Raw genomic sequence first — 144,179 nt, forward strand, 5'->3', positions numbered from 1 at the left:
TGCCTCTCCAGTACCTAGGAAATAATCTGGTACATAATAAGTGCTCATTATATATTTTTAAAGCAATATATATGAGGTACACTGTTCTAGATGCACATAAAAGTGGTTTAAATAGTGCATTAGCTATAGCTCACTTAACACAGAATCACTGTTTGAAAGAGTCCTGCTTTATCTGGTGGGAAAATCAATGGCTATGGGGGAAGGGGGAAAAGGGAAGTACATGGTGGGTGAGAGAGAGACTGGCTGGCCCAGCCAATGATAGAGCTTCCTTAGTAGTTGCATTCAGTATTTCAATCATCAGGTTTCACTGCCGAACCTTGGGAACGAATATAGAGAGCCATTTCAATTTTTTTAGTACTTGAGATAAAGTCCCATCTAAGCCCTATCTACATAAGACTACTTTCAGATTCCATCAAGAATTATGTATAATCTAAATAGTTGGTTATAAACAAATCTCTATCCACTTGCCTCACCTGTCTTGCTTCTTTTGGGCCAAACCATTTAGGTGGTGAGGTGGAAGAGGCAGAAGTTGGCTATGTATTATTTTCAATATCTTTTTACTAATCAAAAGACTTAGGAAAGATATATTTTTCAAGAAATGTGCCACACAGGTTCAAAAAATGGGTGTCAATATGTAGTATACACTTGTTGCTTTATAAACACTTGATGGTAATTATGAAGAGAAAATATTGATGTGGTAATTTATAAGTCTGTACTTACACAAGAATTTTCAGCCTTGATCAGTGTGGCTCATTTGGTTGGGTGTCACTTCACAAAGTGAAAGGTTGCTGGTTTGATTTTTGATCAGGGCATATTCCTGGGTTGAACATTTGGTCCCCAGTTGGGGTATGTAGGGGAGGCAAAGATTAATGTTTTTCTCCTTTGCATTCTCTCTTCCTTTCCCTCTCTCTCCAAAAATAAATAAATAAATTTTTAAAAGACCCATGAATTTTCAAAGAATCTATTACATTCTTGATAGTTTAGAGCAATGGATGAATAGTATATTGGTAACTTTACTTAGAGCAATGTAAACTAATTGAAGAAAGTCACTAGAAATATACTAAAATGGGAAATATAATGCAAATTATGCCAATAACAAACGTTCATGGTGAAAACTGTCAAATATGGAAGCAGTAGGACTTATAATATTGTATCCAATGAGACAATTACAGATATTTTGTTCTCTGATGTCTCCCCACATAAAACTCAGGGACAAAGATTTGCCTTACTCAGTTTCCCTCTCTATCTGAAACCTACACCCAAACTATAGCAATCAGTACTCAGGAACTGAATGTATTCACATAGAGAGGGATATTTGTATATATGAACACTTGTGACAATTTAATGAATAACTGTGATATTCCCCAGAATACTTTCTTCAGTCTGGGGAGCACATTTATTAATAAAAATAATAGCCATTGTTAGTCTCTGGCTTAGCAACCATGGGCCAGGTGCTTGGAAACACAGCTCACTGTGTGAGGTCTACTCTTAGGCTTGGAGATTCCTTACAATCTCATATAGACCTCTGGTCACTCTTCTCTGTGGGTAACTGGCCATCCCAGTAATGACTCAGTGATTCACTTTAGCTGCATTCAGTGATCATTACTTACTAGTGTTCTCCTTCTTGTCATCCCCATCTCTTGGGTGGACAGCCATTGGTTAGGAGCTGAGATAGTGCTTTGGGGACAGCTTACCTACATCTCTACCTCTAGTCATGGCTAGAACCTCTTTTACAAATTTCCTTTATCTACTTTGTGTCAGCAACTACTAATTGCCCTCCACTCTCCATTTGACCCTGGCAAAATCCACCTAGCAAGAAATTACATGCCCTAGGTTCTTATATCTCCATATGGCCATGTGACTACTTTTTGGACAACAAGATGAAAGTGAGAGGAATTTGTCTTACTTCTGTGTTAAGCTGGTTGCTTTTTGTTCCCCCTTTTTACTTCCTTTTGCCTCAGAAGTAGTGATTAACTGGACCTGCCACCTCATACCCAAAGATGGAAGCCCCCATTTACTCTGAAATGTTCACTCCTGGACTGTTACATAAAACAAAGTCTACCTTAATCCATTGTACATGGGCACTCTGTTGTAGAAGCCTAGACTGACTCACAGAAACAGTTTTTTCCAGGGAGTTATGTGACTTTGCACCAAGCACTTGACCTCAGCAACACTGCTAGACTTGAAGTCTTGAGTCATTTTAATGCTTTTAGTGGTCTTGCTTTCTTCTATCCTGGGCAAGCTGATGGAGCAGGGTGTCTCTTTCTTTCTCTTGGAGTGTATTTTGCCAGCTCTGCTCCTCTCTGAAGCAAGTTTCGTTTTCACTTATGAATAGATCGGTTTCTCTGCACTTGATGACAGGCTTGCCTGCATGTCCTTAGCTTTCTCTGTGGGGATGTGCTGTACTGAGTTCATCAGCTCTCTCTCACTTCAGGATCCTGCACTGTCCTCTGTGCCTGTAATGCTTTTTCTCTAGACCTTTGTATCATTTATTTCTCAGCTCAAATATCACAAGCCTCAAACTTCACCCCACATGACATTCTCTCTTCCATTGCGGTGTTATATTTCCTTTATAGCACTTCCCACTATCTGGGTGATTTATTTATTTGTTTATATGTTTATTCCACTTAGATAGTAAACATGAGGACAGGTGATTCATTTACTTTGGTCACTGGTATATCCCTACTTCCTAGAACTATGTCTAGGTGTCTAGAAAGTAGGTGTTCAACAAATATTAGCTGAAGGACTGGAACTCCTAAAGGACATTAAAGGTATAAGTGCAGCAACCTTAGGTATGTAGAAGTCTCAAGATAAATATATAAAATAATATATCTAGTATGATTGAAGTTTAGTAAAATTTCAACTGAATCTAGGAACTTTCCTTTCAGAAATGTTTCTTTATGTGTAGCAGCTTATACCTATTAATTTATAGAGCCTGAAGATATCACACAGAGTGAGTTAGATATGGAAAGTTTTAGAAAAAACAAACAAATGAATAATTCTTGGGAAAATTGTGTGTGTGTGTCTAATTAAAAAAATTGTAATTTCAATATCAGTTGATTTACTTATCAGCATAAATAAAAAGAATAAGTTATACATGAGAATTTAAAAAATCATCTTTGTTTGAATATTCACATTTATTTAGTTTAAACGAGTTATGATATCCTTCTTTCCAGTCTCTAATGTCTCTGACTCACTTCCTCAGGGTGTAAGCCATTTAGGTCCCAGTGGTCTAATTAATGTACACCTCCTCCTACTAAGACTTCTATGTGTAGCAGGGGTTTGATATGGAAATCCTGGTGTTCACATGTTTTGATGATAAAAATTTGCTCACTTTAAGTTGTTAATAGTGTATCTATTGGTCCTTCAAGTTTTTTCTCTTGGCTTTGTCTTCTCCTCCTGGTAATCCATCTGTAGTGGGTTGACTAGTGTCCCTTAAAATGCACATTCATCCAGAATATGTAGGTATAATTATGGTAAGAAATGGGGTAAGTGTATACCGGATTAGAGTGGACCCCTAATTTCAATGAGAGGTCCTTATAAGGGACAGAAAAGGAAACACAGAGAAGATGCAGTTCAAAGGGACCAGGGATTGCAGTGATGCATCTGCAAACCAAGCAACTCCAAGGATGGCTGGAAGCCACCAGAAGCTAGAGGTGAGGCATGGAAAGGTACTCCCTCAGAGCCGCCCAAAGGAAGCAGCCCTGTGGGCACCTTGATTTCAGACTCCTGGACTCCAGAAATGTGAAAGAATATAATTCTCTTGTTTTAAGCTACCCAGTTTGTGGTAGTTTGTTATGGTAGCCCTAGGAAACTACTACAGTAGCTTTCTGGTTTACCAGGCAACAAGCTTAGTAGCACCTGCAGAGCTCTGTCTTGGGTGGGGAAGCCAATGCTGTTACTCAGACTCAGGTGACTCCAATTTCCTTCTCCCAAGACTGTCTCTTGACACACAGTACAAACAAGCTACCTGTGAGAACAGTGACATTCTTTTAAGCTCAGATAGATAGTAGAATCCATTTTAGTCCAAATTCAGACTTCTGCTATCTAAAACACACCAGACGCACCTAACCTTTCATTATTACTGGTATTGGAAAAGTATAAAAGAATTAAAATAAATTCAAAACATGATTTTTAACCTATGCTTTTCTTAAGGCATTTTTAAAAATTACAAGGCCAGCTGTGTCCAGTGTAGCTCTGGGAACCCTGATGTACTACTAGAAAGAATGTGGGCTCCATAACTTGTAATTTCTCGATTTAATTTCTGCTGAAGAATTTCACTGTATCCTTTGGGTATCTCCATTTTATTCATTAATGAGTCCTGGGGATATGAAATGAATGATGGAACTAAACTGTCAGGCACAAGAGAAATACTGGGATTTTTTCCCCCTGTGTGATATTGCTGTTTTCATCTTGACTCTCTTGCTTAAGGTCCCATCATATTAGTCCTATATTTTCAAAAAAGGACTAAATAAAAGCCTGATGTTGATTTATTTTGGTTTTCTACTTAGTGTTAACTCATTCTCACTTTCATTTTTAGGTTTTAGGCTTTTATTCTAAGTTTGTTGGATGGTTATAATGAATTGTTTTATTATGATGATTTTAGTTTTTAGGCCTTTGTGATAAATTAGTAATATGAAGGACAGAAGGAAAAAGACCTATTATTTAGTTTTATTTTGGACATTCCCTAGGGAGCATTTCTGGAGTAAATGTTAGGATGAAATAGAAAAGGCAATGCAATTTGCATTTAATAGTCCAAGACTGAGCTTTTGGAAATATCTGCATAGCATCATTTTTGTTGCTTTTCTTTTGTAGGCATAGATTGCTGTTTCATTGTTAGACTAGCCCCATAATTCACTTAAATGAATGGTTTTAAATTCTGTTTGACTTGGAGAATAAAGAAGCCAACTTCCAACACTGATGTATTGACTATTGTTTCACATCCCTATGATATATTTGTTCATTCATACAATGTCAACTATAAGTGTAGACCCCAACTATAGCCACCCCAAACTAAACTTAAACCAAACCAGTTTTGCTCTCTTTCCCTAAATCATCCAGCAGTTCTCTCTCCTTTATTAAAACTGGTGGTATTGTTACCCACCAGATTATGAAGATAAAAAGCTTCAACTAATCCTCAGTTTTTTGTTTTTTGTTTTTGCTTCACTTTTCTACATCCAGTTGGTCACCAGTTCCAGTCAATTTCACCTTGTAAGTATCACTCAGATTTTGCCCCTCCCCTCAGCTGAGAGGTGTTTGTCTTACATTGATTGGGTGCCGTTTTCTCTTGCATGCTTTATTAACAACTTACAGCTAATGCTACCTCTCCCTTTCTATCCTAGTCACTTCCTAGTATCCTCCCATAATTAGAAGAGTTTTTCGAGCTCTTAAGTCACTGTACTATTTTCATTTTCAATGAGACTTAAAAAAATTTGAATGCTTGGCTTTCTTAAGAAATGAGAAAGTTTTCTGGATTCAAAATACCCCTTTATAGATTTGGCCTCTACATACTCTTTTTGGTACAGACAGAACAAATAGCATCATAGAATTTTACCTGCCTGTGGGCATAGATTGCCGTTTCACTTATATGAATATTTCACTTAAGTGAATGATTATCCATTCTATTTTACTGGGGAAAAGATATTAAGTCAACCTCTAACACTGACATGCTTATTTCACATTTCATATCACAGGGCTGATAGAACAACTTAGAGGAAAAGAGAGGAGCAGGAATTGAGATGTGAGTTTCCAAGTTCCTACCCAATAGTTGCAACTTTTGGAATGGGAACAACAGAGATAGATTTTGAGGAATCAAGGAAAGTTAAGAGTTAATGCCTTACTTTCCTGGTTATGCCTGAGGAAACTGCAAGTTTCTTAAGAAGGTTCCTGTCCAGCATTGAGCTGCTACCAGCAGACATGGTAGAGGAAGATATATTCCTTCCGGTTGCTAACGGTCAGAGTGTGGCTGCCTGACACCCACAAGTTCCCACCTGCTCCACTGGGAGTGTGTGGAATCTTTGAAGTCACAGGTAAATGAGGTGCAATGTGGATGGGATTTGGCAGTCAGGGGCGTGGTGCCTCAAAATGTAGCCAAGCAAACTGGGTTTTGGCACTTGGTGCCCTTATATATGACTTAACAATTTGTTGAAGGAAGCAGGTTTTTATTAACAGGGTTCCAACCTTGGGGGAGACGAGAGCACTTCAGCTTTGAGCTCTTTGATTCCATAAGACCCAGAACTTCTTTTGCTTTCCCAAAGACTACAAGCAAAAACCATATCCAGAAGTTCCCTTTTTTAAATTTGTTTTTAAGGGAGTCATGGAAACAGATTTTCATTCTTTTTGGAACGTGCACTTGTGGGTTTTAGTGTTGCCATTTTCTTGCGGCAGCTTTATGTTTTAGGATTTGGGGTGCACTGCTTTTAGTCTTCATGTAGCGGTTCAGGAAACCGTGTGCCATGCCACACTGACTTATGCTGCCCCAGGTGCTGGAGCACAGGGAGGCATGTGCCCCTGCGTGGGACTCTGACTCCAGGAGTGGGTTTCCATTCACTGCCAGGTCTAAGCCCCTGGTGGGCCCAGCATCTCCTGGTCCCACGAGCACTCCCATCTGTGGGGGGAGCAGGACCAGAGGCCCATAGCATCTAAATGCCAAAATTACAGAGAGAGAGCTTGTATCAAGATCCAAAGTCCTGTGCCAAGTCCCTGTAACAAGAGAATGACTTCTCTGTACCAAGCGCATGAGAGAGAGAGAGAGAGAGAGAGAGAGAGAGAGAGAGAGAGAGAGAGAGGGAGAGAGAGAGAGAGAAAGAACCCTTCTGCCATTAAGTGCCACTCCCTTTTAAAACACCCCAAAATGAATAGTCCTGCCTTCCTCTGCCAAGCCGCACCAGTTTCAGTACCCGAACAGTACTGTCCTTCCGAAGCACAGAAGTCTGCAGCTTAGCACTCCCCATCACAGTTCAGCTCCAAGCACCCCCCACAGCACCCCCAACGTCTACTGTGCAGGATGGGTTGCTGAGGATGTTTCCAAAGGACCTACAGACCTACTGATGGCCTACAGATAGACCGACAGGCAGCCCTAGTGTTTCTCGGTGCACTTCACTGTAAAGGCTTGGCTCAGAAATTCCTGTGCTACTGAATAACTGGCTCTTCATATGGTCCGTTAGTGTCTGTCATTTTTGTCAGCTTCCCAGTGTCTTTGACCCTCTTTCAGTGGCTATCTTTAGTTAGGGCAAGAATTTCCTGGTCACACACAGGCATTCAGGGTGGGCATCCAGTCTGCCCACATGCATTCTGACAGTCAAGTTCACAATTTGCTGCAGGCAGCAGCCTTTCTCTGCAGCTCCTCTCTTCAGGAAGGCTTGGGCTGTTAATTTGCCTTGGTTATGCAATGTGCCTCAAACACTGTGCTTTCTGCTCTGTGGGCACACTTCCCCCACCCCTCTGCCGTTTTGCAGGATTTGAGGGGAATGGTGGGGTTCCCCTACTTTCCAGGGACCCATGCTCTGATCCTGTTACAAAAAGACTAGAATGTGCCACACTTCAATGCACATCCACACAGCTATCTCAAGGAATGTTGGCAAGGACTCAGAAGAAAGCAGGCTCACTGGAGACCTGTATCCCTGACTCTGAAAAGTTCCAGTGGCCTGCTACCAGAGGCAAACCCAGAACTAAGGAGGTAGAGAGGAGATTTCTAAAGAGAGGAATCAGCTGATAGGAAGTTTAAACTCTGCGTTGGTTCAAATGTGTGGCATTTTAAAGCCAGATAAAATGAAATTACCTTTAACTGGCCTATTTTTTTATTGTTTGCTTTTGTCATCAGCTAGAGTGGAGATTCACAGCAAATGAAAATCTACATTTCCTTGTCCCGCCCCTCCCCTCATATCTGAACAAATCTGAATACATTTAGGCCCACGACAATCAGCTTACCATATGCACACCTCCACAGGATTCCCTTTGCCTGTGTTATAAGTCACACTGCCCATCCCTAATTCCCGCATCCCAAGTGTTCTGGTTTCTCCCTAAATCTTGAACCCTACGTTCCTTCACATCTTTGTAGCAGTGTATAATATATCTTTGGACCTGGAGTGTCCTTTCCCTGGGCTGCATATGGGAAAAGCCAATTCATTTACTGAGACCTGAAAAATATCACTGTCTTCTTCGCATCTCTGTGACTGCATTTGTTTTATTGTGACTCTGTTTTTACATATCTGCCTGTTAACACATAAGCCCGGCCTGGTTCTGAGTGCAAAGTAGGGAGGCAAAACACCACATTAATTCATTCAATGTTTGTTGAATTAATTGACTAATGATGCTCATAAAATCTTGTAACAAAACTGTTGTCTGCTGTTTACATTATATTTCTTCTTAAACGCCATTGAACTTTCCAATTTGCTTGCCAAATAACTAGTTTTTAGTCTAATCGCTTAGTTACAAAAACAGAAAAATTATGGTTAGTGGAATTTTGATGCAGATATAAGCTTTTAAGTGCATAATGCAAATGGCCATTATTATTCTCTCTGTAACACACCTCTTGATTTAAAACAAATGTTTCAAATTAATTGCTATTTAATAAAATTTCTATTGCCTAAAGCTTTATGCTTTGACCCTGACTTAAAACAAAAGACTGAAGCCTTGTTTTTTGGATGTGTGTGTGTATACCCTCTTAGAATCTAACTTCTATGTTTAAATGAAATAAACCAGAAATGGTTGTAGGAAGAAGAAAGCAGAGTAAGTAGTTTATCAAAATGTGACCCTTCATTATATTCCACAGTACTGCCTCAAAGTGTGAAAAGAAATAATTAGTTCCAGGAAGCTTGGCATTAAAGACTTATTTTTAAAATTACTGGCTTTATATGAACCAGAACATAACAGTATTTATGAAATATCTTCAGAGTCCACTTTCAATAAGAACAGATTAGCTAGATTGAGATACTGTCATATTACTTTGTACATTTATATGAATATATCTTAGAAGAACTCAAAATGATATGAAAAAACAATCCTGTAGTGTTCTAAAGGTCACTGTATTTACAAGCAGAAAACCAGAGATTTAATCTCAAATTTACTAATAGCTGTATGACCTTCATTGGGAATGGAGTGATAGAGGATTTCCAAGTTCACTTCAGGAGTTGTAATTTGTTAGCATCTAAATCAAAGTAACAGATTAAAGAAGGTGAATAAAAGCAGAAACTGGAGAAATATAAGAGGAAGAATAAAATTAAAAGGGCAAATGGCATAGATTTCAAAACCCAGGCAATAGGTAAGCAATCTGAATTTGTGGAAAAAAAAAAAAACTTCCTTCAGGCATATTTTCAATAAAACTTATGCTATATCAGTTTCTTTTCTTGAAACTTAATAACTATTTTGAGACTAGGGCAATATTTTCAGATTTAAAAATATCTGGGTTATATATATATATATATATATATATATATATATATATACACTAGCTCACACTACAATTATATTTTGTATTTAAAATTCAAGATCACAGTATCATATTTGTTTTATTATAAACCTTTCTTATTTTTTTTCTTTTTAAATTTTGCATTCTGATGCAGGGGAACTCAAAATGGAATATGTATCATTGTGGTAGACAACATAATATACTAGGGTGAATGAAGAAAGCATTTGAATTTCTATTATTCTATGTGTTTTTTTCTAATTTATGTTCAAGTAAGCTCTATGATATTTATAATAATATACTATAGTACTCATATCAATTTAAATAAAGAATATAAACAAGTTGTAAATGCATGATTGAAAGATTTATGTTGATAGGGCTGTGCAGAGAAGCTAAAAACCCTTCTGGGAAAGATGCCAACCATTAAAGATGTCTTCCCTCCTGAGACCTACCTATCAATTTATCTGTAGATATATATCCAGTTTATAGAACTCATGTTTTATTGTAAAATTTCAATATAGTCAATAAAGACAAATTGGGGAATACAAAAATTTGTAAGAGAAGAAATAAATGACATAATCCCCATGTCTTATCATCTATGTACACATCAGGATCATTGTTCTTTCAAAATCATAATAATGTAAAAATCTATTATAATCATACATGCCCAAGGTAAGTCACACAAAAACAAAAAATTTCTGAAGCTATCTAAGATGATTTTTTGGAGAGTTAAATGAGTTGAAACTTTTTAAGTTTTTGTTAAAATGTACTTTAAAAGAGTGAGGGGTCAGTCCTGTTATTTAAACCTGTTATTTAACTAGATTAGCATCCTCATTTAAAATATATGTCCAGAGGATTACATAAAGAACAGTATGCAAACTTGAAACTAAAAGAGGTGACTTTTTTTTTTTAATCCTAGAAAAGTAATCCGACCAAGTTTGACCAGTAATTGAAGCAATTACTCTTATTACTTAATGTACATAACAGAAACAGCATAATGGTTCTCTCTATACAATAACTGTACAATATCCAAGATGAGCAAGATTTTTGGTCATTTTTGTCATTCTGCTTTTGGTTGTTGTTGACATTAGTCATCTGGATTTCCAGGCATAATAAATATATTTTGGTGGGAAAGAGTAGTTTCTGAGAATGATTTTTACTTGTACTTTTCCCAACTAGTAAAGGGGATTCAGTTTTCATTCTCCTTTATTCATGCGTATACTTAATACAATAAATATTTAAGCAGTTCAAATGTACAGAGCACTGACCCAATTATAATCTGGATATCCTGAACAACCTTTCCTCTCTGCATTTTACTTTTAAAATGTCTTGACTCGCTATTTTCCATGGACTTTACTATGTATCTTATTAGCATCCTATGAACATGAAATTTACCTATCTGAGTCCTCTTGAGAATAAATGTATTTTAAAATTTGACTCGCTATAGTATTTTAAAAGTTTTCAGTTTGATTTGTAAGACACGTTCTAGAGGTCATTTATTTCTCCTGATATACTTTGGCTTCAGTGAGGACAAGGTAAGCTATGAGGACTAGAGTGGAGTTCTCAGCTGAACTAGGCCTCAGATTGAGATTTGAAGCAATGACTTTCAAGGGTAGTGTCTTTTTAAATATAAAAGTTAAAGCACTTTTTTTCAAATAAACTGCCAAACTTTTAAAATAAAATAATTATTAAATGCAATAACTACTTTCTATTTGATTACTTTCTCTCTAAAAACTATTATTGTTTAAACCAGTAATTCTTAAGTGATGGACTGTATTATTTCACATACTGACCTATAGATACTTTTTCAGTAACTAAATAACAGTCATATTTCTCATTTCTCTAAAAGCATTACTTTAATGGACATAATTTCTGAATTTATATATCTTTTTAATTTCCTCATCTATAAGATGGGGATGTTACTGATATCTATCTCTTAGGATTGTTGAGAGAATTAAATGAATTAATAGGTGCAAAGTGCTGAGAATAGTGCCTAGTATGTATGCTCCAAATATGGACATTCTCTTAAACTTCACTTACCTGATTGTCTTAGGAAATAACAAAATTTACAAATCAAGTGAAGACGATGGAAATTAGGAAAAAGCTCTTGATCTCAGTTCACATTTTGTTTTTTCATTGACAATTGTGCCTATGATATTAATTCTATATTGCTCACATATTCAAAATTTGAGAATAAAGCTGCCCTAATTGAATATAATTAGGTTAAATAGGTGGATGATTTTCTTCCATGAAGAAGTACTCTAGAGAGACCCAAGATGGCAGCAGAGTAGATGGAAGCTACTATAATCTCCTTCCAGGGCCAAACTGGAATTACAACTAAATTAAAGAAAAACCATCCTGAAGAACCAACCAAACACTACTTGGAGAGAAGCATATAACCAAGAACATATTGAAGAAACCAGTACCACAAAAGGAGACTGATAGAAAGTGTGGAGGTGTGAGAGGGCTGGCTGGGCTCCCATGGGTGACACCTAAAGTTCTGGAGGGATATTTCAGTGGCCTGAGGGTTCCTCTTGAGAAGTATGGGGTTTAAAACCAACCTGGGCTCCCTCGCCTAGAGCACCAGAACTGGAAAAGGAACCCAAATAACATCTGGCTGTGAAGCGTAGTGGTGTTTCTGTCCACCAGGAAAAGGTAGCTAGAGATGCAGAGAGCCTTTTAAAGGGCCAATGTACAAAATTCTGTTTGCAGCCACTTACCCTGGGCTCTGACAGAGGAAGGGCAGAGTGGACTAGAGGAGAATCTGGGGTTGGTGGTTCTCAGGAGAGAGCTGAAGGATCAGCCACCATGATCCCTGGGCTGAATCATTCACCATACTACAGAAGCACCCTTTCTCAGGTAGAGCACTTCTCCCTAAGGGGCATTAGCCCGAAAGGAAGCAATAATTTCACCTATAGGAATTCCTCACTTCACCCTGTGGAGCTTAAGCCAGGATGCTGAGTATAGCAGGAGGTTATTTCAGTGATTAAATCTGATAACCAAGGCAGATCTCTGGGAGCTCTGAGATTTTAGATGATCCTCTCCCAACCCTGGTGCTGGTAAAAGCTGGCCCTGGTGCAAAGCCTGATTCTTTCTGCACATTCCCAGGCCCAGCAAAGGGAGCCATAAGTTGTAGATCATTCATAGCTCCAAACAGGTTGCCCCGGGTCAGCTGCAGGCAGCATCTGACATGAGTCTGCCCAGAGTCTTTGAAGATCTACCTAATACATAGAAACAAATGCAAAGAAGTAACCAAAATGGGAAGACAATGAAACAGGTCCCAAGTGAAAGAACAAGAAAATTCTCCAGAAGAAAAACTAAATGAAATGGAGGAAAGTAATTTATCAAATGTATTATTTAGAGTAATGATTATAAGGATACTCAACAGCATGAAAGAGAACATAGAAACCATAAAAAAGGACCAGCCAGAAATAAAGAATGAAATATCTGATATAAATAATACACTGGAGGGAATAAGCAGTAGAAGAGATGAAGCAGAGGATCATGTCAGTGATTTGGAATAAAAGGTAGAATAAAGCACCCAAGCAGAGCAGTAAAAGGAAAAAGAATTTTTTTTAAAAATGAGGAGAGCTTAAGAAATCTTTGGGACAGCATGAAGCCAAACAAGATTGAAATCATGGGAATAACAGAAGGAGAAGAGAATGAGCAAGGAATCGAGAATCTATTTGAAGAAATAATGACCAAAAACTTCCCTAATCTGGTGAAGGAAAAAGACACACAAATCCAAGAAGCACGGAGAGTCCCAAACAAGAGGGAGCCCAAAGAGCCCTACACCAAGACAAATTATAATTAAAATGGCAGAACTTAAAGAAAAGGAGAGAATCCTAAAAGCTGCAAGAGAAAAGCAGTTAGTTTACCTACAAGGGAGCTCCAATTAGACTGTCATCTGATTTCTCAACAGAAACATTTAAGGCCAGAAGGGATTTCCATGAATTATTCAAGGCGATGAAAAGCAAGGACCTGCAACAAAGGCTACTTTACCCAGCAAGGCTACCATTTAAAACTGAAGGAGAAACAAAGAGTTTCCCGGACAAGAAAAAGCTAAAGAAGTTTTTCTTTTTTAACACCAAATCAGTACTGCAACAAATGTTAAAGGGCTTGTTTGAAGAAAAGGCAGAAAAACAAAATAAAACAAACAAACAAACAAAAAGGAAAATAGTCTAATAATAAAGTGGCACTAAATACATATGTATCAATAATCACCTTCAATGTAAATGGCTTAAATGTTCTAACCAAAAAACGTAGAATAGCTGAACGGGTAAGAAAAATAAGACCCATATATATGCTCCTCACAAGATGACCCACCTTAAACTGAAAGGTACACACAGACTAAAAGTAAAATGATGAAAAAAGATATTAAGTGCAACTAGAAAGGGAAAAAAAAAGATGGGGTAGCAATACTTATATCTGACAAAATAGACTTTAAAACCAAGGCTATATAGTAAGAAACAAAGAAGGACACTACATAATGGTAAAGGGAACAATCCAACAAGAGGATATAACCCTAGTAAATATTTATGCACCCAACAAAGGAGCATCTAAATATGTAAAGCAAATCTTGATGGACATAAAGTAAGAGATTGATAGAAATACAGTCATAGATGGGAATTTTAACACCCCATTGGCTTCAATGGGTAGATCTTCCAGACTGAAAATCAATAAGGAGACAGCAACCTTAAATGACACACTAGATAAAATGAATTTAATTGATATCTTTAGAGTATTTTACCCCAAAGTGACAGAATATGCATGCTTTTCAAGTGCACAGAATGTTTTCTAGGATAGACCACATGTTAGGACAAAAAACAAATCTCAGTAAATTTAAGAAGATTGAAAATATATCAAGCATCTTCTCTGACCACAATGCTATGAAACTAGAAATCAATTACAAAAAGAAAAATGAAAAATATACAAAGATGTGGAAGCTAATAACATGTTATTAAACAATGAATGGGTCAACAATGAATTCCAGGAAGAAAACAAAAGGTACCTTGAAACTAATGAAAATGAGAACACAAGCACCCAAAATCTGGGGGACACTGGGATAGCAATCCTGAAAGGGAAATTCATAGCATCATAGGCCTATCTCAAGAAACAAGATAAAGCTCAAATCAACAATTTAATTTTACACTTAAAGGAACCTGAAAAAGATAAAGCCCAAAGTGAATAGGAGGAAGGAAATAATAAAAATCACACAGTACAAATAAACAAAATAGAGTCTTAAAAAAATACAAAAGATCAATGAATCCAAGAACTTGTTCTTTGAAAAGAGAAAGAAGATTGACAAAGCTTTAACTAGAATCATCAAGAAAAAGAGAAGCCCTGGCTGCTATGGCTCAGTGGATTGAGTGTCAGTCTGTGAGCCAAGTGTCACTGATTTGATTCTCATTCAGGGTACATGACTAGGTTGCAGGTCAGGTCCCCAGTTGGGGACATGAGTGAGAGCCAACCACACAGTGATGTTTCTCTCCCTCTCTCCTTCCCCCTCTCTCTAAAAATAAATTAAATAAAAAACAAACAAATTAATTAATTTAAAAAAATATTTAAAAAAGAAAGAGAAAAAGAGAGAGAGAGGACTCAAGTAAATGAAATCAGAAATGAAAGAGTAGAAATAACAACTAATTCCAAAGAAATACAAAGGATTGTAAGAAAATATTATGAACAAATATACACCAACAGACTAGACAACCTGGATGAAATAGATAAATTCCTAGAAACATACAATATTCCAAAACTAAATCAGGAAGAATAAGGGAATTTGAATAGGCAGATTACACCTAGTGAAATTGAAACAGTAATAAAAAAACTTCCAACAAACAACAGCTCTGGACAGGATGGTGTCACAGGTTAATTTTACCCAACATTCCAAGAAGAGCTAACACCTCTCCTCAAACTCTTCCAAAAAATTCAAGAGGATGGAAGATTCCCAAGCTCATTTTATGAGGCCAACATAATATTTATTCTAAAACCAGATAAAGGCACTACAAAGAAAGAAAAATTATAGGTCAATATCCCTGATGAACATAGAAGCTAACATCCTCAATAAAATATTAGCAAACCAAATACATCACTACATCAAAAAGATCATACGCCATGATCAAGTGGGACTTATTCTGGGATTACAAGGTTGGTACAACATTCACAAATCAGTAAATGTGATACAACACATAAACAAAATGAAGGATAAAAACCACATGGTTATATTGATAGATATAGAAAAAGCATTTGATAAAATCCAGCACCCATTTATGACAAAAACTCTCAGCAAAGTGGGAATAGAGGGAATATAATCAATATAATAAAGGCCATATATAATAAACCCATTGCCAGCATCATACTCAGCAGGCAAAAACTACAAGTGCTCCCCTTAAGATTGGGAATGAGACAGATGTCTGCTTTCACCTCTTTTATTCAACATAGTACTGGAAGTTCTAGCCATAGCAATCAGAAAAGAAGAAGAAACAAAAGAGATCCAAATTGGAAAGGAAGGACTAAAATTGTCTTTATTTGCAGATGGCATTATACTGTTCATAAAGAACCCTAAAGATTCCACCAAGAAAGTGCTGGAACTGAAAAATGAATTCAGCAAAGTAGCAGGATACAAAAAAATTACTATCCAGAAATCAATTGCATTTTTATATGCCAATAATGAACTATCAGAAATGGAAATTAAGAAAACAATCTCATTCACAATTGCTTCAGAAAAACAAACAAACAAACAAAAAAAACCCTAGGAACAAATCTAACCAAAGATGTAAAAGACCTGTACTTGGAAAATTATAAGGTGCTAAAGGAATTGAAGAAGGTACAAATACATGAAAGTACATACTGTGTTCATGGATAGGAAGAATTAACATCATTAAAACACCCATACTACCCAAAGCAATCTACAGATTCAATGCATTCCTATCAAGGTTCCAATGACATTTCACAGAACTGGAACAAATATTTCAAAAATTTATATGGAACCACAAAACACCCTGCATAGCAAAAGCAATCCTGAGAAAGAAAAACAAAGTCGAAGAAATCATGCTACCTAATATCAAACTATAATATAAAGCCATGGTAATCAAAACAGCATGGCACCGGTATAAAAACAGACATATAAATTAGTGTAACAGAATAGAGAGCCCAGAAATAAACCCACAACTTTGAAGTCAATTAATGAGAGGAAGCAAGCACATACAATGGGCTAAAGATAGTTTATTCAATAGATGGTATTGGAAAAATTTCTTCCTAGAAGAAAACAGGTAGCAAAATTTTGGACATTGCTTGTAGCAATATTTTATTGAATATGTCTCCCCAGGCAAGGAAAAGAAAAGAAGAAAATAAATTACATCAAAATAAAAAGTTTTTTGCATGGCAAAGGAAATTGCCAACAAAATAAAAAACAGCCCACAAAATGAGAAAACATATTTGCTGGTGCGTCTGATAAGAGGTTAATATCCAAAATTTATAAAGAACTTACAATACTCAATAGCAAAAAAAAAAAAAAAAAAAAATCCAATAAAAAAATGGGCAAAAATCCTGAATAGACACTTCTCCAAAGAGTACATACTGATCACTGAAAGTCATATGAAAAGATGCTCAGCATCATTAATCATCAGAGAAATGGAAATTAATACCACAATGAGTTATCACCTCATACTGGTCAGAATGGCTGTCATCAATAAATCAATAAACAACAAGAGCTGGTGAAGATGTATAGAGAAGGGAACCCTTTTACACTGTTGGTGGGAATGAAGATTGGTGTAGCCACTGTGGAAGGCAGTATAGAGATATCTCAAAAAATTAAAAATGGATCTGCCATTTGACCCAGCAATCCCACTTCCAAGGATATACCTGAAGGAACCCAAAACACAATTTTAAAAGAACATAAGCACCCCTATGTTTATTGCAGTGTTATTTACAATTTCCAAGATATGAAAGCAGTCCAAGTGTCCATCAGTAGATGAGTGGATGAAATAACTACAGAACATTTACACAATGGAATATTACTTGGCTGTGACAAAAGAAGAAAGTTTTACCCTTTGTGACAGCATGGATGAACCTGGAGAGCATATGCTAAGTGAAATTAGCCAGTTACAGAAAGACAAATGCCATATTATATGACTCATATGTAGAATCTAATGAACAAACTGAAGTAACAAGCAAAATAGATACAGACTCACAGAGAACAGGATGACAGCTTGGGGGGTGCATCTGGGAAGAGGGATTGAGCAAAAAGGAGAAAGGACTCATGGACATGCACAGCAGTATGGTAATGGCAGGGGAGAGGTAATGGCAGTATAAGGGGGATAAATGGTAATGGGGAAAATACAATAAAAAAGAGAAGTACTCTAAATCCTGACTACATTCTAGAAATACTATTTAAATTTCTCCTTGAGTTTCCTATTTTAGAAATCCACTTTTTAAAGGTTTTTAAAATTTTATTCTTAGAGAGAGGGGAAGGGAGGAAGAAGGAGAGGAAGAGAATCATCTATTTGTGGCCTGCAACCCAGGCATATGCCCTGACTGGGAATCGAACCGGCAACCCTTTAGTTTGCAGGCTGGTGCTCAATCCACTGAGCCACACCAGCCAGGGCAGGAGTCTATTTTTGAGTATACATATCTTAGGGTCACTACAAAATCCTAGGTAAGACTGGGAGTCAGAAGATGTTTGAACAAACAGCCTGTCTTAAACCTTGAAGCTGCGTACATACATTATTTTTTATCACTCTCGAGCAGAATATAGAGGGTGGCCTTTTCTTCACTGCTTCACTCTCCCTATAGTTCTATCTGTTGACAGGAAGAAAAAAGCAATCTCATTCATGGAATGGAGTGGTTCTTCCTTAGCAGTGATACTGATGTTTTTCTTGTGCTTAATTAGAAAAGTTATTTTCAATGCCCCTTTATCTTTACCTTTTAGGGTGCTTCACTTCAGATTCCTCACATTATACCTTGCTTGTTTGTCAAGCAGCCCCAACACCACATCTGGTCCTTACAAACTCGGAAGCCATATGCTGTTAAAGAAAGTGATTATCGCTCTATGAGACTGCTAAGTAAGATATTTAAAATAAATTAAATAACTTAAAATAGTTCAACTGATATTAAAACTGAAATGTTCAAAGATTTCTGTTTTTGTTTTTGTCTAATTCCAATGCTGATGATTATATTGGGATCGCGTCATTCAAGTGGCATCCCTCTCCCTGTAGACTATTCTGTTTTCTAGATCCCACCATTCAGATATTCAGCTCTTACCTAATACTCACATGTTCTAACCTCTGAGCTTTGATTTCAATGAAAATTTCAGGAAAACATTTTCTTAAAGGAATGGCATAGGATAACTGGGTCTAAATAGTTTAAAATTAGACCCTGGGCTTATTGGTAACTGTTTATCCTCATGGTTACAGGATCCTTGTCTTACTCACTGAACTAAGAATCCAGTACTTCAAGGCAGTTGGGCCAAGTTTGATTTTAGGCATTTTGATTTATAAATTAAATTTTTTGTGACCTTTACAGGATTCCCAAGTCTATTATCATGTTATTACTTTTTTTTTAAACAGAATATAGACTCAGTCTATGTTTATTTATTTTTATTTTTATTTTTGGTTTTTCAATTACAGTTGTCCCCTTTTCCCCTAATTTCTCTCCCCCACCCAACCCACCCCCTCTCCCGCAATCATATCCCTTCCCGTTGTCCATGTCCATGAGTCTTTTATACAGGCTCTTTAATTAAACCCTTCCCTTACTTATCCCCCTTCTTTCCCTCTCCCCTCCTCCCTATTGACTGCTATTCTGCTCTTTGTTCTATTTAGTTCCTTTGTTTGTGTTGTTCTTTAGTTTCCTGTATTAGGTGATATCATATGGTATTTTTCTTTCTTTGCCTGGCTTATTTCACTAAGGATAATTCTCTCTAGTTCCATCCATGTTGTTGCAAATGGCAGGAGTTCCTTCTTTCTTTCTGCTACATAGTATTCCATTGTGTAAATGTACCACAGTTTTTTGATCCACTCATCTACAGATGGGCACTTAGGTTGTTTCCAGCACTTAGCTATTGTAAACAGTGCTGCAATGAACATAGGGGTGCATAAGTTCTTTTGAATTGGTGTTTCAAGATTCTTCGGGTATAATCCTAGTAGTGGAGTCGCTGGTTCAAAAGGCAGTTCCATTTTTAATCTTTTGAGGTAATTCCATACTGTTCTCCATAGTGGCTGCACCAGTCTGCATTCCCACCAACAGTGCAGTAGGGTTCCCATTTCTCCACATCCTCGCCAGCACTTGTTGCTTGTTGATTTGTTGATGATGGCCATTCTGACTGGTGTAAAATGGTATCTCATTGTGGTTTTTATTTGCATCTCCCTGATGGCTAATGATGTTGAGCATTTTTTCATGTGTCTATGGACCTTCTGTATGTCCTCTTCGGAGAAGTGTTTGTTCAGGTCCTTTGTCCATTTTTTAATTGGGTTGTTTGTTTTCTTGATGTTGAGTCGTATCAGCTCTTTATATATTTTGGAAATCAGTCCCCTGTCTGTGATATCATTGGCAAATATGTTTTCCCATATGGTTGGTTTCCTTTACATCTTGCTGATGTTTTCTTTTGCTGAGCAGAAACTCTTCAGTTTGATGTAATCCCATTTATTTATTTTTTCCTTTATTTCTCTTGCTTTAGGAGATGTATCCGTGAAGAGATTGTTACGTGAGATATCTGATATTTTCTTGCCTATGTTTTCCTCTAGGACTTTTATGGTGTCACGGCTTACATTTAAGTCTTTGATCCATCTTGAGTTTATTCTCGTGTGTGGTGTAAGTTGGTGGTCTAGTTTCATTTTTTTGCAGGTCCCTATCCAGTTCTCCCAGCACCATTTGTTAAAGAGGCTCTTCTCACTCCATTTTATGTTCCTTCCTCCTTTATCAAAGATTAGTTGACCATAGAGGCCTGGGTTTATTTCTGGACTCTCTATTCTGTTCCACTGATCTATATGTCTGTTCTTATGCCAGTACCATACTGTTTTGATTACAGTGGCTTTGTAGTATTGTTTGATATCTGGTGTTGTGATTCCTCCTGCTGTGTTCTTCTGTCTCAAGATTGCTTTTGCTATTCGGGGTCTTTTTTGGTTCCATATGAATTTATGGAGTATTTGTTCTAGGTCTGTGAAATATGTCATTGGTATTTTAATAGGGATTGCATTGAATCTGTAAATTGCTTTGGGTAGTATGGCCATTTTGATGATGTTGATTCTTCCCATCCAAGAACATGGTATTTGCTTCCATTTATTTGTTTCTTCCTTAATTTCTTTCTTCAATGTTATGTAATTTTCAGAGTACAGGTCTTTTATCTCTTTGGTTAAGTTTACTCCTAGGTACTTTATTTTTCTTGTTGCTATAGTAAATGGTATTTTCTTTTTTGTCTCTGTCTCTGCTATTTTATTGTTGGTGTACAGAAATGCCTTAGATTTCTGTATATTTATTTTGTACCCTGTGATTTTGCCAAATTCACTTATTATATCGAGTAGTCTTTTAGTGGAGTTTATAGGATTTTCTAGGTATACTATCATGTCATCTGCATATAATGAAAGTTTTACTTCCTCTTTCCCAATTTGGATGCCTTTTATTTCTTTTTCTTGTCTGATTGCTGTGGCTAGGACTTCCAACACTATGTTGAAAAGGAGTGGAGAGAGTGGACAACCTTGTCTAGTTCCTGAGTTCAGGGGGAATGCTTTCAGTTTTTGTCCATTGAGTATGATGTTGGCCTCAGGCTTCTCATATATAGCCTTAATTATGTTAAGATATGCTCCCTCTATTCCCATTTTGTTGAGTTTTTTCATCATAAATGGGTGTTGTACTTTATCAAATGTTTTTTCTGCATCTATTGATATGATCATGTGATTTTTGTCTTTCATTCTGTTTAGGTGATGTATTATATTTATTGATTTGCGAATATTAAACCATCCTTGCATCCCTGGAATGAAGTCCACTTGATCATGATGTATGATCTTTTTGATGTATTGCTGGATCCTGTTTGCCAATATTTTATTGAGGATTTTATCATCGATGTTCATCAGTGATATTGGCCTGTAGTTTTCTTTCTTTGTTGTGTCTTGACCTGGTTTGGGGATTAGGATAATACTGGCTTCATAGAAAGAGTTTGGGATTTTCCCCTCTTCTTGGATTTTTTGGAACAGTTTGAGGAGGATAGGAGTTAGTTCTTCCCTGAATGTTTTGTAGAATTCGCCTGTGAAGCCATCCAGTCCAGGGCTTTTGTGTGCCGGGAGATTTTGGATTACTGTTTCAATTTCCTTTTTTGTTATTGGTTTGTTGAGACTTTCCACTTCTTGATTCAGTTTTGGAAGGTTGTATGTTTCTAGGAATTTTTCCATTTCTTCTAGATTGTCAAATTTCTTGTCATACAGTTGTCTGAAGTAATTTCTAACTATCATTTGTATTTCTGAGGTATCAGTCGTGATTTCTCCTCTTTCATTTCTGATTTTGTTTATTTGTGTCTTCTCTCTTTTTTTCTTGATTAGACTGGCTACAGGCTTGTCGATTTTGTTGATTTCTTCGAAGAACCAGCTCCTAGTTTTGTTGATCTTTTGGATTGTTTGTTTAGTCTCTATGTCATTTAGTTCTGCCCTGATCTTGATGATTTCATTCCTTCTTCTTGCCCTAGGCTTTGTTTGTTGTTGTTGTTCTAGTTCTTGTAGCATTGTGGTTGGGTTTTTTATTTGAGATTCTTCTAGCCTTTTCAGATATGCCTGTATTGCTATAAACTTCCCTCTCAGGACTGCTTTTGCTGTGTCCCACAGGTTTTGGGTTGTTGTGTGCTCATTATCATTAGTTTCTAGAAATTTCTTGATTTCTTCTTTGATGTCATTGTCAACCCATTCATTATTTAATAGCATGTTATTCAATCTCCATGAGTTTGGGTGTCTTTGATTTTTTTCTCTGAGGTTGATTTCTAGTTTCAAGGCATTGTGATCTGAAAAGATACTTGATATGATTTCAATTTTCTTGAATTTGTTGAGGCTTGTTTTGTGACCTATCATGTGGTCTATCTTTGAAAATGTCCCATGTGCACTTGAAAAGAATGTATATTTTGCTTCTTTGGGGTGAAAAGTTCTATATATATCAGTTAGATCCATGTGGTTTAGTGTGTTGTTCAATGCCTGTATATCCTTGGTGTTTCTTTGCTTTGATGATCTGTCTATTGTTGATAATGGAGTGTTGAAGTCCCCTACTATGAGTGTGTTGTTGTTGATATCCTTTTTGTGGTCTTCTAGTATTTGCTTTATGTATTTGGGTGCTCCTATGTTGGGTGCATATATGTTTATCAAAGTCATATCTTCTTGATGGATTGTTCCTTTAAGTATTATGAAATGTCCTTCTTTGTCTCTTTTTATTGTCCTTGCTTTGAAATCCATTTTGTCTGATATGAGAACTGCTACCCCGGCTTTTTTTTCCGGTCCGTTTGCTTGGAATATTTTTTTATATCCCTTTACTTTCAGTCTGTGTAAATCTTTTGTTTTGAGGTGTGTTTCTTGTAGACAGCAAATATGTGGGTCCTGTTTTCTGATCCATTCCGTTACCCTATGTCTTTTAATTGGAGCATTTAATCCATTTACATTTAAGGTTATTATTGACGTGTATTTATTCATTTCCCTTTGTACCTCTGTTCCTCTCCTCTCTTGTTTTTTCCTAGAATAGTCCCTTTAGCATCTCTTGCAATGCTGGTTTGGTGGAGATGTATTCTTTCAGCCTTCCTTTGTCTGAGAAACTTCTTATTTCACCTTCTATTTTGAATGAGAGCCTTGCTGGGTAGAGTATTCTTGGTTGTAGGCCTTTGTTTTTCATTGCTTGAAATATTTTTGACCATTCCCTTCTGGCTTGTAATGTTTCTGTTGAGAAATCAGTTGATAGCCTTATCGGAGCTCCCTTGTATGTTATTTGCTGCTTTTCTCTTGCTGCTTTTAGGATTCTCTCTTTGTCTTAGAATGTTGCCATTTTAACTATGATGTGCCTTGGAGTGGATTTTTGGGGGTTCCTCTTGATTGGAACTCTCAGTGCTTCTTGGACTTGCATAGCTTTTTCTCTCATCAGGTTCGGAAAATTTTCTGTCACTATTTCTCCTATCAGATTTTCAATTCCATGTTCCTTTTCTTCTCCCACTCGTATTCCGATGATCCTTAAATTATTTTTCCTAATGCTATCCTGTAATTCCCTTACATCTTGTTCATATTTTTTCAATCGTTTTTCATTTTGCTGTATTGTCTGGGAGTTTTTCTCTACATTATCTTCTAATTCACTAATCCGATCCTCTGCTTCGTTTAGCTGCTTTTGACTGATTCTACTGTGTTTTTCAGTTCAGAGATTGAATTCTTCATTTCTTCCTGGTTCTTGTTAATAGCTTCTATGTCCTTTTTTATGCTGGTGTAGTTCTCTGCAAGTTCCCTGTAATTTTCTTGGAGCTGCTGGTAACTTCCTTGAAGGTTGTCATGGTTGATTTTAAGGATGTCGAGTATATTGAGCTTCTTTACCACCATTGTTTTGAATTCCATGTATGACATTTGGGCTATGTCTATTTCATCTATCTCTCTTTCTGAGGATTCCTCTTTTCTTTTCATTGAGGGGTTATTTTTGCATCTTACCATGTTGGATTCTTTTTGTTTTTATTTATTTATTTGGTTTTTTTTTTGGGGGGGTAGTCTGCTTTGACTTCCCTCCTTTGTGGTGTAATATTCTTTATCGAAGGTCTGGGAGTTTCAGTGGTGCAGTCTCTTTGATATCCTAAGCCTGATGTTCTTGAGTTACCCTTTATGTTGTTTGTTTATGCTGTTCGGTTATATTTCAGATGTTCTTTGATAGGATCTTCCTTCTGGCTAGTTGGTTGAGAGTCACTCTATCCGCTTTGTCTTGAGTTCTTTTGTGGATATGCTGTTAAAGACATAAACACACAGCCCAGGCAGGAGACCCACACCCTCAAAAAGTATCCCCCACTCTATCCTGCTATCATTAGCCAACTAGCCCGTATTAATATAAATGTAAAGAGATTTGAGCTTTTATACTATAAGAAGAATAGATAAGAGTTGTTTTTGGGGAGGAAAAATATAATTTTTGATAGAGGGGGTGATAGATTAATAATAGTTGAGACTGTGCAAGCCAGTAAGTAATATTTACATTGTATGTTAATAAAAGTAGAAGAAAAGGATAGAAAAATACATAATATAGTAAGAAAGTGGGATTGTATTGTATTTGGGTTTATATAGTAATTATATTATATTATTTAGAGTGATAGGGAGGCTAAGCTAGACACACAAATGAATAAACAACGATTAAAGAGAAAGGATGAGAAGGAGAGGTTATATGCAACACGTTAGAGATAAAGTTTGTTATTATTGGAAGAGGAGAAGGAAAAACACCCCCCCAAAAAATCCCCAAGAAAATAGAAGAAAAGAAGAAAGAGAGAAAGAGAAGAAAATAAAAAATTTACCACAACCCCCCCCAAAAAACCCCCAAAAGGGAAGAAAGAAAGGAACAAAGAAAGATAGAAAAGAAAGAATAAAGAAGAAAGAAAGAAAGAAAAAAGAGAGAAAAAAAATAGGAAAAAAAATATATACACCCCCCCAACACCCCCAAAAAAACCCCAGGAAAAGAATAAAGAAAGAAGGAAAGAAAAGAAATAATTAAGAAGAAAGAAAGAACGAGGGAGAAAAAAATTGGAAAAAAAAAAAAAGCGATGTTTTTACTCCGTTTTAGCCTTGGTGTGTTGCCTTCTTTTTCTGGGTCCGCAGCTGGTCTAGTGTGGCCGGTCAGAGGTTCTTGTTTTTTGCAGGACTGGTGTGCGCCCCCGGTTGCCGCTATGGTGCGCGCCCGTGGTTGCCGGCATGGCGCGCTCCCTTGCTGCCCGCTGGAGCCAGTTGAGGTGCCCTTTCGCGCGAGCCCCTGCGCGCTCGGGTGGCCCGAGAGTTTGCCCCGTGGTTGGAGCCTATTGTTGCCAGGCCTCGGTGGTTCTGCGTTCGCGCCGAGGTGTCCTTGTGCGCATCCCTGCCCACGCGGGCGGCCCGAGCGCTTTCCCCGGGATTGGCTCCTGTTGTTGCTGGGCCCCCGTGGTTCCGCGTTCGCGCCGAGGTGTCCCTGCGTGCGTCCCTGCACTCGTGGGCGGCCCAAGAGCTTTCCCCGGGATTGGCGCCCACTGACCCCGGGCTGAGGTGCTTTTGCGCTCGCGCGCCGCCCCATGCCCTCAGTCCCGCTGAGCCGAGCTCCGGGAGTTGGTCTCTCGCCTCTTAGGGCAGGGCCAGGGACACTTGTGCTCAGTGGAATCGAGCTTCCGTGAGTCGCCGCCTCCCGCTGTTCCCGTGCTGCAGCCGCCCGCCTTCCCTCACCCGTCTGGGCGGGCACAAACAGAGCCTGCGCTAGTGGTCTGCTTTCCGGCCTGGGGCCCAGCACCCACGGGAGCTGTCTAGGGGTGTCTGTGCACGGTTCTCTGCCTGTTCAGTGGGCCCTCCCTGTGCCCGTAGGGGCACTGAGCTTATGTCCGTTGGGGAGTGTCCGAGGGACGCCTGGACTCACGGCCCGTGCACCTGGGCCAGTGAGTGAGAGCACTTCCCTATGTGCGCCCCCGCGACCCAAGGGTAGGGTTGGGGAGTGGATGAGCGCGCCTCTGCGCCTGTGCTCCTCCAGAACGGCCTACCACCCCCAAACTTTCCTCCCCTCTCCACCGTCCACTAGAGAAAAATAAAAAGGAGAATTATGTTCTCACTTGCCCGGCAGCACGCTGTCTCCTGTCCTTCAGCGCCAATGCCACTTGGTCGAGTCCCGTCTCTGCCAGCGGGCAGAGATCCGCTCTCCGCCTGACTCCCCTCCGGGGCAGCCTGTGGTCGCCAAAAATCCTTTGTGTGCTTCCCGCCGCAGCTCAGGCAGCCGCCCCAGTCAGGAATCCCATTTCATCCCCCTTTTCTCCGCTATCCTCACTAAACAGGTTGTTCCCAGATGGATTTTCTCTAATCCAGCAGTGCCTTGGCTCAACTCCCGCCAATGTCCAGCTGCTCACTGAGATGTTCTGTCTGCAATTAGCCCAAACTGCAGACGGGTCTCCGGAGCTTAAAACCGCAACCTCTCCTCACTCCTCCACCATCTTACCTCTCAGTGTGTTATTACTTTTGTAATGTCTTTTGAGCACTGCCAATGTGTTCAGAAATGAAAAGCATATTAAAGTGAGCCTATTCCCACAACGGTCTAAATATTTTAACTGAACTTATTATTTTTCCACCTCTTCACATTTTGCTGTAAATTATTTTCCACCAACTAGAAGTCTCTTTCAATGTAAATGTTTGAGAGTTATCATTTGCTAGTGTGGCTAGATTCTGCGTGATGTTTTGGGGTCCTTGGTGGTACCTCAGGGTGACTACCATCATCCCATTATCACTCACATATTTCAAAATATTTGGATTACATTATAAGAAATAATTTTATTTTCCTCTAATATGTATGTATGGAAAATGTCCATTTTGCTTTCAAATTTCTAAATTTTCTTGTTGATCTAAGTCCATTTTACTAATGAATGTGCTCACCCGCATGTTAGACTTTCTAAAATTTGAGGCCAGAAACCAGAATAAGTGTCTTTGTCTTTCAAGTGTTCTTTTTTAACTTCCCTAACCACTGAAGATGATGCAGTTGTTCATTTCCTAGGAAAGCATCCAAGAGTCCCTTTAGGGTGATTATCTTTTTATCTTCAGGCTCAGTGGATCATTGAATCCCTGCTCTGCTTCCAGGCCTGCAAGACTACTTTGCCTGAGATTTTGACTGTATAATAATAGAGTCAAGATATCCAGGATTTAGTTATAATTTGCCTGTCATTCGCTTAACTAAGAGGCACAGAATTTTATACTGATTTTCAGTTTTCATTCTGTCATATTAGGCTTGTCAAATTTGTGAAAACTATTACTTAGGTTTTACCTCCAACTGTTTAGGTAGATTTGATAAACTGGTGTATTCAAACTGATTATGACATATCTTTATTCCTTATTTTTTACTCCCATGGTTCAGCCTTACATCCAGGTGCCAATACATTTGGAAGAAGTTTATCAGTCTATTAAATTACAGAAGCAAGAATATGCTAAAAACAATTTTTGATAACTTTAAAACTTGGCTGGTGATGTTTTTTAACCTGTTCAAAGATCAAATTAAAAGAATAGCTCTATCATTGTTTTCACATTGACAATAATCAACCACTGAGCTGTCCCTGACCTTAATAAAGTGATTAGGTGAAATAAGCAAAATGTACTTTCTGATTCTAAATTGGATGTTTAAGTTGAATGGTAGAGTAATATCTGTGTTTAATGAAGATGATCCTGACAATTATGGCTCACTATTCACATTCCAATGTTAAAATAACACTTAAAATATTAATGCCATCTTCACACAAATAAACTTTAACCATTTCTTCATCCTAGTTGCATATTTTTAAATAAAGATTTATGGTAACTGCTGAAATTTAAAGGACATGTAGAAGCATGGGTAAATACTAGAGGAAGTAATCATTGGCTGAAAAATAAATCTCAGTATGCAAAAATGCTAAAAACTGATAAAATTGAGGGAAGGGAAATTTTCTGAATATTCAAAATATTTATTTTTGGGAACATTCTTTTGTGGCCAACTGGCTTTTGAACATTTCATTTAGTGACAGACACAACATTTTAATATTCCTAAAATGTTGCCAAATAATTTAAAAAGGCATAAATGGCAAAAATTAGCCTAAAAATGAAAACCCTGAGTAATTATAAAAATTCAGAAAGCCCATAAAGGCTACAAAACAATCCCAAGGTTTTGCTGGAATTATCCACTCTCCTCAGCCCACTTATACCAATAGTGTGTTTTGATAAACAGACAAAAATGCTCAAAGGCAGACACAGATTTGCCCTTTGTCATCCTCATGACCCACTAATATTGTCATCCCCTTTCTCCTCCTGAAACATATCCCCAGATCATACCTGCCTATGAACACTTAATTCAGGCTTCAAGGTATAAATGTCTCAGGGATTTCTAAGAATTCTGTAATACCCGACTTTGGAGTTAGGTGGAAATAGATTGTAAGGACTGGGGCTTGTTAATAAGAGAGTTAAACAAACTGACTTCACCATGTCTTAAATAATTAAGGGGAGGTGTGAAAATACAACCTGGCTCCGGTAAAGTGTTAGTTTCCTTATGTTTTGTTTGCTAGGGTCGCTGTAATCAAATATCACTAACTGGGTGACTTAAACAAGATAAATATATTTTTTCACAGCTCTGGAGGCTAGAAGTCCAAGGTCAAGGTATTAAAAGGTTGATGCCTCCTGAAGACCAGAAGGAAGAATCTGTTCCATGCTTCAGCCCTAGCTTCTGGGGGTTTGCTGGCAATCACTGGCATACCCTGGGTTGTAGAAGCATTTCTCTGATCTCTGCCTTTATCTTCACATAGTGGTCTCCCTGTGTGTGTGTCCATCTTCAAATTCTCCTTTTTATAAGGATGTCAGTCATATTGAATTAAAGCCTCCTTAATACTCTCATTTTAACTTGATCATCTCTGTAAAGATCCTATCTCCAAATAAGGTCACGCTCTAAAATACCGAAGGTAGGATTTCAACATGAATTTTTTTTTGGGGGGTGGGCACATTTCAATCTATAATACCTTCCCTGGGCAAGAAGACTATGATGGAGGTGCTTCAGCAACCCTGTGCAGGAATGAATTGATGGGATAGAAAACTTTGGGGGAAAGCAGACACTCTCCTGGATAGTCCTTTTGGAGGCCATACGGTGTGTATCAGTGTAACTAAGCAAGTGCCTCTCAGCATCCCTTTATCCTTTTTAATATTACCTGGAATAAGGACTTACTACTCCTCTCTTGGGTTATCTGCTGACTTAAATTATATAAGTAAGTTGAATCAGGGAGTAACAACTAAAGTCCATTTCAGTGATCTGTATTTTGCCAAGGTTTAGCAGGATAACAGCTTTGTGTGGAAATTATTTCACTCAAGTGTTTTCATCAGAATTTGAACAGAATTTTGTTTTTACCAAATGGCAATAAGAACTTTGTTGAAAACTGCACTTAATTTTTATTATAGATCAGTTATTTCCCATCACAAATATCAATCTGAATGAGCTATGGTTTCCAGTAATGATGTAGTGGAAAAGCCAATTCATTAAATGGCATTTGCGCAGTTGGTGACAGGGAGGTGTTGCAGAAGATTAAAACACACACTAATGCACATGCTCACTCACACAGTGGAAACTAGGAGTAAACCCTGGCTTCAAGGACTTCAAAATGTAATTTGGACATTGAGGGATAATTTCAAGAAAAATCTAGAGACAAGTGAAAGATAACATGCAATCAATTAAAAAATAGAATGCATGTTGCAGATTTGAACTGCTTTCTCAATTTTTGCACTCTAATAAAAATCATGGGCCATGTTAATCAGGAAGTATCCTGAGAGAGATGGACCTTGAGCTGTACCTTGAAGAAGGTGGAATATCTAGACTGTAGGTAAGGGATTAGAGTCTCTGGACCCTTAATGATAGGGTTGGGAGTGTATGCAGAGCAGTAGGGGGAAATTCCTAGTAAAAAAAAGTGCTTCATTCACTAATTTGAGCTATAATAAGAGATGAGACAAAACAGTAATATCAAGCCAGTGAATGTTCTAGGACCCAATACAGGAAACGATGTTGCATTAAGCCATCAAGTTTTCTTAGTCTTCTCCAATCTGTAAATATTTCTCAGTCTTTCCTTGTTTTGCAACCTTGACATTTGAAAGTCACAACCAGTTTGAATTTCTCCTTAAAAAGTTTTATAATAAAGGATTTTATTTACAACATATCCAAAAATCACAATTATTTTGTAAGCGTGGTTCATTTAAAAACATTGCTACCAAATTTCATGGTTTGTATAGAGACGAATAATACTTTGTAATGTATGGCTTAATGTCCTCCACTGCGTGATGTGAAAATTCTTACATATCTGCTCTTTCAATGTGCCTCCATTTGTATAGCAATGTATGCAGTGTTAGGACTCATAGTGCTTTGTCTGCTTATTGGCAACTGGATGGATCACTGAGACACTGGAGGTTGTATGAGAGAGGGTATGACTTTCATATAAGATAAAGTATTGGGGATAGTGTCTGTGCACATGCCTATGTACTTGAGTGTCTGTGTATGGGGTGGGGGGAAGGAAGGAGGGAGGGAGGGAGTGGGAGAGAGACAGAGAGAAGGTGAGACAGAGAGAAACAGAGAGGTACAACCAGTGGAGACTGAACCCAGAAGAACATAACATATAACTAGAGCCATACTGGGGATCCCTCTGGGCAGTCTGGGGTAAAAATGAAGCCTGACAGAGTGGCTCCTTGATCTTTGCTTCCATTTTTCTCTCCCTGCCTCCTTTTCTTCCTTCAGACCTTGGGTCAGGGACTAAGTTGTTTACTCTCCTGGGCCCATGATGCCTCAGACAATGAGCCCCTTGTTCTTGTTCTGTTTTGTTTGCTCTTGATTCATGATGCCCATTTCCTCCCCACATAGGACCCATTGTAATGGGTCTTTTGTATGTCCTTGGAAATACATCATTTTTCTTAAAAAATGCATGTTGTCAAATCATTTCATTTTCCACCTTAGGTTTTGTAATTTTGGAGTCTTGTTAAAGAAGGTCAGAGAGCAAATGGTCCTACCTTTTCTGTTTATTCTTCTTTAGAGTTTTACCTTTCACATTTGTTTGTTTAATCTACAAGGTGTTCTCTTATATATGGAGTGAGATAGAGGGCCAGCTTCATTTTTTTCTATATTGAGTCGTTTTTCTCAATGCTGTCTGTTAAATCACTTTCTCTGATTTTTGGTGCTACCTGTTAGTTTCCATACTTACATAGGTCAGTTTTAGAAATTTCTCGTATGTTCCATTTCTTTTATTGGTATGAACCTGCCTTAGTAGTATGTTGTTATTATTTAAAAATTGTTCCTAGGGCTCTGTAGAATTTCTTGATCTGTTAGACGAGTTCTTTACCTTTTATTTTTTAGAATTGACTCAGTTATTCATGAATCTTTATTTCTCCATATAAATTTTAATAATTTGTGGGTTTTCTTAGGATTTCCTATGCAATTTAATTACTACTTATAGGTTAATTTAGGTAAACTTTTCATTCTATTCATGAACATAATATTTCCCTCTCTTTTTTCTTTGGGTCTTTTGAGTTTTTAAAGTTTTCTTCTAAAAGTCAGGGACATTATTCATTTGGATAATGCCTAAATATTTAATAATTTGTTTATATTGTGAGTAATACCTAATTTTTTAATTTGATTATTGTTGATATGGTGAAGTAACATTGAATTTTATTGGACTTTACCTGGCAACTATTGCTTCTAATGAGTTTTTTTATATCAATGATCATATTACCTAAAAATTATAATTTTATCTCTATACTTGAGAAATGAAAAAAATATTTGAAATATATATCTTGTTCTAATGTAAAAGAGGAAATTAAAGTTTTTATATTTTATAAAACATATTATATTTATATAACATTTACTATAACTTTTGGCACATAGTTTTCTTCAAGTTAAAAACATTTTTCTGTTTTAAATATATTATAAGTATGTTTTGATATAGTTTGATACTTATTCTTAATTTATTGACATAATTATGGGATTTTTTCATCATTTAGTTAGTTCATGTGAGAAGTTATATTTTTATTTTTGTCAGTATCAGAAGATTTTTGAATTCCTGGAATAAGTCATACCTGATCATGATGTATAATTTAAATATATTTTTGATTAAGTTAGATAATATTTATTTCAGAGTTTTTAATCCTATGTTCATAAGATAATTGAGATTATTCTTTTCTTTTATTGATTACATTGTTTTGAAATAAGACATATTAATCTTTTCAAAGCTTTCTCTCTGTTTCTATCTGTAAAAGCTAGTATAACAGAGATTATTGATTGTATGCAAGATGTATCTAGTAAGACTATCTGAGCCTGCTAACTTATATCTTTGATTAACATTTTAATTCTTTTGGAGGAGGTATTATTGCTTATTGAAATAATAAGGAATTTTACTATATTATCAACTTAATCTTCCTATATCTCTGTGGTATCCTTGAATTTATTTCATTTTCTGACTGAGTATTTCCACCAAGAAGATTTTCAAAGAGCTTTTCAGAGCTAGTGTTCTGATGCCTTGTATGGCTGAAAAATATTTTAAATTTTAAATAAGCTTAGCAATAAAATTTTAGGTTGAAAACTCAATTCCTTTAATTTTGAAAGCATTTTTTATTGTTTTCTGTATCCCATATCTCCATAAGAAGCTACAAATAATTCTGATTTTCCTTCATTTAAGATCACCTGTTCTTTCAGGAAGCTCATAATTTTTTCCTCTTTTTGAAATTACTAAATTTTACTATATTGTGTCAGAATATTTCTTTATATTTTTTATTTTTAAGTATATTTTATTGATTATGTTCTTATAGTAGTCCCAATTCCCCACCCCCGCTTTGCTCCCTTCTGCCCAGTACTCCCCTTCCCTTCAGCAATCCCACCCCACTTACTTGATGTCCAAGGGTAGTGCATATAAATTCTTTGGCTTCACCCTTTCCTATATTATTCTTAACTTCCCCTTGTCTATTTTGTACCAATCGATTATGCTTCTTAGTCCTTGCACCATTTCCCCATTTCTCCCCCTTCCCCCTCCTAGCTGATAACCCTCCAAATGATCCCCATACCTATGATTCTGTTCCTATTCTGATTTGCCTAGTTGGGTTTTGTTTTTATTTTTTAGACTCAGTTGTTGATAGTTGTGAGTTTCTTGTCATTTTAGTGTTCATAGTTTTGATCTTCTTTTTCTTAAGTAAGTCCCTTTGACATTTTATATAATAATGGCTTGGTGATGATGAACTCCTTTAGCTTTACCTTGTCTGGGAAGCACTTTATCTGCCCTTCCATTCTAAATGATAGCTTTGCTGGATAAATAATCTTGGTTGTAGGCTGCTTTACATCACATTGAATACTGCTTGCGAGTCCCTTCCTGCCTACAAAGTGTCCTCTGAGAAACCAGCTAGTGGTCCTACAGGCGCCCTGCTGTAGACAACTCTCCACCTCTCTCTTGCTGCCCCCAGGACTGTGTCTTTATCTTTCACCTTTGGCATCTCAGTCATGATGCGTCCTGGTGTGGTCCCCTCTGGGTCCAGCTCACCCGGGTTCCTCTGTGCTTCCCGGACCTGTATGTCCATCTCCTTCACAAAATTTGGGAAGTTTTCCTCATTTTTTTCAATTATTGCTTCCTCATTCTGCACTGGTTGACTGTTTTTTTCTTCCTTATGTTCCAAATCATTGATTTGAACCCCAGTTTTCTTCCCTTCACCGTTGGTTTTGTGTGGATTTTTCTTCGTTTCACTTAGCATAGCCTTCACTTCTTCTCTTATGTGTTTGCCATACTGAAGCATATCTGTCAAGCCTGTGAGCATCTTCATCACCAGTATTTTGAATTCTGCATCTGTTAGGTTGTCTATCTCCTCATCGCTTAGTTCTCCCACTGAAACCTTGATTCGCTCCCCCTTTTAGGCCATATTTCTCTGTCTCCTGAGTCTGACAGGCTCCTGTGTTTGTTTGCCTCCGCATCCCAGGTAGAGCTGTTGCTCCTATTATGTTGTAAGGGGCAGAGCCTTAGGGATTCATTAGCACAGGGAGATCTGTTTTACCACGTTGTGGAACTGTATGTGGGGGAGGGGTCTGAGAGAGAACAGTGCCACCTGCTCAGCACTTGCCCCTTTTCCAGGCACTTCTCCCACTTTTGTATGGGACTGGCACCTCTCTAGCTATTGCCCTGGGTTCCGAGAGTGGCTGAGTCTGCAGATGTTATGACTGGAGGGGCCTTTTAAACAAGTAGACTCTGCTGAGACGTGGGCAGTTTCTTCTTCTGCCCCAATGCCTACTGGTTTGCACAGTCAAAAGCAATGAGGCTTTATTTTCCTTGACCCTGGGACCGTGAGGTGTGCAGTCTGGTCTGGTGGTAGGAGCACTCCCCAGGTGTCCCTCCCAACTTTTTGAAATGTGTGACTGCACTTTCCACCAGCCTGCCGCTGCTGCCATCACCACGCTGCATCCTCTCCACCCTGGCTTCACCCCTCCTACCTGTCTGGATGAGTATTTCTTCTTTATACCTTTGTTTGCTGGACTTGCATGCAGCTCTGTTTTCTGGAACTTTTGGTTGTCTCTAGTTTTGATGTAGTTGTATTCCTTCTTAGTTGTGGAGGAAGATGCAATGTGTCTATATAGGCCTCCATCTTGGCTGGAAGTCTAGAGTCATATTTCTTAAATGAAGATCCTTGCACTGAAAGGAGCCCAAAGTTTAAGAGAGAACTTCAAAAGTACTTAGCACCATATATAAAAGTTATAAAGATCTCCCAGCTAAAAGCAAACAATCTAAAATAACAATTTTTTTTTTTTTTTTTTTTTTTTTTTGCTGAAAGTAGAGCATAGAAATCAAGACAATGCTGAAGAAAGTTCAGAGGATGAGATATCTTGTCAAAAACAAAATGCATTTGGTTAATGGAGCTTAGTGATAATGAAGAAAACATTACTTACTTCATATTATGTAGTACTTTTGATGAAAATTGCTTTAATAAAGATATTCTCTTAATTATAAAAATGTAATAGTATTTAGAAAATTTTTTGGACCCTAACCCCCCTTTTTGTACTAGTTTTTTGTTTCATGTAACACGGATTCACATAACATGACTTTTGTTAGGAACCTAACAACCATGTTATATGGGGGTTACCTATACTTGAATATCATTTATAACTATTTTCCTTATTATATATTTGTATCTTGTGTTGTTTATTACATAAGTCCCAAACTCCTCCAAAGAAAATCCTTTCTCAGATTTTAGATTGATTTTGTATTTAATGACAGTGATTTCAGGGTTCATAGACTGAATCACAATTTCAGCTGTTTCAAAGATATATATCAGTATTACTAAGGTGTATCTAAAGAACTAAAACACTTTCATTGCAAATCTGAGTGATAATATAGGCCTCAGGATTGCCCTGGAATATGGATGAGAACCAACCATTTAGGAACAAATATTCTGGCTGATAACAGACAGGCAGCCAAATGCAGCCTCTGATAAAGATAAATAACCTGTACTCAGGGAAATTTTTTGCATCATTAAACATGGTGAGCATATTAGCTAGCAGGGGATGGAGCTGAGTCCCCAAAGAGATAAATCTAAATTATGTGCGCTGCAGTGATCATAACAGTAATGCACCATCTTGGCTAACTAGCTGACATCAATGGGGAAAGGAATTTCAGATTTAAATGAACCAAACTAAAAAGCATTTCAGTGCACATACAGATTAATTGGAGCATATTCATGAACTTTTCAGCCCTATTATGCTTTTTTTCTTATTGGTGCCAAGTACAAAGAGCTTAGAATTTTCCTGTCAAATCTTGCATCTTTGTTTTTTCTTCTCACTTTCTTATGCTGCTTGATTAATTACTCTTCAATTTGCTCTCCATTAATCTCCCTCCTACACAGTTGTATCAGTACTTGCCAAAGATCTCTTTTGTGTGCAACTAAGACAGATAATGTAAGTTTAGTGACACTTCTTTTAAATGAGTCAATAAAGTTGTCATTTGTTAGTACTGTACTTCAGAGACGCAGAATATCCCAAATTCTAAGTTAAAAAGTACTATTGTTTCAAAAGACATACTTTATTGATAATATAATATAACCATTTTGAAAAATCTGAGAAAGGTTTATGATGATCAAGTTTGATTTTGTTATTCTCTGTTATTTGTGTTGGATACTATCTTAATGATTTGGTATCTACCCATATTCTAAAGGTCACAATGTCTGCTTTTCATTCATTCAGTTCCCTTTGTGCTTCTAGGAAACTGTAGTACTACATTGGCAAGTAGAGAAGAAAACACTATTGGTTTGGGGGGTAAATTAGACAATATTTAAAGATATGTTTTTTGATATTTCAAGTAACGATATTTAAGTGAGCTCCTCCTATAATGTGATATACATGGTATTGTATATCTTAGTCTGTATTGTTCATATTCATTGTGTCAATGTATAGCATAATTGTGAAATAGGTGCTCAGTAAATATTTGTTGAATGAATGAATGGTTTTCAAAAAAAATTTTTTTGTCTATGATAAGGAACAATTTATATAAACTTGGTGGTAGTATGTGGTGTGGCAGGCAAAGTTCACTTATTTTAACCAGTGGAGAAAACTGCTTGAAACAGATACCATCAAACCACTCTTAGTGATTGCTTTTTCACACATTTGTGGCTGTGCCATGCATTTTTCTTATTAAGATTTATTAATTGAAGGCAAATTACCAAACAGCAATCATCATTGGTTATCCAGAGACAATCTATATTTAATTCTCATTTCAGTCACTTCTTGTAGAAACATCTCAGTTGATACTTCCATGTTTTTCTGTATCATTCGACTTTTTCAAAGAGTGGCAGAATACTTCACACCTAAGGTTGTTGTTAGGTTAAACCAAGCATTATATGGGATGGTATTGATACCTACCACAAGAGGCAGAAGGTAAGTGGTAAACATCATTTTTCTTCTTGCTTTTGTACTTTTCCAAGTGCAGGATGCTATGTAAATCATAATCTTTTATTTAGAATACTCAGAGTTCTTATAGATGATGAATATGCTTTTTAAGTATTCTTAATTTTAAAAGTTGCTAGACACATGTATATAAGGATACTAAAGCATAAACCAGTAGTCTGTCCTATTGAAAATAAATAGGATTTTAAGCCTAACTTCTCTATCTAATCTTTTTCTTCTATAAATAAAAACTTAAATCTATTTTCTCTTCATTACTGAGACTGCTTCTTTCCAATTCTCCTGGAATCTGTTACAAATTAATTCATGCTTACAGTACCTGGACTTCTGGCAGTTTCTCTGTGACTGTCCTGATCTCTAGTAATTTTTGTATGTCACAACAACAGAGAAAGCATTTTCACTTGGCTGGCCTATGATGGAAGGTCCTGCTTCCTTGTAGATGTTTGCAAAAGGAGAATATTAACAACACCCGTGTCTTTTCCTCTTTCTTCAGTTAAAAACAAAATTTGATTCACTGCCTCCATGCCTTCAACTCTTCTGTCCCCTGAGTGCAAACACATCCTCATATGAGAAGGAAACTATCCAAGCTGCTTGCCTTCATAGTAAGTCCCCTCCTCTTTCTAACCCAATATTTTTCTACCAGGTTCTCCTCTACACTATTCAAATTGAACGTTTTAAAACAAATTTATACCTATCTAGGCTATTAAATAGAAAGTTAAAGAGGTTTTATGTTTAAAAAGGTATCCAAGCAGAGGGTCCAGTTTGAGGGAAATGGAATGAAAAGTTAGCAAATGGAATTACTCTGATTCAGTTACTTTGCTCTGGCCAGATACTCTCACCTAATTTGGCTCTCTATTTTTTCCAAAAAAAAAAAAAAAAAAAAGTTTGCAAAAAATTTAAATTTACTAAAATTTTTTTTTTTTTTTAGCCCAAGCATAATAAGACTTTAGGGATTCAGCACAAGAAACAGTGACTTAAGAGGGAAATTCATGGGGAGTTGGAGGGGTATTTTTCTCAATCCAGCTTAGTCTATTTTAGCGGTACCTATTTAATACCCAGTTTATGAATCACATGAGAGCAGCACCCAACTTTTGGGTTCTTAGTTAGAACCAAGTTCATCAGTTTGTTCCTTCCATCTAGTCATTACCACTCTGGAAATTCTTTATTCCCTACCACTATTCTTACCCTAGTCTCACCTTGTTTAGAAGGTTTGCCCTCAGTCTCCATTAATGGTGATCCTGGTTTGTCTCTACCACCTCCCTCACCCTCTAGGGTCCTTGGGGTAAACACATTTCCAGGGCTCAATTTGGAATTTATCTTGGTTTTCTCTTTTCAAGAATCAGAACTAGACTTTGGTGATCCAGAAAGATTTGCTCTATCTCTGTCTGTAGCAAAGCTGTAAGAAAGTCATGTAAAAATACCCTCTTCACAGAATTTCACTTATCAATGAAAAACTCATGTGGTGTGCTGATGGAGTCATGGAGACATTTGGTCTCTTTATGCATATTGTTTAATATCCTAGTTTTAAATAATAACCTCCAAAACACATTTCTTATATCTTTGCTGAGAAAACCTCTGATAGAAATATAAAGTAACTAACTCCTTGCATAAAAGAAATGTCTGTTATTATTAGTTTGTTTTTTTGACAATGTTGTATCATAATTTTGTTTTTTACACCATTCTTAACTTTGTCCTTTGTTGTCATTATACTCATTTCCCTTTATTTCAGAGCTGTATAGAACATTTCTTCTGTAACCAAATTACTTTAAGAAAAGAAAGAGTACAGAACAAGAGCAAACTTTCAGAAATTCACATGGTTTAATCATGGCATAACTTTGGGACAAAAGTTGTATAATCAGCCAAGTCTGGGTTAAAATATTTCCACAGAGAGACATTAAATAATATGATAATTACAGTTTGTTTGCTTGAATGATCAAACATTATCCATGCATTGCAATTGGTTTTGGTTGTTTCATAAAACTCAGTATACATAGTCTTTAATGTCTAAGGCAGTTGTTGCATGTGTTTTCCTCTTTTTAAAAAGTTAATGTATTAATTAAAGTAATTTATGCAGTATGATAAATGTAATATCTAGTACAGAGTAAGCACTCGACATAGTAGCTATTATTGTGTTGTTATTGCTATTATGGCATTTTATAATAGCAACTATTCTTGTTTGAAGTTTGTTGTAGTTCATGGATCTAAGAATTGGCCTTTTGTCTACTCTGGAAGGTTTTTAACCATTAACTCTTCAAATATTACTTCACTTCCATTGTTTCTATCAATTCCCTCTAAATTTTGACAGATGTTCATTAGACATTCTCATTTTATCCTTTATGAGTTTTAAGCTCTATTTCATGTTTTTCATTTCAATATCTTTGTGCTGCATTGAGCATAATCTCATCTGCTCTAGCTTCCAGTTCACTAATTGTTCATTTTAGTATAATCTCCTGTCACCCTATCTAATAAGTTTTTAATTTCAATTAAATTTCTAATTTCTAGGTTTTTTAATATAGTTCTATAAGTCTTTCTGGTAACTTTTTATAATTATATAATTATGTATGTTTTCAATTCTCTTAGTTTTTAAAATATATTAAATATGCACATATTATAGTTTGTAGTCAATAATTGATATATTTGTATATGTTTTGTACCCAGTTTTGTGGGTTTTTGTTTCTACTGACTCATTATTGATGTCTTGTTTAAATGTGTATTTAGTTATTTCTTTTCTGAGAGCTTCTGTTTACTGGAACTTTATCTGTGGGAATTATTTGAATACTGCATTTCTTTCTTTCCTTCTCAAGGTGTCTTTACTTGTCAGTTGCTACTACCAAAATGGATATGTTTATTAATTTGAGAGAGAGAGAGAGAGAGAGAGAGAGAGAGAGACATTGAGAGACATCGATTGGTTGCCTCCTATGTGTGCCACGTCCAACCCACATCCTTTTGGTGTACGGGATAATGCTCCAACCATCTGAGCCATCCAGCCAGGCAAATATGTCTGCTTTTAATTAAAATATTAACTTATGTTTTATTTATTTAAACTTTGTAAAAAGAATGAATATGGATGAGGGTAGATAGTTTTCCTTGCTGTCTTTTTCTGCTGGTTATATTTATTTTTATTCTTCCTTTCCATGGCTTTCAGCTTTATCAGGGGATAGGTCTTCTTACATTTCTCTTCCACAGGCCCTTTAATAACTGATACTCTATATCAGTAGTTCTCAGTTGGGGGTGATTTTGCCCCCATAAGGAACATTTGGCAATGTTGGCTATTATATCAATAACTGGGGAAGGTGCCAATAGCTTTAGCATACTTCCCTAGAGTCTTACGTCTGCTTGTTCTAGCCTTGGAGATTTTCTTACTTTTTGGAAATTTTATTCATGCACTTATAAGGACTTCAAATTTATTTTAATAATTTAAAAACATTTAGCATTTATATTATTTTGTCTGTTACTTAGCTTGACCTAGTTCTCACTTCTTTCTTTAATAGCTGCAGAATGTTTTGTTTTCTGCCTGCACTATACTTTGATTAATCTTCAGTTATGGCTCTTACGGTAGTTTTTAATCATCTGCTATTACAAACAATGCTCCAATGAATGTCATTTTGTAAATATGGGAATATATCTGTAGAATACACACCTAAGAGTATAAATGTGCATTTTAAATTTTGATAAATACTGTCATATTCTCCACGTAGAATTGATCAGTTTATCCTCCCTCAGCATTATATGATAGTATCTTTTCCTTAGGTTGAAATTTAAACTGATAGATTAAAAAAATGGACCTCATGATATGCAAATATAAGAAAGAATGACCCTTCATATTATCATCAGTCAAATTTAACAATTATCAGGATTTTGCCACATTTGTTTCAGTGATCTCCCTGCTCCTATTTTTTCTTTTCTTTATTTTTTCATTGCTGAAGTATTTGAAAATAATCCAGGCATCATTTTATTTCATCTCTATATTTCAACTCAGAGAAGGAAAACTCTGATTCCAAAAAACCTCCGCTGCCTTGCGGCATACCTCTTCAGGGGAAAGGCTAAGGGAGTAAACCCCGACAGAAAATCCGGAGCCGGAGTCCCTAAGGCGGTTTGACGTTGTAGTCAACACCGGCAACTCCTGCGGCGCACCTGAAGCCAAGCTGTATTGACTCCGTCTTTCCCTTGGACCCTTCAGCTGCGAAGAGAGGGGGGTTCTGCTGCATGGGCAACAGCAGACCCTCCATATCACCCTGCCCAGGCTCTGTAGCTTCAGCTTCACTGGAGAGGACACTCCAGCGTCATCGCAAGATGTCGATTTAACACGGGAGGAGACAGATACCGTGTCACTCCCGAGTCGGACTGCACAGCCATTCTCGGCGGTACAGATAGACTCTTAAGAAGCTACACCATTGTCTCTCGAGACGGACGGCTGCTGACTACTATATTTCAACAGACATCTCTAAGACATGTGGACATTTCATTGTATAGCCACAATGTCATAATCATACCTAATGAATATTTATTGCTTCATATTATCTAATAAAATATCTTAAGGAGAATTCTCCAAATGTGAGAAAAAATGTCTTTTTTGTAGTTAGTTTGGCTGAATCAGTATCTATACAAGGTCCACTCATGTTTTTTTTTTTTCCTATTTCTCTTAGCTATCTTACAAATTAACAGTATTCTTTCCTTTTGACCCCCTCACTTTGGCTTCTAGATACTAGATCATTTGTCCTATGCAGGTTCCACATTCTGGATTTGTCTGTTTGCTTCCTTGTTGTGTAATTTAATTTGTTAGTTTATCCTCTGTAGAGAAAAGTTAACACCTGACACTTGGATAGATTTGAGTCCAAATTGTTAGCAATGCTTCATGGGTAGTAGAGTATGTTTCAGACTGATGATCAGTGGATTCAGGTGGTCAGTCTGGTCTCCACATTTTAAAGTTCCTCATTTATATTCTCTCAAATGGTTTCATTCATGTGATCACTGCTTGAATCATTTATTTTATGAGGGATTTCAGAATGGTGATTTAAAAAAGAAAATCCACCTTTCCTTCCATAAGTTTTAGTTAGAATTCTTCTATAAAGGATAACCTTTACACACCAATTAGGGCTGATTTGTTTCCTTGAAGTATACTTCATAGAAGAAAGGCAATATGGATTATTTCCTTTAAACTGCCTATTTTCAGAATAAGGATTTGGGGCCCTAGTTATTTCCAGTGGTGTTCTATTCATTTTATTTAAAATTTAGGTTCTTTCTCTCCATCTCTCATATTGAGGAGGCTGTCAATAAGAAGTCTTGCATTTTCATATTTTATGTGCTTCAATCATTTCCATTCATTACTCTCTTTTCAAGCTCAAATTGTTACATATTGGCCAGATCCCCTAATATCGTCTCCTGTGTTTCTGTGACATGCCCATTTAGTTCCCAATAGCTTCATTGCTTCCTGGCACAATCTAATGTCACAGGTACACATTGTATGTTTTCAGCTCTAGACCTGGAATCAGCTATTATTTGTTGTGATTTTTATTTAATTTTTTTTTGTTGTTGAGGAGGCTATCACATTTTCATAGATTTGAGAGTCATTTATATTTTCCTTTTTTTCTAAACAAGTATTTGTGTTGTTGGTCTTTTTCTAATTGATTCATAGGAATTATTTTTATATACAAAATTAGCTTTGTCTGTGATATGAATTGCAAATATTAGCCACATTTGCTGTTTGTCATATGACTATCTTGTTTTTATACTGTATATTTTTGAATATAGCAATATTTATCAATACTTTTCTTTATGGAATTTGGTTTTAAATCTTATTTAATAACATTTTTTCAATCCTGAATTATAAAAAAGGTTTTCTCTAAAATATTTAGGTTTCATTTTTTTATTCTTTTAATAATCTATAATCATCTGGAATTTATCTTTTTTTAAGGTGCGAGTTAGGAATCCACTGTTTACATTAAATTCATCTTTTCCTCACTGATTTGAAATATCAAATTTATTACTGAAGTCAGTAATGGACTTTCTATTCTGATCCACTGATCTGTCCTCCTACACCTGTAGCAGAGGTAGATTATTTTATAATAAACCATACCTTGTCATGGAAAAATACTTTTTTCTCCCATAGTATTATTTATTAACATTTTATTTAGTGTTTTGGTAAACATACCCAGTGTGAGACTCATTTGAAATATTTTGAATTCTTTTCTTATAAAAAAAATTGGAAGTTTTTATTATTTATTATGCCCTGGATCATTTTGAATCACTTTAGAGTTACCTGTTCCTCTGCTATTTCCTGTGAAGCTATCTGGTCCCAGTACACAGGGACTCTGTTCTGCTTTAGTAATGTTTTCTGTTTCTAGCAGACACTTTCGCCTTTGTGATAAGTTTTTCTAATTTATGTTTTCCAGGAAATTATCTAGTTTATCTGGATTTTTTATTTACAACAACTAAGTGCATTGATATTTTAAGACTCTTTTAATTTCTTGTCTTTTGTGTCATTATTTCCTATTTTGCATGTTTGTGTTTTCTCACTTTTTTTCTTGACTAGATATTAACAAAAAGATTTTATTTAGTTATTTTTAGAGAGACGGGATGGGAGGGAGAAAGGGAGAAAAGCATCAATGTGCAGTTGCCTCAAATATGCCCTCAGCTGGGGACCTGACCCGCAACCCAGGCATGTACCCTCACTGGGAATTGAACTGGCAACCCTTTGGTTTGCAGGTCAGCACTCAATCCACTGAACCACACACCAGCCAGGGCTTGACTAGATATTTAGTGATTATCAATTCTCTCTCTCTCTCTCTCTCTCTCTCTCTCTCTCTCTCTCTGTCTTTCTTTGTCTCTCTCTGGTGTGTGTGTGTGTATGTGTGTGTGTGTGTGTATGTGTACATAATTTTTTCAGTTCGTATGAATTTTATCATTTTCTGAGTAATTTTGTTTTGGGTATTTCTCTTGCATATATCATGTAATTCAGAATTATTTTCCAGTCTGACCTGATAGTCTATTTTAATAAATAAGTTTATCTCATTTGTATTTTTATATGAACTATATAGATTCTGCCTTAGATATATTGTCACACTTTATGTTATGCTTTCTGAGTGATGACAGAACTCATTTCTGTTCATTTTTTCCTTTTTCATTGTTTATATTCATAATTTCAAATAAGCATGCAGCTTTTTAATTTGATTTATCAACTTATTATTTGATTTATCAACTAAAACATCTTGACTTCCCCCCTTTAAAGTCCTGCTTCTCTCTTGCCTTCCCATTTCTGCTTTTTCAGCATACATTGAATTTTCATTCTCTTCTTCAACCACCTGGTTTAATTCCAGGTGGTAGAGAATTCAGTATAGAACAAACTGAAGAACAGGATTCTGGGCTAGGTTTACTCTGAACTCATAGCTAAGGTTGAAATGACAGAGGGAGAAGAAAGAAATAGATGAACCTCTTCATGATTGTTATTGTTATTTTTTACAGAAGTTAACTGTTAAGTGTACAACAGGGTCCAAGGCAACTTCATTCAAGCCATAGGTGGCACCAGATGTTATGATGGGGAACCCAGATGTTAAAACAGGGATGGAATTAAGGCTCACCATTGCCCCAGGCACAGGGAACAGCTAGCTCACTTTTTGCCAGATTTCTTAATTCCATCTGTAGCCAGGAAGTCCTTCCCCAGGGAGCTTTTGCTTTTAGCTCCTCCAGTTTCTTTCCCTCTTTTGCTTCTCTTGAATGCCTTATCTTCTTCCTTCATTCCCTTGGACTACTTCTCGAGTTGCTGGTGCTTCCCTCACATTTGTCTTGATCTTATACATGACTCTTACCTTGATTCAATCTTCACAGTCAGGACCAGACATTTTGACATAGTTCTTCCATTCATTACTTTGTTGGCTAATACTTCAGCATGTATCACTCTCTCAGAAGGCTTGGACTTGGCTAGTTTCTTCCTGCTCTCTGCAGCTACAGGCATCCTTTCTCATGGACTTCCCCCCCCTTCTTTGAACTTCAGTGCTTTTGCTAGAACCTCCTCCTGTTTTGTGATCCAGAGTTCCAGGCATCTCAGTTTCACTGGGGACAGTATTTGCATTTTCCTCATCTTCCCTTTGCTGCTTTAAGAAGAGTTCCCAGAGAACAATAGAGAAAATATAATTGTATGCACTTATTTTAAAATCATATTTGTACTCAAAAACTTTCCTTATTTTCTTATTAATATGAGGGTATTTTCTTTTGTTCTCCCTTAAGTAGGCATAGGGGATTCTTAATACTGTTATCTTCTTAGCTTTTTCTTCTTTTGGCTACTTACTTATTGTTCCCTTGTCATTTCTCACGGTGACAAATAAAAAATTCCATAGGTTTTGATTTAACTGTAGAAGCACTTATAAGTGTATGTAACATATTTAGTGTTCTAAAAAAGTTAGCTTAATCTGAACCTCATTATAGTTCCTTGTTCTTATTCCTAAAAGTGAAAATAAACTAGAATATAATTTAAATTTCAAAATTACTTTCTAATTACAGCATACATATTCTGAGATTTTTTACTGAGTTCTAAGGATAGAAATGTAATGGATACTTCTTTGTATCTGAAATATTATGCATTGAGTGAGAGAGAATGTGAAGTACTAAAATGTACCCAAAGTGAAAAATAGATCTAGAATTTCATACAATAAATCATAAAAATTATTAATTTTGGAGTCTTTCATTTATTAAAAAAGTATATTGAACTCGTACTAGCACTTGCTAAATCTTGAATCAGAATCATGTGGCCCTATTATTTCCCTAAAGACCAGATGCAGTTTAAATTGGATACTTTTTCTGGTTCATGCTTTTTTTTAGTATGAAGCAGTGGAAAATAAAACGCACTATAGGATATTAATGAGACTGCATTATATTGATTATATTAGACACATAAAATCATAATTTTACAGTCATATTTCATAATAGCATTCTAATTGAAGTAACTTTTTAAAAACCTACTTTTCTGCGAGTTCCTACATTTATGTTTTCTTCGTGTCTTTCCCTATATAAGTTTACTCTTGAATAACTTCTGTTTTTTTATTTGGATTTATCTTCTAGTGACATCTTAGATGTCAAATTTCTAGTGGGCCAGAAATATATATCTGTGTTTTACTTTACCCGATGTTGTGTTTAATAAGTGTTTTGTGATGGTGATAATCTGTAACCTTCTGTCCCTTTGCTACACTTTTTTTCTCTTTTGACACTTACATGTAGTCTTTGCTAGACTTCTGTGCCGTACACTTTTGCTGTTCTGTTTAGGTCTGCTGGTGGCTATGGGATTTTTCTAATGCAATGCTTCTATTTTCAGGGGAGAAAAAGGTTAGCAATTCATTTGATGCATTTTCAAACAGCACCTCTTTGGCTGCCTGGAGTAATCTGGAGAAGTATAAAAGTTTCAGATCATTGAAATCACTTAATTTGGATGGTTACTATGATCATAATATTCTGAGGGCAAATATTTCCTCCTGGTGTCCTTTGTGAAGGCAGGAGCCTTAGAGCTATCTGGGGCAGAGAGCTACTTCATTTATTATTTAAGTCCTGGAAACTACTATCCATATCCTTGGTACCATACAAATAAAAATCTAGATTGCCACTAGACAGCACAAATAACCAACTGTTATCAACTGTGAAACTCTGAAGGGGTAAGGAGGAGGACAAGAAGTAAAATCTAATATAAAATTGTGTGTAAACTGTTTCATGAAAGTCATTTTTTATTACAAAGGCAATAACACCTTTTCATCAACTTAGTACAGCAATTTTATTAAACTCTAGTGAATGTTAGTAAATCACATTGACCCTTAAGGTGCCTGGATGGCTAGAAATAAGCATGCCCAGATTTACCATGTTGTACTCTTCAACTCTGTTACGCAAACAATTAAATACCAGGTCAGACCAGGGCACCATTGATATTGTTTGGCAACCAATTTATTACTAAGACCCTTGACCCCATTTTAATGTGTGCATTCAAAAGAACACTCCATGTAGGGTTGCTAGCTGCAGTGACCAAAAATTGGGAAGTTGGCATTTTTTTTTTTTTACAACATCAGGGGTTTGGGAAGGCTGTTAGAAACTCATTTAATGCAGTTGAAAGTTCATGCATCATTTAAAAATTTTTGATTTAACCAGAATGCTTTTATTCATCATGTAAATGTAATATGTCAAATGTGACATGGAACTGCATGGAGGATCTAAAAGTGAACCTAGCGAATTGATTTTTTTTAAATATATATATTTAGAGTGACCTCAACTAACTTCCCGATTGCTTTCTACTCTTTGTTTTTTTTAAACAATGTACCTTTTGTCAGATTTCAAGTACTGTTGATGGCTTTTTCTAAGTATTACTTCATTAGAAAGTTTGAACTTTTTATTTCAAAACACATCATTTTAAATGAAAATGGAACATTTTGGAACTAGCTGGATTTAACAAAAATAAGCTAATTCATATGGTAGTTCATTTGAGTTATGGATACTTTGCTCAGAAAGCAGGAAATGACCTGAAAGGTGAATACAATGAAGAAAAAATGAATCATAGGAAAAAATTTAATCTAATGTGCTTTAAAACCAATTATATTTTTAATACCATCTATCCTCAGTGGGTCCTCAAGAGGTGTACACATATTGCTAGAGCTGTCATTAGGATTTCAGGAATGACTTTAAATTTTTCTGTGGCAAATATTTCCAGTCATTTGTAAATTTAATTATCAAGTTAGAAAGCACCCAGATTTGATTAACATGTTTGCAAACATGATTACGCACCAGAAACAGCATCTATACTTTCTCCCTCAGATATCCCTTTAATCTCTTCACACTGCAAGGCTTGTCTGCACTCAAATTAAGAATCTGTATTGGAAGCCACAGATGTAATATCTGTATATTACAAAATGAGAAAAAGTGAGGGTTGTTCTCAATTCCCCTTGCTGTTATTTTCTACCTTTGTAAATTATTGAAGGCAACACATTCTCTCAACTTATATTTTATGTAAGTCTCAAATGGTGTCATAAATAGTGTATGCACAGAAACATACTCCTGTATTAGCCAAAAAAATGATGCTGCTACTAAAATTCACTTTAATGAATTTCTAAAGCTCCCTATTAATTCTATTTCATGGTAGTTTTGTACTTGAATGAAATTTGAAAGCACAAGTTGTAATTGCTAATATTTGAAATTAATATAAATAAACTAGAAAGCTCAGCAATGCTCATTCTTTATGATTCACTAATACCTAGACAGTGATCATCTACTTTTTATGTGTTTTCCTAGTATACCCTTACTGGCACATTCATATTAATTAATTTAAGATGCTGGGTTCCTAGTCCACTCATTTATAATTATACAGTAAATATTAACAATATCCTTAATCAATTTTATTACTTTTAAGGATGTATATACCTCAGAGTATTGTGTCACATATCTTAACCAATTTTACTTAGTTCAAGAATTTTTTAGTCCTGAACAGATTTAATTTTCTTTCCAAATAGTTCCCTGGAGAACCCATCTGGACCTAACCAGTTACTTGGGGTGGCTGATGGACCTCCATGGATTATCTTGGAGATGAAGATGCTAGAGGCAGATACTTACCAGTGGTAGTCTCTCTATTAAGAGGAAAGATTAGATCAAAAAGAAGTTTCAAGGGAGCTATTAACAGGATGTTTCCTTCTGTTACTGGTCCCTAAACATTTTAAAAGGAAGTTAATGAAGAGTAACATACTTTAATTTCCCCCACAAAACCTTCAGATTATGATGCTAGGAGCAGGGAGGAGCAGGTGAGAAGAGGGATTCTCCAAGTGCATGTGTCTGTAGTGGAGGGAATTTGAAGACAGAGCTGAGGATCTTTTGGTGTATTGCCTGGGGTGAGGTATGATATGGTGTGTTGCTGAGGACGCAAGAAATGCGGGTATGTGCTTGTCTTTCCACGAAGCCTGAACAAAGTAATCTAGATCTCCTCTTTCACACTGAAAAAAAAAGTGTGCTTTTCCACTGAGTAATCTCGCTCTTCAATTTCATTCAGTTCATAGTAATTAACATATTTGTTAGCAGATAAAGTTTAAGAAGATAGCAGCAAAGTAAAACAAAACAAAATAAAACAAAACAAATCTATAGCTTTTGTGGAACAAAAGCCCTTAGGAAAACCATACTGAAAGATAGAACCTCAAACATTTTAAAGAGAATTTCTACTTAAGAGAGTTGCCACTAGGTTTCACCTTCCCTGAAAGATCTCAGTTTATCTTGTTGAATGATGGCTCCAGACCTCCCCTCCCTGCAAAAAAGTTGAATGTGAGGAATGACAAAAAGCCAAAGGTTAGGATTTCCAGCAGGATTATACTTAGGGAGAGATGTAAAAGGGGTGTTACTCTCCAGCATTTGTTGTACCCAGAAAAACCTTTGCCCTTTTATGAAATTATATGAATATTCCCTCCTGGGTCAATCACCCTCCATGCTTTCACTTGTCACAAATAGCAAGTAAGCCTTTCCCTGTCTTGCTGTATTGCCACAGCCCAGCTTGAGTTTAAAGATTTTATTTATTTATTTATTTATTTATTTACTTATTTAGAGGGGAAGGGAGGGAGAAAGAGAAACATCAATGTGAGAGAGTAACATTTATTGGTTGCCTCTCATATGCACCCAAACTGGGGACCAGTTCCAATGCAATAAGCTCCATTCAGTTTAGTCTATCCCTGCTCTGCTATCCTAGCTTACTCTGTGTAGGATGCAGAAATACTTACTCCTATCACTCTTATCAACACTGGGGCCAACATCAATACTGAGTCCTCTGGTTAAAAAAAAAAATTCTTCATAAACCACATTCTCCTTCCAAAATGAGTTAGAATTATCCATCAACCGCACAAGGAAAACAAAGAATGTAAGACCCAAAGGGTGGCCCTGAGAGAAGCAATAATGCCCTATGCATATGTATCTTTCTCACCTTTTCAGATTTGTTACCTAGGTGAATGCTGTATAAATCAGAATATTCTAATTTATGCTAAAAAGTAACAGGTGACCCTAAATCTTCTCCATCAGCAAAGGTTTATTTCCTGCTGGTGGTGCATGTCCGTTGTAGGTTGGCAGCAACTGTCTGAAACCCTGCTGATCTTATGGCAGAGAGTGAAGATGAACTATGGTGAACCACAGCCATGATCTTAAAGCATCTACTTAAAAATGATGCATGTTACTTTTGTTCTTGTTTCTTTTGCCAGAGCATGTCACAGTGCTAAGTCTGACATCAAATGGGTGAGAACGTACAATCCTTCCCTAGGGAGAGAGAGTCAATATTTTAAAAATTAACATCAATTTATTAGCTTATTTTTGCTTTAGGTTTTCCTCTTAAAAGCTGACTTTAATTTGGCACCCTGTTTTCATGTACTATTCCCTAAAAGACAAAAATTTTAATGCATTGGAACCCAGGCTCTGGAACAAATACCCTGTATCAGTCTGCTCTGGTAGCCATAACAAAGTACCATAAACTGGGTGGCTTAAATGATAGAAATTAATTTTCTTGTAGTTCTGGAGGCTGGAAGTTCAAGATCAGAGTCCAGTTTCTGATGAGAGCTCTATTCTTGGGTTGCAGATATCTGCCTTCTTGCTACGTACTCACATGATGTCATTGTGTGGGCTCAGAGAGGGGAAGAAAGAAAGCACTCTGATGTCTCTTCTTATAAGGGCACTAATTCCATCTAACCCTGATTACCTCCCAAAGACCTTATATAACCTTAAGTACCTCCTAAAGGCCCCACCTCAAAATACCACCACTGTGTGGGTTAGGGCTTTAGCATATGGATTTGGGGGAGACAAAAACGTTCAGTTCATAACATACCACAGCCACCTCCTGCATTCAGCTTGGCCTCAGAAGCATCATCTATCTATGTTCTATTTCTTTTCTGGACAGGCATGAGCTTTTGGGATGCTCTGTATCCACTGTTCAGGCTCCTCACATTTCTGGGGCATGGCTGAATGTATAGATAACTCTCCATGCCCAGTGCAGTGCTGGCGGTTTCTTTTTTGTGATGCATAGTAGTTCACTTCTTCCCCAGATCAGAGCTTCTCACATGATAGAGTTGAATAAAATATATTTTCGAATTCGCCGCAGGGAATTTCCTGTTCCTCAGCCCCATTTCACATTCCCTGTAGTTACCTCTCATTGCTTTCCCTGGTTCTCTCTTTTGTCTCCATGTCACCGAGCCCTTGTTAATTTCATCAGGTGGGATTAACGCAATTATTTTTGTGGATGGCTGCCACATTTCTCTTCTATTTCCTACTGACTCTGTTATTTTCATTCATTCTTTTCCTTTTATATCTAGACAAGTAAAGTCATCTGCAGTTATTTATGATTTCCAATTCTCCTGCTGGTCTTCTGTTATTCTTTTCCTACTACACATGGCAATTATCTCATTCCTCTGCTTGAAGCTCGTCAGAGGCATCTCAATGTTCTTGGGATAAAATTCAAAATTCTCACCATAACTCACAAGGACCTGCAGGATCTGGCTCTTGCCTTCCTCTCTGACTGCATCTCACACCATTCCTACCTTTGTTCACTCCACGTGAACTACACAGGCCTTCTTTCTGTGCGTTGGACAAGCCAAACTCTTCCTGCTTCTGGCCCTTTGTCCTTATTGTTCTAATGTCCCCTATATCTTGGCTGGCTGATTTTATCCTCTTCACTGCGAAGCCTTCCCTGGCCCTCCTAACTAAGAAATGCCTCTTGCAGTTATAGGTTCTCACAACTCCCTAATCACATCCTTTATAGCAATAATAACCATATATAATATCTTTATTTGTTTGTCTCCATTGTCAAAATATGTTGTTAGGGCAGGAGTTTTGTCTTCAGTATTGCTGTGCCCTGATACTTCCTGTAGTGAGTGACACTCTGGCATATCTCTGAAGTAAATGATTAAATCATTATTAGCATTGTTTCATTAAACAAAATAAATTTTTTTTCTTGTAACCTTTATTTGGAAGACTTAGTTTTACTCTCTGGGATTTTACACAACACATTTAACCTGCCTTTCATTTGACAAGTTATTAAATATTATAGGATTTTTTTCTTTTTTTGGTCTCTGTGTGCTTTCTTGTCCATAGACTTAACATCTTCAGGTCCCTCAACTATCATTCAGGTAAAATGTGTTTATGAACTTTTAGCACTTTGTTCACTCCATCTTAGATTTAGTACTTTAAAAATTTCTCTTTTGACATTTGGTTCATCACTGGCCAGGCCACCCATTTTATCATCCTCATGACAAAAGAGCAGTGTAGATGTTGAGAAGTGGCTTCAGTGTAGTAGGACCAGATCTCTCCAGATACACTAATGGGCTCCTTTCTAGAAATAGCCAGCCATACCCCTCCTAAATTATAGACTTATCTACCATCCTCAGCGGGCTCAGAGAGTACAATGCAAGATGCTATAGGAAGGAGAATGCCCTTCTCCCTGCTTTAAGAATGTCAACCTTATAATCCTTCTCAGGTCTTCTCTCGGTGGAGGGGTAAAGTTTCAATCTCTTGTTCAGCACTGTGACATTATTTAGTCTGCAGTTATTTACTAGTGGGTACAGTCTTTGTATTCTAAAAAACACAAACTCAGATTTTATTTTTTTCTTGTACTCTTTTTTTTCTAGCCATGTAGACTCTTCTGCTACATTTCTTAGGCCTTGTTACTTTTCTCTCTCTGGACACATTCTTGGGACCCAGTGAAGTTTCAAATTATGTTGGGTGGAGGGGCACATGATTTGACATGGATCCAATTCTCCTTATCCTTCTCTTGACCTCTACATTTGAGTGGAGGATACTTATGTGGCTGTTAGTAAATCCCTCAAACACAATAGCTCACTTGAAAGTGCTGAAATTTTTTTTACTTGTTAATCCTTATTATTTTATCCAACACACTAATATTCTAGTTACATATAATTTTCAAATTTTATCAGTTGCATATCAATATCTTTAACAAAACTTGTTCAACAAAATAGAATTTAATATAGAACTTTCTGTTATGACACTAGACTCACCCAGTATACCAACATTCCTAACACGTACTTCTATGTCAAATGCTTTGTTAATTCATATTTGCCATGTGGAGAGCATTACTCATGTCTATTTACCTTCAGCTTAGACCAAAGTCTCTGTGTTGAATGAACCTTTCACTGTGAACCTATTCATTTCAGTATTGATCCACCTTCTTACAAATCCATAATATATAGATTACATCAAATACATTATGCAACAATTTCTTAGCTATTTAGAATCAATTTGAGAGAATTTAAGTACACCCTCAAGTCCTTTCTGATAATGAGAGCTATATTGTCTTCTCTGGACTGTTAAGTTAGAAAACTGAAGCAAATTTGAAGTTCAAGCCCTCAATATCTCTTCACTATTTGATGAGTACTTTGGTTTCTCCTATGGTTCTTGGTTCTGTGTTTTATTATTGTGAAATGATATTGTCAGTGACCTCACATCTGTTTTGGATGGTGGAAGGAATACATAAATAATGTATATATGTGCATGGGAGTGTGTCTTAATAAATAGCAATTAGCTTCTATATTGCTAATTCTGGAAACTGAATGTCAGTATGGTTCTGTCAATTTGTAATCTAAAATTAATCTGAATGCATTATCTTTCTAAGGTATTTGGCTGAAGCAAATTGCTTTATTATTTCATTTTTAGGAAAATTTCAATTTTGTGAAAAAAATTAGAAGAAAATAGATATAGGAATATAATTTAAACTGTGGTACCAATATATTGACTATCTAATCATTAGCCTGTATTCTTTATCTTTACTAAAAATTGTTAATAATTCACATTTCTCACTCACATTTACTTTCTTCTATCACCTAATCTCATTCTTGAAGTAGAGATGTTTGAGATATGGAGGAAAATGTAGAGTGGTAATATCTCAAATTCTATTGTCAGTTTATTGAGACTTAAGGAATGAAGAATTATTTATATTATTCTCCTTTTTAACTCTTTGATGAACAACCAATAAACATTTAAGAATACATATCATAATTTTGGTAGTGAAGATATATAGGTGAGTAAGACAGAGTTGTAGATAGTCCAAATTTAGCTTTGATTCCTCCTTATCTAAAGAAATAAATAAATCTTATGTCAGCTGATATATCACTGCTATTTGAGAATGGCTCAGGTCCCCAATACCACAGATGCAGAGGTTAAATAACTCTACATGTTTCCAGAAATTCCCCAATAAACCTATGTTTTCATAGTTACCACCACTCTATTTCTATTTGCGTTTTTATGTTTCCTTTTAGACTGGTTGTGAAATTCAGCCTCTTCCACATTTCTACCAACCATCCTCCTCATACCCAACACACACATATACACAAATATTTTTCAGAATATTTCTGAACATTTGTTTTGGGGGACTAGGTGAAAGTTATATTGTATCAGTATAAACAACCTCAAATTCAACAGTAAGCATCTGTTCCTGTTGTCTCCCTCAACCCTTGGTGGCTAAAACAAGATTTATTATTATTTCACACAGTTCTGTGGGTTGACTGAGATCAGTTGGGAAGTTCTTGCTTGGTGTTTTTCATATGGTTGTAATTAGATGTCAGCTAAGGTACAATGATCTGAAGTCTCAACTAGCCTGGATATTTAAGGTGATTCACTTACATGGCAAGCTGTTGATGCTGGCTATTAGATAGTTCAGCTGAGGCTGTTAACTGGAGCATCTATGAGTGGCTCTCATGTGGCTTGGGCTTTCCATAACATGGTTACTAGGTTCTGAGAGAAAGCCTTCCAAGAGAGAACATTCCAAGAGAACCAGGTATACTCTGCCAATCCCTCCTAAAATCTAAGTCTAGAACTGGTGTTGCTTCACTTTTGCCAGTCTGTCTATCACAAAACTTCAGGCCAACCCAGAATCAAGACTGTGAAGGAATAAACTCTCTGTCCCAATGATGGGAATGGATGGCATATGCATATAGGGATAAAAGGACCATTATAGAATTAAATGACATTTGGCTACTATATTGGTTTTCTTTTGCTGCTATAACAAATTATCACAATCTGAGCAAACAAATACAACACTGTGTATTATCTTACAGTTCTGAAGTCCAGAAGTCCAAAATGGGTCTCACTGGGCTAAATCAAGGTCCTGGTGCAGGGTTGTATTCTTTTCTGGGTGCTCTAGGTAAGAATCTATTATCTTGTTTTCTCTTGCTTCTAGAGGCTGCCTGTTTGTCTTTCTTCGCCCATGGCCTGCTTCAGTCTTCCAAGCCAACAATGGTCAATCAAATCTTTCTCAAATGGTGTCACTCTAACACTGACTACACTGCTTCCTGCTCTCTTACTAAATGGTCCTTATTATTATATTGGACTCACCTGAATAATCAAGAATCATATCATCATCTCAAGGTCAGCTTAATTTCCTTTTGTTATATAAGCTAACATATTCACAGGTTCCAGGGATTAGGGCTTAAGTGTCTTTTTAAGAGTGGAAGTGGAGGCATTATTATTCTTACTGTAGGCACTCTCCTAACACTCCCTTACCAATGTCATGTCATCATACTAACTACAATATCATATTTTAAAACTGGTATGTCTTTCAATCAATGTTATTTTATATTTTAATTGTCATTTTTTTTTCTTTGAGAGTGGTAAATAAAATAGTCTATCTTAAATGAAGGGTATCTTAGATTTAGTGAAATATGGTACTAAATCTTTGGAGTTATAAAAATTTATTTTTATAAAATATATTTTTCTTCTGTGAGTTTTTAAATGAATTCTAATTGGTGGATATCCCTTTGCTTTGACTTAAAATTTAACCAAGTGCAATTTAGGTTTATTGTTTCTTCTATCATACCATAGTGACTTGTGTTTTTTTTTCACCAAGACCCCCTTCACTCCTGCATCAGTTGATGAATACTTCTTTGCCATAGTTGTGGAGACTTAAAAGCTTCAATTGATTTCTCACACTTTTCTTTTCCCAATATCCCACATCCAATTCCCCAGCAAATCCTGTTTGCTTTATCTTCTAAATATATATAGAATCCAACTACTTATAACTATTTCTGCAGCTAATATCCCGGATTGAGCCACCATTCTCCTAAATCTTGATTTCTGCTATAACATCCTAATTTATCTCTCTTACCTTATATGACAGACTAGCTGCTCTCTTAGGGCCTCTGCAACTGCAGTTCTCTCTGTCTTGAAGGACAGTCCTCCAGATCTCCACATATGTAACTTCTTCATATTCTTCAAATGATACATCAACTGTCATCTTCTTAATGAATTCTAACCTTACCACTCTATTTAAAATTATACCCTCAAACATCCTATTCTTTTACCCTGTTTTATTTGTCTCTATAGTATTCACCTCCTAAAAAACTATGAAAATAATCATTTTTAATATTTACTGGTCGTGTATTGCCCTTGCTAGAAAATAAGTTCAATTAGGGCAAAAGTTGTACCTGCTTTATCTAGAAAATATATTAAGAACATGGGGGCAATGCTTGGCACATTTTAGGAGGTCAATATATATCTGAAAAATAAACTGAGTATTAAGAAAAGTTATTGAAACTAAAATCTATATTCTTTTCAACCAACATTTGGTTAAAAAATTCATCCCTTAAAATGACCTACATATTTTTTAGGTGCTAGAAATTTTCCTACCCAGAGAGTAAGCAACTTCATTTACCTAATTTTTCATTTTTTTAAAATATAATTTTAAAAACTTTTGGGAATATATCCAACAAAACCTTAAACACTAATTCAAAAGAATATATGCACTTCTGTGTTCATAGCAACATTATTTACAATAGCTAAGATATGGAAGAGGCCCAAGTGCCCATCAGTAGATGAGTGGATTAAAAAGCTGTGGTACATCTACACAATGGATTACTACTCTGCCTTAGAAAAGGAGGGACTTCTGGCCAAGATGGAGGTATAGGTAAACATGCTGCATCTTCCTCACAACTAAGAAGGAATTTACAACCACTTCAAAATGAGAAAATCCCAGAAGAGCCAGAAAATCAAACTATATAAAAGTGCAACAAAGAAATGAAGAAGAAATATTCAGCCAGAAAGGTAGAAGGGGTGAAGCCGGGATGAAGGGAAGGAGGTGGGGGACTATGTCTGTGGCTGTGGGGGTGGAGATTGGCAGTGGCAGTGGGGCTGGTGGCAGTGGCAGTGGGGCTGGTGACAGCAGCAGCAGCATAGCGACTGTAGCTGTGGTGAAAAGCACAGTTATACATTTTAAACCTGGCAAGAAATCCCAGCCCCAGACCAGACTATGCAGTGCACGATTCCAGCACCAGGGAAAATAGAGCCACATTGCTTCTGACTGTGAAAGCCAGTGGGGGTTAGGATGGAAGAAGAAACTGCTGGTCTCTCAAAGGAGGCAGCTTGCTTAGTATGGGAAGGGGCTAAGTGCCTGGAAAAGAGGTGAGTGCGGGGCAACTGGCACTGTTACCTTTCAGGCCCCTCCCCCACATACAATTCCACAACATGGTGAAATAGGTCACTAGCACTGATGAATAGCTAAATGTATTAGCACAGGGGTTCAACTCCAATTGAGGTTACTTTAGATTCATGGAGACAGGAAAATGACAGTGGAGCACTGGAGGGGGAATCATACCAGTTTAATCTTGCTCCTACAGGTGAGGATTGGAATAACAGGATTTGTCTTACAGTTCTTATGGCAGCAAGCAAGATCAGGGGAGTCAAAGGGTCATCCGCCTTCACTTTTGTCCTGTGGCAGCCAGCAAGGACTTAGGGAGTCAAGTTCATCTACCTTTAGTCTTGTCCAGCAGCATCTGGCAATGTCTTGGGGAGCCAGGTTCATCCACACCCCTTGAACAGCAGGGGCCCATCTATATACATGAAGTTAACAAAAGTGCCACCCAGCCAGTCTGAGCTGTGTGATGGCATAACACTTATGCACTAAGAAATTATCTTTAGATAAGGGTGACTTAGGCAAATGAAAATACATGCGTGTGGAGGCGAGGATCCTGGCTATGGTCACCCTGACACAACAGTAAGGCTCTGCCCCTTATAACATAACAGGTGCGACAGCTCTCCCTAAGTCACAGAGGCAAGCACAGAAAGCTGTCAAGATGAAGAGACAGAGAAGTATGGCCCAAGGCAGGGTGGTGCAGATCAAGGATCCAGTGGGAGAACTAAGTGGTAAGGAGATAGTGAACTTAACAGATGAGGAGACAGAGAACCTAACAGATGCACAGTTTAAGGCAATGGGGATAAAGATGCTCCCAGACTTGACAGAAAAGATTAAGCATGACAGGGAAGAAATGAGGGCTATACTAAGTGAAATGAAAAAATCACGTGAAACTAGAGGTGAAGGAAAGGAAACCAGGGTTCAAATCAACTAATTGGAACATAAGGGAGAAATAAACAGTCAACCAGTACAGAAAGAGAAAATGAGAATTGAAAACAATGAGGAGAGGCTTAGAGACCTCTGGGATAGCTTTAAACCCGCCAAGATCTGAATCATAAGCATGGCAAAAGGAAACTAGGAAGAGAAAGAAATTGAAAAATTGTGTGAAAAAATAATGAAGGAAAACTTCCCTAATTTGGGGAAGGAAATAGACATATAGGTCCAGGAAGCACAGAGAGTCCCAAACAAAGTAGACCTACGGACACACCAAGACACAATATAATTAAAATGCTAAAGGTTAAAGATAAAGATAGGATATTAAAAGCAGCAAGAGAAAAGCAAAGAGTTACCTACAAAGGGGTAACTATATAACTATCAGCTGATTTTTCAAAAGAAACTTTGCAGGCAAGAAGGGGCTGGCAAGAAGTATTCAATGTGATGAAAAGCAAGGACCTACGACCAAGATTATGCTATCCAGCAAAGCTATCATTTAGAATGGAAGGGCAGATGAAGTGCTTCCCAGACAAGGTAAAGCTAAAGGAGTTCATCATCACCAAGCCCTTATTATACGAAATGTTAAAGGGACTTATTTAAGAAAAAGAAGATCAAAACTATGAACATTAAAATGACAACAAAATCACAACAATCAAAAAATAAAAACAAAAACAAACTAAGCAGACAACCAGAGTGGGAACAGAATCATGAGTATGGGGAGCAGGTGGATGGGTGTTCAGCTGGGAGGGGGAAGGGAGGAGAAGGAGAGAAATGGTGCAGGGATTAAGAAGCATAGTAGGAGGGTGCAGAATAGACAAAGATGTTAAGAATAGTATAAGAAAGGGTAAAGTCAAAGAACTTATATGCATGAGCCATGGACATGAAATAAGTGGTAGGGGGGACTGGAGGAGAAAGGGGAGGAGCTGGGCAGAGGGGAACAAAGGGAAAAGAAATTGGGACAACTGTAACAACATAATCAATAATACATATAAAAAAAAGGAAATATTTTTGTGACAGAATGGATGAACCTGGAGAATATTATGCTAAATAAAATGAACCAGAGAACACATATCATATGGTTTCATTTATATGTGGAATCTAATGAACGAAATATACTAACAAAATAGAAACAGACTTGTAGATACAGAGAACAGATTGACAGCTGTCAGAGGGGAAGGATTTGGGGGCTGTGTGAAAAAGTTGAAGGGATTAAGAAAAAAATTGTAGACACATACAACAAGGGGTGGGGGAGGTAGAAGAGGGTATAGGAGGATAAATAGTGATGGAAGGAGACTCGGCCTGGGGTGGTAAACACAAAATACACTATATAGATTATGAAATTTTATACCTGAAACCTATATAATTTTATTAACTAATATCACCCCAATAAATTCAATGAAAATACATAAATAAAAACATGTTCCAAAATGACAAATCACACATTTTAAAGTCAAGTCCAATTATAACATTTGTTTAATCACATGAAATTTTATTCAATATCGACTGAGATTCTTAAAAATAAGAGTATCTATTACCTCTATTGTTTAAAACATTTTAATAACTTCTAATACTTCTTACACCACTTTAATCTTTTTAATAGCACACTTCTTATTCTAGCATACTATATAGTTTATTTATCCATAATGCTATCAGAGCTCCCTCTCTAGAACACAAGCTGTGACAGCAAATAACTTTTTCTGTTTTGCTCATTGATGCTTTCCCATGTAACTATAACCTGGAACACGAATAAGTAAAGGAATAAATTAAAGGTATAGGTAGTGTTTCTGCATGCTCTTTTTATTAATTAGAGATTTTATAATGTAAGATTTTTACCTTAACTATGTTGGAAAGTGCTTAAGTAACTTACATATTTAAACACAGTGCAACTTAATTTACTTACTTATATTTCAAATACAGCCATCCACCCAAACATAGCAGAGCTAATCCTTCCAGTACTTATATTTGAGAATATTACAATTTTGGGGCAATAGATTCACCACTAAGTTTTTCAGTAGATAAGGTAAAATGGGAAATCTGTTGCATTATATTGTTTTTATTTCTGTGACAACACAAAGAATATAACTTTTATCTACAGAGTCAAAACTGCTCTTGCAACTGTTCTCATATAGGAATTTATGGCTATACTCCTTGTATAAAGTACACCGAGTTTTACAATGGATAATATCAAAAATTACATTTTTCCACCAAAGGCATAAATAAAAGGGTCAAAAGGACAATTCTCACATCAACAGAGGGCATACAATTTTATCATAACTCAGATAAGGTGTTTTTGTAAAAGTCTGATAGAATAGTCTAGACACTCTGCTTTTGACAGTAAAACAATAAAGAGAAAGAAAATCTTTGTTGATTAAATTGAGAAGGGAGACAAATTAGCATTCTATTATAGAAGTTTAAGAAGACAAATTTTAAAACATAGATGACTTAACACTTTATCATGTTGGAAAAGCAGTACCTCTTCATTGTTCAAAATTTGAGAAATAAAACCATTTACACACATAAATTATCTGGAATCCTGCCACTCAAAGTGAACTGATTTTGGTATACACATTTTCACATCAACCCAAACACACACACACACACACACACACACACACACATCCCCAGTCAGATATATGTAAAGTGACATAATAGCTCTCCCTTAAATTTATGCTTTGTCTTACATTTACATAATTATATGCCAAGCAATATATAAGGTTTTGGAGATGTAATGGTAAGAAGACAGACACGGTCTCTGTTCTCATGGAATTCAGAGCGTAGTGAAAGTGATGGGCAGACAAAGTTCTAAGGTCTTAAGTGAAAGAAGGTGTAATACGGAAGTGCAGGATGCTTTGGGAGTATGGAGACAGGAATGTTACCTTGTGTTTTGAAACAGGGAAGGGCTTTCTTTGAGGAAGGAAATAACATGAGAGGCAGGGTATGCGCTGGCCAGAAAAATGGTGGAGATATAGTTCCTGAAAGATGGATCTTTGTATCCAAAGCCATAGAGGTGAGAGAGAGCAGGACAAACATTCAGAGAAATACAAGGTGTTCCATGTGGCAGGAGCAGGGCTTCTGAGGAAGTGGGGTGACTTCCTAGATGAGAGTTAGGCAGGCGCAGGTTAGCAAGGGGCTTGAAGCCACATGAAAGAGTTTGAGCTTATGCTAACAGCAGTGGGAAATAAATGAAGGATTCAATGTCCAAAGCCTTTCTGAACAAGCAATTCTTGAAGGAAACACACAGAAAACAATTACATGTTTCACACCATGGCCACTTTCGATCAAGCTCTGTGGACTAGCTCTTGCTCTTTCTTTGGAAGAAATCTCAGGTAGTTTCCACAGACTTTTGGAGGCAGGAACCTTGACATTCTGGTTTGAAACATGGTATTTAAATTACCCTTAAATGCCTGAAAGGTAGGTTTTTAGTCATTTTAATCCTCTGTCTAAAGTCCATGTTCCCCTCTGATTAGTTTTTCTGACTGTACCTTCCTGGTCAAACTTCTGGTCAGGAATAACTATATTCTTCCCCAGCTCCTCACCATCTTCTTAGGCCTCAACTGTGTGAAAATGTGGCATCTACACTCACTTTCCCATGGAAACTTCCCTCTCCGTGGTCCTCAGTGACATCTCTACCTTTACCCTGGAGGGTTTAGTATCTGTGCAGCCCATCAATAATGCTTGGCATTTTCACTGACCCCTTCTTCTTAAATAATTCACTCAGCATAACTGATGTCACATTTTTTGGGGGTTTCTCATCCATTTTTAACCATTCCTTGTGAATCTCTTTTGCAAGACAGTTTTTCCTTTTTCTGAACATGTTACATTACCAGTGTTGCTCAGGGTTCTTTTCAAGGCCCATTTCTTCTCGTTCCTCATATTCTCCTCAAGCAACTGCACCCATTCCCATGGCTTCACTTACCATCTATATGCCAATAACCCCAACATCTGTATTGTAGACAAGCATTGTCTTCTCAGTTCCAGAATGTCTGAAATAGAGCTGTAATGGGAAATCAGAGAGTGCTAACCACAGAAATAAAGCATAATATTTGGACTGTGTTGAGTTCCCACGTGAGACTAGTGACTATTACTTAATGTTGCCAACAATGTGTTTAGTTCAGCAGATACTGGGTTCTCTGGATTTTGAAAGGTGAATGGACAGAAAGGTAATAGGAAAAAGAAATTGATGATATGGTCAACAGCATGTGGGAGGTGGTGGACTAACCTGAATAAGAAAATTAAACCTGTAGGACATAGATAAAAATGGAGAGAGGAGATTGGCCTGTGGTTTGGATATCCTGAAGAAAAGTTTATTTGTTCTGATGCATAAGAATGCTGAAAGGGGGCAGAGTCATGGAGAGAGACTGGGATATCTAAATTTATTATTTCTGAAGTGGAAGAGTCAGTATCTACATTAAGGGCAAAAGAGGATGGCTGCATACAAGTGATAAAGAATGTCCCAGGGATGGAAGTGACAGGGAGCCAAGAAACTGAGTTATTGAACATAGCCATCACGTGTGTATTGCACATCACCTATAGGGTGATGCTGGACTTGAAGGCAGAGCTGGGGACAGAGTCCTGAATGGAGTAAGAGGACCCTGAGGTCCAGAGATGATGTGATGAATTTGTTGTATTACTGACACATAGTAGTAAACAGATTGTTTTAAGTAGCATAAAACAAAGAGATTTTTTTCAGTTCACATATGTTTCATCTTTTTCTTCTGTTTTATTGTGGTTGGTAAAAGATGAAAGCACAGGAGTGTGATATTTTCTGACCATCTTAAAATAGCTGTCACATAATTAAGCACTGCAATTTCAAGGGTCCTTTCACAACAAGCAGGAGAGTGTAAATAGCTTACTGGACCCTACTTAGAATCAGCATTTAAAAAATATTGACAGCACAATGTCAGTCACCTATGTTTATACCACCCTAGACTAATGAAGTGACTATAAAATGCTTTCTGTTTCATATTTGAGCTGCTGGGGTGAGAAAGCTGAACTGTTGAGGAAGAAAATGTTTTAGGGTGTGCTGTACCAAGTCACTGATACTTGTTTTTTTTGTGTGTGTGTGTGAAATATATTTAATAATGATGCCATAAAAATTATATGCATAACTTGTGTTTTAATGTTTCTTGGGGGGGGGCACAGCAGAGAGTGAGTTAAGGACCTCCATTTAGAAGACTGCTGAAGGAGAAGTCCAAGGTCGGTGTGTTTTTCCTATTGATTACACATTTCTGGCACAGTGGCAAGGAGCCAAGCTGATCTCGGATTCCAGCCACTTGAATCTTCTGCTTGTGAGGGGGGAGCAGTAGACCCTGGAGGCAGGGCAGTGTTTCCAGCAGGTGGTAATAGCCAGCATCACATTATAATTTTAGGAAAATCTGATGCAGTGAGACAGCCACATTCATGACTGCAAGGACTGTGAGGTGTCATGATGTCTCATTATCCTAGTAATGGTTTCACATGAGCTGAAAAGTGTTCCTGTGTATCCATTCACCTAACACTGCTGAGAGAAGAGAATTGAAATAAATGTTATCTTATTACCAAACCTACATTGTTCCCTTTGATTTTATCTCACTGTGTGGCTCTTGCCTTGTTCCCCTGGCATAATGAATTTCTTAACCTAGAGTCTCGATAAAACCCTCCATAATTTATTTTTATCATAGAAATGGCCATAAAAATGCAGGGACAAGGCACAGCCCAAGGTGCTGTGGAATAAGCTACCTTGATCTGTTTGTATAGATAGATACACTACTGCTCTCAGATGCAAACACAGTGACTTTCCTCATTGCTCCCATAAGAGAACATCTATCAATTCCAGTGAGGATTCAAACTGGTGAAATAGGTGAAAGTCCTTTTACATATAGGATTTAGGAAATTGGGCTTGGTGAAATACTAATTTCTGTTATGTGGCTGCTTATTGCATTTTGTACAAGTCTGATATTACCATTTAAACACCTAAGGAATTGGTATAGGAATCAGATCTTCACATATCTATCTGCTAAGATGCCACAGCTAGATTACTATTTTTAGGATAATAAGCTTAGTGGTTAAAGTGTCATGCACTGAAGATTAAGTACTGGAAGGAAATTAATCAGGAGACAAGCACGGGGTTATGAGGAAGAAATCTTAGGCTCTCATTAGTGGAGTCAATCAAGACTTTTCAAGGCACAGTTTTTATCCTCGACATAATCTTGGGGTCCCTGTCTTAAACTTCAGGGAATTCTCCTACATTTGTTATATTTACATCCTTTCTTAATTAAAGGTCTCAAGCGTTGAGGGCTGCAAAATTACAAAGGCTCTTTGAGGTTCTCAGCCCCCACGGGACGTTTCTATATTTCAGCTCTGTCTGTGTGCTTTCATTTTGGCACACCTCACCTCTGAATGTCAAGAGACTCGAGAGAAAGTCTTGTTGAGTTGGATAAGTACTTCGAAAAGAGGAAAAAGGAGGAATGAAAATAAAAACCAAGAAAGAAAAGAAAACCAAAGAACGAACAACAATCAAGCTAACAGTTGTTTTTTTCCTTGGGGATGTCAGGATAGAAATGTTCCGGGAAGAACTGAGACAGAGAGAGCTGATGGATTTGGGTAGAGAAAAGAGCTTTCATTTCTTTTCTTACGAGGCTAAAGTAATATGTTTCTCTCTGACTCCTTCACTTTCAAAATGAAGTACCCAGCAAGTTCTTGGGAGTTTTCATTTGGATTTCAAAGCCGATTAAATTTTTTTTGCCCAGAGAAAGAAATGGGTAATTGTGAAGAAACTGCTGAATAAAGCTGCTTAAGTTCCTTTGTCTGCAGCGTGGAATTGTATGGCTCTTTCACGAACAAGTGCTTCCTTTCAGAAGTCATTTATGGAACCCAGAGTGTGAAAACGAAAACATGAAGAAAAGAAATAAATGGATGTGGCTTCAGGTCAGGGAGCGGGGCAGAAGGGGAGCAGTGAGGCTGGAGCTGACGGCAGGGGCCCATCAGGGGCTGCACAGGAGCTGAGGGAAGCCCGCTGCCTCATTTCTTTGCCTCCCAGGGGAGTTGGCAACGTTTCTCCTCCAGCCAAGTCACTTCATGCAGCGGAAAACCATTTCCTCTGTTGTCAAAGAGGGAAACAGTGAGAGGAAAAGGAGACCTAGTCAGGTTGGCATCCCCAGGAAACAATCTTTACCCCAACCTATTCTCACTTCTTACCCGCCTGATCACCTCCTTATGTAATAGCCACGTTAGTCTGCTAGCTGGTCTCCCTGTTTCTGTTCCCTTCCCTTTTCAAGCCATTCTTCGTCCTGCCACCAGAACCCCAGGTAAACCAATATATTTCCCAGTTTAAAATCCTACATTAGCCTTCTTTGCCTGCAGGATGAAGGAATGTTCTCAGCAGCGCAGGAAAGCCCCCACCTCTCTCCCTCGTGATGGCGCCCAAGCTTCACTTCTTTCTAGCTTCACCCCCACTTCTTGCTTTATTACACCTAACACTGCAAAGCCCATGTTTCTCTTGTTCTTGTAGAATTCCCTTACCTTCTCCTGGGTACATTTTATGTTTCCTTCAAAACAACTCTCATACTCTGGGAAGCCTTTCCTAATTCCTTCACTCCTTCTCCCAAGTGGAGCCCCTCACTCTTGCTTCCACAGGAGCTTAACTATTATAACCAGAATACTGCTAAAGAACTAGTTTCCCCTCTGTACACAGGACACCTGGAAGATAGGCAGGGCTTTGTCTCTCTTGTCTGAGCACTCTCTTTGCCTGGCACTGAGCAGGAAACTTGTGAAATAGTAGTTGAACATGGATTCATAAAGACAAAGTTCTGGTTTATGGCTGTAGCTATTATTTTCCAAGCCTAGCATTATTTGCAATTCTTCCTTTTAGGCAGACACTCTTGATTCCCTTGCTGAAAATTAATAGCTACTATTCCCAATGCCTTCAAGCCAAGTTTGCTCTGTACTATAATTTCTCAAAATTTCATAACCAATTCCCCCTTATTTGAAAATTCATAGCAATGTGTCTTTAAGTTTTCTTCTGTCTGTAGTAAAGCTGCTATAATAAACTGTCAGAAAAATAATGTGAAATGTAGAAATAAGCAAAAGAGAACACTGGGTGTTCTTTCACAACAGAGCTGAGCTTGACTTTATTTATTGGGCTATTTTTAAAGTGTATATCAGTAGAAGTTAACTTGTAGATTTTTTTGTCTGGTAGTGATGTAAATGTTCTTGGTGGGATGAAACAGATATCCCCCAAAGTTTTGGGTTTCGGTCATGCTCGACATTAACCAACATTGTGTTTAATTCAGCAATCTATTAAATTACCTATATAGACCTAGTTTCTTAAGTTATCTTTGGACAGGTTTAACACCTTACTAGTTACTTCATTAATTAACAAGTTATATCAAAGGCTTGACATGTGTTCATTTTATATTTGCTTGAGGGTAGTGATTTTACTCTTTAGAAAATTATTCTTAAACTATACATAGTAGAAAACCACCTGTCCTTGTGGGAATAAAAAATGTAACCCCAAGCTTGTTACAATTGGCTGTGTGATGGTCGACCACACTGATGAGTCTTGGTTTTCTGTATTTGGAGGATAGGGATGCTTGCTGCTAAAGACAGGGCGAGGATTAAATATCATGCTTAAGCCATAAAGTGAAATAAAAATTGTGCATCATTACTTGCTATGGAGTTACTCTCTATGTATCCTGATAATGAGTTGTTGTGTATTTTTAGCACAGTGAAACTATATCACAGTGACTATTTCAGGAAAACAAACAAAATTAGAAGGGCAATTGAGCACATTCATTTTCAATCACTGCTTAATTTTCCCAGTTTACCCTTTTTCGTTCAAGGGAACCAATGTCTATTTTCATCATTATAAAAATATTGGAGTTATTTAAATAAAGTAATTAGAGTGAATATACTTTTCCTGGTTGTTTGTTTTAGGTATAAATGTATATGAGATTGGGCTTGATGTTTATTAACAAGAAACATTTCTAAAAGCCTCATTTCTTGTTAGGAATCAACTTGGTCTCAAGGACAATAGCTTTCAACTCCGATGTGAGTCCTACCTAGCAGCAGCCTGGGGAAAGCGAAGATGTGTGGACAACTTTTTGTTTTTAATGATTATGGTAAGAGTTTGTCTGAAATAATTGTTCTGATGCAATATAAAATATTTAAAGAACAGTAACCTAGAGGATTAACATTCAAGTGGAGAAGGGCTGTAAAAAGATGAGGTGGGCCTATTTAATGTAATTTCACGCATTCACATTTTGTTTCTCTCTTCTAAAAAAATCTAAAATGTGTATTATAAAATGGATGCTTAAAGAAATAGAGTTGAAGAACAGTTTGAAATGAGATATAAATCAACAACAGAGTTTTTGAGAATTTCAAATAGCAAAACTGTATTTTACAATAAAATTAGACTTAGTTTTAGATATATATATTCAAAAATCTCAATTAAAAGAAAAATTTAAATTTGTATGGTAAGTCCTTTTATTTTCTGTCATGTTCAGCATTTACCTTGCAATACTGATACTTGGCTTAAGTGATTCCCTACTCTTCTTGCTCTGTCTTTCTCACACTCAGCACATAGTAAGTGATCAATGAGGGAAGGCACTCATATTGTTCAGACTCCCCCAAGAATGTGCAAAACCAGAGTTACTGAGGCAAACTTGCCTCCTAAGAATCCTCTGGAAATAAAGAGGATGAATTTATAATATTTTAGTTTATCAGCAGACCAAATTTGAGATAACTTAAGTCTATCACAAATAAGTACTTGGCTCTGGTTGTTATAGCAGCTGAACTTCTCACTCTCTTAAAAGCTTCCTTTTTAAAAATAACACATCTAAATAACAAACATATATTGAACATTGTTGGATATGCCAGGAATTGTGCTACATGTTGAGACTATGAAGACAAACATATTGTGTTTGCTTTGAACACATGGAAGAGAGACACATAAACTCACACCCCCATGTCCCACTGTGTTAAGTATACTGCCTCCTGGGAACACAAAGAAGCAAGTCATTCCACCTACGGGTGGGGTGAAGGGCAATTTAAGCATCACAGACAGAATGATATAGGAATATAGCCCTTGAACTCTGCTTTTAATTATCCCTGGAAACTGTTGTACCCTTTACTATGTACAGAACAGTATGCCCTTTTGCTTCACTAATTGTTTATCAGACATATAAAAGGGTCCTCAGTGGAGAAGAGAATTTAGCAAAATATTAGATTTTTGAGGTCATGCAGGATGGGCTTTTGAAGCATTATTTGGGAATATAAAATAGATTTAGGGAAAATGTGAAATTTGAAGACTAGAGAACATGGGCACATATGGAGTAGGGCCAAACCCCCAGGGTCCTATAGCAGAGGTTTTAAGGTGCCCATAATCACCCTCTTATTTAAAAAAAAGCAGTTACTGTCATAGGTCCTGAAAAATAGAAACCGTTCTTCACAGAAAAAAAGCAGCTAAATTTCATTGTTTTTCCTTCTGTGTTGGTGCTCTAAAGTCCAATTAGTGAATATTTAGGGCTCTGATCTTCCCCTAGTAATCCTAAAAACTTGGCTGTTCTGTAGAGCAAGGATTTAACATGGATTTTGTAGCTGGCAAGAGTGACAGAAATATCAGCTTATTCATGACAACAATAGAAACTTCCCTCTTTTCCCGCTGGGATCCACCACAAGTAGAATATCTGAGTCCATATTTGACTTTCTGGATGCTCTGTATTAGAGCCAGATGATTTCAAACCAATGAGCTAATACCCAAGTCTTGTTTCCTGAGACTTCCTGGTGATTTATAACAAAGGTGTGACTAGAGACCTCCCACCAAAGACAGTTTTTTCTTTGATTGCTAAGTGTTTTCATTCTCACCGGAGTGCCTGAGATATAACTAATGATCCTCTATTCTATTTGCTTAAAGAAATTATCAAGGAACTCATATCATTGCAATATTACTTGCTTCATTTTAATTTTACAAGCAAATCTCAAGTTTCTATGGAGTATTTAAATAGGAAATACAAGTAATTTAGAAACCCCTTTAAACCCAAATTAGAGAGGATATTTTCAGCAGTTAAAAGGATGTTATCCTGTAAGTAATTCAAGTCATCAGAATGACTGACAAGAAAAACAGAAACATTTCCTAGCAATAACAGAGGTTGTATTTTCTTTACTTAAATTACATGCTTTAAAAATTATCAGTTAAATTTTTAAAAGACATACAATATTCTGATTTTAAAATGTTGTAGGACATATTAGTGGATAGTCCCAGTTATGTATAAATAGAAGGACTAGGAAAGTAAGAAGATTGTCAAGTGAAATATGTAGAAGCCAGCTTCCTTCATTACTTAAGAGATTCATAATGCAGAACAGCAGTTTCCAGAGATTCTGTGAAAGAAGGGAAAAATGTATTCACATTTCTGACACCCGTCCATTGAACTGACACGCCACCAAAATTCATCTGGTTGCTTCCATTTTTACCTTCTCTAAAAATAGAATTTCTAACAAGAATTTGGTGATATGTTATCTGTTGGACAAGGTTGAACCTATCAAATTATATTTCTAATTGTGATCTAGTAAACCAGTATTTCCAATCAATTAACACTGGAATGATTTGATTTAGACATGCAAGATAAAAAAAAAATAGACATGCAAGATAAGAAAAAATTGAGTAAAGTAAAAGTCTCCATGGAGTTATATTTTTACTATCTTATAAAGTCTGAAGGGGCAGAAAACTCACAACTCTGCTTGTTTTTAAGATAGTAAAAAAATGCTGATAAGAAGAGAAGGCTGCAAATAAATGAGAAACTGCTAATGTGATAAAAGAGAGAAAGATACTAAGACACTCCTTTAACAAAGGAATTAGAAACCATTCCAAAGGAGATACATGGAGAAAAGAAACAAGAAAAGATTTTGTCTCTCTTGTTAGTGGTCTCCTTTGTTTCTGAATCCTAATGCTTAGGAGAGACTGAAATGAAGCTTTCATCTTACCTTTGGGTTTAACAAAACTTTTGAACATCATAAACATATTGGACTGTCCAGGACCTGGAAAGGTGGTAAAAAGAGAAAAGCTGATTTCGTGAAAAAGATACATAAAAAAGAAAAATACGCTTTTTGTAAAAATTACATAAATTTTATAAATTATAGAAAATAATTAGTTTATACATTTGAGAAAATTTCCGGACCATAATTTCTGTGGTGCCCACTCTGAAGCCTGAATACCCCATGCTGGGGAGGAAGTAGGGGTGGGGAAAAGAGGTGACAGAGGGGATTGAATAGTGATAGAGACACAGCACTACATGGCCCCTCATCAGCTGTGGACCTCAGGTGGGTTGTTTAACTCCTTAAACTATGTTGCTTATACCTTCTAGAGGGAGAAATAATAGTTCTTATCTCATTGTTGAAGATCAATTAATATAATGCTTGAAACGCCTTTAGTGTAATATCTAGTAAGCTCTCAACAAGTGAAAAATGTTATGATTATCCCTGTATTTAGTACTATTATGACAACAGGAAAGAAGGGACCTGCCCAAGTGCAATCAGTCTCATTATTTTCTTAGCTGCACATTTGAGGTAAACTGTAAATATTTGCTCACTGGAATATGTCTGAAGCGCAACTTTAGATTTGGTGTCTGTGATGGCAGTGGATGCATGAGAGGGCAGACAAGAAGAATTTGCGAAGAACTGAGAATTTGTTTTGCTAAACTCAAGTTCTTATGGATCCTTTACTTTTGCTGGCTCACTACTTTGGGCTATTTGCTAAAATATTTACCTGTCTTTGACAAGAGGGCCTTTCACTTCTTCATGGCAGAGTGAATGTTTTTTCTAGCTGTCCTTAGCTTTCCACATTGGTAAAGTTCTATTGTTTAGCTGCATTAATGGGAAGACACTGTTCAAGTTCTGCCACTTCCTAGGTGGACTATCTTTAGCAAGTCACATTGCCTTTCGGAGCATCAGTTTCCCAAATATAGAATAAGAATGTTAACCTATACTTGCGCAGCTTGTTTAAGAATAAAATGTTATAATGTTCATAAAGTGCGTGGCACAGAGAAGTGCTCAGCAAATGCTCACTCCTTCTCTGTTCTTCTCCATCAAAAATACAAACAAACAACCAAAAAAACAACAACAAGAAACCTACAAACTGAGGCCAACAAATTCCCAGGGATTCATGTCATTTTATGAGCTATCCATATAAGTAGCTTAAAAGGAAGAGCATCTAAACTGCCGATCATTGCTATTTTCTCTCAAAAATTTATAATATGTACTGGGCTTATTGGTAAATGCCTTTTCTGGTAACAAGACTCTGATTCTAGGAATGAAAGTTGCTTAAAAATCAGTGAAGAAATAACAGTAAATTGAGTTTGGGAATCTTTGTTTTATTATAATTGAATTGGAGTAAGGACCAGATTATTTTATTAAATGCTACTTTTAGAAGGATGAGAAAATATAAAACCTAAAAGCAATTTATAGTTTTCATGATGCTGACCATTTTCTTGGTTCATTTTAGTTTACTTCTTAGAACAGGCAAAATTTTTTTGCAGGATCAACACTGTTATTCAATTTGGAGTTGACAGATTGAATGTTTTTAAGTGTATACACTACTTTGAAGGGATTCCTGACCTACTTAAAAATTAGTTTTTCCAGTAAATTTAACCTTTAGTGATCATCTTAGCCATGAATCTTTCTTTAGATGACTCCTGAAAGATAAAATGTATCTTAACCAGCCTTAATTTACTTTAGTAAATAATCTATTTTTTAAGAATTATATCAGTTAAAAGAACAAAAATGTAATGATTTTTATAAAGTAAACAGGGTTTTTTATTTTTGTTTTATTTGGTGGTTGCAATTTTAAAGAAGCAGGTTATGTTATATTATTCTTCCATAGCTCTATTGTTTTTATTTCTTCAGTTTAAATTTTTATACTGGACTGCCAAACTGTGAAAAGCTGTAATTTATAAAATAAATGCTTTATATATATGAACAAAAGCATGTCCATGTTTAATGAAGACATGTTCCAATATTTAACATTCATTCTACGGGCTTTGTACATTATTGAGTTTCTTTTAGAGGATTTAACTTTAATACAATTTGCACATAACAATCTACCAAAGAGAGATTTGGGCTAAGAATTTTATAACTCAAGTTTCTAGGATCTGCTCTGATATGCTGTGGGCACCAAATAGCTCCATCCAAGATAACATTCAGAAGCATAGATTCCTTAAGAGAAACTGGAGTAGTTGGCCAAGTTTTATATAGTAATACAGAATTTAGTTGAAATCTGAAAAGAAGTGATCATTACTGAGGGCTTATTATGAGTCAGGGTCCATATTCTGTGTTTCTCATACTTTAACTCAGTTAAATTCCTTTGCAAGTTTAGTGTGCTCATCTTCATATCTTAAGGGTCAGTGAGTCAGATCCGTCTCCCAAGGTCACAAAGTTAGTAAGTGGTGAACCTGTGATATCAGTCCAGATCTGTGACTTTACAATTCATGTTCTTTATATTCATATCATCTGTGGTAGATGGAAAAGCTGTTTTAAAGCTGTTTTTTTATACTGTTGCAATCTATTAAGGAGTTTTGGTGAACTTCCACTATCACTAACTCATTTATGTGTTTTTCTACATATATAAGTATTCACTGATTCATTCTTTCAACAAATATTTGAGTGCTTACTGTATTTCAAGAACGGTTTCACAATCTGGGTTTAAGTGAACAACACAGGTAAAATCCCTGACCTCACAGCACTATGTTTTAATGTGGGTGTATGTATCAATGTTACGTGAAAAACTTTGTTTCTTTTTCCAGTATGCATAATTTCCTTCATAGGATGCCCAACTTTTATTTTTTATTAAATTTATTGGGGTGATATTATTAATAAGATCATATGGGTTTAAAGTGTACATTTTTATGATACTAGATCTGTATATTGCACTGTATACCCACCACCCAAAGTCAGAACACTTTCCATCACCATATATTAAGCTCCCCTACTTCCTTCCCTCTGGCAACCACTACATTGCTGTCTGTGTCCATGAGTGTCAGTTTTATATACCACATATGAGTGAAATCATATGTTTTTAGCTTTGTCTGACTGACTTATTTGCAAATGGAAGTATTTTGTTTTTCCTTATGGCTGAGAGCTTTTCCATTGTGTATATGTACCACATCTTTTTAATTTCATCAGCTGCTGAAGTACATTTTGGTTGTCTCCATGTCTTGTCCACCATGAATAATGCTGCAATGAACATAGGGGTGCACATATCTTTATGAATACAGATTTTTGAGTTTTTTTGGTAGATATACAGGAGAGGAATTGCTGGGTCATATGGTAACTCTATTCTTAATTTTTGAGGAACCTCCACATGGTTTTCCATAGTGGCTGTACCAGTGTACATTCCCACCAGCAGCGAATGAGGGTTCCCTTTTCTCCACAATCTCTCCAACACTTGTTATCACCTGTCTAGTTGATAATAGCCATTATATCAGGTGTGAAGTGACATCACATGGTAGTTTTGATTTGCAGGACCCCTAACTTTTAGATGACACATAGTTGCCTGGAATAAAATCTGCCAATCCCAGCATGCCTTGCAGTTGAATATGGCCCAGAGAGCAAGTGGAACTCTAGTCTAGTGTTGCTGCTTACAGGAACATTGCACCTTACTTCCTTCCTCCTTCCTGCTGCTTGGAATATAGGTTAATTGGCTAGGATTCCACCCTGGAAAGTGAGGACAAAGTCCACACCATAGGTACAGCAGAGCAGAAAGTTGGAAGTAGCCTGGCTCCCAGGTGATGGAGGAGCTTCCAAGACAGTTCTGGATTGTTTAGAAAAAAGAAATCAGTTTCTATCTTATTTGGGACTCTATTACTAGCAAATAAACCTAATCTACATTAAAACATTTATGTTCGAATGTATGGTCACTTTTGTGGTTTCTCCTCGCCCACTATATCTTTATGTTTCCCCCCTTTGGTCAGCACTACCCCCACCGCCACCCCCTGTGCACATGTATTGAGTTTTCTTAGGAAAACATTGTTCGAGCTCTTGGATCCAACTGTGCCTGAATTTACCATCTAGATTTTTCAGTTATAGGAACTGATATATCCCCTTTTCACTTCACCAGTTCCAGTTTGCTAGGGAAAGAGTTTTTAAACTGTATGCATGTATTTATTTATTAATGCATGCACTTATTACTTTTGTTATAAAAACATCAAAGATTGATTAATATGTAAATGATGTATAAAGATTTACCCTAGTTCTCCCATTTTTACAGTTGAAAAATTTGAGGTACGAAAAGGCAAATAATTTGCCTCAAGTCTTGCTAAAAACTCATGACTCCTTAAGATTCAATTGAAAATTGCATCTATTTCTTTGATGTCATCTTATCCACTCAGAGAAGGAAAACTCTGACTCCAAAAAAACCTCCGCTGCCTTGTGGCATACCTCTTCTGGGGAAAGGCTAAGGGAGTAAACCCCGACAGAAAATCCGGAGCCGGAGTCCCTAAGGCGGTTTGACGTTGTAGTCAACACCGGCAACTCCTGCGGCGCACCTGAACCCAAGCTGTATCGACTCCGTCTTTCCCTTGGACCCTTCAGCTGCGAAGAGAGGGGGGGTCTGCTGCATGGGCAACAGCAGACCCTCCATATCACCCCGCCCAGGCTCTGTAGCTTCAGCTCCACTGGAGAGGACACTCCAGCGTCATCGCAAGATGGCGATTCAACACGGGAGGAGACAGATACCGTGTCACTCCCGAGTCGGACTGCACAGCCATTCTCGGCGGTGCAGGTAGACACTTAAGAAGCTACACCATCGTCTCTCGAGACGGACGGCTGCCGCCGCCGCCATCTTATCCACTGTACATCTAAAATTGCAATGCTATAAAACAAGTTATATTTTCACTTTTATTAGTTTTGCTAGTATAGTTATCCTTGGGAAAAAAAATAAACCCTGTATATGCAAAGATGAAAAGAATTCTGGAAAATCCCTCCTCCCCCATTCTTTAAAATTTTATTGAACAGTAGAAAAGTGTAAGGATGAAACATGTCATAGAGTTCAGTTTCTTCCCAGTGCAGAACTGATTCCTTGAAAATCCTTTCTAATATGTTATCCAGTCCGAGTTTAAAAGTCCCAAACACTGAGGCTTTTATCGCTTCCCTTTGAAGGTTATATCTCACATAGTAAATCGGAGCATAGCCAGCAGTTCTGAAACTCAGTGTAAGCTCGTTTATTGCTGTCACTAGTGAGATTTGGCTGCCTAAACACAGTTCTCCTCCTTTCTTCATTAATGTCCTCAATGACTCTTGGTTCTTATTCTTGTCTTTGAACATTCTACTCATTGCATATCTGTACAGATTAAGTTACTTTCCCTTGGTAAATTTATTTGACTTATACTGAATTCTGAACCTCTTCCAAATAATTGTGAAATATATCATAGTGAGAATTATTTAACATTTAGAGGTAAAAACAGCATTTGGGTTTCTTTGTGTGAGTACAAATTTGATAGAGATGATGTAACTCAGCTAATTATCAAGCCATTTATCTAACATAGATACTCATATATTTTAAAAGTGTAGTTTGAAACAGTTGTGTTCAAACATTGACAAACTGAAATACCTTCTATTCTTAATGTTATGAGTTCCAACTTGATCTGGTCTTGCTTGCCTTTCCAATCTCACCACCTTCTCCTGGTGACTCTGGCTTCCCAAGGCTTAAATAGAGGAATGGTTTCTTCTTCCAGTTTCAGCTTATTAATTCCCTCCTGTTCTAAGTCCATTTTATTCTTTTTTAACCTTCTTCATTTCCTACTTATCTTCATTTGTCATTGTTACTCTCATTTTTTCTGTTTCCCCACTAGATTGTAAGCTTCTTGGAACAGGGATTACATACTGGCTTCCATGTAATTTTTTTTAACCTCTGTATTTCTTCTCTATTATATACTGCTTACCTCATAGTATGTATTCTAATATTTGACAAATGAGTAAACATATATGTAAATGTATAAGCTTGGAGCAGAAGAAGGTAATTACTTTGAAAAAAAACTATGTCATATATAATTAAATTTTATTATGACAGTTGATTATTTAAACAATTGATTATAAATTCAAAGAATCATAGAATATTATTGTTGAAAATAAATGAGGACACTATCATTTAGGAGGGGACATTAGTTCAATACATTATTTTCTAGAAAATGAAGCTGAGATCCAGAGATAATGAATAATTTATCAAAGGTCACATCAGTAATGACTAGCAGATCTAAGAAGAAATCTCGTATCTCCTAGGTACTCTCGATGCCTGTGTATGACTTACTACACCTGTCTTTGAATCCTTAGTATTTGTTATTGCATTCTTCTTATTCTAAAATAATTTTTATAGCATTAACAAGAATCATTGGTTCCCCTCAGCTTTTCTTTGTATGTTTTGTTCTCATGTAAAATATAATATAAATATTCCTTTCCCAGTTTTATTAAATACTCTCTGTTGACAATAATTTTTTCTCATAATAAGGACCCAGTTGTATTTTTGAACTTGACTTTGGTGCTGAAAGAGCTCTGGATTGTAACATGCTACCACTAGACCTCCCTCTCTATGCCTTACACTCACACCTCCCTTAGCCCCATTGTAGCTCCGTTCATCAAACTGAAGAAGGAAATGAACCAAAAAGGAGGGCTTGCAAAGCTTTGTGCATCTCTTAACGAAATGAAGCATTTCAGGTACAGCAAGTAAAAGAGGTGGCAGTGCTGTGGGCCGTATAATGTCTGGAAACTGCTTGTAAGGGATATGTAACACTTAGCATTGTAGACAACTTATGACACCATTTAGAGTTTCAAACCACTTTGTATCAGAGAGAGTAACTTGTAAAAATAAATAAAGCAATTAGATTCATCCTGTGAATTGAAGGAGAGGGTGAAGGGGGAATTGGAGGGAGAGTTGGGGGTTGTATTCTTGAGGACACAATACCTTATCCCATCTGTTGATTTAAAAGTCTTGTATAATATATATAAAATATTAAAATGTCTAGAGATGTTTAATGGCTTTTAAGGTAGCTTTTAAGATTCATTTTAGTTTTATTTGATCACCATTTAGGGAAATCACTCTTGTCGAGCCATTAAGATGTAGACTAATAAAATAAAACACAAAGCTTCTTGGTAGATGTAGCAATATTGTAAGGCTTGATGAGAATGAAATGGGTCTAAATTAAGCAATAGCAATTGGGAAGCAGGACATTTCATGGGGATTAATGACAGGCTGGGTGGAGTTGATGAACTATGGCTGTTCTGTGGGCCGTTAACTTCAGTTGACCATTAATTACCAAGAAATACCTGATGGTGAGGTCATTACTATAATTATCTCCTTAAACATGAAGAAGGATGCTAAACACCAAAGTGATGAGGTTTAAAGAATGGTGATTATTTCACAGGAAGCACAGTGCCTTGTAGACCAAAGGACTGTAAGATTCTTTGAGTCATTTCTCAGTTGTCAATTCAGTTTATAAATAGGAATAAAGCAGAAAATGCCCCTCTTTTTAGAGATTCCCTTATGAGGGGGCAAGGATGCATGTTAGACATACAAAGGCTGTGACTTTTTTCAAACACTAGCTTCTTAAAAAAATGATGGATAGAGCATTGAAAGCATTTCTGGTGATACAAGATTTACAACAATGACAGAGGTAGGCAATTTTGGGGGCTTGATATTCATACTGTCTCATCTGAATTGGTTTTATTTGATCCTAACTATGATGAAGGTGGTGAAGGATATGGTTTCACAGAAGTGTGACCTTGGGTACTTACATTCTCTATATTTCCATTTTTTTTTTGTTTGTTTGTAAAAATGAAGCAGTAGGTCTAGGTATCTCTAAAAACCAGTCCAGCTCTGAAGATTCTCTGATGCGTGTTTAAGGAGTTTAAGATCTTCCTGGAATAAGGGCTCTAGAACTTTGAAATAGCGAAGTCATCCATTGGGAAAGGAAACCATTATCATCTCCTAGGGGAATAAGCAGCTTTCTGTGGGTGGGAGTGAACCTTCTTAGTGCAAATTGTTAGCGGTATTTTTTTTTTTTTTAATTGACTCATTCCAGGTTGCAGGCTTTTAACAAAGCAAATATTATTTAAATGGCAATTTCCTACAGTTTTAATTGAACATTGAATTTGAAAATAAATCCTACAGGCAGCTGCTGCCCTGCTTTCCTGTTGTGCAATCCCGTAGTGCCAGAGGGCAGCTCTACTGGTGGTAATATTTCAAAGCCAAAGGCTCCTATACATAATGGAATTTGAATTGGGAGATTAAAGCTAATTCACAGGGGGTGAAATAAGGCTATGCAGGTTGTCATGTTGACTCACTGCCTTGACTTTAAAATTCTGCTCATTCCCATCCTCTCATCCACTAGAACTTTCTGACATGTTCATTAATCCAATCATCTGTCCTTTCAACATTTGTTGGGTACTTCCTTTGTGCCAGGCACTGTGCTATGTGTTGAGAAACTAAAGGTAAATGAGACATAGCTCCCGACCTCTAAGAAATCATAATTTCATAAAGGCTATAAGAAAGGAAGAAAGACATTAAGTGGCTGTTGTAAAAGAAGTACATGCACAAAAGAGGGAGTGGTTTATTCTTCCCAGAGAAGTCATGGAGTTCAAGAAGGCATCACAGAAAATCTCTGATATATGTCTTAAAGGATGAATGGGGATTATACAGTGACCCTGGTGAGGATGGGTTTCTCCACAGAAACCAAAGAAATGAGCATATGCAGAAGCAGCAAGTAATTCAATATGAGAGAAACAGAGGGAAGGTGACTGGAGGTGGGACTAAGCGGGTAAGAATGTTCAGGTCATCAAAGGAGTTTTGCATATTATGTTAATGGTTTGTATTGTGTTTTATCCTTTAGAATAAGGGTAGGGTGATTATATGTAATGTATGTAGTGTATAGTATGCACATGAAGCACGTATTGTGAGAGGAGGCATTATTAATAATTATACCAGGACTACTGTAATATACAGTCAGCTACCTATGGAGGAATAAGAAAGTTTTAAGCAGGAATGTATTGCGATTAGACTTACATTTTAAAAAGATTACCCTGGAAGTGGAATGGAGAATGAATGGAAAAGATAAGACAGGTGAAAGTCTTTCTTATAGGAGGTACTAGAAGAAGAGGTTAGTCTAAACTGAGTAGCAGTGAGCATAGGAGAAAGAAGAAAAAATGTGAAAAAAAATTAGATGAAATCATTGTTTGAGTGAGGGAGATGGAGGCATCTAGGATCAGGTTTGGGTAACTAAGTAGTGTCACTAGACAGCATGGAGAATGGAGGAGGAATTGTAAGTTGGAGTGATGCTATGGGCAGAATTTTTTCATCCCCCTAAATTCATATGTTGAAATATAATTTCTAATGTGATGATATTTGTAGGTAGAGCCTTTGGAAATGACTAAGTCATGAACGTGGAGCCTTCATGAGTGAGATTAATATCCTTACAAAAAAGACCAAGAGAGCCCATCTCCCCATCAGCCATCTAGGATCCAGTGAGAAGATGACTGTCTATGAACCAGGAAGTGGATCCTCACCAGATAGTAAATCTGCTGGAGCCTTCATCTGGGGATTCCCAACCTCCAAAACTATGAGAGATAAGTGCTTGTTATTTAAACCACCCAATTATGATATTTTTGTTATAACAGCCCAAATGGCTTCAGGCAGGTGGGGAAGGGGCCAAGAAAAAAGATAATAAATTTGGTTCTGGCCATATGATTTCTCAGATGCAAGTGACTGAGACATATTCATATGAAGATGCTTAGTAGGAATTTGGATATATATGAGTCTGTGTCCAAGGGAAGTATCTAGGCTAAAGTTACACAGTATTTAAAGCAATGTGGTAAATGATATTGATTGGGGAGATTGTACAGAATGAAGAAGAAGGAGTTGAGGAGAGCTGCCTTGTGGGCAGCAGTGTTTAGGGGGTAGATAGAAGAAATATTCTCCAAAGGAACTCACAAAGAGAGTCCACAAAGGAAATGGAAACAGAGAAGCAGCAGAGAGCATGGTGGCGTAAGTGTTCAAATGGCAAGACAGCAGTGTTTAAGCTATGTGAAGCATGGCACGTGTTCCCTGTTTCTGACAGTTAGGTAGCTACTGGCAGCACTAGCAAGAAGGTGGATATAGACCAACAGTGGGTCAAACAGATTGCTCATTCCACACTGTTGATTAATAACAGACATAAAATTCAAGCCCAGTGTCTCTGACTCCAAATTCAGTGCTTTTTCTAGTATGTCTTTTTTTTTTTTTTTTTCTTATTTCATCCTTGTTGTCCACATCACACAGAGGATATTCTGTATGATATGGATGAGTCCTCACAACAGACTGAGCCTAATGAGTCCTAGACAAAAACTCTCACCTCTTTTACCCTTGGATCTTCTTGGCTGTGTTTGCTACATGAAATATTGAAGTTTCTCTTTGCCTGTACCTCCACCTGCTAGATAAGACCTTCTTGCATAGATGAACTTGCCTTTACTTTGGACATCATGCACATCTCCCAGTAGAATTAATTGCATCCCTTGGACTCACTTAGCAGTGTTAGAATTGGAGTATGCTAAGAATAAGTAGTGTCTAATATTGTTTCAAGTGTAAAATTTTTTAAATTTAAGTTCCTTGGAGATAGAAGGTAATATGGCCATTGTTAGTGTATTTTTAAACTCATTGTTAGGAAAGAGTTCCCCTAAACCAAAATTATTCTCCAAAATAATGCATGTGCTTGGTATTTCCAGGTATAATGTACAATATATTGCTTTTAATGTTGATGAGAAAATTTGAAAAAGAAGCTTGGTGAGTGGCTAAAATATGTATTTGGAGCTAAAGAATTTTGTTCTATCTCCTGTTACCTTTGGAAAAATCCCTGGATTGTCTACATCTGTTTCTTCATCAATAAAATCATAATGTTGAACTTTATAACCCTTAAAATCTCTTCTGGCTTGATTCTGTGATTCAATTGCAGGTTAATGTCCACAGCAAAGAATAGGAATCAATAAATGTATTTATTTTCCTACTGATTATCTACTGTTAATTATTGAAGATAATTGTTCGTACATGCTCCACAGTCGGTTCACCGGATCCTAAGTAAAAAATTTTTTCAGTGAATGAATGGATGTTTCAGAACTGAGGAAACCATTTCAAACATACTGTGATAAGCAAGCACAGCTCTGTTCCCTCTTGACCTTTGGCTGCACTCACTGGCTAACCTCCAGCTTTTAATCAAACTAACCATTTGTTTGCACTGAATAAAGAAAAACATATCTCATTGTTTATTGACTCTATAGCAATTAGTGATTTTTAAACTTGGTTGAGGCTTCAGTGTTAACTACCAACCTTTTACTTATCTCTAGGTGATCCTACAGCAACAATTCTAAATTTCTAACGCTCCTCTTTAGCTCCTAGTACAACTTGGCTAATTACCTTGACTTTGTTTTTCACTGAGAAGATAAGAAACAGTCATTATATGGGCACTTTACAAATTTGTTTTTTTTACTCCAATATGTTTATCTAAGATTTCTGTCCATCATTCTTTTCTTACTTCTTTCCATTCTCAATTGAAGGCAGGGGTTTACTCTCTTCAGAAGGGTCCTGATCCACTTTTACTGTTAATTCCATAACAAACTGTCAACTTAGAGGTTTGCTTCATCCATTCTTCTTTCATTTCTTTAGTCTTCCAGTTTCCCTTTCACAGGCTTCTTTCTCCCCTTCAGTCCTCAAATGTACTCTAGTATCAACATCCCAGAAGACCTTTCCTGAGGCTCTACTTCACCCTTAAAATCCTGAACTCCTCATTCCCTAACTATTCCTGTCATCTCTCATCAAAGCCTTAAGCTGACTTTAACATGCCTTCACATCATTGTGATCAAACTGTGTTCCTAAAAATCACTGTGCCTGAAAAATGTCAATTGACTTAACTTTTTTTTCATGGTATTTTGAATGACATATCTGAGCCCTTATATATTTTGAAAATCATTTCCTTTTTGAATATATCTTTTCTTTTGGTGTCCTGGGGAATGTTAGAAACTGTCTTGTCCTTGCCTAACCTTGGGATTCATTTCTGATCTACATTTTACCTTACATTTTAAACTTACAAAGCTCTTTTTATCTCTTTTGAACAACTCTATTGAGAAATCATTAATATATAATACAATTATTTACAATACAATAAACCGCACGTTTAAAGTGTACTATTTGATAAGTTCCAATATTTACAAACTTGTGAAACAATCACTACAATTAGATAGGGAACATATTCATCATCACCAGAAGTTGCCTCACCCCACTCCACCCTTTCCATGCCCCATTTCCATTGGGCAGTCATTGAGCTGCTCTCTGGCAATATAGGTTACTTTGCATTTTCTGGCACTTTATATAAATTCATACATATACAATATGTACTGTTTTTGTCTAGCTTTATCTTACTAGCTTAATTAGTTTGAGATTGGTTCATACTGTTGTGTTTTTCAGTAGTTCATTGCCTTTCATTGCTGAATATATTCCATTTTATGGATATATCACAATTGTCTTTATACATTTACCTGTCAATAGGCATTTGGGTTGTTTATAGTTTGAGGCAATTACAAGTAAAGCAGCTATAAATCTGTATAAATCTTTATAGGGCCATTTGCTTTTTTCTTTTGGCAAATACCTAGACGTGAAATGACTGGGTTGTGTGAAAAGTGTCTGTGCAACTCTTCAAGAAACTGCTAAGTTATTTTCCAAAGTAGCTGTTCCAAAGTGCAATTTTACATTTCCACCAGCAGTGTATGAAAATCCTAGTTGCTTTACATTTTTGTCAACATTTAAAAAATTTTATTTATTTTTTATTAAAATTATTGGATTGACATTGATTAGGAAGATTACACAGGTTTCAAGCATACATTTCTATGATACATAATCTGTAATTGCATTGTGTGTCCACCACCTGAAGTCAAATCATCTTCCATCACCACGTATTTGACCACCTTTACCCTTAACTATGTCCCCCCTTACCTCTGGTAACTACCATGCTATTGTCTGTGCCTATGAATTTTTGTTTGTTTTTCTTGTTTGTTCATTTGTCGCTTTCAGTTTTATATCTCCCATATCACTGCAATTACATGGTTCTTAACAGTTTCTGACTTATTTCACTTAGCATGATATTTTCAAGGTCCATCCACGTTGTCACAAATGGCAGTATTTCATCTTTTCTTATGACTGAGTAGTATTCCACATCTATACCACATCCTCTTTATCCAACCACTTATCAAAGGACACCAGTTGTTTCTATGTCTTGGATACTATGAATAATGCTGCAATTAAATAGGGGTGCATATATCTTTTCAAATAAATGTTTTCAGAATTTTCTGGTAGATTCGTAGAAGAGGGATCGCTGGGTCATATGGTAACTATTCCTAATTTTTTGAGGAACCTCCATACTCTTTTTCATAGTAGAAAAGGTTCTCAACTTTGCTAGCTATTAGAAAATGCAAATCAAAACTACAATAAGATACCACTTCACACCTGTTAGGATGGCTATTATTGATAAGACAAGTAATAACAAGTGTTGAGGAGGTTCTGGAGAAAAAAAACTGATGTGGGGAATGTAAACTTATCAACACTTTTTATGTGTTTGGCATCCATATACTTTCTTTGGTGAAGAGTTTTTTTTTTTTTTTTTCCAATTTTTGCTGATTTAAAAAAATGGCTTATATATGATTCATAGCACCCTGTCTGCTGTGGTTTGTCTTTTCATTTCCTTACCAGTAATTTTTTTGAAAGAATCAATGTTTTTATTTTAATGAAGCCCAGTTTATCACTTTTTAAAGTGAATGGTGTTTTTTAATATTTTATCTATGAGATCTTTGTCTAACTCAAGGCCACAAGATTTTCTTACATGATTTCTTCTAGAAATTTTATTGTTTTAAATTTTAAATTAAGGTTTATAATGTAAAACATGGATCAAAGTTCATCTTTTGTGTATAAATATCTGATTGTTCCATCATCATTTATTGAGTAGTTTATTCTTTCTCAATTGAATTATCTTTGCCCCTTTAATGAAAAACAATTGACAACATATGTGTTGATCTGTTTCTGTACACTCCATTCTGTTCCATTGACCTATTTTAATGCCAGCACTGCACTATCTTGATTACTGTAGCCTGTAATGTCTTAAAGGTGAACAATGCAGTCTTCCAACTCTGTCCTTTATCAGATTGGTTTGGCTATTCTAGGTCCTTTGCATTCTTGCATGAACTTCAGATCATTTTGTAAGTCATTCATATGGTGTATCTCTCCCATTATTTGTCTTTTTTAATTTATCTTAGCAACTTTGTATAGTTTTTAGTGTACAGATATATCCTTTATCAGGTGTATTTTTTAGTGCTTTAATTTTTCCTTGCTATTATAAATGACATTGTCTTTTTAAATATCCTCTTTCATTTCTTGTTAGCAGTATATAGAAGGATAGTTGATTTTTGTATGTTGGTCTTGTAAATTGCCACCTGCTAAACTAAGTTATGTAGGTTTTTTATAGATTCTGTAAAACTTTCCAGGTAAAATCATGTTGTCTATGAATAAAGGCAGTTTTATTCTTCCTTTCCATTGTTGAAAACTTGTATTTACTTTTCTTTGCCTATTGCGTTGGGTATGATCTCCACTACAATGTTGAACAGAAATGGTAATAAGGAGACATTGTTGTCCTTTTCTTGATTTTATAAGGAAAGCATTCAGTCTCAAACAATTAAGTATGCTAGTAGCTCCAGGTTTTCATAGATGCCCTTTATCAGGCTGAGAAAGTTTCTTTCTATTCCCAACTGATAAGAGAGTTCATTTTTGTTTAAAATCAAGGATAAATGTTGTATTTTGGGTCTTGTAAAACACTTTTTCTGATCTATAGATATGATCATAATGTTTCCCCGTGTTTGTTTAGAGAATGACATTTATCAATTTTCAAATGAGAAACTAATTTTACTGGGATAAACTTTCCTTGGTCATTATATATTATCTTCTCTATATACCCTTAGATTTTATTTGCTTAACTTTTATAAATAGTTTAAATCTATATATAGAGATATATAGTTTTATTTTCTTGTAATACAGGAGAGGAAAAAGTAGGTTTACAGTTGCGAGTATGCAGAACAGTGTTTGTTCTTGTATTATTATTTATTAATTATTGTATTATTTATTTGTATTACAACAGTAAACCTACTTTTGCCAAGCCCTGTATATTTATGTGATTTGGGTATCAGAGTAATAATCTTGGCCAGATACAATGAATTGGAGTATTCTCTCCTCTTCAATTTGTTATAAGCGTTTGTATGGAATTGGTTTCATTCTTTCACAAATGTTTGGCATAATTCACCAAAGATGCCACATGTACCTAGAGTTTTATTTGTGGGAAAATTTTTAATAAAAATTTTAATTGACTTAATAGTTGTTGGACTATTCACCTATTTCTTCTTGAGTGAACTTAGTAGTTGTATTTTTCAAGAAGTACACTCATTTCACATATAGGTGAAATTTATTGACATAAAGTTGTTTGTACCTTTTACTTTTTTTAATAGCTATAGAATAAGTTTTAATTTTACCTTTCATTCCTGATAATAGCAAATAGTGTCTGTTTTTCCCTTTTATTACTATGGCTAGAAGTTTACCAGTTTTATTGATCTCAAAAACAAGCTTTTGCTTTATTGATTTTTTCTATTGTTTTTCTACTTATTGAATTCTGCTCTTTATTTCCTTTCTCCTGTTTACGTTGAGTTTACATTATTATTTTTTCTCATTTCTTAGGATAGAAACTTAAGGTGGAGTTTAGTGCTATACATTTTCTTTGAAGTACAATTTTAGCACAAATTAATTAAATTATGCTGACAAAGAAAATATTTTGCAATGATGTGAGTCTTTTTAAATTAGTAGGATTTGTTGTGTGGCTCAGCACTTTTTATTCTCCTGGTTTTTCTTTTTTATGTGTGTTTTTGTATATGATGCATTCTGTAACTCCAGATCATATCAAATTTGTTGGCAGCTTTATTCAAATATTCTATACTTTTCAGATTTAATTTCTTCCTTCTATTATTCAGTTAAGTTGACTATAATTGTATATTTGTCTATTTTTCCTTGAAGTTCAGGGTTTTGATTTTTGTATTTTGATACTCCTTTATTAAGTGCATAAAAATTAAAGATTGTTATAATTTGTTGAATTTTTTAATCATTATAATTTGACCATCTTTGTTTCTGTCATCTTTTTTGTTCTATATTGTCTGATACTGAGAGTCATTATTACTTTTTTTTATTACTGTTAGCGTGACACACCCTCCTCCCACCACCACATCTTCTCTTACTCTTTTATTTAATTTTACATCTCTTCTTTTTAATTAGGGTGTTTAGACTATTTACATTTAATGTTATTCATATGGTTTGGTTTAAATATTTATTTTATTTTTGTTTCATATACTCTTTGTTCACTTTTCCCTCTCCTTTTTTTTTGAGTTGAGTGTATTTTATTATCCCATTTTGTCTCCTTTGTTGGTTTGTTAACTATAACTCTTTGTTTTGGCATTTAAGTGTTTCTTTTAGGGTTTGTAGCATACATCTTATGCTATTAATGTCATATATCTTACTTTATTTATAGATATTATACATTCTACAACACATTGTTATTATTTTTGCTTTACTCAGGTAATTATTTTTTTAAAATAATTTGTTTGTTTATTTATTTTTAGAGAGAGGGGAAAGGAGAAAGAGAGGGAGAGAAACATCACTGTGTGGTTGCCTCTCACATGCCTCCAACTGGGGACCTGACGTGCAACCTAGTCATGTGCCCTGACTGGGAATCGAACCATCGACACTTGGCTCGCACGCAGGCCGATGCTCAATCCACTGAGCCACAGCAACCAGGGCCTAGGTAATTATTTTTAAAGGATATTTAAGTAATAAAAATAAAAACCTTTATATCTGTCCATGTATCTATCATATTCATTGCTCTTTATTCCTTTTTGTAGATCTCAGTTTCTATATGGTGTCATTTTCCTTCCACTTGAAGGACTTCCTTCAACACGTACTGTAGTTGCTTTGCTGGTAATGAATTCTTTCAGCTTTTGCATGTCTGAAAAAGTCTTTAATAGTAAAAAGATCAGTGATTGCTAGGGGTCAGGGGAAGGATAAATAGGAAGAACACAGAGGACTTTTTAGGGCAGGGGAAATACTCTGTAAGATGACATAATGATGAATACTCTGTAAGATGCCATAATGATAAATACATATTGTTATTCATTTGTTCAAATCTATAGAATGCATGACACCATGAGTGAATGGTATATACATCATGGACTTTGATTGATTATGATGTAGGTTCATCAATTGTGACAAATATACCACTCTTGTGACAGCATGTTGGGAGGCTATGCATGTGTGGGATCAGAGTATAAGGGAAATCACTATGTTTCTCCCAATTTTACTGTGAATCGAAACTCCTTAATTTTTTGAAGTCCTTAATTTACCTTAAATTTTGAAAATTATTTTAGTAAGGTAGAGAATTCTAGGTTGATTTTTCTTTAAATACTTCAAAGATGTTGCTTTACTGTCTTCTTGCTTTCATTGCTTCCAACAAATCTGTTGCCATCCATATACCTGTGCTTCCATATGTAGTTTTTCCTCTAGTAGCTTCTTACATTTCCTGCTAATCCGTGGTTTTAAGTAACTAGTTTATATGTTCCATGGTATAGTTTCTTTATATTTTGTGCTTAGGGTTTGTTAAGCTTCTTTATTATGTGTTTATAGTTTTCATCAAATTTGCAAAAATTTTAGCTACTATATTTTTGAATATTTTTTCTCTCCCTTCCCTTTCTGGAGCCCCAATTGCTTATTTACTTAATCACTTAAAATTGTCTCATGTTTTACTGAACTTCTGTTCATTTTTTGTCAGTCTTTTTCTCTGTGCATATTATTTAGGATAGTTTCTATTACTACATTTTGAAGTTTGCTCTTTTCTTCTGAAATGTCATCTGTTATATTCCCAGCCTTGTGTATTTATAAATCAGATGTTATAATTTTTACTTGTAGAAATTCAAACTGGGTCTTTTTTATATCTTTGATTTAAATGTTTAATCTGTCCTCTAGACTCTTAAATACCTGAAATCCAGTTATAAGAACCTTTTTAGTGCCACTTATATTATATCTTGTTTAGTTTTTATTGGTTGACATTTTTCTTCTCATTATAGATTGTATTTTCCTTCTTGGCATGCTTGATGATTTTTTACGTATTACAAGCACTGTAATTGCTGGGTGTTATTATATTTCTTAAAAAAAATCTTGAAATTTGTACTCAAAGAATGTGCTTCAACTACTTGATAATTGTTTAATCCTTTTGGGCCTTCCTTTAAGCTTTGATATGTGGGACTAGAGCAGTGTTTATTTGTCCCCACTCTTGAGGCAATACTCTTCGCAGTTCTTTAACTGAAGCCAGTGAATTATGAGATTTTCCGTTTTGGTTCCTGGGGCCAGGCATGATTTCTGGCCCTGTAGAATCCCTGAGTACTGCTACTTTTAATCCTCCTGAATGGTTCTTTTTCTGACCTCATGTAGTTTCCTCACACGAATGCACTGCTTGCTACTTAACTAAATACTTAGTAGGGACCATCTGCAGATCTTTGGAGTTCTTTTTCTGTACGTCCCTCTCCTGTTCAGTATTGTGCCCTGCAAAAACCAGGCATCTTGGCTTCCCTGGACTTCAAGGGAAATCTCCTCAACTCAGGATGTTCAATGGACTTTACCTAGATTTCCCCACCCTTGGAACTTTCCACAACCTGGGAACTTTTTCCAGATAATAAGCTGGGGCAATGATAGGGCTCTCCTCATTTGTTTTATGTTTTTTGGATATCACTCCTTTCATTTCTAATCTGTTTTATTTTTTTTTTTTTATTTTGGTTTTTCAATTACAGTTGTCCCCTTTTCCCCTAATTTCTCTCCCCCACCCAACCCACCCCCTCTCCCACAATCATATCCCTCCCCGTTGTCCATGTCCATGAGTCTTTTATACAGGTTCTTTAATTAAACCCTTCCCTTACTTATCCCCCTTCTCTCCCTCTCCCCTCCCCCCTACATTTCTAATCTGTTGACAATCATGGTTTTACATATCTTTTGGAATGTTAGTTCTTTTAAATAGGAGGGTAAATTTGGCTTGTTACTGTATTTTGTTTACAAGTCTTATTTTTCTCCTTATTTTTTTATGTCAACAACTTCTTGTATTGAACAGTTCTAATGTAATTATAGTTATGATATTAATTTACATCTGCCTTTCCTCTTCAATTATTTTCCCTTTTAAGGGCACAAAACCTTTATTGTCTTTATATGCTAATTACTAATATAATGCCTAATATATAGTAGAGATTCAATAGATGCTTGTTAAATGAATGAAACTAAAATAGGGGCACATCTGTGATAGTCTGTTACGTACATATTTTACATATACAGGGATGGGCAAAAATAGGTTTACAGTTGTGAGTATGCAAAACAGAATTTATCTTGTATTATTAATTATTGTATTTACCATACAAAGAACCATCTGTAAACCTACTTTTGCCTACCCCTGTATGTGTCTAATATGTATTTTATAACATCTATATGCATGTGTGTTCATCAATATATATATGTGTGTGTATGTGCATATCCCTTATATTGTACTTATAGTTCTGTAATCTTTTTTATGCAGCTGAGAGATGCTTAGTAAAAGCTTTTGGCAGCAAAGAAATGCTCACTAAGTGTTTTCTCAGCAAAATAAACAACAAGATCAATGCTCAAAATATAAGGTGTTACCTGCCCAGTCTTTATTCACTCTGAATATTAATAAGCATGTAAGTGTGATTATTGAATATTTAAAAAAGAAATACTATTTCTAAGACCCAGAAAGGAAAAAAAAATCTATTAAAATGTTAAATATTTATGCCTTTATAATTTCCTTATAAAATCAAATTGTATTTTGCAATTAATTTGCAAAATATTGTAATATGTGAAATGCATACCTGTATCTATTTTCATTACAGTTGGAGAGAAGTCCTTAGAATAGTTACATCTGCTCCTCCCGACTGCATTCAAAGCTCTGAGGGAATAAGGCCTGAGAGAGAGCGGATCGTTCTCTGCTTGGCATGAAATTTGGTGGCCTTAGCTCTGACCTTTCATCTGCTGAAGCAGTGAGAAGGAAGCATTTCTCTGGGACACTTGGAAGGAGACAAACCATTAAGCTAACAGTGAATGAACTCGTTCCATTACTTTCAGTAACATATCTGTGTTTGTCTGCTCAATGTAATGATAACTTAGTGAAGGAGAATTAATTCTACATATTATCTACACAAAGGATAATGAGGAAGATCAGTTTTCTCTAAGGAAGTTTCATCAAATTTGGGTATAAGCCAATCTATTTTAGATTGGTCCCTGGATTTTGGATGACTTTCAAGCCTTGAGGCTCTGAGAGAACATACAAGGCCATGTTTGAATCTCAGGAAAGCAGACACAGAAGGTTTTAGAAGGCCCTTGTCATTGAAATTCCCTCCCCTTCTGGAAAAGCAAACTGCTAATTTGTTGACCATCAGGTGCTAAGTATAATTTTTCCCACATACCAACCCTGGGTCTGCTGAGATAGTTTTAACTCATATGATTTGTGCCTAAATTATTTGATCTGTGGGTATGATGGCTCCTTGAGGCATTTCAAGTAATGAAAACAACAAAGAAGCCAATAAATAGTGAATTAATAAATATTCAGTGTCAATAAGAAAAAATTTGCAGTTTTTTAACAAAACAAGGTCAAAACAATATCTTTCAAGTTAGTTACCAGTTTTGAAAACCTGTTCCTGTTGAGCTCACACTAAGTATTGACATTATATATAATGCTAATCATTCTTGCAGTAAAATATAGAATATTAAAAATAAGATAGAATATTTAATATGAAATATATGGAATAGAATTTGACACCTATGTTTTATACAGCTATAGAATTTGCATTGACAAAATTAACTGAGCAAACAATTTGATGTCTCAAAGATAATAAAGTAAGTTTATTAAAATATGCTTTCTTTAAATTGAAAACAAGATTTCATCAAAGGTAAATTTCACTTAAATTGTCTTATTCAAAAAATGTTAATAATCTTTAAAATATTTTCTGTATACATACAGCATTATTATGAACTAAAACATTACTAACTCAAGATTAGATAAGGAAGAGCAAGTCTAAAATAGCAAGTATGTTAAATTACAGGATTTATTTTCATGATAATTCAGCTTATTACTTCTAAACTTGAGTCATGCACCTTATAATAATATTTTGGTTAGGGACAGATCTCAAAAAACAATAGTGGCCCCATAAGATTATAATGGAGTTGTATTTCCTGTAAGAAATGGGAGGGTATGTGCTTCAGGAGAAAATTTTTCTCTGACGAGACCAATATCTGTGGGGCTCAGCAACAAATTCATTCTCACTCACAGCACCTCCTATTTGAGTACACAGATTACATCCCAGTGAGTCAGCCACTGACCTGTTTCAGCACAGAGGAGCCTGTCCCCACAGTGCTACGTATTCATATGACCCCTACAGCACTCCCAGATCCATTTTGATGGTCTTCAGAGTACATTGCTGTAAATTCTTTGTTGAGGACGTCAGATCCTGTACAAGGGCATAGGCCACAGGAGGTACCTTAACAAGTATTCAGTGCCACTGCCACTTTAGGGGAAAGCCTTCTGTGGTAGTGCAGTGCCAGCCTGTCCCTGTCTTAGGGAAAATTTTTAAGGCTGTAATGATGTAAAACATAGATAAGTTGTATTTCTTCCATTAGTTCAATGCCAGAGAGAGGCCTTTGTGCTAGAAAACCAACAACAAATTTCAGAAGTCAAAATATTGAGTCCTTAGTTCTGCATTTGCTCCATGTTAAACACCCTCTTTTATATGAATACCACAAAGCTCCAACAAGTTGTTCACTGCTCCAACATGCAGTAGCTGAAACCACACTGCCATGACAATCCTCTGCTTCGTTATCTCTCCACCTTGATATCTTATTCCCTGGTCCTCTGGCCACCTTTCACTCCCTCTTGACAGTCTCTGCAGTCACTATTATGGTAATTTGCACCTTAGCCAGGTAGTTTCTCCTTAATATTTTAAATCATTGCAGCCCACATCCCTGTTTATGAAGCAGCGTTGATAACTTCTATGTTCTACTTCTGACCCTGTCAAAAGGAAACAGGGGGAGGGCTTTTGAGAAAGTGTTTATAAAGTTTACAGTTGTGCACAGGGATGTCCTGGGCCTTCCCATTCCCTCACCACTCACTCACTGACTCACCCAGAGCAGTGCTCAGTCCTCCTGTAAGCCTCATTCATGCTAAGTGTCCATACCAGTGTACCACTTTTTATCTTTCATATCATATTTTTATTTTACCTTTTCTATGTTGAGATGTATTTAAATACACAGATACCTTTGTGTCATAAGTGTCTACTGTATTTAGTACAGTAGCATGTTGCGCACAGGTTTGTAGCCTAGCAGCAATAGGCTATACCATCTAGTATAGGTGTGTAGCAGGCAATACCATCTAGGCTTGTGTAAGTGCACCCTGTGATGTTCACAAAATGATGGAATCAACCAAAGGCATGTTTCTTAGAATGTATGTCCATCATTAAGTGATGCCTGACTGCACTACTTTAAATTATACAATGCTTATAACTCAGGGTGGGCTACTGGGTTAGTGTCTAGTGGAAGTACTTATAGATTAAAATAATAAAGTCAAAGAGTTGAGGGAACCATGGAATCAGTTCAAAATATCCTGCTGTTATGTTGGATATTTACTAAATGAAACTAAAGTAACTAAATGAACAGTTAAGTACTTTTTATTTATTGTTTATTCCCAAGTTGTCTTTTCTCCTTTATATTTGGTTACAAAATTAATCTATTCAACCTATTAAGAAGGACAGCCTAATCAAAGATAACCTTTAGCTTTCACCTTGTCTGAGTTTCTACAAATTCCAGATCAGTAAAGCCCACATGAATAAAGTCTTGCTGTATTTACAATTCCAGAATAAACAACACAGAAATGGAATGCAAGTTTCTTTGAGGACTTGAGTTATTCACAAAGTGAGTAATTGAGCTAATATGATATATAGATTTCCAATTTCTAATTATTATGTATTTGTTATGGTTATGTAGGATCATGAAAAATATACTAATATGACTTTATGAAGATGAAACAAATATGGAGGATGGCATAATGTGGCTAGCAAAAGGGTGTGGCTCAGTAAATACTGAATAAAATAATTATTGCTTGATGGTGAAAAGTTTGCATTACCTCTCACATGGGCTCCTTGGGCAGAAAGCAATTAAATGAGAGCCTGAACAGAGGGGATATTAACTATTTTTTATATGCACTATACTTTTTGTGAAGAACAATATGAAAAAGATGCCATCCTAGCAGACAATTATATTTTAGGGCTAATATTTTTTGTTTCATCATTTTTAGGCCAGAGTAACCATTATAGATTATCTAAGGGACAAGAAACCATTTTCCCCCTATGCTGTTCAATGTGTAGTACCGTATGCTAGTTGCCTTAAAAATTATCATATGTATATCATTCTCGATAACTGATAATATGGTAGAAGGAGGTCCTTTATTGATATAAAATTTACCCCATACTGACTCCTATATAAATCATGTGGCTATAAATCAATAGACACAAAGAAAGAAGCAGAGATTTATAGCTATTACTGTACATTCACCACACGTATGCCATTAACAATGAACCACATACTTCTCCTGGGGAACGACATGGAGTGTGGCTTTGATGGACACTGGTGATGATAATGATGGAAACAATGAAAGTTATGGAGTAGTTCCTGTTTGTTCACTTAATAAACATTTATTGAGTCCCTATTATGTGCCAGGGATATTTTTAACCTCTGGGTGTATACAGCAGGGAAACCCCATAAGTTTCACATTCTAATGAGGAAAAACAAACCATAAGTGAGTAAGTATATCCTATGTCAGATAATAATAAAGGTTTTGGAGAAAGAGGGGAAGATGGATGCAAAATGTTGAGGGGTTTTTGCCCTTGTTGGGTGGCTCAGTTAGTTAGAACATTGCTCCCCACACCAAAAAGTTGTGGGTTTAATTCCTGGTCAGGACACATACGTAGGTTGTGGGTTTGATCTCTGGTTGGGATGCATTTGCGAGGCAACTGATCAATGTTTCTCTCAATCTCTCTCACTCTCTCAAACCAATAAACATGTCATTGGGTGAGGATTAAAAAAATAAATTAAAAAGAAATGTTGAGGGTTGTTTAAGTAGGACAATTGGTGAAGGCCTCCCAGGTCATGTGTAAAATGTGTCATGGACAAAGTGACAAAGAAAGTCATGAAGAAACCCGGGGAAGACATTTCCAGGCCAAGGAAAGAGCCAGCACAAGAGGTACTGAGGGAAGAGTATGCTTGGCTCATCAGAACAGCAAGAGGGCCGGTGCAATTGGAGAGAGGTGTGTTCGGGGAGATGAGGTCAGAGAAACTGGGTGAAGCATTAGTAGGGTCAGGTTATAGTGCTCATGGATCACTGATAAGATTTTGGCTTTTGAACAGAGCCATGATAAGGTCAGATTTAGTTTTTAACAGGATTGCTTTGCCTCCTGTGTAGAGAAATGATTCTGTGTAGGCCAGAGAAAAAACAGAAAAACCAGTGGGAAGGTTTTACAATACCCTAGGATAGATTTGATGATTGGATGATAGTGATCAAGATTAAGAAAAGCAGGATTCTGAAGTAAAAGCCTTGGACTTGCTGATGGATTACACATGGGGTGATGGGGTGTGAGAAAAAGAAAAATGTCAAGGATGGCTCCAAGGTCGTTGGCTTGTGCAGCTAGGAGGATGGAGTTGCTATGTACCGACATAAAAATTGGAAGGTTGATGAGGTGCTTGACTTTTATGCATGTTAGATTTGAGATACTTATTTGTCATCCAAGAGAGATGACAAGGCTGATGGGAGAAATTTGCCTGTGTTCAAGGAGAAGTTCCAGCTAGAGATGTAAATTAAGGAGGTTTATCAGCATATCAACATCTATCTGAAGAGAGGAGATAAGATGAGGTTGCCTTGGGAGTGAGTGAAGACAGGGAGGGTTGTGAGGCCTGAACCGGAGCCACTCTAGCACGTGAAGGTCAAAGAGATGGGAAAAAATCGGCCAAGCATCTAGAGAAGGAGTGGCTAATGAGGTAGGAGGACAGTCTTAAATGTGTAGTGACTCTGAAGCCAAATGTATAAAGCATCTCGAGAAAGGGCACGTGAAGCTGAGCCCTTAGAAGGAGAGAGCACAATGGTGGTTGCCAAGGAGTGGTTAGTGGGGGAAATGAAGAGATGTTGGTCAAGGGCTCCAGAGTTGCAGATACATAGGATAACTAACTTCTGGAGATCTAATGTGCATGGTGACTGTAGTTAGTACTACTGAACTGTATACTAGAAATGTTTGAAGACAGTAGATCTTAATTGCTCTTGTCAAAAAGAAAAGTATGTGAGGCAATAAGTACATTAATTAGTTTGTGATAATCATTTTACAATGTACATATATATATATCAAAACATGACCATGTGTGCCTTTATTATGTGTCAATTATCGTCAATAAAGCTGAAAAAAAGAAAATAAATGGCAAATGATCAATTATATTCTCTGCTCTTGATAACTGTAATAACTGATAATTATCTATTTGGCACTGAGGACACCCCCCCTGGCTGGTTTGGCTCAGTAGATTGAGCGTCGGCCTGCGAGCTAAGTGTCGCTGGTTCGATCTTCCAGTCAGGGCACATCAGAGAAGGAAAACTCTGATTCCAAAAAACCTCCGCTGCCTTGCGGCATACCTCTTCAGGGGAAAGGCTAAGGGAGTAAACCCCGACAGAAAATCCGGAGCCGGAGTCCCTAAGGCGGTTTGACGTTGTAGTCAACACCGGCAACTCCTGCGTCGCACCTGAAGCCAAGCTGTATTGACTCCGTCTTTCCCTTGGACCCTTCAGCTGCGAAGAGAGGGGGGGTCTGCTGCATGGGCAACAGCAGACCCTCCATATCACCCTGCCCAGGCTCTGTAGCTTCAGCTTCACTGGAGAGGACACTCCAGCGTCATTGCAAGATGTCGATTCAACACGGGAGTAGACAGATACCGTGTCACTCCCGAGTCGGACTGCACAGCCATTCTCGGCGGTGCAGATAGACTCTTAAGAAGCTACACCATCGTCTCTCGAGACGGACGGCTGCCGACGACGACGACTGAGGACACCATAGAAAACATTGCGGAGAGTCATTTGACAGAGTCCTAGGGATAGAAGCCCGATTGGGTGGCCTCAAGATGAGTAAAGCATTAGAGACAAGTCGATAAATAATTCTTTTAAGTATTTTTGCTGTAAATGAGAGCAGAAAAATAAACCAGCAGTTGGAGGTGGATATGGAATCCAGTGAGGGTTTTTTATTCATTGGAGTCAAAGCTATCCATGGGAAATTCTGGCATATTTTTGTATTGATAAGAATGATTCTAGCCTTGGCTGGTGTGGCTCAGTGGATTGAGCACTAGCCTGCAAACCAAAGGGTCACTGGTTTGATTCCCAGACAGGGCACTTGCCTGGGTTGTGGGCCAGGCCCCCAGTTGAGGGTGCATGAGAGGTAACCACACATTGATGTTTCTCCCCCTCTCTTTCTCCCTTCCTTCCCCTCTCCCTAAAAATAAATAAATAAAATCTTAAAAAAAAAAAAAAAGAATGATCGTGTAAGGAGTGACGTACCGATGATCAAGAAGAGAGGGGTCAGTGGTTGCAGTGATATACCTGTGCAGATGAGATGTGATGGGGTCTAGAGAACATGTGGAGAGGCGGCCATCGCCAAAGTAACCACATGGAAGCCAGATGCTGGGTGTTAAGATGCATGGGGCAGTAACTGTGGTAGCTGTGTGAACAGAACTTGGTTTGTGCTGCTTCCACTTCCTTAGTGTGAGGGGAGGTACGTACATCAGCTGAAAGTGAGGAGAGAGACGATGTTGGAGACTGGGGGTCAGATGGGAAGATGTAACTCAGTCATCTGGTAGAAAGAGAGTGAGTGATCTCTAATGAATGAGCTTCTAATTGTTTACATGTATAATTTTAGTTGCACCCACACAATGCCTCTGAGAAGCATATGTTTTTATTGTTTATAGATAAGAAAATGTGTGAAACTGACCTAAGTCTACATGTGTATGTTAAACAGGTTGTTTTGGTGGATGATGGCACAAGATTATATATAAGCTAGCAGAAGGGCTGTCTTGGGTGAAGAGAGTGAAAGGAGAAGGACATGTAGTAGGAATTTCTGCACGCTGGCCCTTAGAATGGGTCAGAATGGGAACAGACTGCCCACAGACTGCACTTTCTTGACTGCATGTTAGCTGCCCATGCCTTGAATGAGAACTTAAACTATTTGACATTTACATGTTATCATGCTGATAATCTGAGGTGCTTTAATGAAAATTACAAACAACGTGATATTTGGCAGTCTCAAAGAGGCACGAAGAAGACTCCATGACTATGAAGGGGAGGTACTAGGATTCGAACCTAGATATGGCTGACTTCAGAGCCCTTGATTCTATACTTGGCTATACTGTTCCACTCCTAAGATACAGCTCCTGCTCTTGAAACAAGCAGACAAGCCAGGGACATGACTAACAATCACACAAGGCATTATATCAGGGTCCATGTCTAGTTAAGATTCCTGCCAACCAAGTTTGAGGGGAAAAAAAACATCACTCTGGCTGGTATGCAAGAAAGGCTTCAAGGAGGAGGAAGGACTTGCATTGGATTCTGAATGATTACTGGGACTTGAAAGTATAAAGGCAAGAGTCACATGTTAAGATCAGGGAATAAAACTTTTAACAGTGGTTTTGCTCTAGGAAATGACACTGCATAAAGGCTTAATTTCTTTAATTTTCATGTACCTGTCTACATTTTTCTCAAAATTTGAATTTCTTCTGGTGGGATTAGGGAGATAGTGTTGACATATCTCCTTCTTAATTAAATATAGCATCAACTTCCTTCTGTTAAGGAAACACAGTGTCTCTTTTATTTGTTACCCAAGAGATGTTGGGCAAGGCTTTGGGAATTGAGTTTATTTATAATATAGTGATGTTAAGACATTTCTCACAAAGATGCTCTAAGTATTAAATAAAATAGTACATGACAGATTTTTGTGAAGTGTAAACACCATATAGATATATCTCAGGTGTTGTTTTTCAATTCCATGAAGTACAACAATGCTTGAGAAAAAGACAAAACAGCAACAAATGAACATTTCCTTAGGTATCTTTGCCTGTGGCCCTATGACCTAGTTTGGCTGAAGGATCTTTTGTATGTGGATATAGTGACTTTGAAAAGATTTGAGCCCTATCATTCATGTTAGACATTTCTATCCATTTACAGAAGCACCGTGCTGTATGCAGCTCAGCCTCCGGCTGGCCTGATGGAATACAAAACAGTGATAGGACCCCAGAGCTGTTCTTGATTGACCCAAGGACTTCAAAAATAAAATAACTCAGTTGTATTATTTTTCATTTTCTGTGAAACATGAAAGCTGATAAGTTTTGGGCTCTCTTGCTTATTACAAGGAAAGTCAAGTTGAATAGTCCTTTTAGCCAAAAATAGGTTTCTTTTCCAGGAACCTGCCACTTGCAGATTAAAAACTCCTTCAGCAAAGGGTTCTCTCTTTGGGGGGCTTTCTCGAAACACCTTGTTGCATGGTGCTGTCCCACTTGACCTGCAGGATTCTACTTACAGCCCTCCACCTTGTTTTTTAGGGGAGGCAGACAGGCAGCATGCTATTCACGTTGGTTACTGATCTTTTAAGGTTGTCTAAAGAAGTCCTTTTTGCAGCTCAGAAACCTGGTGTTTAGTTCAATCAGTTAAGAAACTCTCAAAAGTCATGATGAATCTCTAGAGAGGATACTCATGAGAAATGTTGTCTCATTCTTTATCACCAGAAGCTTCACAAGTGCATTAGAAATCAAAGTCCAAATAATATTGTATTTATTTATTGTTTATTTCTATCTTTTTAAGTATGTCATAATAGCCTTTGTATAATAACTCATTCTTTTAGTTGGAATGTTCTCCAAGAGTCTGATGGAGGACTAGGAAGGGACTGGATCATGACAGATTGGAGTTAGGAGTACGGGCAAAGTCCGCCTGGAAAGCTGAGAGACTTGAGTACGTAGAGTTCTGCTCTGCACACACCATGCTCACTAAGCTGCTCTGGGTTAGTTTAAGGATTTTCAGCATAAACCATAGACATTATCTTTTATCAGGATCTCTGGAAGTGCCTTCTCTTCCTTTTTTGCTTAACTCCACTGTGTGATTTTACTAGTTCACAAATAATCGGTGACCCACCGGAGCCAGGTCAATTCCAGTCTAAGACTGCTAGTCAGTGCCCAACGGCCATGGAAAGGATGCTCGGGGGATGAGATGTGAAAGAAGCTGGTTGCACAGCAGCCACACCCCGTTTCCTCCTTTTGCTGACTGGCTTCAGCCTGTGGCCGCAACTTGGTCTAGGTGAAAAGAGGGGTGCTTCCCAAACATTAATGTGCACAGAAACACCTGAGGATCTGGTGCACATTCAGATTCTGCTCGCTCAGTGAATCTAGGGTGGGACCTGAGATTCTGCCTCTCTAACAAGCTCCCCAGTGTTGCTGATGCCGTAGTCAAAGGGCCACACTTTGAGTAGCAAGGAATGAGAGGATGTATCCATCAGGGAGGCACTTAAACATTCCAATTTGACTTGGACACCAGTAACAGTACAGGCCTAACATGATGTATAGTAAAGCAATATCATCTTTTCGCAGCATTTCCCTGTTCTGTCCTCCGAGATCTAGCATAAAATGATTTCATTATATTTATCAAATACTCTCTGCAAAACATATTGCTATAAAAATCAGTTAAGCATTTGTGACCAACTAAAGTGCTATAATTTTCTAAAGAGTGATATATGAGAAATTTACCAGAGCTATCTGGGTGCACAGGATCTTATAGCCTCTTTCATCCATCAAAGGTTTTCCTGCACAGATGTCAGCCAGGAGGTTATCTGTATAGTAAATACTATGCAAAGCTTTTTGGATCCTTTCTCTGGGACAGGTTGCCTCCATTGACTATGTTATCAATCAGGGCATAAACCACAACCGTAATGTTATCTGAGACTCAGAAGTTCACCCTGGCACACTAACTGCTGGGGAATTATGAGTCATGGGATTGCACTAACATAGAGAGCATTGTGCTGTGAAGATTACGAAGTCTTATTAGAAAAAGCTCTGCCCCAGATTTGTAGCAGTTGAAATCAGAGTATTTCTTTCAGATACCTTAGGGAAGATGAAAAATATTGGAACCTGTTTATATTTACTCATATGCACTCCCAGGATGCAGAGCTGGCAGCAGGAGTTGCAGCAGCTCTCACTTATTAGTATGAATTTCCCCTTTGGGGGGTTATTTAAAAATATTTGTACATATTTCAAATCCCTCAACCTGGTTTGCAGCAAATGGTTGCTTAAGCAGCTTCTTAATTATTTCATTCGAGTTTTTTGCAGGACTGCTGCAGATTTTTGGCATAAAACTTAAGTTTTTGAGGCCTTTTACTACCTCCTGAAGAGATTCAGGAGAAGGAAAAAGAATCAAGGGGTGTTAAATTATTACTCTCTTTGTGTAGTATGGACAAATAGAATTGATTGTGGACTTCGGTACAGGAAAGAAATACTTGCACAGCTGTATGGTAATAATTTTTATGTGTGTTAAAATTATGTTCTTGCTATTTTGTCATAATATTCCAGAATGAAGCTTTGGAAGTATGGCATGGTTATAATAATAGTAAATGGAATCACTTTGTGAATATCAGGTCATAAATTATCTCATAAACTTGGGAGTAGAATGTAAGTAAAATTATTTAAAATCTATGCTGGATAAATAGAAGCAAATAAAAGCAAATGTTACTTTATAGTAATATCAGGTGGAGTCATTCATTACAGTAGGCAAATTAGTCAGGTGCCAAACTTGGACCTCAGTAAATTTTGATTAGTGAATGTATACCCAGTCTTTGTTCCTTCATTCATATTTGATCTACCACAAGCAGGTGGGAAGATGTGTATGAAGTGTGGAAGGATGCAGACTAGTGGAATTTATGGACTAAGGATGTTTGAGACCATGATCATTTTGGATCATCACATGACGAATTTATTCTTTGCAGCCACGAGGAAAATGAGGTGGTGTTGCACCGTAATTGAGACTATGGCTGCTGACTTGAAATAGCTGGGCTAGGTACCCATAGACAACTTTAATACTGTCTCTTATGGTGATCTAATCATGTAGACTGTCACATTTCATTCTGTACATTTATTCATATCTTTATATTCTATAAGCATAGGAAAGTCCAGTAACAGGTGGGGAGAATGACCCTCAGCATTGCAGGGCTGCTTTCTACATCCGCTTGTGCAGATACAGCCATCTGAGAAATATAATAATGCAAGCATTATTACACTTCACATTGTGTATTTTGGGTACATGTGGCTGGTCATAAAGATAATTAAGTCTTAGAGTTTAGGAAGAAGTAAAAAAATTTGATTAAAATGACAGAATTTGGATCCTTCTGATTATGATTATGTTGAGTGATGCTCTCAAAGGATTGATAGTGCTTCTGGTAAATAAAGTTATCAGAGAAAAATAAGGTGACCATATATATATATATATATATATGTGCGCATTCGTGTATGTGTATATGTGTGTGTATATAGTATATATATGTACACACACGTGCATTCATGTAGACAAATGTACTGTATATACTTTATATCTCACAGTACATGAGCACTTTTGAAACTATCCCATTGAGAATGATAATCCATGTGGTTCAAGTTCCTGAGTGGGGAGAAAGGAACATCAGGGAAGGCAAGGATAGATGAGACAACTCCAAAAATAGCACTGAAAAACAACCCATAATATCCACCCAGTGAAGATCATTTTGTGGTCACTGCTTTGGCAATGAAAATTTGTAGCTAATCGAAATAATATGCCTAAACATTTTCAAGGATCTCAATCTACAGATGTCAGCTTTATACAGAGCACTGAATGGTCATTGAAAGCATAATGCTCATCTACAGTCATTTTAAAGAATGAAATTAAATTCCACAATTTCAAACCATGGACAGAAACCTCTGTCTGGCCCAGGAAAAGATACATGTTGAGTTTAAGCAGACCATGTCCTCAGCTAGTTTACCATCTAGTTGAAAGCTTAAAAAAAAAAATCACCCCTAATTAAAACCAAACAGCACAGCTTCGAGTTTATATAGTTCAAATAGTTCTGTTTTACAAAGAGGTAATTTAAGAAAGAGAGGGTGTGCCAATTTCCCCAAGTCACACAGTTGGTAAGTGGCAGAGTTGAGGTGATGATACAGGCAGTCTTTGTCTTTGATCCTATGCAAAATTGCCTCTCTGTAGGAGCTGTGACCTATGGGGGACTTCTTTTAACCTTGTTTTAAAGCTCTGCTATTACTTTGTTTCACAACTTGGCTGCCTCTATATGCAATTCTTTTCTGCTCATGATGGGATTGGGTGTGAGGCTGGCGGAAAGCACAGTTACATGTTTTAAAAAGTCAGGAGGAACACCTGGAGAGCATTCCCAGCTCCTCACCACACCACGCAGCTCACAGTTCCAGCACTGGGGAAAATCAAGCCTCCTTGCTTTTGACTATGCAAACCAGTGGGGGTTCGGGTGGAGGCAGAAATTGCTGGTCTCTCAGCAGAGTCTGCTTGTTTAAAGGGCCCCTACAGTCCTAGAATGTCCAAAGACCCATCCACTCTGGGAATGACGGCCAGGGCAATAGCTAGAGAGGCACTAGTCCCATACAGAAGTGGAAGAAGTGCCAGGAAAAGTGGCGAGTGCTGGGCAAGCAGCATTGTTCCTTCATAGACCCCTCCCCTACATACAATGCCACAAAGTGGTGAAACAGGTCACCCTGTTCTGAAAAATCCCTAAGGCTCCACCTCCTACAACATAACAGGAGCTAAGCTCTACCTAAGACACAGAGGCAAACACACACAGGAGACTTCTGGCCAAGATGGAGGCTTAGACTGACACACTCCATCTCCCTCCACAACTAAGAAGGATAGAGCTACCGCAAAACCAGAAATAACCAGAAGTTCCAGAAAATAAGTAAAAGTCCAACATATGAAGTTATAAAGAAGTGGTGCCCATCTGCACGGGTAGGAGGGGCGAAGTCGGGGCAGAGAAGTCACATTGTACTGGTGGTGGTGGCAGTGGCAGTGATGGTGGTAGGATGGCGGTAAGCACAAACACCCATATTTAAGAGGAGGCAATAAGTACCTGGGGAGCACCTCTGGCTGCAGACCAGACCCATCACCTTGCAATTCCAATGCCAGGGAAGGCAGACCCCCCCATTGCCTTGGACTGTGAGGCCCGGAGGGGTTGGTGATGGAGGAGGAAGCTCCTGTCTCTCAGTGGAAAGTGAATGGCAGGAATCCACCCCCACAGAAAATGCCACAGCATGGTGAGAAGGGTTGCCAGGTTGTGACGAGTGCATAGGGCTCAGCTCCCTATAGTGTAGGAGGTATAACAGCCCCGCCCAGGAAGCAAAGGTAAACACAAAACTGTCAGGATGGCACAGATCATGACAGAGATCCCGGTGATGCAGCTGACCAGCCAGCAAATATCTAATATAATGAAGCAGCAGATAGGAAATCTTTCTGAGGCACAGTTCAGAGCTTTGGTTATAAGAATGCTTACAGACCTAACGGCAGATCTTAAACAAGATGGGGAAGGAATGAAGGCTAGTCCTGCTGAAATGAGCAAAAGAACATATGAAAGTAGTGGCGAGGGAAAGAAAACCAGGGATCAAATCAACAAATTGGAACATAGGGAAGGAACAAACAGTCAACCAGTGTAGAAAGAGGAAACAAAAAGTGAGGAAAATGAGGAGAGGCTCAGAAGCCTATGGGACAGCTATAAATGGGCCAACATCTGAATCATACGGTTGCCAGAAGGTGAAGAAGAACAACTAGAAATTGAAACCTTATGTGAAAAAATAATAAAACAGAAGTTCCCTAACCTGGGGAAGGAAATAGACTTACAGGTCCAGGAAGCACAGAGGGTTCCAAATAAACTGGACCCAGGGAGAACCACACCAAGACATCTATAATTAAAATGTCAAAAAGTAAGGATAAAGAGAGAATCTTAAAAGCAGCAAGAAAGAAAAGAGAATTACATACAAAGGGGTCCCAATAAGACTATCAGCTGATTTCTCAAAAGGAACTCTGCAGGCAAGAAGGGACCAGCAAGAAATATTCAAAGTAATGAAACTCAAAAACCTACCACCATGATTACTCTATCCAGTGAAGCTGTCATTCAGAATAGAAGGGCAGAGAAAGTGCTTCCAGGACAAAATAAAACTGAAGGAGTGCATCAGATCCAAACCACTGTTATATGAAATGTTAAAGGGACTTGTTTAGGAGAAAGAAGATCAAAACTATGAATATTAAAATGAAAACTGTATCACAGCAACCAACAACAGAAGCTAGGGAATTGAAACAAAGGCAAACTAAGTAGGCAACGAGAGTGGGAAAAGAATTATAAGTATGAGAAACATTTTGGGGGGAGTTCAGCAGGGAGGGGAAAAGGGAGGGAGATTGTACAGGAATTAATAAGCATAGTAGGAGGGAGTGGAGTAGAGAGGAAGATATTGAGAACTATATGCACAACAAATGGGCATGGACTTAGGTGGGGTGACAACTGGAGGGAGGGGTGTCACCGGGTGGAGGGGAACAAAGGGAAAAGAAATTGGGACAACTGTGACAGCATAATCAATAAAGCATATTAAAAAAATAAAATATATGAGTTCAGAGAATCATTCAATCAATATTTTTGTGTGTGTGTTTTCTAATTTTATTTGTTTTTTTAAGTATATTTTATTGATTATATTGTTACAATATTTCCAATTTTTTCCCCTTTGATCTCCTCCCCCCAGCACCCCCCTCCCCCAACAATCCCCCACCCCCCAAGTCCATGCCCATGGGTTGTACATACAAGCTCTCCTACCTCACCCTTTCATATATTCTTTTTCTTCTTCCTTTTTAAAATAATTAATTAATTAATTAATTATTTTAACAATAAAAAAATAACAATCCCTACCTCTCAGACTTAAGACCCTTTATAATCTTATAAAGGACAATGGGCAAAGGTCTCGAGCTCCTCTAGCTGCTTCAAGCTGGAGATGGTTGTCGTCCTACCTACCCTTGGGTCCAGAAATCCCTGATAAGAGTGGGGGTGTGGAGGGGAGGGTGGCCTTCCCACATGGGGAAGGATCCTGCAGAATCCAGGTCAGTTGGCTGTCCCCAGACAACGGCGTGCTTGTTTTAACAGGCTGGCATCCTTGTATTCTGGAGGCAACAGATTTGGCAACAGGGTTAAAAGACATCATTCAATCTATAACCACTAGATAACAAAAGGCAGGTATTAATTTTTCTATGTCCCACTTTAGGGAAAAAAAGGGCTTCTTTGGAGGAAGGTGTGCCAGGTGCATCTCACCTGTCCAAAACCCTTTTGCCCATTATACTTAGTTTGGGCTGAGGGAAATAGTTTAGGTTTCCCCCCTCTCAGACCTCTGGGCTCTTTCTGTTCAAACCATTAGAACAGAAAAGAGAAACCAGTTTTAAAGTGAAGCCCACAGACCACCCCATTCTTCACCAACCAGCCACTTAGTTCAGCCAAAACATTCAGTCTCAGGAGGCAGCAATGCAGACAGGATTAAGTGAGGCCTATACGTACAGACAATCACTCAGGTAACAAGATCATAGGCTTAGTCCCTTTGAAAAGAGAAAACACATGTTAATTTATGTAACATAACCCACATACAAGTCTCTAAATCTGTAGGACTGTCTTATCAGAAAGACATTCAGTTGCAAGGCTTTTGACATTCTTTTTGCCTGTAAATTAAACATCTTTGATAATACCACAGACATAGTTTAATTTTTAAATCAAAACAGACTTTAAATGAAAATAAACTTTAAAGACAGTTAGCTACACTACTTTATAGTCTACCATTGAGCATTGTGATTTTCCTTGAATCATGATTTTTCTCGCTAGGATTACCCTCCTTGTCATTAAAGGGACTGCATTAAGTCCATCTTTAATTTATCTTGTTCATTTGCATAAACACAACAAGAGCTGAAAATGATCACTTATGATCTTTAGTTCTGCTTTGCTGGAACTTATGTAAGGAACATTTAGGGTGACCTTCAGTCTGCCCTTCAGGGCACAGAAGCAGAGCCACATACCTGGCATTCAGCCTTGCCTATAAACACCTGTCTTTTTCAAGTCCTTCTGGTTTTCCAATGTGTCCTAACATCCCATCTAGCCATCTTTCAGGAAAACAACCTTCATTCCTTCCCTGGAAAGATTGCCTTGGACCGCACATCCAACCAAGGTACCAGGCATTTTATCTCGTGGGCTTTTATTACCTTCGAAAGTCATTCCCAGTTCCTTAGGGCTTTTTGATAACAACCAGAGCCCAAGAATGTCTCCTTTAGGCATGACATTCCAGTCAAAGTCTTAGTCAAAAAAACCCTCTATTAACAACTGGTCTTATTAGTTTTATGCAAAGAAACTTATGTCATTACTTACTTGTTTAGAATGCCAAACTCTGGAGGGATCAGATAGGGAGAAAAATATACAGTGTGAAGGAAAATCCTTGTCCTTCTAATATTCACTGAACTTTCATTTCCATTCTTTATATTTTTATTTTTTCCCCCACTAAAAATTGTTTTTGTTTGATTTTCCATTACAGTTGTCCCACTTTTTTCCCCCTCTTGCTTCCCTGGACCCTGCCCCCCCCCCTTATCCCACATTCAGTCCTCACCCAGTTCTCCATGTCTATGGGTCATTTATACATGTTCTTTGACTAGAACCTTTTCCTTCTTACCGCTTTCTCTCCCTCCCATATCCCCCTTTGTTACTGTTAGTTTATTCCTTTTTACATACCTCTGGTTCAATTTTGCTCATTTGTTTGTGTTGTTCATTAGTTTCCTGTAATAGGTATTTTTCTTTCATTGCCTGGCTTATTTCGCTAACTCTCTCTAGTTCCATCCATGTTGTTGCAAATGGTAGAAGTTCCTTCTTTCTTTCAGTACTTATTCATTGTCATTTTTCCCCTTTGTACTTGTGTTCCTCTCTGTTTCTTCATCTTCTTAAAGCAGACCGTTTAGCATCTCTTGCAATGCTGGTTTGGTGGAGATGTATTCTTTTAGCCTTCTTTTGTCTTGGAAACTCCTTATTTCACCTTCCATTTTGAATGAGAGTCTTGTTGGGTAGAGTATTCTTGGTTGTAGGCCTTTGTTTTTCATTGCTTGGAATATTTTTTGCCATTCTCTTCTGGCTTGTAGTGTTTCTGCTGAGAAATCTGATGATAGCCTTATTGGAGCTCCCTTGTATGTTATTAGTTGTTTCTCTCTTGCTGCTTTTAGGATTCTCTCTTTGTCTTTGAATGTTGCCATTTTAATTATGATGTGTCTTGAAGTGGGCCTGTTGGGGTTCATCTTCATTGGGACCCTGTGTGCTTCCTGGACTTGCATGACTCTTTCTCTCCTCATGTTAGGGAAGTTTTCTGTCATTAGTTTTTCAAAGAGGTTTTCTATCCCTTGCTCATCTTCTTCTCCTTCTGGAATTCCTATGATATGGATATTATTACGTTTCATGTTGTCCTGCAGCTGTCTTAGAGCCTCTTCAGTCTTGTTCAGTCTTTTTTCATTTTGTTGCATTGTCTGGGAGTTTTTGTGTACGTTGTCCTCCAGCTCGCTGATCCGATCTTCTCCTTCCTCTAGCCTGATTTTAGTTCCTTCTACTGTGTTCTTCAATTCAGAGATTGTATTCTTCATTTCCTCCTGGCTCTTATTGGTAGCTTCTATGTCATTTTTCATGCTTTTGTAATTCTCAGTAAGTTCCTTGTAGTTTTTCTGGAGTTCCTTGTAGTTTCCGCTGAGCTCATTGAGCTTCTCCATAATCCATGCTTTCAATTCCATATCTGATAGTTTGCTTCCCTCTATTTCATTTAGCACTCTTTCTGGGGATTCTACCTTTCCTTTCGATGGGAGGTTGTTTCTCTGTCTCCCCATTTTTGTGACTCCTATTGTTTGTTTGTGCTTCTTAGAATGATCTGCACTTCCTGGATCTGCCCCTGGTGGCGTCAGATCCTGTACCAGTCTGGGCCTAGGCAGCCTGTTGGAGACTTCCAGGGATCTACTGCCTTTGTCTGGCTTCTTTAGTTGTTAATCTATTCAATCTGTGATTAGCTGTCAGGCTTAAGGATCGTGGGTGTGGCAGCTTAATTCCTGTAGGCTGGGCTTTTGCTTCTCCTCAGGCTGACGCCACTTGGAGGGGGCGAAATGGTCTGCCTGTAGTACTGGGGATGAGTCAGCACTGGGACCCGGTCAGCTGCTTCCCCAGTTCTCCCCTGAAAGCCACCGCACCAAACTCTCCCCAAGCGTCTCTAGTCCTCTCTGCCTTCCCTCCGCTCCAGCCCAGGGTAAGTGGGGGCCAAAATATTTTCATATGTGATCCGCTTAAGAGCTCTTTTTCTCCAGCTGTTTCTCTCTGTCTAGCAAGAAACCCTGTGGCTTTTTGCTTTTCACAGCTGGATACTATTTTACTTTCCACTCTGTTGCTGTAGGCTGAGAAGCCCAGCTGGGGGTTTAGACCTTGCCCTTCTCAGGGGGAACCCCTGGCTCCTGAGCTGTTTCTCAGTCCCTTCAGCTGCCACCCGTGTGAGCCCAGCCAGCCCTTCGTGTCTCCGCAATCCCTACCAGTCACGTTGTGATATAGCGGCCTTTTCTGTCTCTCCGTGGTTATAAGACTTCTCTCTAGCTAGTGTTCGGTTGTTTATTCCAGATGATTTCTCCAAAATTAAGTTGTAAATCCAGACTAGTTCTGGGAGGAGGTTAGTGTAGATTCCACTTACTCTTCTGCCATCTTGTTTCTCCTCCATTCAATCAATATTTAAATAAAAGTTGTCCCCAACTCATAAACTTTCATTTTGGATATATATATCAGAAGGTGGGGTGATCTTGCACTTAACCCTTCAGTCACTGAATAGGCATGCCATGCATTCCCTGGGTGCTGTAATCTGTGCTATAGGCACTGCCCTTTCACTGGGTAGTTCTGTTCCAGGAAGGCCACAATCACATTAGCCTCTCAGTCTTCTGAGCCTGGGGAAAACCTACACTGCTGCTCAGAACAAAGGAAATAATAGAATTTCCTTCCCTCTCTGAGTCTGATTTTGAAATAGGTACATGTTTGTCAAATTAAAGTGATAAAAGGAAATCCTGCCTGGGAGAGAAGAAGGAGAACAGCAAGGATAAGCAAAATCTCTGTTACTCAAGCGGGTCTGTGAAGTAGGATGTGCAAGTTGGCTGGTGACCTATGAGCAGGCTGTGATGTGGAAGGGCTGTGAGGGGCGCTGTCTTGGGCTGCAGTTAGGTTCATCCTGCCATGGTTCCGGAAGCCTGTTCAGAGTCCCTTGTAGAAGAAAGAGAGCTGGTTACAGCCCCTTTGTTTCTTGGTTTTTTCAGAATGGAAGAGAAAACTGATAGCATGCAGGTGACTGGGGTCTCTGTTTCTCTGCCTCCATCTCTGAAGCCTGTTTTTCCAAAAAAAAAAAAAAAAAAAAAGGGAAGAAGGAGAAGGAGAAGAAGAAGAAGAAGAAGAAAGAAAAGTGAAGGATAGAAACAGTCTTTTTACCATTTCTAGGAGACAGAAGCAAATGCTATGCCATGAAATGGAAAACAGCAAAAATCACCAAGCACAGCTCCAGCAGTGGCCCCTATTGGCCCTGCTTGGCGAAAATGCCAGGGCAGAAGTGACATGGCAGGTGTGTCAGCAGGGAAAAACCCAGGACAGAGCCACTGCAAGGCCCCTGGGGTGCTCCTCAGGGGGCAGGAGAACCCCACCAATCATCCTCTGCCCTTAGAATCACAGAATAAAGCCTGCAGCTGAACCGATAAGTGCCATCTCAGAGATAAGAATCTAGGTTCCTTGGGAGCAGAGATTATCTTCTGTCTCCTAGAATTCCCAGAGCCTCTTTTTGCCCAGCCATGGACTGCATGCTTAATTGCTTAAGGGAAGAATGAGACCCAGAGACAGGAGGGAGCCTCCAGAACTATGGAGGGACTGGATGAGAGGGCAACGGACTAGACTTAGAGAGATGTGCTGAGGAGAAAATGGATGAGAGAGTGCTTTCTCTTGACCCGAGAGAGAGGCCCTAAAGGCATCTTGTTTTCCTAGGTTGGTGGAGCTAGCCACTAAGAAGGAACTACCTGTAAATACATTGGAAAATAACAATGGATATTTTGCTGTCCCCAAAGACACGGTATTTTTGAAGTTTGAATACCCTAAGTACAGTTACTGAAGTTACCAGGCTGACTTGGATCATTTAAGGTGTGCACCGAGAGAGGGCTCTGCGACAAACATCACCTAGCCACCCATTCTAGGTCAGGGTTTCCCACTGTGTGTCTCATCAATTGTCAGTCCTAGTGGGCATTCTGTGAAAAAGAAAGGAAAAAAAGGAAGGAAGGAAGGAAGAAAAAAGAAAGGAAGTAAAAAAGGAAGAAAAATAAAGAAAGAAGAGGAAAGAAGAAAAGGAAGAAAAAAGAAAAGAAAGGAAAGAAGAAAGGAAGGAAGGAAGAAAGAAAGAAAGAAAGAAAGAAAGAAAGAAAGAAAGAAAGAAAGAAAGAGAAAGAAAGGAAGGAAGGAAGGAAGGAAAGAAAGAAGAGAAAAGAAAGAAAGAAAGAAAGAAAGAAAGAAAGAAAAAAAGAAAGAAAGAAAAGTGTCCTTGGCCAAATACCTTAGGAAATGAAGTGGTCCATGCTCTTCCTTTGGAGTTACATCATCTAAACAGTGTAGCAAGAAAGCTCTAGATTCAGTCAACAGGCTTTGTTTCATTTAACCCAGTGTCTCCTAAGCTTGAAAAAGCATAGAACCCCATTGCCACATAGCGAATATGCCCTGCGCTTTTGAAGATGCTGCTGCTGAGGGTGGCTTGGACAAGCAGATTGGAATTTTCTCTGTTTGGGGCAGATCAGGGAATTACAGGAAATTGAAACTTTTCCTGAATGACCTGAGCAACCTCTGGAGCACATGCCAGAGCCGATGGCTCACTTTCTCTCTCTCAGGGCCTAGAGTCAGATTAAACCCATAAAATCTGTCATTTTGATCTTCCTGATCTTCCTGTCACCACATGAACTACAGAAAACTGCTTCTCTGTCCTGTGTCCCATATAATCACCCGTCTTCTTATACTCCTTTTCTCAGAATGGTGTGCAGGGAATGAAAGATGTGTCACATTTAATGAAGCTTAACAGGGGCTTGTTGTAGTTAAGCAGAATTAGCATTTTCTATATACAAGCATAACCTTCTGCTGCTATTCCAACCAGCAAGTCCCGGAGAAGGCAAATGACATTCTCAGCATTTACAGAGGCAAAAAACAGTGTGCAGAGACTGAGAGGGTAACAGGGTCCCGAGCTGGGCATATCCTTTTTTGTGTTCCTCCAGAGTGGGCTGTTGCCCAGACGGCTCACAGAATAGGGTGCTGACCAAAGAAGAATACAGCTGAACTTGCCAGTTTTGCAGGGAGTTGTCAGGAGTAGCTTCTGTTTTCATTACGGTGGTCTTCGCGCCACTGAAAAGGCCTATTGAAATAAAGGAAGACATTTATCCACTAGGTGGCGCTACAGCCTTTGTTCTCTGATGGATGCTTTTTCCCTAACCTAGAAAGTATTTGGTTGGGGTGGAAACTCAGCAAGGAGAGTATACCTTCTTCATTTCTCTCACCTTGTTATGGGAACTACAGTATTTTCATTGAAAAATGTATAGAGAATGGGATTATTTTCATACTGAGAATGAGAGGTATGGTGCGTGAGAATGTCCTGTGAAAAATGGCACATAACTAAGCAGAATCAGACTGCCTCACTGAGTTAGTTCCATGACTTGCTAGATCCACAGAGAATGGGAAGTTATTCAACCTGTTAGGTATTTCACTTCTTCGGTTTCTTAAATTGTTAAATAGTTCCTCCATGAGTTGTTTCTGGAGTAAGTGAAACCTATGTAAAGTACAAAATTGGGACAGAATAAGCCCTCAATAAGTGTTAGTGTTGCTATTATTCAAATTTTTATTTTTCATCGACTTGATGCCCACCGACAGAGAACTTCATGTTTTCGTATGAAAATGGAAAATTCACAGGATTTGTGTTTCTGACTGGACTGCCTTAGTTTTCTGCACTCTCTTAACCTTCTGCATCCTTGGCATGATCTCTCATTTTTCCAAGAACAGTGTTCCTCAAATTTTAGTGTCAGCAAAGCACCTGGAGGGCTTGTTAAAGCTCAGATTGCTGGAGGATCTGGAGGAGTTTCTGATTCAGCAGGTCTGGGGTGAGGCATTTCTGAATGTGCATTTCTAACAAACATCCAGGTGATGCTGACGCTGCTGGTGCCAGGCCCATGTCCATTGCTCCAGAAAGAATTGTTTCCAGCCTTGCTTTTACTGTCCACAGGAGGCCTTTTACTGCAGAGAAGCCTGTGACTACAAGGCAGGACTGCATGGGCTTTTTAAAAGCTGCTCTGGCCCAGACTGGCTCCGTTTTTTGGTTTGTTCTGGTATCTAAAATGCACATTTATTTCCTTAAAAAAAAAATCAGTCTCATTTATCTTAAACTCCTTGTCATTTCTTATCACCACCTGTCCCCTCCTACAATTTTACTGGACAAACTCAGGACTGCCCAGCTGATTGCTGTTGGGGGTCAGCAGTTGGGCAAGGAATAGCAGGTGATTCCTCCATATTGAAAAATGACCTTCAGCACCATGTATGGCACATGGTTAATGTTCACATGTATTTGCTGAATGAATAAATGCTCTAGGGAAGGCAGAAAACTTTCCAATGGCCAGCTGTGTGGCCATGGGAAAGCCACTTTTTAACCAAAACATGACTTACGAATATTAGATATTATTGTGATTTGCAGCCATGTATCAATTAGTATGACATATTCTTTTAGGTTGAATCATATGAAATTGCCTCTCTTTGACCATTTTTGATGTACAAAAATGGCATCTTTATATGGCTCAACATAAAATTTTCGTATTTTCAATTGGGCACGTGCTTGATGAACCTATTTTTCCAATATGCTTTTAATTCTAGGAACTGCATTCTTGCTTCTCTTCCTTTCTCCACACACACAAATGTTGAGGGACTATTTAAAAAATAAGCTTGATGTTGGCACAGTACAAATACAGTTTTATTCCTGTCTAAAATGATACTTCATCACTATTTTCTCACTGGAAGAATGATTCTCCGTCATTTGGAAGCAACTGGCAGATGTTCCCTGCTGTGCTGGCTCTTGGTTCTCCTGGAACGCTGTGAGGTTAAAATTCCACAGTGCAGTAGCCTTTTCTCACTTTTTCCACCCCTGCCCCAGAAACTGTATCTACTCCCCCTCCTCCTATTCAAAGGGTGTGTTAACCTTTGTCTTAACCTTCTGCAATATTATGCACACCCTTTTCCTACTTCTGTCTCTCTCTTTATAATTACAACTAACTTGAGTTTAGACAGTGACTTGCAAACTGTATGACCTTCTTACTTCAGTTATGCAAGTACCAATGTGAAAGTGTTAAGCTCATCAGCTGCTGAGTCCCAGAACTTTTGGTGCTAAAAAGTCAATTAAGATACTTTCTGGGGAGGGCAATGCCTTACTATGCAATTGTCATTCAATAAATACTTATTGAACACTGACTATACATTAGGAGGCCCTGGTTATTTGGAATATGTTTATTAACTCATCATTACAACGGTCAGTAGGTTCTGTTAGTGGGAAGGTAAAAAAAAAAAAAAGTATAGTAGTTGCCAAGGGCTGTGGGAGGAGATCTCTAAGGAGATGCTGGAATCAGAAGAAGGACATAGAAAGGTACAGAGTAGAATAAATTTCATCTATTTTATAATTTCATTTCATTTAACCACATATAAAGATAAAAACTGCTAAAGGCTGAATTAGCTATATTGTAACTTGATGTTTTAAACCAAGACAATTTATTATGCAAATCTCTGCACAAGAGTAGGCATGAATATTTCCTCTGCTCAATCGCTGGGTAACTTTGGGCAAGTTACTGAGCTGCCTGGTGTCTCAAATTTCTCATCTGTAGAAATGGAGATAATGATAGTAATTACTACTTCATAGGGTTGTAAGGGTAACACAAGTTAATGTATTAACTTGTATGCACTTAGAATGATGGCAAATTGTAAATATTAGTAATTTTTTAGTTTCAAGAAATATCCCAGAAAGTAATAAATTATAAAAACATTTATAGCATATTAACATAGCTATATTTTCCTCTAGGAGCTGTTATAGCTTTGGCCTTTTTAAAGGTCTTCTATATTTTTTTTTTGCAAATATTCAGTTTGAAATGGTTTTGAGATTATTTCTTTTAAAAATTATTCAATACTCTAATCCAGTGGGTTTATTATCAGTAAGTTCTTTTTTCCCCCATGATGTTTAGACTAACACTTCTCTCTTATAATTCCAGTCTATTTTTCCTCATTAACATCCTTTTACTATGCTGGTGCCTCTTTCTCTTTTTTCATGTTTACCTCTTCCTGATATTTACAGAAGTACAAAAGAGAATTTGTGAACCTGGGCAAATTCTTTGGAGAGAACTCCCCAGGGATCTTTTACAGAGGGTTTTCTTGGTTATATAGTCTGCATGCAGCTGGCACAAGCAGAGAGCCACCAGTATTTCTGGGAATTTCCCATGAATAAAAGCAGAGAAAAAGCAAAAGCCACTCATTTGTGAATTATGAAAAATGGGGTTCTAGCCTTTCTTTTGAATTTCCTCATGGGCTTTAAATTATAAGGTAAACTCATGAAGTTCCACACAATCTTCAGCATTTATGTAGTTGTGTTCAAAATTGGGCTTGGGGGTTTAATTACAGCCATGATTTGCCGGGAATTTCGTAGTAGGATTGGGGGGGGGGGTTGGTTCTCAGAGACCCTAAACTCATTTAGATTATTTGTGCTGGAACTTTATTTCATGCTTCGACATTTTGTGATTATTTCATTTAGTCATTGTATTAGTGGTATTGGAAAAAAAAGAAGAAACACTTAAAAGGTTAATTTGTACTTTCTTTGCATTTTGCACTATGGTTCAATTCTGGAGTCTCTTAAGCCCCCAAAATGATATCTAGACCTCAGCATTTATCTTTATGAGACAAATTATGAGTTTTCATAATTTTTCCACATATCATACTTTTATTTATCAGAATACTTATTTCAAGATGTCATGTTTAGAGTTCAGTTAGGTCAAGTTTTAGCATATTAAGGAGTTACATTTTGATTAATTTTCTTAGAATTAAAAAAAAATATTTTTTTATTCTTGATACCTTCAACAGAGGGAAAAAGTAGCACCACTTTTATTCTATTACAATATTAATTGTTTTTATAGTGAGAATTTTGAAGAAATCCAGAATCAGAAATTACACAAGAGTTGTGAAACTGGATACAAAAACTACATGTTAATTTATTCAAGCAAAAATCATAATAAATGAAGGAATGGACTTCTTTGATGGTCCACAGTTTTTATTCTAGCTTTCCTAAAAGGCTTTATCCTTAATATGTATCTGAGGTGGTAGCTAACATATGACATCAAAATATTTCAATTTGAAATGGTAAGATCTCATTTTCTACTCCCTGTTCTTTCTTTTTCTTTTCTGTTTTATATTTCAGGCAAGTGTGGGCATATGAGTGTGTGAATTGAAGTTAATGTAAAAAGGACAGAAAATAAATATTATCTTGGTCCAGCCAATAGCTCTAAGTCAAGGGCCACCAGCCTCTCTGCTCCTGACCTGAAGACTTGTCATCCACTGGACCAACAGAGAAGGTCAGATGGATACCAAGTGATGGAGTTGGGGGCTGCTGGTGATGGTGGTGCTAGTGGAGGAGTGATAGATATAGGGTTTGAGGACACAATGCCCACCGGGATCATTGAGATGGGGAGAGCCCAGTAAGCTCCATATCCTCAGCATTTGCTAAGCAGGTGGGCACGCCACCTTTTCATTGTCCTGTTTTCTGTTCACAAGGCCAGGGCTTGAGGTGTCAGATCAACTGACAAATTCTAACTGGTGGGATGTTTGGAGTTCTGATAAACCTAAATGCAAGGAAGGAGAAGTTAATCTTGCTTAACTACCTCTAGGATCTTTTGGCCTAAAAAATGGGGTTAGGGCATCAGGCAAAAGTAAGCAAATGGTTGAAGGGGGTATTGTGGCCTTAGCCTCAGGATATGGTTTATTCATTTAACTGCCTTTTGTAAAATATTGAACAACAATTTCATGAAGATTTTAACACCACTGGATCAAAACAGCCATATCATTATTTCTGTACAAGAAAAACTGAAACCTGGAAAACTTCAGCATGTTGCTCAATGTCACAAACTGCAGAACAGACTAGATCACACTTGGAAATCCCTCTTGCCTTGTAATCTAATCATTCTTTCAGGCTGCAGACATCCCTTTTAGTGTCTGGTGAAAAGAAAAACATGTCCTGAATTTACTATAAGATTAAAATAGACTTGATTGTCTAAAACAGTTTTTCCTAGAAGACCTACAACATTAGAATGAATGCAAAACATTTCTAAATTCTAACTGTGAAGCACTAATGTTGTGCGTTAGCATTTAGCCTAGAGAAATTCTTACTTTGGGTGCCAAATTAAACTAATTTACACTTACTAATTAACTAAACATTTTCTTAGCATGACACAATGCTCAGATTTCTACCATAATATTATACTTTACATTTCCACTATTTTACAAAATTTTGGGAGGAGTGATATATTTCAAGTTTTGAACCATGAGTCTTCATGACCTCCTGGAGGATTGTGATAAAAAGACCTTAAAAATACTAATATTAACTGTTAGATGATATTATAAACTGTCCCAATGAATGGCATAACCTCCTATGTTGAATGTCATTGCTATGAGGAACATTCTGAAACATGATGATACAGTAACAATTTTTCCTAAGCATTTGTCCTACTCCCTCAACTCAGCTAGGTGTTCTTTAAATAAAATGTCACAGAAACATTAGCGAAGTTACATATAATACAGGGAGAAGTTCTGTATAAGCTTGTTTGGATGATTACCCAAAGTCTTTAGTTAATCAGATTCTCATCTAGATTCAGTATCCCATCCTATAATCTTATTCTCAGAATAAAGCACAGCGAGACGGTTTTCTACTTTAATTTGAGTATCTGTGGTTTATCTACAGGCTTTAGGAGGTGATTCAGGTGAACTACTGGAATGTGACTTTCCTTCTGAACCAGTGGCTGGCCTTCCCGCTATAAAGCCCAAGTCTTGGTCATGAGTCAGGAAAGGGTTAAAGGACCTTTTAGGATCTTGATTTACCTGGCTGAGTATTAGTCATTCCATACTGGTCTTGGAACACAGTATGTTTCATTAGCTGTGAGGACTATACCATACTTTCTGATAAATATTCTCTAGAAATCAGATTCCAAAGTCCCCTTTATCCTTGGGTGGTTTAAGCTGCACACATTCTCTGCCTTGCTTTGTTAGAGCTTGGACCCCGGCCATTCCTATGATAAAGGCAGTGGGGAATGTCTCACCTATCTTGGTAATTTGAGCTTTTGTCCCATTTTCCAGGCAAGATTTCAAACTTTTAATTACCCACTTAGTAAAACCCAGATGTCCCATTTCAAAGACCTATTCCCATTAGGGAATTTTCATTTCCAAGCAATAGTTGGATGAAATCCTAGAGTTTTTACTGCATCGCATTTCCAGTACTTAGCTTCACTTTCTTTTCCTGAGTAAATAGGACCCTAAACTTTTAATTCTGAAAACCTACTTTAGATAGAATTTGGAGTACACCACAATCCACTACACTGAAACTTTCTATCTAAGCCCTAACTGGTTCTTTTCAAAGAAGTACTTAGCATGTATTTGGTTCATAAACCTTCTTGGGGTGCTAAGAGGATAAGCAATTTTCAATTTGAAAACACATTACAAAGTGTTCCATCTCTTAAAGTTTAAGGAATACCCTAGTCAAGGTCTTAACAACATTTGCCTGACAGTGATTTTGATAAACAGATTCATCACTGAGTTGGAAAAAGGCCAGAGTAAGATGGCTCTTGGACCAATTTACTGAGGCACTGTGCATTGGCATAAAAGAATGGGTCTGTGTGACCTTGTTTATATGGGATATTTCCACAGCTGTGCTAGCTGAAAGTCCCAACTTCAGTTGCTATACCCATTGACCAAATTGGCTGGTCTAATCACCTGTTGATGGCCTGCTGCATCAAATAGCCAATTTCTAATGTCAGGAGAAGCTACATGGGGAGTTTAAACTGGTTATATTGATGTGAAGGTAAAAATAACAATGAAAAATATAACTTTGATAATCACATTGAGATTTATTTATTTATTTTGCTGTGGAAAAGATATTTATTTAACATGGATCCCCTGTCTGTGGATTTCTACAGATGAAGAAACTAGGTCCCAGAGAGGTCCTTCCCATGAATCTAGATGTATACTTAAACACAAGCAGATATATACACAGACTTTCTCATTCTTATAAATAGTCTTCTTATGAAAATTAGTTTAGAGCATAACATGGTATAACTAAAATGATGGCCTGTTCCACCTGAGTTGCCTTTCTAACATAATATATAGCATATGTATTAACTGATTAGCATATTTAGATAAACACTATTGATAATAATCAAAGTAGTGAGAGTAGAAACTCTGTTCAAAATCTATGACATAGATTATAACCATTTTATTTAATCCTTACAACAGCCATAAGAAAAGGTATCATTTTTAATCCCATCTTGTTAAAGAGGAAACTGAAGTCTAGAGTGGTTAAGAAACAGGTTTAGGGTCACCCAACTGGAAGATATGGACTCCAGATTCAAACACATGTCCTTCTGACTCCAAAACCCCAGCTCTTCACCCCTGTTCTAGACGCCTTACCTTTCCTGGAGTTCTCTCAGAACCTGGTTCCATTGAACTAAGTTTACATGTGCATTGCTGTCTCTGGCTCCTAAATAGAAGAGCCTGAGTGCATTCTTAGGTTCTTACAGCTTCTTCTGCCAATGCACCTTCCAGGCATGTATCAGAAAATACCATTTCCCTTCTTCCCTCCCCATGAGGCACTCAGCCAGCTACCTGGGCATCCGAATTTGTGGCCACATCTCATGCCCTTAACTGGGTGCTGCCTGCTGCGGCATCTTTACCCTCCTGAGTCTGGCCTTTTTAGAAAAATGTGTAGGATTTGTTTGTGTTGTTGTTCTGTTTGCTTGCTTGTTTTACTGAACTTTTGTCTTGTGATCTGAGAAAGGCAGTTGGACCACAGCAAGATCCCCCGGGGCTATGCCCGGATTCAGTCACCCCCCCACCCCAACCCCTGCTCTCATTGCTGGGCCCGTTTCTGAGTGCCTGTACTTGCTATGTGCCTCCTTCACTTGCCTGGTTTATACTTTTAGCTTATTTCTTTTTTTCTTCCTTTCTACCATTTAAAAAAATTTTATTAGACCTCTAAAATTAAATATAACTTCTATTCCCAAAGCTTAGGTCAAGCTTGTATTTGAGTGTCATATGCATGTATATTTTAACTTGGCAAAAACAGGATTTTTAAAAATATTTAATTAAAAATTTCAACATAAAGTATTTCAGAATTTAGAAAGGCTTAGAGAATAACATAAACACTTGAATACTTATGACCTGGCTTTATAAAAATCTTGACATTTTGCCGTATGTATATTTTATATTTGAACTCCTTTTCATTCCATTGATATGTGTCTGTTTTTTATACCAATACCACACTGTTTTGATCACATAGCTTTGTAACATAATTTGAAATCAATAGGCTTCTAGATGTGTGCCAAACCTGAAGCTTCAGGACAAACAAATAGGCCTCTGACAGAAAGACTGGTTGTGTCTGATTCTTCTCATTGGGCTGTCTGTGTCCTGGGGGTGGTAGCTCACCAAGAACTCTCTCTCCATAGTTACTTTCCAGGGGACCCTGGGAGCAAGGCCTTTGGCCACCCCAGGCAGGCTATCAAGGGTGGCTCCTGGGTTGCAGCCGCAAAAGTATGTTTGACAGCTCTTTTACAGCGATACTAGCACTCTGGAATGCAGCAGAGGCAGTTCTTGTGGGAGGATAAGGCCCATGCATGCTCTGAGGTCTCTGGGAAGCATTACAGTCAGACCCCAGACGTATTTAATCAGAAGAGTTCCCCTCAGGCTGCAGCCATGATCAGAAGCTAACAGGCCTCTTTCCCAGAAAGACTGATCTCCTGGGTGTGTTGCCTCTGGATGTGCCCTGGAAGTGCTGACCATTTAACAGCTCTTTCTCTGCTGGGTACAGTCCTTTGGGACCCACAAGAGAAAGTAATACTGGCCACCAGAGTGAAGCCAGGAGGCCAGGAGAGGAGTCGCTGGTGGCAGCTAGAATCAAAAGCTGGGGCAGCGGACATGTGCCAAAGCTCCATCCAGGAGATATTGGTGCTCTGGAGGGCAGCAGAAAATCCATACTTAAAAAAAAAAAAAAAAAAAAAAAAAGTGGTGCTGCAGGGAAAAGCAAGGTGGTGAGTATGGAGCGCAGGACCAATAAAATGGCATTAGTCTGAAAAAGATGGCATAAAGTATATATTACAAAGTGGAGTCACTCATATCAACCAAGGTGGCTGTCAGTCAGCCATGACACTGTGGTTCAAGAGAGAAACTACCTAAGTAACTCTAGACACATCTGGCAAGAGGACACACTTAAGATATTTGCCCACATGGTCAGAACAGTCACACCTGGCAAGGAGACACAGCTAAGATATCTGCCCATGCGATCAGAATGGCCATGTCTGCAAAGAGGGACCATCCACAGATAGGCTCCTAGAGAAATTCCACACTTGCCTTCAGGGATGTCGAGCAGAATGGCCATGTACCACTGTAGGCTTTTAGGCAAATCCCCCACTTGGCATCAGGTATACCAAGACACTTATTGAGAAGACCCAGAAGGGTGGAATACACCACTTTCAAGGTATAACTGAGGCAGGTTCCAGACCACTGATGAGACAGCTGAGCCCCACACACCAGAGTGCTGCTCCACGTCACGCTAATCTCCCTTGGCATTGGCCACCAGAGGCTCTGCCCTGCTGGGCTGAGGACTTTTCCTGCCCTGCTGCCCACCTGGCTCTGGAGATTCTTCCTTGCAAGACGCTGACAACTCCCTTGCCCACTGTGCTGTCTCCTGGACCTGCAGACTGATTGCATTGATTGCTGTGTATGTGTGTTATAATTCTCTTACATTGTTTGAGTGTGAGTAGGATATTAATGTATGTTGATGTTCTACTGTGAGTGAACCTGCTTTCAATAAAAGCTGAATGAAGAGCATAGTTACTGTGTGCGACTCTTGTCTATTCCTTGGTGCTGGGCTGCTTAGCAGGAAGCTAGCTAAGCAGCTGCCCAGCTGACTTAAAGGAAAGGCTATATCACAAATAAATGCTCATGACAGTGAGAGATTGTGAAGATGGTGCCCATCAGCCTCTATCCCAGACAACAGAACCCAAATTAGTGTTAAACCAGATGCCCACCTCTCAGGCCAGTACTCCATAAACCAGTAGACAGCCTCACCCACACCAAGTCTCTGCGCCCCTCCGTCAGTGCCCCACACTGGGCCTGGGTCCAGTGAAGCCTTGTGTGCCCACCAGTGCTCAGATTGTGCTCCAGCCTGTGGGTCTTGCCATTGGTTTTCAAAGCTAGATATCTTCGGGGCTTGTCCCTCTGGTGCAGGTCTTAAAAGTTGGGGGCCCCATAGGAGGTTCAAACCCTTAGCTCCTCCGGAGCTAAGGGTTTGAACCTCCTCCAAACTGTGGGCAGAGCATGGTGGTAGATGGGTGGGGTTTGTGGTAAGATTGTGAGATTGTGTTGAAGCATCTGCTACCTGCTTCTGTGTGGATTTCCCCTCATTTGCCCCATTAGAAGGAGTCTAGGAGTCACCAGTCACCAGTTTTTAGGCTTTTTTCAGAGGAAGTTGTTACATATGTATCTATAGATTGTGTTAGATCTGGTGTGTGAATGTGAGAAGATGAGCTCAGGATCCTCTCCACATTGACACTTAAATTAAAGCACAAATCATTACAACAGCTCTTTCTTTCTTTTTTTAAAGTATATTTTATTGATCATGTTTTTACAGTAGTCCCAATTTTTTCTTCCCTTTGCTCCCCTCTGCCCAGTACCCCCTTCCCTCCAGCAATCCCACCCCTCTTAGTTCATGTCCGTGGGTCATGCATATAAGTTCTTTGGCTTCACCCTTTCCTATATTATTCTTAACTTCCCCCTGTCTATTTTGTACCAAACAATTATGCTTATTAATCCCTGCACCATTTCCCCATTTCTCTCTGTTCCCTCTCCCAGCTGATAACCCTCCAAATGATCCCCATACCTATGCTTCTGTTCCTGTTCTGGTTTGCTAGTTGGGTTTTGTTTTTATTTTTAAGATTCAGTTGTTGATAATTGTGAGTTTGTTGTCATGTTAATGTTCATGATTTTGATCTTTGTCTTAAGTAAGTCCCTTTGACATTTCATATAATAATGGCTTGGTGATGATGAACTCCTTTAGCTTTACCTTGTCTGGGAAGCACTTCATCTGCCCTTCCATTCTAAATGATAGCTTTGCTGGATAGCATAATCTTGGTTGTAGGTCCTTGCTTTTCATCACCTTGAATACTTCTTGCCAGTCCCTTCTTGCCTGCCAAGTTCCTTTGAAGGAATCAGCTGACAGTCTTATAGGCACCCCTTTGTAGGTAACACTCTGCTTCTCTTTTGCTGCTTTTAAGATTCTCTCTTGATCTTGAAACTTTGGCATTTTAATGATGATGTGTCTTGGTGTGGTCCTTTTTGGGTCTAGTTTGTTTGGGACTGTGCTTTCTGGACTTGTATGTCTATTTCCTTTGCCAAATTTGGAGAGCTTTCCTTCATTATTTTTTCACATAAGTTTTCAATTTCTTGCTCTTCCTCTTCTCCTTTTGGCACTGTTATGGTTTGGATGTTGGCACATTTAAAGTTGTTCCAGAGGTTCCTAAGCCTCTCCTCATTTTTTTCAATTCTTGTTTCCTCATTTTGTACTGGTTGACTGTTTTTTTTTTCCTTATATTCCAAATAATTGATTTGAACCCCAGTTTCCTTCCCTTCACCTTTGGTTTTGTGTGAATTTTCTTTCATTTTATTTAGCATAACCTTCACTTCTTCCCTTATGTGTTTGCCGTACTCAAGCATATCTGTCAAGCCTGTGAGCATCTTTATCACCAGTGTTTTGAACTCTGCATGTATTAGATTGGCTATCTCATTGGCTTAGTCCTCCCACTGGAACCTTGATTCGTTCCTTCTTTTCGGCCATACTTCTCTGTCTCCTCATCTTGACAGGCTCCTGTGTTTCTTCACCTCTGTGTCATAGGCAAACTGTCACTCCTATTATGTTGTAAGGGGCAGAGTCTTAGGTGTTCATCAGTACAGGGTGACCCATTTCACCATGCTGTGGTGCTGTGTATGAGGGAGGGGTCTGAGAGGGAAGGATGTCACTTGCTCAGCACTTGCCCCTCTTCCAGGCACCTCTTCCACCTATGTATGGGACTAGTGCCCCTCTAATTGTTGCCATAGCTGTCATTCCCAGAGTGGGTGGGTCTGCGGATGTTTTAGGACCATGGGGGCCATTTAAACAAGTAGACTCTGCTGAGAGATGGGCAGTTTCTTCCTCCACCCCAACCCCCACTGGTTTGCACAGTCAGAAGCAAAGAGGTTGGATTTTCTCCGGCTCTGGGACCATGATCTACATGGTTTGGTCTGGTGCTGGGAGTGCTCCCCAGGTGTTCCTCCCAACTTTTTAAAACGTGTAACTGTGCTTTCTGCCAGCCTGCCACTGCCGCCACAGCTGCCACACCAGATCCTTTCTGCCCGGCTCTACCCCTCCTACCTGTCTGGATGAGTATTTCTTCTTTATATCTTTGTTTGTTGAACTTCCATGCAGCTTAATTTTCTGGAACTTCTGGTTGTCTCTAGTTTTGAAGTAGTTGTATTTCTTCTTAGTTGTGGAGGGAGATGCAGTGTGTCTGTTTGGGTCTCTATCTTGGCCAGAATCCCCTACACATTCTTTATAAGAGGACACTACTATCATTCCCTCAAATGGGGTCTTGTGGTCGCTTTTTCTATGATAGCTCCCAATGGTTACAACTGCTATTTTAATGTGGCCTTTGCATGACCTACAGTTGAGGAACTGTGCTTAATAAGGGCGATTTCAGGCTAGGATGCAGACTGTGACCTTTCTGGGTAAGAAGCGATATTTTATTTACACTTTACACTCTTGAAGGTGCTTGCACAGGCATATAGGATCACAATAACCTGATTTCCCACAACTGGAAAATGCACACATATGAAGACCTTGTGATGGTTGGCAGAACTACATGGCTGTAAAGTCAGTCATCATTCATGTTGAGCTTTGTGGGAGTGGTGTCCTGGGAAGCACCCAGGTGCAGGGGGCTGGAGTGGCAGTACAGAGGCTTGCATAGCTCCAGAAGATTTGCCCCCAGCTCTAACCCCCACCTTCCATTTCTAATTACTTCACCTACTTCTCTTCCATCACTCAAACTTGGCTACTTGAGCCTTCTTGATGGTATCTGAACACATCAACATGTTCTGGCCTCAGGGACTTGGTACCTACTGTTTCCCTAGCCCTCCTGTTTAACACTGCAATTAATCCACATTTTCTGTTTTTTTCTTTTACCTTATTTTTCATCATTTGTCATTATTTCACATATTATACATGTATGTTGTCTGGCCTTTCCTCCAACCTCCATGTCTATGAGTGCAATGATTTTAGTCTGTTTTATTTTTTTCCTAATGTTGTAGCCTAGCATCTAGACTCATGTCTAGCACATAGTATGCGCTTCACAAGTATTTCACGAATAAATGAGTGAAATAAAAACTTTTTTCCCTGGCTGGTGTGGCTCAGTGGATTGAGCACTGGCCTGTGAACCAAAGGGTCTCTGGTTTGATTCCCAGTCAGGGCACATGCTGGAGTTGCAGACCAGGTCTCCAGCTGGGTGCACAGATTGGCAACCACATATTGATGTTTCTCTCCTCTCTTTCTCCCTCTCTTCCCCCCTCTCTAAAAATAAATAAATAAAATCTTAAAAAAAAAACCTTTTCAATATATTATTAAAGATAGCTCAGAGTGACTAACAAAATAAGGGAGTCTTGAACTTGTGTGTATTCTATATTTTAAAAAGACAGAAAATTTGATTTTGCTCATTTCAATGGTGAGCCAGCCATGTAACATGTTCCATGCATGATAGGTAGAACTCTTATTTGGAATGGAAAATTCCATCTCTATAGATGGAATCCAAGTGACCCTTCCAGAAACCTGCAAGTCTCTCTTATTCATCAAAGGACAAGTGTTTTGATGTGGAGGCTTGAAACAGAAGTAACCTTGGTGTGGCAGCTTAAGAGTCAACAGCTTAATGTTATGGCTTTTATGAAAAATAAGATGTAATATAGAAAGACAATATCAATTTCTGATTTATGTCCCAGTTCTAGCTGTCTTGATTCCTCTGATCCCAAGCTTTGTCTGCCTTCCTGCTACTGCACATGAATTTATACTAGCTCACTTTATGGAATATATTTGCTCTCTCCTAGAATATTGCTTTTGTTTTCACATAAAAACAATGTGACTCTTGTTATTCAGTCCTTTTGATAAGTTATCATCATTTGGCCAGATTTTAAAAGAATTCATGATTTGTAAAACAAATATAGTTATTCAGAAAACGTTTTTTTCTCATGGCATTTTATTTGCAGTATATTCTCTTTTAAGTATATTTCAAATAATTGCTAACATGTGTGAGAAGCTATATATAGCATTGTATGAATCTTCAGTGTGTCTTAGTTGTGAATATCCAAATATTCATTCTAGGGGAGTGACTTTTTAAATTCATAATTAAGCATCAGGGATATATATATGCTATGAAATTGACAAATGCATACATATATAAAACCACAAATACTGTTTACACTGTCACTTCTGTAAGATGTATTAGCTTCTCAAGCTGATATCTGGCACTGTCTCTTTTACCCTGCTATAGAAATTGAACATGACTTGTATGATTAGATGTTGTGATGATGGTTGCTATTAACAAACATGATGTCTGATTCTCACTAGCAGATTCTCCCAGCGCACTGACAGAGGGATGGACTGGCCATCTTTAGATAGTATAATGGGCTCTGGTCTTAATGCACATGAGTTTGTAGCATTTCTTTAATTGCCCAATTGGTTTTAGATTGCCAGGTGGTTTTTATTAATGAACCAAAACAAGTGAATGTGTACAGAAGACAGAAAGAACTATTACTCAGATGGTTGCTTTTAGGTTAGTACAAGTTAAAATAGAAATACATAATCTTGTTATTTTGATGCAACATTAATTCCTTCCATATTGAGGGGGATGAAGTACCTAATTAAAATTCCAACATTTCCTTCCTCCTTTTTAATCTTCCTACAGACTAGTAAAAATCTACAGAACCATGAATGAAATATTTTAACTTCCAGACACTGGATATTCATCAAAAACAGCTTCGATGCTACTAAGTACTGAGAGAGGCAAAGAATGAATGGTCTTCAACTCCACTCATTCTCCTGATTTTTCAGGGATGGGAAGCACCCAGACCTCCCCTGCCTTGAAGCTGAGGAGCCTAAAATATGTCTCCCCATTTTTGTTGTTTTAAAAATATTTTTATTTAAACAGTTTTTCTTTTCTTTACTTATTTAATAAGCACAAATACAGTGCTTACTATGTGACCAGAGTGTTCTAAGTGCTTTAAAATACTTACTCTTCTCCTTTTGCTTATGTCCCTCTTATCTCACTGTTTCAACTACATTTTTATATTATCTACTTTTAAACAAAAATCTTTCTTTCAGCATCAAGTAAATTCAAATAGTGCACAAATTGCTCATAGGATATATGCTATACACAATTCAATGATGAAAAGTTATCTATGTAAGGATGGTGTGAAGTTCTGTGGGATCTCTGGATGTCAGAGAAACCCACTGATTCATACACATTCTTTATATTCTGGGAAGCTTAGGCCTTTTCTTTTTCTAATTGAATCCCTTCATGCAGTTTTACCTACATTTTGAAAAGGCCTGATAGTCAAAGAGTTTGGAGAAACAACTGCCTCCAGTATGCTTCCCTCCTAAAAAGTCATAGTGCATGCTTGCTTATTAAAAGATTCTACAATCAAAAAACCTGTTTGTAATATCGTGTTTCCTAAAAAAATTGAGCATTGAATTACCATATGATCTATCAATTCCATTCCTGGGCATTTACCTCAAAAAATTGGAAGTAAGGACTCAAACAGGTACAGTATTCCCTCACTTCTCACAGGTATTATGTTCTAGACCAACCCCTGCAATAGGTGAAAATCCGTGAAGTAGGAACTTTACATTTATTTTAGTATTTATATATATTTTAAGGCTTTATAAACCCTTCCCACACACGTATTAACCATTCCCAGTCTCTTATTAACCTTTTCCACACTTTTATAAACACTACTTATGTTCTTAAACATATTCTACACTCTTAAACCTATGTAACTTTAACAACATATGTATACAGTACTGCAAAATCCCGCGATATAGCAAAAAATCCATGACAAATAATTAAATATAATATTTTTATAAATCCTGCAATACAATGAAGCCACAATAAGTGAACCGCAATATAGAGAGAGACTACTGTATTTGTACACCAATTTCCATGGTAACACTATTCATGATAGCCAATAAGTAGAAGCAAACTCATGTCCATTGATAGAATGGATAAACAAAATATAGTAGAATAATACTCAGCCTTAAAAAGGGAGGAAATCCTGACACATGCTATAATAGGGATGAAACTTGAAGATATTATGCTCAATCAAATCAGCCAGTCCCAAAAGAACAAATACTGTACAGTTCCACTTATATGAAGTACATAGAGTAGTCAAATTCATAGAGACAGAAATTAAAATGGTGGCTGCTAGAGGTTGGGGAGAAGGCTAATGTGAAGTTATTGTCTAATGAGTATAGAGTTTCAGTTTGGGGAGATGAATTCTGGAGATGGTTAGTAGTTGGTTGTTTACAATGTATATGTATATAATGGCAATGAAGTGTCCACTTAAATGATTAAAATGGTACATTTTATGATATATATTTTACCACAATAAAAGAAAGAAAGAAATCTGTTTTCATCTAGCATTTACTAGTTTATTTTATTATAGAACGTTGTTTTTTTGTTTTTCTTTTAAGAAAACAAAGTTTTTGGAAGAAAAATTGGAACATAGTTAATAAAAACCTGGTCTATACACTTAATAGTTGAATTTAACAAATGTGAGCTGTAATATTACTTCCATATTTAAAACATTTCTATTCCTCCTTTGTACATATGATAATTTAAACTGCTTTGCTTGTACACAAGCCCGCCTGATATCCGAGCACACCTGTCAAATTATGTTCTTAACTCGAAGAGTGGCTTCAAATTAAGGCAAATGTGGTAGTTAAAATCTCTGTAACTTGATAATGGTGAAATAAAGATGAAATAGGTAAAGAGAGTGCAAAAATTTTAATCTGGGTACATGATGGGGGCTGCCATCACATCCAAGGGACAACATGGGACAGCAGTTTGGGAGACAGGGGATAAAGACGTTGGCTTCAGTCATGTTGATAAGACATCATTTTAGTGATGGTAGATCTACAGGAGAAGGGATAATTATGATCAGCATACAGAACACAAGGTACTTTGGGATCATGAGGAAAACTGAAGGGGCTAATCTTGCAAAAAGATGGAGGTAGGGGTCTTTCACACTCAGATGAGAGTTATCTAAGTTCCCCTTCCTAAGGTGAAGTTACTACTAATGAGATGAAGGATCTGGAAGTATCAAAGAAAATAATACCTGATCAGAGTGCCTAGACTGCTTTCTCTTATTCTGAACAATGTTTTGTTTTAGGAGAGTGCTTTTTTTTCATTTTGAGAAATTCAGCTTAAAGAATACATTTTAAGGGCTTTAATTATATGTGTTATTATAAAGGCTGTCAACAAAATTAGGACAATGATTTAAAAAAGCATTCCTCTGACTTTGTTCCCTCATAATGAAAGCTCCACCAAACAATTAGTCTTCAGATGTTAGGCATAAAGAATGCAGAAGTTTACAGTAAGACCAGAGAACAAAAGGCATCTCTAGACTCTGGAAAAGAATATCTAAAATGCCCTAGCCTTGCACCAAATGAATTAAACTTGTCTGGTTTTCATTCACAATTTGAGATATAATACTTGTTACATGAAAACATTATCAAGCTTTAAGCAAAGGACAAAAACTGTATTCAGGCTGAGCCTGTTGCTATGAGTGATGCAGCAGACAAGAGCAGTGGATTTTAAATAATATAAATGAGGGTAGATGAGAGTCCAGTGTCCCTTAGGTTCAATGCTTAGCACAATACTGAGTACACAGTAGGTGCTCAGAAATATTTATTGAATGAAAGGATCAATGACTGAATTGATTTCTGAAGGTTAAGAACAGTTGTCATCAAAGAGCTGAGCTGCAATGAAATGTGTATCCTGACTGCACTGTAATATTTTCACTGACATCTAAGAGTTAGGGGAGGGATCACAGAGTATAAAGCGTTAGCACTCAGGAGAGAAAGAGATGGTTTATTGTACTTCCAAGAAAGGTCAGTCCTGGGGAGTATTAATTGTGAATGAGACTAAAGAACATTTGGGCTGAATGTCAGGGGAAGTTTTTGAAGAGTAAAGAGTGTTAAGCTACATAACAGAGCCAGAGGCAGAAACTCAAGGGAACTGATGGAAGTCTCAATGTCTAGAGAATTTATAAGGAGACCGGACCAAGTCCTGGAGAAGTGGTGGGGAAATCGTGCACCTCAAAGGTGTGTACTGACAGAAATTTCAGGGTTTTGTCTTGTTTCTCTTGTGTATTGCTGCACTGGCTTTGGCTAAAACACAAAGAAAAATATGCATATATCTGGTAGAGGGGTCTTTGCAACTTTGACAATATCACAGTGATACAACAATACTAGAAGGAATTTGAGTATTTGGAAAACGATGCTATGATCAGGGAAGATTCTGAGAAAGCATGCAAGAAGCAAATAATTTATCCTTCAGTGCTTTGAAATAATGGATTTATCAACTGTGCATATGATTAAATATAAATGTCTACAGCAAATAAAAAAAATAGAGTCCAATGCTAATTAGAAAAAGTGAACTCATGGATTCCTTTTAGGTCTCTGATTCTTGGAAAATTAAATTTGAGGAGAGTGATGCCATATAGCTTAACCATACTCAAAATCTCTACTGTCCCCTGGAGCTAAAAATCTAAAATCAGCCTACATAATGAAGCCTTTGTTATAGCTCAATTTTGCCTTTATTATATAGAGTGAGTGCTTTGTGCTGCACATTTTGTACGTTAATTTTAAAAGTTGAGCTATTCTTATCTAGGAAGTGAAATGACAGGTCACTCTACAGAACCCAATAAGGATTTTCATTATAAAATGAAAATAGCTTTAACTAAAGAACTTCAACTCAACTGCAATACAAATCTGCTGCTTTCAGCATCCTAGTGCTACTATCTTATTTCACTTGTCATTTTAAGACGGGCTGCTCCAAAAGGTGCTATTTCTCTCATCCTGTTAGTATTTAAAAATTTTAATAAATAACAGAATAATAATGTTTGTGAAAATAAATTTGGATGTCACTAATTTTATAGACAGAAAAATATATAGATAGATATTGATACATGTATAAGTACATATAGGTGAGAGAGGCAAAAGAGGCGAGAGAGAAAAAACTGAGATTCTCTAACGTATGTAATTTAAGAATATTGTCATTTTGAACACAACAGAACCTTTCTACTCATGATTTATGATTTAACAGTTGGTTTTCTTCATTGGTTAATGGATATATCATATCACATGGAGAATCTTTTTAAAAGTCCAACTTTGTAGTGGAATGCTCTACATAAATAAGATTAAGTTTCTTATTTTTAAGTGCAGTATATGAAAAAAAGTCCCTGGCTGGTTTGGCTCAGTGGATTGAGTGTCGGCCTGCGAGCTAAGTGTCGCTGGTTCGATCTTCCAGTCAGGGCACATCAGAGAAGGAAAACTCTGATTCCAAAAAACCTCCGCTGCCTTGCGGCATACCTCTTCAGGGGAAAGGCTAAGGGAGTAAACCCCGACAGAAAATCCGGAGCCGGAGTCCCTAAGGCGGTTTGACGTTGTAGTCAATACCGGCAACTCCTGCGGCGGACCTGAAGCCAAGCTGTATTGACTCCATCTTTCCCTTGGATCCTTCAGCTGCGAAGAGAGGGGGAGTCTGCTGCATGGGCAACAGCAGACCCTCCATATCACCCTGCCCAGTCTCTGTAGCTTCAGCTTCACTGGAGAGGACACTCCAGCGTCATCGCAAGATGTCGATTCAACACGGGAGGAGACAGATACTATGTCACTCCCGAGTCGGACTGCACAGCCATTCTCGGCGGTGCAGATAGACTCTTAAGAAGCTACACCATCATCTCTCGAGACGGACGGCTGCCGACGATATGAAAAAAAGAAAGATTTTCAGCAATTATAGGCTGTACTTTAGATGATCTGACATGAAACATTGGTTCCATGAAATGCCCAAAATTTCTGTTATGGAATTTGCACCTCTCTGGGTGGGTAAGCAGTGAGGTGCTGGAGAGCGGGCCTCCGAAGCAGCTCTGGTGGTGAGGGGAGAGGCAGGAGGGCTCAGCTCTCTTGCAGTTCCGACTACCTGCTGCACATCTCTCCGTGGCTGTCTAGATGGCAACTCAAAACCACTCATACCTCCCTCCTAAACATGCTGCTCCTCTCCTAGTCTCCGTTGTAGTTAATGGTAACCCTACCTACCAGGTGCCCAACTAAAAGCTTCAAAGCTAAAGTAAGTGCACTCTGAGAGGCCTGTGTCCTGACCCCTGGGAGGGACCTGCCACGCCTCTCTGTGAGATGCCAGAGAGAGGATACTGATTTCCAGTATAGCCCCAGGGCAGTCGATTCAGTTTGTAGATGTTGATTTGAATACAAACTGCTTTGAATAAAATTGCAAATGGTATTTACAAAGTATCTACAGGATGAAAATAGCCTTTTTTCCCTCCTGAACATGTATACCTTCTGTTGGGCAATTTAAGTATTAAATTAAGTACTTAAATTGCCCAAAAAGGCAACAGTAAATGATATCAATTTTTACTAATTTTCCCTCTCCTTTTCCTTTTTTTGCTTTATCACCTTCGGTTAGCAGTGCAATTTTATGAGTTGAGAAATGGCAGGGTAAGTGACAGTCCCTTATTTCTTGATTGGCCTTGTTTACCAAGCAACCTCCCCAAGGATGCAAGTGACAGTAGATTCTCGGTTGAGATTCCCCACAGGCCTGTTTGTGGCTGAGCCCTGGTGCCTGCAATTTAATCATGCTCATTCTTAATTCCATCAGCAGTTCCATCAATGATGCTGTAACTCTTCAAGCTTGGTACATATTATCAGCTGTTTCCAAGGCTGCTCAAGCCTGCCCACCTCAAAGGATGAGATGACCTGGTTTTCTTTTCTGAGTCACAGCTCTATATTTTAGATACTTTTGTTTAAGTGCTCAGAGATTGCCAAATTCCCTTTTGACATGTTGTGTATAATAAGGTGGGTACACATAAGAATCTAAGAAGGTTGGTTCCATCAGGAACATACATTGAAATTGTGTAACTACCCTAATACTCTCATAATATGTGAGATCTGTCCAGAAGATATCCAGTCATGTAATATGAAAAATAGAGACATTTACTGAAGAATATACAAGATACAAGAAACATTGTACACAGGACAATGATGCCTCAGTCCCCTTTAAAGTAGGCACCTTGGGACCTCACACAGTTTTCCTAGTTGTCATCAGCTGCCCTGTCATATTTTCCTGAATCTCATTAATGGTCTGAAATCTGTTCCCTTGCACAGGTGATTTTATGGGAAAAGCTAGAATTTGCAGGGCACCAAATCTGGGCTGTGGGGGCTGAGTCATCTGGGTGACTTGATATTTCACCAAAAACTCTTCACAAGACATGATGCCCAAGCAGCTACATTGTTGTGATGAAGCTGCCAATCACCAGTTGCCCATAGCTGCAGCCTTCTGAATCATCGAATAGTTTCTGTAGAGGAATGTTCAGGCTTAATGCAAACTTTGATGCAGATTCGTTGCTCTACTCACTCAGTCATTTTGAATGCGACTGCCACACAGTACACACGCTCACTCAGTGGTGTCGTCTGCCCCCACTGACTAGTTCAGTGAAGCCATCATTGTTCACGCATGCACATTCTAGTCCACTCTCCTTGGCTACCAGGTTACATTGATGTCATGCAAACCATTCTCATTATATTAACAATGGCTGGACTTTTTCTGGACAGACCTCGTATAATAGTAATAATAATTATAACATTTTATATAGATCTTCTTGTAGCATAACTGCAAAAAAGAAATAGGTATCATGGCGGTGTTCTCTTTTTCACATTCTCCACAGAATAAGTCAAGAGCAGGCTAAAGCCCATCTCCAATATCCAGTGAAACGAGTAATCTTTTGTGAACAAAGAAGGAAACATGCCTTCAACTTACCTCAAATACTTGGTCCTTAAAAATGCAGAAGCTGCAAAGATGGCTCTCAGAGGCTCATCATACCCAAGTTTGGGAGATGACAATGGCATCCTTCCTGACGGCAACCTGTTTCTTTACAACAGAGCCAACAGGCATGCCCCAATGTGCCCACCAGCCTCTAACCCTCCCTTCCCCCTAATTAATTTCATTGCTGAGTATAAGAGCAATGAGAAAGAAGGAATGGAAATGCAACAAAACTCTATGAAATACAGAGTGATATTTTTTATTGCCCACTTGTTGGACTGTATAATATGTTGGGGAAGTTTATGTATAACTTGATTTTGATCCAAAACATGTGGATTTGCCACATCTATGAAACAAGTTTCCGGACCATTGTTCCCCAGTTTCTTCCCCTGGGTAGGCTTGTGATCCCATTGGGAGAAGCACCTGTGCAACCTAAGGAATAGCCACATGTCTTCCCTAAAGCCACCATGAACCATTAGAGGAAAATCAAACTGAACAGACCAGTTCAGACACATGTAATAGTCACATAAGACTCTCTTCCTGCTTTCCCACTCCTGGGAAGCTCTGGCTTTCAATACTGTTGGTGTCCTGTGTTACAGAACTCACACAAGGATGGTTTGGTTCTGAGAATGATGTTGACAGGACCGCCCGCTGGCTGCTACTCCAGGCCTGTCTTCACTCAAAGGCCTCCACTCCACTGTCCATCCACAGTTCACACTGGAGTTGCTCTTTCCAGATCTTCTAGCTGTAATTACAGTTTCTCATTTACAATGGAACATTGCAAATGAGAAACTACTTGGAGCTACTTCATATACTTGGCAGCTGACTAAGGCGATCATATGTCCTGTTTTTCTTTCTGTCTTTCTTTTAAACCCAGGATAGGTCTTTGTTTCTGCTGAAGTTTGCCGTTTTCTCCTTGTTACGGATGTGCAGCCTCCTTTGTGCTGACGGCCAAGAAAATTCTGGACTGCTGCCCTGTTTGCCTCCAGAGACTGATACAAAGTCTTCAAAGTAAAGCCAGTGGGTTTTTTTTCAAAATAGAGTTTACCAGAAACAAGACATCTTCATGCTTATGAGGACCTTGTTGTCTACTGAAAAACTTTCAAAGACAGGCAGCCTGGACTTGGCCTCTCTGAGGTCTGCAAATGTACTTGAAACCACTTGACAAAAAGTGGTTTCAGCAAGCACGACAATGACGTTAAGCCTTAATTTTATTATTTTAGTTTTTCATTTGGCATCAACAGAAAATGCTTAAACATATTTTCAGTTGCATGTTCTTTGGGAAGATCCTGAAGCGGACTTTCTGTCAGTTCTCAGTAAAAGTATAACCAAGAAACAATTTGTTTAACCCATGTTCCCCCAAATCTATGTATTTTTGCTGCTGCCAAGGGAGAAACTATCACATTCTGTGTGATGGGCTTTAGGTAAATGAAGTATAAACAGCCTCTTCTCTTATATGCACTGCAAAGAAGGTATGCTGGTCTGGTGTCCTTTCTTGAAGCCAGCACAAACAATCATATCTTATTTACCTAAGACCTGATCTACCTAAATACTGAGATAGAAACAAACATCTATTCTGTCCCTCCAGACTATCTGAATCCATTATCCATTTAGCGTTTGGCTCAGATTAAATGAGTCATTTAATAACCCCTGTTCCTAGCAAGTTAAGTTGCAACCAGCTGGCAGCCACAGCTCGCAACCAGGATCAGCCCCCACACTCTGGCCCTTTTGAAGGGCTTTGTGTAGCTTTGTTCCACCTCTCACCGCAGCAGTTTCAGCCAGTCTGTGCATTAGGTAGTGAAATGATCATGAGAATGGAAAGGGTTTTAGGAAGGGGATGTCAGTGTCAATTCTTATGACTGTGAGGGATATTGATAAAGCTGTTTGAGTTTGATTATCTTCAGAGTGAGAGGCTCCATGAGGCCTTCCAGGGAGCCACAAAAAGCTCAACCTCCTGAACCGCCACAGAAAGGTCACTTTGTAAGAAAGGTCAGCGGCACTCAGGAAGGGAGACCAGATGACAGACAGTGGTTGCGAAGGAGGACAGAATGCTTCCATGTCAACTCTGCACTCTTTATATTTTTTAAGAATGACTTTTATTTAAAGACATCGCCTCTCTTTTTAAAATAGAATTTACCACTTCCTACTTTGATAATTATTCATTATGCTTATTATTTATGGTCTATCTACTACTTGATCCCCTGCCTGGAATTTCCAATCCTGTTCCCTACCTTCATTAGTCTACTTGACACATAGGAAATGCTAAAAAAAAAAAAAAAAAAAGAAGCCTAAATGGATATAGGTAGTGCATGTTAATTTTTAAAAACTTAGAAATACAGAAATGTGTAAAATAATAGAAAGAAATGCATAAGATAACAAAAGTCACTCTTTTATTCTAATCCACTAAACATTTTTAACATTGTGGGAAGCCACATATACTCGCCCATTGTGACATGAATATATGCGTAAATGTATATAAAACAAAATCAGTATTTATCAAAGGCCCTCCCTCATTTATTTCTGAGAATTCACAGAAGGGTGCACACCTGTTTCAGGGTTTCAGTCTGGTTTGTAATCAACCTATCTCTATCAGTGGCTCTTAGCTGGGTTGGTTCTACCCAGCCCCCCGTCTTCACCCACATGGAGACCCTTGGCAATGCTGGGAGACATTTTTGGTTGTCCCTATTGGGGTGGGCTGTTGGAGTGCTACTGTCAGCTAATGTGTGAAGTCCAGGGATGCTGTAAAATTTCTGGCAGTGCACAAAACAGTCTCTGCTGACCATTCCTCCCACCAACAAAGAACTTCCAACCCAAATGTCAATGGAGCTGAGGTCAGAAACACTGATCTATATTCTTCCTTTCCTGAGGTATCCTTCTGGTCATGTTCCCAAGTCTGTGAAGCCTTGACATGCACTCTTCTTTCCCTGCTTCTCTACTTAATATTGCAAGACCACCGCCTGTTGGATTTTGTTTCTATTTTTTAGATTCAGTTGTTGATAGTTGTGAGTTTGTTGTCATTTTAATGTTCATGATTTTGATCTTTTTCTTAAATAAGTCCCTTTAACATTTCATATAATAATGGCTTGGTGATGATGAATTGTTTTAGCTTTACCTTGTCTGGAAAGCACTTCATCTGCACTTCCATTCTAAATGATAACTTTTCTGGATAGAGTAGTCTTGATTGTAGGTCCTTGCTTTTCATCACTTTGAATATTTCTTGCCAGTCCCTTCTTGCCTGCAAACTTTCTTTTGAGAAATCCGCTGATAGTCGTATAGGCACCCCTTTGTAGCTAACACTGCTTCTCTTTTGCTGCTTTTAAGTTTCTCTCTTTATCTTTAACCTTTGGCATTTTAATGATGATGTGTCTTGATGTGGTCCTATTTGGGTCTAGCTCGTTTGGGACTCTTTGTGCTTCATGGACTTTTATGTCTATTTCCTTCGCCAAATTTGTAGAGTTTTCCATCATTATTTTTTCACATAAGCTTTCAATTTCTTGCTCTTCCTCTTATCCTTCTGGCGCCCCTATGATTTGGATATTGGCACATTTAAGGTTGTCCCAGAGGTTCCTAAGCCTCTCCTCATGTTTTTCAGTTTTTGTTTCCTCATTCTGTACTGGGTGACTGTTTTCTTCCTTATGTTCCAAATCATTGATTTGAACCCCAGTTTCCTTCCCTTCACCATTGGTTTTATGTGGACTTTCCTTTGTTTCACTTACATAGCCTTCACTTCTTCTTTTATGTGTTTGCTGTACTCAAGCATATCTGTCAAGCCTGTGAGCATATTTATCACCAGTGTTTTGAACTCTGCATCTGTTAGGTTGCCTATCTCCTCCTTTGTTAGGTTGGCTATCTCCTCGTTGCTTAGTTCTCCCACTGGAACCTTGATTCATTCCCTCTTTTAGGCCATACTTCTCTGTCTCCTCATCTTGACAGGCTCCTGTGTTTGTTTGCCTCTGTGTTTTAGGTGAGCTGTCACTCCTGTTACATTTTAAGGGGCACAGCCTTAGCTATTCATCAGTACAGGGCAACCTGTTTCACCATGTTGTGGTGCTGTGTATGGGGATGGGGTCCGAGAGGGAACAATGCCACTTGCTCAGCACTTGCCCCTCTTCCAGGCACCTCTCCATCTCTGTATGGGACTGGCACCTCTCTAGCTGTTTCCCTGGCCATTGTTCCCAGAGTGGGTGGGTCTGCAGATGTTCTAGTACCGTGGTGGCCCTTCAAACAAGCAGACTCTGCTGAGAGACCTGCAATTTCTTTCTCTGACCCAACCCCCACTGGTTTGCACAGTCAGAAGCAATGAGGCTCTTATTTTCCCTGGTGCTGGGACCATGAGCTGCCCAGCTTGGTCTGGGGCTGGGAACACTCCCCAGATGTCCCTCCTGACTTTTTAAAATGTGTGACTGCATTTTACACTGACCTGCTGCTGCTGCATCTGCTGTAGCCACCACACGGCATCCTCTCTGCTCTGGCTCCACCCCTCCTACCTGTCTGAATGAGTATTTCTTCTTTATATCTTTGTTAGACTTTCATGCAGCTTGACTTTCTGGGACTTCTGGTTGTTTCTAGTTTTGAGGTAGTTATGTTCTTTCTTCATTATGTAGGGAGATGCAGTGTGTTTGCCTACTCCTCCATCGTGGCCAGAAGTCCTTCAACATTTTTCTTATCCCAGTCCTGCTCAAACCTGGAACTTCTGCCCGCTCCTCAGCTCCATTTGTAATGATGGGTGTCAGGAGAAACTGGGTAAGAACAGAAGGAGATGGACAGCTGCCTGCAAAGCATCATTTGGTCTTGGCCTTTCAAAGATGCCCTTTGTATTGTTTTATTTTGCTACCATTTCCCATTAAAATATTCCAATACTTTTTCAGATATATTGACAGCTCTTATTTTTTTTCACTCAAATCCTCTTTTATATTTTCAGTAGCCTTATACAATTTAATTTACTTAAGTCCCTCCTATCCTTTATTAAATATATTTTTTTGTAATTGGGTGTTTTGGGTTGCTATTGTGAGTGACTTTTTAAAAAGACATGTTTGAACTTTTTGATGACTATAATATATATGTCACTTTTATATAATATATAAAAATACCTTCTAAGTTAATTCTCTTGGATTTTCTGGGTAATCATATAATCTGAAAATAATGGCAGTTTGTTTTCTCATTCCCAGGACTGTCCTAGCCTGTAAGTCACCTTTGTGTAAAAACAGTACAAAAAGCATCTTATCTAGGTAGACATCTCTACATGGGTGGCTGTTTGGGTGCATGGATAGAGCCTCTATGAAAAGTATAACTAAGTGCTTTTTCCTTGGGGCAGAGGCAGTCCCACCCCTAAGGATACAGTGATTGGGCAGAGCAATGGCTGTATTTCAGCTCCCCCTAGAGAGGGGACTGCCTGCTCACATTATAGGAGGGGGTCTTACTCAAGTCCCTTCATTTGAATTTTACTCCCCTCCCCCATCTCCTATTTTGTTTTATTGCTTTGGTCAGATTATAGTACAAGGTTCAATAATAATGGTGATAGCAGTAGTTAGCTAGTTGTTTCTTTAATGTTATTGAGAATGCATTTGTATTCCTCTATTAAGTATGATGATGAGATAGATATTTGCTGATTTGAGATATATATGGGTTAGTATTTATCTGCATAAATAAATCAATGGTTTTTCTATTTTTCAATAATGACCCATTAGAAAATGGAAAATAGATACCATCAATGATAGACAGCAAAGAAATATATAACTAACAATAAAGTTAAGAAATGTGCATGATATAGACATATGAGAAAGATCACAAAATTTTAGTTCAGAGCATTAAAAAAGCTTTAATTATTAGTTTCATAATAATCTGCCTCTGTAACCGTGTGTATATAAAGTTTTATATACAAAATGAAACATATTATAGACCTATGTATATATACCTACCAACCCATTTATTTATCTCATGAAAGAGTTCTGCAAGAATACACACCTATCTGCTGCTAGTGCTCACTTCTTGGAGAGAGATAAATAAATCAAGATGTAGGTGTGGTTAGGGGTGGGAAATTTCACTTCTTAATATAGATTTCTGCATTGTTAAGTTTTATAGTAAGGCTGTGATATTTAAAAAATAAATAAAGGGAAGCCTACTTCTAGTCAAGATTTTAAAAGAGGCTCTTTTAATATCAAAGAATGAATTTTATATATTATCTATTGTATTTTCTGTATTACTGAGATAACATGTTTTTTTCTTATTTGGCTGATTGATTTAAAATGTAATATTAATGGATTTTCCTAATATTATATGGTCTTCATATTTATAAGATAAAGTCTTATTTTTTCAGAGCTTGATGTGCCACTAACATATGCTAGAACTTAATGGCTAGTAATTGTTTAGAATTTTCAGATCTATTTTCATATACAAAATGGGCCTATAATTATATTTTTGTGTGATATTTTTGTTAGGTTGTTACAGCATTATGCTGGCTTTATAAAATGAACTTGGTAGCTTTCCATTTCTTTCCAATACTCCGCCAAAATTCATGTGGTGTTGAAATTAGATGGTTTTTTAAAACTGTGAGGGAACTCACCAGTAAAATTAATTTTTATAATTACCCTTTGTTAAACAAAGCATCTTTCTTTTTTAATTCTAGCTTCTGGTTGTGCACGTAAGGCTCTTGGAAGTCACCGCTCTGGCACTGTTCTAACAATAAATAAAAAGCCGAACGGATGAAAAAATCAACAACTCTTTTTGCATCTGTAAGAGATGGGAAGACACAGCAAACTGTACTGCTGCCCCCAAGCTTGGAGAGACCAGCAGGCGAACACAGGGAGTCCCGGCTTACCTGCGGAGGGACTCAGGAGCAGAAACTTCCACAGGAACCAGGAAGGAGGTAGGAAGACCCAGGTTGTGACTGATGCATTGCTGAAGGCTCAGGGCAGAAATCTCAGTGAGCTAAAAACTCCAGTCAGAAGGGACCCCCATAATACTTGGAGATTTACCTCTAGGCGCCGGACAAGATACCCATAGTAAATATTGGAGAAAAATACCCTTGGGCTTCTGATGAGGGTTGGGGAGCGAAACAATTTTGAAATATGCTAGAGTAGCGGTTTTCAACCTGTGGGTTGCCACGCCTTTCTTTGGGGGTCGAACGACCCTTTCACAGGGGTCGCCTAAGATCATCGGAAAACACATATATAATTACATATTGTTTTTGTAATTAATCACTATGCTTTAATTATGTTCAATTTGTAACAATGAAAATACATCCTGCATATCAGATATTTACATTACGATTCATAACAGTAGCAAAATTACAGTTATGAAGTAGCAACAAAAATAATTTTATGGTTGGGGGTAACCATAACATGAGGAACTGTATTAAAGGGTCACGGCATTAGTAAAGTTGAGAACCACTGTGCTAGAGGATTCTGTTTTTCTTAATAAGGTCTGCCTTCATTGTAAACTGGCTAACCAGGCCTAACGCACTGGGGGTACTGCCACAGCCTAACTGACCTAGGGAAGGGGAGTACCCAACTCCAGCCCACTGTAGCCATCCTGTCTCACCTAAGGGGAGAGAAAAAACAAGAAACACTTGTTCACAGTCTAGAGACATAAGTCCACTAGTACACTGAGAACTAATCACAGGGCTATAGAATGATTCACCCCTCCCCACACCTCATCACAGCATTGCCAAAGGCCTATTTACAGCAGGATTTTTTTTTTTTTAACCTAGTACATCATGTCCTGGTATCAAGAAAAAAAATTACAAGGCTAAAGGTCAAGAACATAATTTGAAGAGACAGAGCAAGCATCAAAACCAGACATGGCAGGATATTGAAATGATCAGACTGGGAATTTAAACCAACTATGATTAATATGCTAAGGGTGCTAATGAAGAAAGTAGATATCATAAAGAACAGATGGGCAATGTAGCTGAGAGGTGGAAACCCTGAAAAAGAACTCAAAAGAAATAGTAGAGGTAAAAAACACTGTTAACAAAATGTGAAGAATGCCTCTGATGGGCTTATTAATAGAGTGGACACAGCTGAGGAGATAGAAGATATATTAATAAAACATTAATAAAATCCTCAAAAAAATAAAAAAGAAAGAAAGAAAAAACAGAACAGATGCTAAAAAACCCCAGAATATCCAAAGACCGTGTGACAACTACAAGAGATGTAACATACATGTAATGGGAATACAAGGAGAGTAAAAAGAGAGAGAAAGAAGCATAAAATATATTTGAAACATAAAGACTGAGAATTTCCTCAAGTTAATTTCAGACACCAAAACACACACTCAAGAAGCAAAGAGAATGCCAGGCATGTTAAATACCTCCCCAAAACCCTGTGCACTTAGGCATATTATTTTCATACCACAGATAATGTATAAAGAAAAAAAAAATTCCTGCAAGGATCCAGAGGAAGACACCTTACCTACACAGTAACAAAGATAAGAATGGCATTCAACTTCTCTCAGAAATCATGCAAACGAAAAGAATGGGGGGAAATATTTGAAGTTTTGAGGGAAAAACCCTACTGACCAAGAATTCTGTGCCATGTGCAATTATGCTTCAAAAGTGGAGAGAGGTTTTCTCAGACAAAAGAAAAATTGAGGAAATTTGTTGTTAGTAGATCCATTTTGCAAAAAATGTCAAGCTTTTTAGAGAGAAGGAAAAGAATATAGATCAGAAACTCAGATCAACATAAAGAAAGAAGAGCATTAAAGAAAGATTAAGTTAAGGTAAAAATAAAAATTTATTCTTAATTGATCTTACATAACAATTTGTTCAAATAATACTAGCAACAATGTATATGCTTAGATATACTTATATGTTAGTGAAATGAACAATAACAATGATACAAGGAACAGAAGACAGGAATTGGGATTATTTTATTATTGTATGGTAAACTACATGTGAAGTGGTATAGTGTTATAAGAACATAGATTATGGGGACTTCTGGCCAAGATGGAGGCTTAGACGGACGCGCTATGTCTCCCTCTACAACTAGAGAGGAATACAACTACTTCAAAACAAAGGATAACTAGAAATTCCAGAAAATAAAACTACACGGAAGCCCAACATATTAAGTTATAAACCAGCGGCGCTCTTTGGGCAGGTAGGACGAGAGAAAGGGGGCGGCGCTGTTTGCGGTCGCACCTGGGACAGCGGCGGGGAGGACAACCCCGGCTGCAGTCGAACCCCCGGCAGCTTGCGACCCCAGCGCTGGGGAAAGCAGCCACCGCATCGCCTTGAACAGTGAGGCCCAGGGGGCGGGAGGACGGATCCCGGTCTCCTAGCGGAATAACTGTGTGAATCCATCTTGGACCCCCGCCCCCAAAGAAAGCGCCACAGCGCTGCGAAATAGGTTGCGGATCGCCACTGGTAGCTGGGCAGTGACAACAAAGCGCCGGCGAGAAAGGTCGCGGACAGGCGCCATCGCTGGGTTGTGACGCGTACACAGGCACTGCCCCCTATAGCCGGCCCAAGAAAACAAAACGCATCTGTCAAAATGAGGCAGGCAACTATAGAAATCCCGGTAGCACAACTCACCAGGCAACAGATGGAGAACCTGACAGATGAACAGATAAGAAACCTGTCAGAGGCTCAGTTCTGGGCCATTGTTATCAGGTGGCTTACAGAATTCACAAAAGATTTGGAAAAAGATGAGAAAGAAGCGAAAAACACTCATAATGAAAGGAACAAAACCACATACGAGACAGATGGTGAGGAAATAAAATCCAGAGTTCATTTCAACAAACCGGAATATGGAGAAGGAACAAGCAGCCAACCAATGCAGCGAGAGGAAATGGGAAGCAACGATGAGAGGATCAGAAACCTCTGGGACAGCTATAAAAGGCCCAACATAAGAATCATTGGTTTGCCAGAGAGCGAGGAAGATGAACTAGAACTTGAAAAATTGAGTGAAAATATAATAAAGGAGAACTTCCCAGACTTGGGGAGGGAAATGGACTTGCAGGTCCAGGAAGCACAGAGAGTTCCAAAGAAGCTGGACCCAGGGAGAGCCACTCCAAGACACATTATAATCAAAATGTCGAGGACTAAAGATAAGGAGAGAATCTTAAAAGCAGCAAGAGAGAAGAAAAGAATTATGTACAAAGGGGTCCCAAT

Source organism: Furipterus horrens, unplaced genomic scaffold, assembly GCF_987537825.1.
Source record: "Furipterus horrens unplaced genomic scaffold, mFurHor1.1.pri manual_scaffold_6, whole genome shotgun sequence".
Taxonomy (NCBI): Eukaryota; Metazoa; Chordata; class Mammalia; order Chiroptera; family Furipteridae; genus Furipterus; species Furipterus horrens.